General features: G+C 40.2%; 1 protein-coding gene across 9 annotated transcripts; it reads right to left on the bottom strand.

Moving 5' to 3' along the window:
- Positions 1-4,207: 4,207 nt before the first annotated feature.
- TGFBR2 (transforming growth factor beta receptor 2) lies at positions 4,208-90,930 on the bottom strand. 9 transcript variants are annotated; one of them, XM_069475462.1, is made up of 10 exons: positions 90,311-90,834; positions 75,722-75,796; positions 54,336-54,504; positions 49,435-49,629; positions 40,526-40,534; positions 37,482-37,576; positions 26,566-27,365; positions 24,763-24,904; positions 9,778-9,905; positions 4,271-6,912 (listed from the first exon to the last, which is right to left on the bottom strand). In XM_069475462.1, the coding sequence occupies exons 1-10, from the start codon at positions 90,402-90,404 to the stop codon at positions 6,733-6,735; spliced, it is 1,887 nt and encodes a 628-aa protein (XP_069331563.1). In that variant the 5' UTR covers positions 90,405-90,834; the 3' UTR covers positions 4,271-6,732. The 9 variants fall into 9 exon arrangements, with proteins under 9 accessions (XP_069331564.1, XP_069331568.1, XP_069331567.1 ...); XM_069475464.1 differs by lacking the exon at positions 75,722-75,796 and having other exon boundaries at positions 90,311-90,833; XM_069475463.1 differs by lacking the exons at positions 37,482-37,576; positions 40,526-40,534 and having other exon boundaries at positions 4,208-6,912; positions 49,439-49,629; positions 90,311-90,833.
- Positions 90,931-121,896: the final 30,966 nt, after the last annotated feature.

The raw sequence follows: 121,896 nt of genomic DNA, 5'->3' as shown, positions 1-121,896 counted from the left end.
TAAACCACTAAGTTTTACAGTAGTAATAATTGGAATATCCAAGGTCATAGAGCTAGCAGACTTAGTAAGAGGACTTGGGCTAGAACCCAACTTCCCCTTCTCAGCCAAGTTATTCCTGTGGCCCAAAGTAATCAGATGGGACATTGAAATAAGACACATATATATGGTTACATAGTCATAGTTTATTTCTAACTTTGGCACTGTTGTTAAATTCCATAATATTGTTTGGGTACCATGCATTGCTCCCTGTACTATATCAGGGGCTGTAAAACAGGGGGTGGCATCAAGAGAGGATACAAAGGGTGAAGAAAAAATTGCCAACTTCACCTCATTCCATATTCCATAATCATAACTACTGGAAAAATGATAGAGGTGCAAAAATTATGTGAAATCATTGAAAGAAAGAGTATGATATTTATATGATATTTTAATTATTATACAGCAATGGTGGCCACAGCACTGTGGCCACACGGGCAGATGTGGGACAGCAGCCAGGCTCACACTTGGAGTTTCTCCACAAAAGCTGGGCATTTTTAGCTGTAGGTTATTTTACTCCAAGAGACATTAGTGATTAGGACATCCTGATCACATGCTATTTGTTTGTGTGGGTCTGTCTCCTTAGCTGGATCATGGACTTCTAAAGGCTGAGAGCCTTCAATTCTTTCTTCAGTGAAAATTTGTTGAAAGACTGTTGTATGTTCCATTCTGTGCTAGATGCTGGGATAAGATGCAGGGGAACCCATTCAAGATGCCAGCAGACCTCGGGTGGTACACCACTTTGCATTCAACTAATGTTGGATGGAGGAAATAAATATGGCTAAAACAATTTTAAGTAGTGGACAGTTTTGTATTGACAGAGACATGGGTTCAAGGTGTATAAACTTGGATAAGATAATTTCCTTAACTATCAAATGGAGAAAATAGTATCTACTTTATAGGGCTGTTAGGATGATTAGCATATGTATAAATATATGTCACACATAAAATATATTTAATATATTTCAAGATGCCTGTAACGTTCCTAATGAATAAGAGTATAATGTTCTAGCAAAGTCTATAGCTTGCATTAATGATATTTTAGTACTTTTTCTATGTGTTTTAACTTAATATCTCATTTGATTTTTTTCCCCCAGCTTTCTAATCTAGGCAGGGCAGGGATGAGTCTCAGATGGGGCAGAAGTGCAAGAGACCAAATTCATAGAAGTGGAAGGTGGTGGTAGAGCTAGACAAAAACCTGAGACTTCCTGTCTCACGGGGCCCTGTATTTCCCACCACAGCCAGGCCCTTCACTTGGATGAGACAGCCCCTCAAGGAAAAGGGGTGGTCTGCTCAGTTATAGCATAAACACAACTCATCTTCCTCAAGAATCAATTTTACCCAAAGATTTTTGGGAGCAATGTATTTTTAAAATATTATAACAACAGCTTCATTTCAGAGAGTGCAAAAACTTAGCAATAATAACAACTAATGCTTACGTGCACTAGTCTCTGTTCTAAACACTTTTAAAAATAGTATCTCATTTAATTCTTATAATTTTCCCAAATAGGTCTTATCATTGTCCCCATTCTACATGTTAAGGAACCAAGAAATAAAAGCAGTTAAACAGGTTCCAATGTGTAGGTGAGCTAGATGAATATTTAGACAATTCATGAAGCATATTTTGATGACCCTAGGGCACCAGGGCTACAGTTATTTTATTCTGTTGTCTATCGTTGTGGACGACTTTGAGGAGAATTTCAGTAGCACTGTGCTACACGGGCTGTATACAGAAATGATATTTAGGGATCGTGTGTGTGTGTGTGTGTGTGTGTGTGTGTGTGTGTAGAAAGAGAGCGAGCAAGAGAGAGAAAGAGAGCAAGCATTTCACAGTGTGTGCAATTTTAGCTTAATTAGAATAGGAAGACTATTAACAAGTTATTTTTAAATGTGCTGAAGATCAGGAGGTATATTAGAATTAAATTACAGTGTGTGAGGCTGATTGGCATGCCATGGAATGTGGACAAGTTCACAATCTTGTTTTTATCAGCACAGTTTGCAAAGTAGGCCTGAAATGCATGGCCCCAAACCCATAGAGTATGGAGCTATAATTATTCAAGTAAAAAAAAAGAAACTAATTGGGAATGTGATAAGCAATGATTAGGCAGCCTATTTCAGGAGGAAAATGAACAAAATGAGCAGATGCCAACTGTGGTGGCTTTAGTATAAAAGGACAGACACACTTGTTTAAATGAAAAGTTCCCTGTCTGTCACCTAAAGAAGGAATTTCCCTCAGGACTGGACTATTAGCATGTCATTTGCATAGAGAGCTTGAAACAAAAACAGACACCACAAAACAGAAACTCTTGGGCACAAAGAAAACCTGCATTCAAAGGATGGTGACTGGTGCAAGGGACTGAGTGCCTGCTGAGGGCACTTGGGGACTAATTGCCAACTGGGAATGTTCCTGACCTTGCAGTAGCAAGAACTGAAATAACCCCAGCAAAACAGCCTGGCTGGAGGAGGGGGGTTAGAAGACCTTGGCTCCTGTTTTGGCTGAAGCTCTTGGGCTGGAGCCCAGAGCCCATGTGCAGGGAGCCCAGAGGAATGACTTTCCTTTCCTGGGCTCCCTCATGGCAGACCACCTCCCCCTTCAGTGCTGAGTCTACGTCCTCCATATTTGGACTAGTAAATCTGACCCTGGAACCCCCGACAGGCTCCATGTCATTGCTGCCTGACTCCAGCTTCATCTCGTGTTCAAGGCGGGAGTCTGAACTCTGGAGTCCAGCTGCTTCAGTCCAAATCCTGCTAACAATTGCTAACTGTGGGTCCCTTAGCAAGACCTCACTCTGCCTCAGTTTGCTCATCTATAATATGGAGGTAAGATTGTTGTGAGGATTAAAGCAGATAAAGAAGGTAAAACACAGAGAATTGTGCTTGGTGTTTACTGAGTGCTCTCAATAAATGTTCATTAAATGTTAGCAATTAATATGAATTTGCCTTTTTGGGTGGAGCTCCCTAACTTCATTCATTTTCAGATCTCTTGTAGTTGTCATAAATAAATACCATTGTATATTAATGTATTTTAAAAATCAATTAAATTTTTTAAAAAATCAACCATATTTCAAGCAATATTTGTGAAAGCCCAGGCTTACTGTGTTAGAACATGTATTGAAGGCTTTCCAAGTTCAAGACACAACTGCAAAAGCCTTGTGTGTAATCTTTATCACAATGGTATCTTGTACATGATGAGGTTCATAACATACCACTTTACACATGTCACAGTTGAGGCATGGAAAGGTTAATTTGCCCAGATAACACAGCTGGCAAACGGAGGACCAGGTAACTACTAAAATTAGTAACTACTAACATTGTACTAGTTATGATAGGACTATAACTAATGCTCACAGTAAGACCACATCAGCTAGTTCAGTGACTCTCAGCTGGGAGGGATTTTCTTCCAGGGCACATTTGGCAAAGTCGGGAGAAATTTTTGGTTGTCACAGCTGTGGGGTGGGTGCTACTGGCATCTAGTGGGTAGAAGCAGGGGTGCTGCTAAACATCCTACAATGCACAGGACAGCCCCCCTCCTCCCACCAAAGAATTATTCAACACAATATGTCAGCAGAGCCAAGGTTGAGAAACCCTAACGTAAGCACTACTACTGAAGTCACAGAATCTCTAACATTCCAGAAAATCTCATACACTGTCACAAGAAACCCTTTTAAACAATGACCTGGAGCCAAATTGCAGGCACATTCATCTTGCCATCAGATAAGTCAATGAAAAGCACTAAATGGGATGTGGTGGCTGGGTAGAAAGGAATAGGGAAGCATGGAACACGACAAGAGTCAAAAAGATAGCCAACAGCCTGCTGCTATGAGGAATGGAGACAAAAGGAGAAGCAAGAATAAGCTCTTAGCAGAAGCCCTGGCTGTGAAAACCCCTGGAACAAACAGCCACGTGCACAGAGACAGCTCCTGGGATCATGGGGAGAAGGCACGTGGGCACACAGAGGGGCACGTGCCAGGACATCAGGATAAGGGGCAGGCCACCAACAGCTCCTGGTTCACCCCACATGATTGAGCTGTGATTGCTTTTTTTTTTTTTTTTTTTTTTTAAAGGGCCTGAGACTGTCAGTCGAAGAAGACAATAAATATGAAAAAGTTGGAGATCTGTCTGGTGACATTTTCTGTATAAACTGCAGAAGAACCAAGTGAGTCAAGTGGGCTTAACTACTTGAATAGGAAAAGGAGGCAGGAAGCTCACCTGAGTATTTTTGCTTTATTGAATCTAATAAACATTTTATTTATATAAAAGACAAACAATGCATAGAATGAAAATAAGTGCTTGAGACTTTTGATATAAAAAGAGTATATAGCATTCACATTCCTGTTTTAATAAATGAGTACGGCTGAAGTGTTCCATAAAAGAATAAAACTTTCCCTTTATGTATAGTAGTGAAAAAAAGTCAGTATGTTTAGGAACTACAGAATGTTATTCCTTGGTCTTTTTCTTGAATAAGGAAAAAAGAAACATAAAACAAGCCACAGTATCATCTGACACTACATTCCAGTTTACGCTGATGATAACCCACAAGTGACAATACTTTTTTTGAATCTTGGAAGATCCCACGAATGAACCAGTATTCTAGAAATTCACCACTAGAGGTCAATGAGCAACAGCTATTGGGATGGCAGAAGCAAGCCCAAAGGTGCAAGTGGAATTTCTAGGCGCTCCCATGGTGTTGCAGCCAAACTGTCCTTAACTCTCAGCCCACCACACTGAGCAGGGTGCCTAAAGGTTCCACCTAACTCCAAACTTCTCCATGTAGCCTAAAACCTCGATGACACGAGATCTTCCAAAATCCAAACAAAGCTGATTTGCTCACTGCCAGTCCCTCTCTAATATTCCTATTTGATGAAAATAAGTAGCTTCAAAAACATTTTTTAAAAAGAGATTACTTGCAGCATTAACACTTGTTTGTGGATTAACAAGTTTCCTATGGAGTATTAAAGCTCATTCTTTGTTCTTGTCCATGTGGACACAGATTTCTTAACTTCAGTTGGGACTCTGGTGTCCCACATTCAAGTCCTCGCTCCCAATTTCTGCAAAGGTTGGGAAGGCTGGTGTGATGGAGACACTGGTCATCATGAGAAAAGCTTCTTGGAGTAAAGAGCTTCCCTCTCTAATGCAGAGGGAAAAACCATTAACATATAAGCAAAAGAGACTCCGGTTAACTGGAACCACTTAAAGGAGGTCCCCTTTAGTCCAATAAAAAGTCAACTTCAAATCTTAACATCAGATAAGTAGTCAAAAATCATACTATGTAGCCAGAGAATGACTGCTTGAATGCACATTTCTTTCAAGGACCCTCGTCAGGGGCAGGTTTAATTCCTGGACTGGGGTGGGGGTGGGCAGTGGAAAGGGCATGTGTTTACAGTGAGAAGTGAAACAGCTTTATAAGCATGCCGACACCTTCATTTTGTGAATAGGGACTGGAGATAACTGGAAACCGTCTGCTATTCTTACTTGGGGATCCAGATTTTTCGGCAAAATCTCCAAGTATTTAAAAAGTGGCATAATTTTTTTTCAACACTGTGCTGGCCAAGCAAAACACATGTCCACAGTGCCCAAGGAGAGTGGCAGTATTGTGCCATTAGTTCAAATCCTTTCCAGTAGGCCAAACTGTGTTTGAGCATTTAGGAGCCCAAAAAAGATGGACCCACTGGTGTTTGCACAAAAAGCTAGAGACTCACACCAAGTGTGATAAAAAATTAAACACAATGAAGCCCAGAGCAGGGATCTGTTCCCTTTTAGGGAAGGATGAAGGCTGCAAGTGGAGAACAGTATTATAGATATAGGGGTAAGATAAAAAAAAAAGTGAAACAATCTCTCATTAGTGAATGTATGGCAATTTCATGGGTGGGCAAATTTGACCTTCTGATTTTTCTGCAGCCTGTGAAGGTAAAAAATGGGGCTCAAAATGTTCGTGCTATTAGAGATGGGGCAGTGCTTCTGAACTAGGATGACAAAGGTTGATCACAAATTAGATGTGGAGCTTGGAGCTCAAGTGAAAAGTCCAGGAAAAACAATGGCACACAGGAACCTCAGGAACACTGGTCCCCAAACAGTGCCACTGCATTTAGCTCCATGGCCAGAGAAGAACCCCCATGCAGGGAATGATTGTTTTGCAAAAGCAAGTGCAATGTGGCCATGGCAGGCCCTGAGACATGGGGCCTCTCTCCTATTCAAAGTCCCCCGTCATATAGTCAGAGAACCACCGCATGTGTGATTGTCAAGTGCTAATGCTGTCATGGGTCCCTTCCTCGTCTGCTCGGTTCTGGAGCTCTCCAATAAAACCAACTTCCTGGGAATATTTGATCTTTTTCCTCGTCTCTTTTCAGAGTATGGCTATAGATATAGACATATATAGTTATATATAAAACATAGCTATTCCATATTTATATACAGGCATTAATAAAGTGCAAATGTTATTGGCTATTGTAAAAATCAATCTCATTTCCTGAGGAAGTGCTAACACAGCTTATCCTATGACAACGTCAAAGGCATAGAATGCTTTATGTCACCCACTCCTTGCTGCTGTGGTTTCTGCGCATCCCCGCAGCTGACAGGGAGGGGAGTGACCCCCTTGGTTTTCCAGGAAGCATCAGTTCAGGGGCAGCTTCCTGCTGCCTCTGTTCTTTGGTGAGCGGGATGGCCTCTTTGGACTTGACCCAGCCTGCTCTGGAAGAGCTATTTGGTAGTGTTCAGGGAGCCGTCCTCGGGAATCTTCTCCTCAGAGCAGCTCCTCCCCGAGAGTCTGTCCAGGTGCTCCAGCTCGCTGAAGCGTTCTGCCACACACTGGGCTGTGAGACGGGCCTCCGGGTCATGGTCCCAGCACTCGGTCAGCGTTTCGCACACCATCTGGATGCCCTACAGTGGGAGAGAGGTCAATAGGGCACCATGAATTGGGGGGCTCTGCAGAGGGCAAGGTGGCCTGCTGACCTTGTTTGTGTAGGGCAGGCTAGGTCCAAAAGAGCCTGTGCATTTCACAGGTGCTGGCTGAGTGCCTACTGTGTGAGGCCAGCCGGTTCCATGTGAAATGAGGGGCCTGCAGGTGGCAGCTGCCCTCGACACCTGCCATAGCTGTTCGCTCTGGTCCTACCCAATCACAATAGGTCCAGACAGCACAATGACCCTCTGCTGGACTTCTGGGATACAGTAATATCCCCAACACCTAAAAATTCCCCATGAAGAGGCCCCTAATACCATTTTTATACCTTTCTAGTTTATTTAGAGCAGTTTAGGTACATGGCAAAATTGAGTAGAAAGTAGAGAGTTTCCATATACCCGCTCCTGGAACATGCACAGCCTCCCCCACCTTGACATCTTGCTTCTATAGGATACATTAGTTACAATCAATGAATTAACATTGACGCATTGTTATCAACCAAAGGTCATAGTTTACATTAGGGTTTCCTCTTAGTGTTGTACATTCTATGGGTTTTGACAAATGTATGATGACATGTACCTGCCGTTATTGTATCATACAGAGTAGTTTCTCTGCCCTAAAAATCCCTTGTGCTCCACCTATTCAACCCTTCCTTCCCCCACCCCCAAACTCCTGGCAACCACTGATCTTTTACTGTCTCTGTAGTTTTGTCTTTTCCAAAGCGTCACACAGCTGGATCACATACACCGTTTCATTTTAAAATGGCTGAATATCCCTGGTTTCATTTTGTAAAGTCCACATGTTCCCTGGAGTGATTCAGTAGCAGCTTCTAAGAGCTGCCAAGGATGCCCTCTGTGATGCCCCATTCCTCTCCATCAGCATTAGGTTGAACCCTGTAAACAGCTGTCTTTGTAGGTCAGATGTGCTTGACTCTAGGCCATTTCATAGGGTTCATGCTCACCCTAAAAAAGCCCCATCCAATGAACCCACCCAGAAAATCCTGCCCAGGAAAGTGGCAAGCTCTCTTACTGGCTAAATTTTTATTTTGGATTGCAAATATTTTTGTTACCATTTCAAGTCCTTTTTGGGAATAAAGCAGGCAGGAATTAAACAGATAGTCTGATAGGTAGAAATACAGTGTGCTCCTCCCAATTAGAGGATCAATACTACCAATGTGATCCCTTACATAGGTGGCTGGGGTGGGACAGATAAATCCCAACACTGCCTGGGAGAACCGGCACTTTCCCTGCATGACTTCTAACACCAACAACTTTCCAACACACCTAGGAGCCTCCCTCTCCCTCCCCACCTTGTGAGTTCATGATGTTGAATTAATTGCATAATTCACCTAAATGATGGTATTGATTGATGGCCCTGTTAAGAGTAGAGTGTTATTGTTGGTACACAAGTAACATTTATTTTATTCTGGCACTGTAATTATAGGCAGTAAATTAAATTAAATATTAACCATTAACTTGCAATCAATAGGGTAACAAATCTCATTATGGGAAAAATGTATTATGCAAATTCTTTCCAGAATTTTATCATTATGAATAATGGCTTCATTACAAGAACTGTACAGCAGAGGAGGCAACAGAGTTTGAAAGAAACATAACACTCTAGCACCGTCTGATTTCAGAGTTTATGCAAAACAGTCTTGCATTTTTAGAGTCAAAGAGGATTTGCCCCAAACCTCGGAGAAGCCCTTGACCCAGCACGGCCTGGTTCACTGCCGCCATCTCCCCACCCTGACTTTATTAAGGTCTGTGCACTGCAGTGGCTCCGGGCCAGGACTGGCACAGACCAGGCTTCCTGCTGCATTTGTCTTCCCGATTGCGCCTGACTTGTTTCTGTTTCTTATCTGAACTTGCCTTGCCCTTAGGAAAACCTACAACTTAGCCTCAGCTTTCATGGATGAGGGAATTCATCCGAAAGAGGCAATAAAACGTTTTAGTCAGTAGAAAGAACACTTTTGTCAGCGAGATAGGAGTACACTGTTCTCTCTCATTCTTTACGAAGGGCTCTTTCCTGGGTGTGCCAGACCTAGAGACAGTTCTTTCTCACTCACAACATATCATTTTTTTTTTCTTTTTCTCTGACCATTGCCATCATCGAAGTGCCCCCAAAGCAAGAATTTGGATAGGCCTCCCTGTAAGCTAAAACCACTGCCCTGCTCTGCAGCCTTAGCTACCTTTTCTTGAAAAGAAAAAATAAGAAGCCATTAGGATGTTCCCAACAGACATGTTTCCTGTTTCTTCACTGGCATTCTCCTCTTCCTTGCTTTCCTTCATTCCCGGGTGAGGAGCCGGCCTCCTCTTTCCCATGCGTGCTCACGCAGGTCTCTCCCAAGTCTGTGTGCACAGCCTGCAAACACCTGTGCGTGGCCCTCTGCACGCCCCAGTCCCTTCTCAGTCCAGCTGCCCGACAAACCCTGCTTGTTTCACATCTGCTAAGTATTTCCTTCCGGAGCTGAAGATTCCCAGCAGAAAACATTTGGAACCCAGAGGGAATGAAACGTAAACTCCCCATGTAAAAGCATGGGAGTGAGTAGCAGAGGCTGCAAAGAAAATATTTTGACTCAGAACTAAGGGGGCTTGGAAAATAGGACAAATGCCCTTCAAATGGTTATCCATGAGTTCTCTTTGAATGTTGTACATACCTGCTGGTTGAACTTATAATTAACAGCACCATCCACTGTACTGACATTTTCTTTATAAACAAAACCTAACAGGGTCATAGATCACAAAGGGACCTGCCCTCAGATTTAAGCCCAATATCCCAGAATTCCTTCCTTCCTAAGAGGCTACGCTGGATGAATCTTACTCTTCTAAATAGTCACTCCTTACCTGGTGGTTGAGCCAGAAGCTGGGAATTTCCGGTCGTCCTCGATCTCTCAACACGTTGTCCTTCATGCTTTCGACACAGGGGTGCTCCCTCACCTTGGAACCGAATGGAGGCTCATAATCTTTTACTTCTGAGAAGAAAGCAGGAAAACACAGGTCATTGAGAATGGTGTGTGCAGCTGAGGGAAATGAGTGTGGTGAGATGCTTGGCTCAGCAGCATGAGGCACTGAGTGTCAAAATATATCTGTGATTGGGCAATTTTTAATAACAGTGGCTTCAAAGAAGAAGGAATAAGTGGTTAAGGAAAGAGCCTGAGAAGTATGCAACAAATGGTTGTTGAATGCTTACTATGTGCTAGGAATTGTGCCACTAGCTGGGGACAGAATGGACAACAAGACAGACAGGATCACGGAGCTGACATTTTAATGCAGGCATTCTTTACAGGGCAATATTGCCCCAAAGGGGTGAAACTGGTTCTTGGAAAGTTGGAAAATTTTACACGTTACAATGGTTTGTGGCCCTCCAAAGTCCCATAGGACACAAACCAGATTTAATATGTTATATTAAATTTCATGAGCATATTCAGCCATAAAAAGGAATGAAATTCTGGCACATGCTACAACATGGCTGAACCTTGAAGACATTATGCTAAGTGAAATAAGCCAGACAAAAGAACAAATATTGTATGATCTCACTCATAACCGAGGTTCTTTGAACATGTAAATTCATAGTGACAGGTGGTTGCCTGGGGGCTGGAAAAAGGGGGGCGAGGAGTTATCCTTCAACGGGTAAACAGTCTGGGGAAATGAAAGTTATGAAAAAATGGGAAACAGTGGTGGTTATACAACATTGTGAATGTACTTAATGCCAGTAAAATCAACACCTAAAATGGTTACAATGGTTAATTTTATAATATGTATATTTTACTATAGGGAAAAAAATCACAGGCAGTGGTGATTAGGAAAAAATTCTCTACACAGGCTTCTTACAATAGCAGTGATGAAAAAAAGGTTGAGAAATGCTGTTTTAGTGAGATGAAGGAGGGGATGGATTAACAATAATATCAACAAGCAAAATTTTAAAATGATAATTTTTCTTTAATGATACCTGCTGTAAAGAAAATAACACAGGATGATGTAACCCTTCACCCAGGGCCTGGGGTTTCAACTAAGGTCAATTTCTTTACAGAAACTTCCTTGAATATCCCTCAAATCATTCTCGGTTAGAGTTCCAGGGCAGAGCTTTATTTTAGCATGTGTCATATTTTAATAGGTTCACCTGCCTATTTGTCTCACTCAACTGAACGGTGAGCACCTGGGGGCAGGTGAAGTGTCCCTTTCTCATCCTTGTATTCCCAGAGCCAAGGACAAGGGCCCTCCCACACAGCAGACTCTCGTAAATGCTCTGCGAGTGAGTGAATGAATGTATGAATGAGTCTTAGATCTTGCCCAAAGTAGCAGTGCGTAAACATTGGAGGAATATTAAAACAACACAGGACTTTAAATGAGCAGACTAATATACATGTCAATGGAGCGTAAGGCAATTTAAAAGATAGAAAACATCCTGATTCTATAATAAAACGTGACTGGGCTGGGCTGGAAGGAGAAAATGGGCTGGATTTAACATTTTTCTCCAAAGTAAGTAGGATCTTTGGCCTTTGGTTTCAAAATGATCTTGTTTCATGAGTAAAACTTTCAATAATTTGCACTTCCAGGCTAAGAGTCGAAGAAGCTTTCATGGCAAAAGGACATGTTGAAATGAGATGGCTTGTTTTTGTTCTTTGTTTGTTTTCTCTTTTCCCCTTTCCCAGAACCCTAATTGCATATTTATCTTCTTCAGCCTCACCCAAATAGAAGGATATTTTCCTTCTGCCAGGATATTTTCTTTTTTTACAGTTTTAACTACAGGGAAATTGTGCTGAAGGCTTTCCATCACATTGAGACAAGCACAAGCCTCTGTGTGTCTGCTTTTGCCTTCACGGGCCCACGCACTTAACACACTGTTCTTGGGCTGAGATCTGAATTTCGATTTGCCAAACATTTATGCGTCTTATTTCTTTTTCCATTCCCTATCTTCCACCAAACTGTAATTTTCTAAGGCCTGAGGCAGAGGCTGAGTTTTGTCTTTCAAGTCCCTGCTCAGTGCCTAAACTGTGCCTTACACATAGTAGGCATTCAATAAATATCAGTTGGGTTAAATTCAAGCAAAAGCAGAAAACTGGGAATCCAAGCTGATTCCCAGTAAGGATTTATGCTGACCTACTTCCTCTTTTCTATAAAATGAATAAACTGAACTGAACAACCTCCATGTTCCTCCCCAGATTTACTTTGTAATCCAATATAATAAAATAATATGATGTTCTTTAGTATGCGTAGTATAATATAATATTATGGGATAGGATAGGATTTGTATATGATACATATTGCTCCTTGGATAATGTACAATTCACAGACTCGAGATTTCCAGCTGTTTTGGCTGCTGTGGAAGTTGTCACTGGTGCCTGCACAGGTTCCCTTTACCAAGCCAAGCCCAGCAGACCCCAGCTGCCACAGATGTTGGGTCTTAAGAACTCACACCTTCACTATTCTCTGAGGAATTGCCCATGGTTGATGGGAGATGCCGCCTGGAGGTTTCCGGACATGACAGCCTTGCTTCCAGGGGCAGCCTGTAGCCGATAACAAACTGACAGCAACCCTCTGGGCTCCTGGTGAGATAACTCTGCAGTACAATTCAAACTCTAGAGCTTCCTGTGAGATCAGGCTGAGGCTAGACCTCTCCCAAAACTACAGGTTTGCTTAAACTCCTTGCATGCTCCTTCCTGCTTCTCTTACTTCCTTCTCCTAAGACCTTATTCTTGTCATTGCACAAAAATCTTTGTGTTACACTCTACTTCCAGCAAAGCTGGCCAAGACAACTGCCAAGGAAGTGCTTTTTCCTTTCTGCCCAGGTCTCTGTGTCTGCTAAACTGCACCGTCTGATTATGGCTACAAAGCCACCCCGAGGAAGTCTTGATGTAGTCCCTTCCTCTAAAGCTGAAAGTACTAACCCAGGAAGAGCATTCAGAATTGCACACTGTATTACTGTTACTCTGGTGAAACTTTTTTGCCTTTTTAGGAAGCGTTCGTGCTTTCTCTTTTCCACCAAGCCTTTCAGAGAGCTCTTTCTCCCCTGACCATCAACAATTCCCATAGCCACACCCAGCAGTGAAGAGGAGGGCAGGACCAACATCAGGGGAGGAAAACGCTGGGGTCAGGACCAATCCCAGCTGTCAATCTCACAGCGGATAGCCTTTGAGAACAAAGGAAAAGTTTCCATAGTTAACATTATAATCCAAAGCCAATTTATTCCAAGTCCTAATCTTCAAAGTCACATAGGCCACAGCAATTTATTTTAATTTTGTGAATTCTGTGTGGACCAAAGCAGGTTTCCGAGGAGAATGGGAGAAGATGGCACTGGGCATATTTCTACTTAAAGGAAAAGTAATAAGTGCTCCTGTGGGGGACAAAAAAAAAAAAGACATTAATCCTTTCCCAGAGCAAAGAGATTTGTAAATAGGTTACTTCCTACTTTTCCTAAACCGTTGGAAAGTTGTGAGATTCCCTAGTATGCCCAGGGGATACAAGGCCTGCTTCCCATCTTTGATTTGTGGGGATTTCATAAGAGGAGGGAGTCAAGGCTAGCTGCAAGGCACTGGCAAAGGGACTGACTCCTTGACCGGGAGAATCTACGACTCCTCTGGCTCCTTCTAGGTTTAAAATAGACAAATGTGGGAAATCATCATTTGACCCAAACTAGCATACTCCAATCCCTTAATATCAAAGTGGTTTTTCAGATTAGGAGTGGGGATGGAGATTTGAAGGCTGTGTGTGTTTCAAGCTGACCTTTCTTTAACTCCTGGGAAATGTCGTATTTATATAATATATATACTCCAAAATAGCCACATACATGTTTGCTTTTTTTCCTATTATGGATTCTTATGATTCTTCTTTCTTTGCCCTGCTCCCACATTTCGGACATCCTAACCTCAGTGCTATTTTTCTCATGCCCCTCGATGTGTAGGAAGGCGACTGACTTAAGGCTTGGCAGCGTGTACACATTTGCCTCTCAGTCAACAGCTTTGATGTTTGATTGGAGCAATCAAGCCGTTTTGCTTGCTTTTTCTTTTGTGGCAATTAAGGCAACATCATTCTTGGGGCCTCCATCAGGACTTGAAGGATGACCATTTACAGACATTATGCTGAAGGCCATTCTCTCCTGGAGGGCATTTCCTAGCTGTTCCTCAATTACACTAAGTATCACTTAGAATGTTACAGATATTTGCTTTGACTCAGCAGAAGAAGGTGTCCACAGACCCCTAGGTGGGAGCCTGAGCCCTGGTAGAGGAGATTAGAGGGCAGGAAGCCCTCTGCCTGTTGGGCAGGTACCGATGGTCCTTCCCAGGAAGAGACCTCGCATACCCAGACAGTCCTAGAGAACAGGGTAGAGTCGGTGACCAGCAACAAGTTGGTGGCCTGGCCCTTTGCATCTCCAACTTTCTCCTCACAGTTTCAGACAGCTAGAAGCTGAGATGCTTAATCCACTTTGGCAAAAATCATTGGGCCAAAACGGCATATCTTTTATCACTACCTATCTACATTTCATGATGGTGCTTAAAATATTTTGATTTTAGAAAATGCATATGATTAAAACAATGAAATTACTAAATAAATGTGTATAGAGAAAAGTAAATCTCTCTGGCACTCCTAACTCCTAGTTTCTTCCACAAAAGTGGCTTGAGTTGAATTGTGGGATTGAAAGTGATTTAAATTTTTCCCTTATTATTTATAAATGAGCACTTATCAATCTATTTTTTATAAAAGACCAAGTGTTTTGCCCTAAATTCATAGAAGATAAAGGCTTTGGTAAAACACAGTAGAAATGAATTACAAGAAAAATGAATTCCACTTGGGTGTCGTGGCAACATCAAGTTGCTATTAAAGTTACTCAACACCTACTCTCAGTTTCTGTCCTTATCATATTGAAAATCTGAAACAAATAGTTTGAGAACCAGCATCTTTCACAGACCATACTTGGAGCAGCATTGTTCTGAATGTTTCACAAGAAATGTGAGTTGTATCTTGCCAGAGAAATAAGAATACAAGTTATTAAATATATTTTAAGGGTTTCAAATGAGTCAGACAGAGAATGTTGAAGAATAATCTTTAGAGATGTGATCAACACCCTCAATTTACAGTTTAGAAAACCGAGGGCCAAAGAATACCCAGGATTCTGGAAAGAATACTTAAAATTACACACTGTATTACTGTTACTATGACGAAATCACCTTCCATTTTTAGGATGCTTTCATGCTTTTTCATCTCTGCCAAGCATTTTAGTGAGTTCTTTCCCCCTACCAGAGCAAGGACAGCTGAGGCAGCCCCCAGTGTGAACATGCCTGTCACAAATTTGACAGGTGTGTCCCTCTCCACCTTGGTGAGGCCCTCCCCACCACATAATCTTGAGAAGGGGAAAGTTATGAGATTTGTTAGATGGCTATCGTTTGTAATTTCTGAACAAGCTATGCAAAAAACTTATAACAGAGAGCAGCTCTCTCCTTAGCTTCTATTATTTACCCATATTAAACACAAACACTGTCCTCTCTGAGTTTAGGGTAGTAGGTGGGACTGGTAGTGGTGGATGATGGGAAAGAATGAGAATGTCTCACTAGACCAGGGCATGACTGGCAATAGAGTTACTGCAATATTTTCTAGAGTTCCTCTTTGCATATTTGTTCAAATGATGCCCAACGTCGGGCCTCCCTCCTGTGAAGAACTGCAGAGAAAGCAAGTTAAGGGGTGAGTGGGTTGAGTCCAAAGAGAGTGCTACACCTGGCTGGCCTATAATAAGAACCACCTTTTAAAATAATTTGGATTTGCCTCTAAGAAAATAGCAAAGACCTTAGAGAGTAAGACTAAGTTGAGTGCTTAGGAAGAAAATAGCACTAACAATATGCATTATTCAGTGTTTTTTGCCATGGCTCCTTCATAAACTAGATATGAGGACTTGGAAAAGAGATGCCAAGACCTTGGGCCTCAATTTACACATCCATAAAATGAGAATAGTTCCATGTGCTCTCTGCCGCTGTTCAGCATAATGCTACAGGGCCCTTTGCACAGCCTCTGCATTTGCTCCTCCTTTCATGCTGGCCCAGCTATAGGGGGGCAGGCATGGAATGCTGTAGAGCTTACCCTCCCACCACTGGCCCTCAGAAGCCCTCCACCAAAGACAGATGGGAGCTAGAAGATAAACACCCAGTTTCCTTTGAGCCAGGTGGTATGACACTGAGGCATGTGTTCTATGCTGCATGTACTGACACTCCAGGAGCCTGTGGTGGTAACCCACTTGATAAGATATCCTTAAAATACCTAGGAATATATTTAACCAAGGAGGTGAAAGATCTCTGCAAAGAGAACTACGAATCACTGAGGAAGGAAACTGCAGATGATGTAAACAAATGGAAAAACACATCATGCTCATGGATTGGCAGAATCAGCATTGTTAAAATGTCCATAATATCCAAAGCAATTTACAGATTCAATGTAATCCCCCATCAAAATACCCATGTTATTTTTTGCAGATCCAGAAAAAAATAATTCTACACTTTGTTTGGAAGCAGAAAAGAGCCAGAATAGCCAAAGCCATCTTAAGCAAAAGGAACAAATATGGAGGCACCACCTTACCAGACTTCACTCTATACTAGAAGGTTATAGTAATCAAAACAGCATGATACTGGCACAAAAATAGAGACATAGACCAATGGAACAGAACAGAGAACCCACATATAAAACCACCCACATATTACCATCTGATCTCTGACAAAGTAGACAGCAATATACATTGGGGAAAAGAATCCCCATTCAATAAGTGGTGGTGGGGAAACTGGATAGCCACATGTAGAAGACTGAAACAGAATCCCTATCTCTCACCACTCACAAAAATTAATTCAAGATGGATAACAGATTTAAATGCAAAGCATGAAACCATAAGAATTCTAGAAGAAACTGTTGGAAAAAATTCTTTTAGATATTGGCCTAGGCAAAGAATTTATGAAGAAGACCCCAAGGTCTTCTTCATAACAACAAAATGAAATAAATGGGACCTGATTAAATTCAAAAGCTTCTGCACAGCCAAGGAAACAATCAATAGAGCAAACAGACAACCTACAGAATAGGAGAAAATATTTGCATGGTATACATCCGATAAAGGGCTGATAACCAGAATCTACAAGGAACTCAAGCAAATCAGCAAGGAAAAAATCAAACAACCCCATTAAAAAATGGGCAAAAGACATGAACAGAAGATTTTCAAAGGAAGATAGACTAATGGCCAACAAACATATGAAAAAATGCTCAATGTCACTAATCATCAGAGAAATGCAAATCAAAACTACAATGAGATATCAACTAACCCCAGTGAGAATGGCTTTTATCAAAAAGTCCCAAAACAATAGATGCTGGTGGGGATGTGGAGAGAAAAGGTCACTTACACATTGTTGATGGGACTACAAACTAATGCAACCTCTATGGAAAACAGTATGGAGATTCCTCAAAGAACTAAAAGTAGACCTACCACATTTGATCCAGCAATCCCACTATTGAGTATTTACCCAAAAGAAAAAAAAGTCATTTCATCAAAAAGACACTTGTACTAGAATGTTTATTGCAGCACAATTCACAATTACAAAGATGTGGAATCAACCAAGTGCCCATCAATTCATGAGTGGATTAATAAAATGTGGTGTATGTGCATCATGGAGTACTACTCAGCCACAAAAATGAATTAATACCTTTTGCAACAATCTGGAAGGAACAAGAGACCATCCTCCTAAGTGAAGCATCGCAAGAATGGAAAATCAAATACCACATGTACTCACTATTAAATTGGAACTAACCAGTCAGCACTCATGTGCACAGACAGACACAAAACTCAATGGAAATCTGGCAGGTGGGAGGGGGGAGGAGGGGATGGGTGAAATCATACCTAATGGGTAAAATGTACACTATCTGGGTGATGGGCACACTTATAACTTCGACTCAAGTGGTACAAAAGCAATCCGTGTAACCAAAACATTTGTATCCCCCTAATATTCTGGAAAAAAAAAAAAGATATCCTTTACTGGCTTCCTTCCCTTTCCTGACTCATTTCCCCATTCCATTGCTGTCATTTCCTGTGATCTCTTCCCAAATAAACTACTTGCACTCAAATTCTCAGTGCAGGATCTGGGGCACCCAGCCCAAGGCAGATGTCTACACAGCAGACTCATTTAATCAAAGCAAGTTCCTGTCTCACTCTCAGACCACTTCCCAAGCCAGGCGTACCGAGGCGGAGCACCTCAGTCTTCCCCGGAGTGCCCCAAACAACATCTTTTCTAAGAAACCTCCTTCTTTCATTGCTTGAGAACGACTTTCTCTTCCTTTTTTTCCCCTTCTCCTCCTGCCTCTCGCTGCAGTCTTTTCTCTGATGGAAGCCACCCACAACTGCCGGCTGGGCCTCGCAGCCTCTTTGAATTTCTCTCAGGAGGCTCTTAAGAGAAACTATGCCTGCCTCTCTCTCCCCAGTTCTGCGACACTCCCAAGGCAGGTCTCCGAGACAGCAATGGTATTCCTCTGAAAGTCAGCATCTGGTGCACAGCTGTTGTTTTGATTGCAGCTCCAACTTAACAGGGAGGCAAAACTGTCCACAGTTTCCCCCAAAGCAGTACCCCTGAGTTTTCATATCTGCTTTCTAAACTGTGCTCCCCTGAAATCCAGGAAGATGAAAGGCTGCAATCCCAGTCTCCCTCTCCTCAGCCTTCTCTCCAACCCCTCCCCTTTTCCCCCTTTCTTCCCGCCATCCCCTTTCCTTTCTTTTTGGGTAATTTGCACTTTTTGTCCACCTCACAGACTGCAGCAACCTGACAATACACTAAGGAACCATTCTTGGGGTTGTGTTACTCGTTCAACACTTGCTCAGCTGGCTGCCGTGGGTCAGCTTCTATTCAAAGGCCTCACTTGGCCAGGGATTTGGAAGTCGGTTTGCTGTGGGCAGCGCTGGCTGGGATGACGTGAGTATCGCGCCTGCTGTGTTCAGCAAAGAGGACCTGAATAGGACCCCGCCTTCGCCTCCCACACACCACACAGACACTTGCATGAGCACCAAACAAACCAAAAGCCTGGGACAGAGATTTCTTTGTAAAAGAGAATCAGTCTCCAGGTCTGCCCTTGCCTTGCTGAATGGTGACTTCATGACTTTGCTCCTTCTTCATAAAACAGTAACACGCCATTTCTGTCCTGTTCTTTCTTCAAACAACTCTGAAAGACTTGTGTTCTTGGTTTGCTTTTTGTATTCTTTCAGAGGACTGAAGTGTCTGAAATAACACCCTCTGCCATTATCTATCCCCTACAGCTACTTTATTTTTCTTTCTAAAATCATCACACCCACCTTCCGTTCCACCTCCACATTATATTATAAATCTATTTGTTTGTTACCCCTCTTTCTAGATTATTAGCTCTTCACTAGATTCCCTGTCCCTTGGGGAAAGAGACTTCTCTTAAAACTGCTGTATCCCTGGCATTTTGAATAATGCCTGCCAAACAAAAGGTATCCAATAAGTACTTTTTTGAGTGAATGAATGATGGATACATCTCCTGAGAAGAATAAGGAAGTTATCTCAGATTTTAAAGCACTAATACCGTGACATGCTACAGAAATGAACAGCCTTGGGATTCTGTTAACAGGGATTCACCCAGAGAAGTGAGGCCATCACTGGATGTTCCTCCAGTGTGTGACAGCCTCACCACGTCTGCTAGACAGGCTTCACACCAACTTCCAGGATGCACAGAGTAGCTCTAACTATCCCACTCATAATAATAATGGAAATCACAGCTACTATTTTTTAAACATGTTCTCCATTGGTCAGGCCAGCACTATACCAGGAAGGTTAAGGCTCATGGGCTATAAAGTCAGACAGTAGGGCTTCGATTCCTCGCTGAACAACTTTCCCACATCCCAAAGCCTCAATTTTCTCATCTGTAAAATGGGGTTAATAACAGTACAGACTTCAAAGAGTTCTTGACACATTAAATGAATTGATCTATAGAGTAAGTGCTCAAGCAATGGTAGTTATTATTCCTTTGTGGCTTTCTTTATTGAGACCAAACCTACTTCCGATAGGAAGCCTTTTTCTTTTGATTACTGTCTTCACTTATTACAACCCATCTCTTGAGCTCTCCAGTGGAATTTAATGCTAAATGAAGCCGTACCACCTGGCTTCAGAAGGGCGTTATTATTATCTGTTTACATTTTCTCACCCAAGCCTTCTCCAGTATAGTGCTGTATCTTTCTCTGTTTCCCTGTGCTGCTTTGCACAGAGGAGAGGCCAGCAGATAAAGAAGTAACTCAAAAGGACACCCCTGAGTCTTACTCTTCTTTTAAGAGACGACTTAACCCTCCTTCCCTGACCCTAGCGCAGCACTCCCTTTAGGGCAGGGGTCCCCAACCCATAGTGAGTTGTATAATTATTTCGTTATACATTACAATGTAATAATAGAAATAAAGTACACAATAAATGTAATGTGCTTGAATCATCCTGAAACCATCCCACCCTCAATCTCCGTGGAATAACTGTCTTCCATGAAAACGGTCCCTGGTGCCAAAAAGGTTGGGGACTGCTGCTCTAGAGGACCTAGGCATTCAGTCCCCTGTGCCCACTGCCTTCCCTTGCTGCAGCATTTATCACAAGTGCATTTCAAATGCCTGTTTAAAAAGTCTATTTCAGTGTTCCAGTGCCAGTAAATAGCATGAGACAAAGTGCAGAGGTGAACCTAAAAGACATTCATAATGATGAATGCAAAGTAAGAATACGGTATGGAGATGAGCCTAGAGTTGGGCCTTAACATCCAGGTAAAGAGTTCTGGCTCAATCATATGAACAGAATGGAGTCACTTAAAGGCAGGAGAGGTGGGATTTCACATTCTTCTGTGAAGTCTTCTGTGCCCTAATGCTCAGTATCCTATTTCATTCAGGTAGATGATCTGCTACTTAGAACATGTTTTTCGAGTAGTGAGTAGTGTAATGTTAACATCCAAGAAAGTAAAAGAACTAGTCACCTCTGCAGCAGCTTATTAACAGCTGGTAACAGACAGAGGTCAATGTTCCAGAGCTTAAAAAAAGTATCGTTAAAATTGTGGCCCCTGAACTATAGGATGGGGTGCTGTATCCATATTACCAATGATGGTCACCCTAAGAAATGCAAGCAGCCACAGCCACCGTCCTTTAGGGGGCAGATCCACTGTAGTTGTCACGTAGATCAGCTACATTGTCACTGGAGACTCAGATCCAACCGTCTTCCTGCACGTGGTACAGGTGCACTGTACCTCCTGAGGAGGCTTCTCTACAGGTGCTTGGTAGGTGGCTCGATGGGCCAGATAATAGGCCCCCCAGGTCACAGGAGTGTCCCGGAACCATGACCCCATAACCATACACACAGCCAGGACCTACAGAGATGACCCCCGAGATCTAGCTCCCTTCACTGTCCGCATAGTTGTGAAATAATTTTGACCTACATAATTCATGACACTAAGGTAAGCATATTCCATGTTTCCTTTTTTGAAATGAGACCGCCAGTAAAAAACAATAAGGACAATAAAAATTGTGTGTATTTCAAGCCACAGAAAAGAAGTTTAAACTTAAGGAAAAAACTTTAACATCCCTTCCTCCTCCTTATACTTTATAAATGAAAGTCTAACATCAACTGAGGGATTTATCTCTTTTATTTGTAAGGTAAGAAACATATCTGCATGTATAATTTTTTAAAAAACAAAGGAGAAAAAAAAATAAATGACTACAGGCTTCTTGAGGTCAAGGCCTGTCCTTGCATCTGTGTTTCTACCCAGCGGTGGACACAAAGGCACACACGGGGAGGAAATGCGCCTGCCTTTAGGCTTCGTGTGCTTTCCAAAGGACTTTTTGAATGTAAAAGAAAAGTCTCTGAAACTAAGACTAGGCTAAAAATCTGTCTTAAAGGTTTTAAGACATACCAAAAAGAAAGAAAAAACAAAAACAAGGATGCTTTTAAAAGCAGCAGCCACGGTAAGAGAAGGAGCTTTGGAGGTGAGGTCGCAGGCTTAATCAAGGGAAGGGCTTTGTGTAGAGGGAAGATGGAGAGATAACGGTGGTGTCTGCAGCCTGAGGGGGGATGGGAGAAACAGCACCGTGGGCTTACAATCAAACAAAATGAGAACCAGGATGGCCTCTTTCCCGTTTCCCCAGAGCCATCTGTTCTTATCCTAAAGGTTATGAAAGATTTTTTTGAGACTAGCTGAACAAACCAGAGCCTGTTCCTTCCTTGGGAAAACTTGTTTGTACTGTATCCGTTTTTAGACCTCGTAAAAGTTGGTGAACTTGGTTCTTCCCTATTAGCCTAAATTCTTCTGTACTCAGCAAATATCAACAGGAAAGGGCTTTAGTCAGAGATAACGGGGAAAACAGGGAGCTCACCTAGGGCCTTAATAAGCTGGCTGCACTGACAGGGGGAAAGATAGAGACACGATCTCCAGCTCATGTTTATAGAATAACAAGTTTGAAAGGACAGGAGAAGATACTGAAATCTAGGTAAATTTATTCTGACAGTGACAACAGCATTGTCTCTGACACAACTCATACCCGTCTAAAGATTCATTTTGGAACTGTCAAAGCTTTCAAGCAGAAAATTATTTGCAATGGCTGAAACTTGCTTAAACAAATTTCACTGTGCAAGGAAAAACAAAGTTACTTTTGGAATTGTTACGGGGGAAGAAATCTCAGGCAGGAAACCAGGAAATAACAGCGTCAGCCAGATAGGAAGTGCCATCCACGTAAAGGGGCCAGGAAAATAGGTGATGGTTCAGCAAGATGCAGGGTCGGGGGAGTGACCCGGACCCACCGTGGCGAGTTGGCTAAACGTGTTCTGAACCAGATGAAGAATCAGAGTCAGCAATGCTGCCAACTCAATCTTCCCTGGGCAAAACACTGAGGAGCTCGGCCCAGTGACTACAACCGTGGCAATTTAAGGAACAACATAAACAGTGACAACATTGGATACCCTTAGAATACAATAAATTTTCAAAATTCCATACCGACATAAATACATAAATAAATAACAAGCGTTAGTAGGCGAAGGTACAGATCTTCCTTACAGTTAAATGCTTATTAAATGTAGAAGGAATAAGAAAAATAGAAAATCTTCATTAAGCAAACATTACATTAATAACTGTTATAAGCAAAGAATTATTGATGGATCCTTAAATTCGTGGATAAAGTTATGAAAAGTTTCTAGTATCTTTACCAAAGCGGTGTTTAGTATTTTTAGAAACATGTCCAAGTATCTTCCCAAAAGGCATGTGTTAATTACAAATGGACAGACAGTATCTTTACAGGGAATAAATCTGGCTGATCCCACTGTAACCGAGTGATCAAATTTAACATCAATAATCAGACACAGGGGCATCTTGTATCCCCCTGATACCATGCACTGGGAAGGGCCCACCATCATTTCTGTGCTATTCTTGCTCAATAATCTCATCTAATCATGAGAAACCCAAAGTGAGAGACAGTCTATAAAATAACTGGTCTAAACTTTCACAAGAGTCAAGGTCAAAAAAGACAAAAACAGACTGAGGAACTGTCACGAGGTGAAGGAGACTAAGGAGGCATGCACGTTACGTCAATTTGGGATCCTGGACTGGATCTTGTTCCAGAAAAGGACATTACTTGGGACTTGGAAGTGCAAATAAGGTCTATAAATTAATTAGAGTGTGTACCAATGTTAATTTGATAGCTGCACTATGGTTTAGGTTGGATGGTAACACCAGGGGAAGCTGGGTTAAGAGTATATGGGAACTCTCTGTACTATTTTTGCAACTCTTCCACAAATTTAAAATTATTACAAAACAAAACGATAAAAATAGAATTGGGGTTAGCGTGGCTTTATTTGACAGACAACCAGGACTAAGGTGGGATGCATACATTTCTCAGGTGAGACCTAAGACTCTGATGGAAACTACTGACAGGAGCATCAGAAAGGATACAGTAATGTAGATCTCAGCCATTCTCAACCTCCTGGACAGCCGGCGGACAATCCTCTCTAGAATAAGGGCCTTGCTCTTGCACCCCAGGTGTTGCCAATCCTTATCTACACTCTCACAGTCAGCAGTAGGAAGAGCCTCTAACAGTGAAAAGGACTCAGCCTGCAACTTGCAGAGAAGCTGGAGCAGAGGGAATCTGGAAAGCCCTAGCAGTGTTGTCGGGGAGAAATGACTCTAGAAGAGAAAAAGAAAGTAAGTGGCTGAACTTGGGGAAAAAAGAGCGAGCCAGATGGACCACCTTGGGTTTGCAGAGGAAAAGCAGGAAAAAAGTAAGTCTCCCAATCAGTTGTGGAGGCTTAACTAGAGAGACAATGGCCTTCCTCAATAACCTCTTTACTAGATAGTTCAAAACCTAAACAAAGACATCAAACCATTCTGCTTGTTTTGCCCAACAAAAGAAACTCATGTCCATAAAAGTAAATTCTGAGTCAAATCCTTTTCCCAGACCTTATAGTTTGGAAAAACCTTAAAATACAAAAAGAAACAACAGTCAGATGCTTATCTGAATACTATTGTCCAGTTGATAGAGATGATTCTTATAAATATTATTAGTGCTCATCTCTTGCCAGATATCTAAATATCTGTGGAGAGATGTGTCAAGAGAAGAGTAATTATACAAAACTTTATGAAAGGATATATAGAACTTTATGCTCCAAACATGGCTTTCAGCTTAGAAACCTAGGCTCTTTAGCATAATCTCAAATAACTCCAGAATGGTTGTATAACAGCAGATCTCAACAAGCTCTTATTATGGAGTTAACTGCTTTGTAACCCCTGGGAGAAAATAACATGATATTATTTTGAAGACAAGTCCACCACTACACCAAGATAGTGGTCAGTACATACCTCCCACTGCGTTACAGCGAGATGTCATTTCCCAGAGCACCAGAGCCATGGAGTAGACATCGGTCTGCTTGAAGGACTCAACATTCTCCAAATTCATTCTGGATTCTAGGACTTCTGGAGCCATGTATCTTGCAGTTCCCACCTGTAGCAAAAACAAACAGTGAGGCCCATCATTTAATTCCAGCTGCATTTTTGCTTGCACAATATAGCTGATGCGTTCCTCACAGGTGCAGATGATGGCCTAAAAAAATCACAGTGCTGTTTTAAATAAAGGGAACTGCACAGAAAGGTACAGCATAAATGGTTATTTTAAAAAATACGTGTTCTCTGCCTGAAAACCCTCTAAAGACTATAATTAAAGCATGCCCAAAATAAGGAAGTGCCAAGTCCCAGGGCTGCCTTATCTAGCCCCAAGATACATGTTATCACATTTTTCAATAACATCCTTAGAGATAACCTGGGAGATAATATTTGTGATATTTTAGATGTTTGTTTTTGCTTTTGAAAATTAAATATTTTTTCACTCCTAATACTCCAAGAGTTATGCTAAAAATAATAATTGCAATCAGTTTTGATCAGTTAAGGACTGAGTCTTAATCTTTGTTGACCCCATGGCATACTCCCGTGATTTAAGGATATAGTATAATTTCATAAAATCTCTATGAAATTAAATTGCATAGAAGTATTTTCACAGTAAAAGATCGAATCTGGATCACTTTGTAACTATGATGGGTGTGCCATGTAGTTTTATTTTGACGTTTAGGCCTGTACTAATCTCTGTGACTGGTAATATGAAAACATGAGATCCATAGGGAGAAGGAAAAAAAAATATTTCTAGGGAACGGATCACTTAAATATTTGATATTGTAGTATGTATAGATCAACTAAATAACAATAAAGTCCTACCTTCCCGTCTAAGGAAGGCCAAGCGAGTTGATTTATCATTCCAAGGAATGTTTCTTACTGGCATGTATTAGAAGAAATTTTTCTTTTTAACGGCTCATTGCATGACTCACTACTCTGGCACATTAGTCTCCCTGTGTTTCAGTGTTTACCCCAACACTGCATGCGCTGCCATGGACACAGAGGCCTACTGGGTGGTGGCTGAACGTTTCAGAAGCATGCCCTGCCACCTGGCCACAAACAACAACAGTGCTCTGGATGGATGGCACTGTGTGAAAACGCGAGGTACGTCATTTGTAAAAGATGTCATGGTAATTTCCAATCACTTTCCAATAGGTCCTTAGCCAAAAAGGCTTCCATTTTTATCCGTGAGAATGTTTCAGAATGCAATTGCTCACTCGCGCTATGAATACCTATTGGTCACTTTCACTGTTCAAGGTATTGCGCTATATATCTTGGGTGACCACATGGACGTAGATTTGGACTTCAAGGAGATCGCCCTCTAGAATGGTTATATTAGTTTCTTTGTACCATAGTATAGAGTAGAAAAAAACTGAGTACAACCACAAGAGAGTGAAAAAATAAAGTACTAACAGTGTTTGAAGCAAAGAAAAAACATTTGCAAATGGAAAACAAATGAGGACTGACTCAGGGAGAAATATGTCTCTCCTGAGTTGGGAAGGATCTGAAGACAGGAGGAGAAATGCTATTCATTAGCAAAGGTATATAGGCAGGAGAGAGAGAGGGGTTTGCCCAAGGTAGACTCCGTACTTTGGCCAGATTCCCGAGACAAGTGTCCGGGGGCAGGGCTGTTTGAGACAAGAGGCAGTAGATATGGATCAAGAGGCGAAGTAAGGCCAGGCTCAATAAAAATAGGATTTAGCACCAGCTCTAACTTACCTGCCCACTGTTAGCCAGGTCATCCACAGACAGAGTAGGGTCCAGACGCAGGGAAAGCCCAAAGTCACAGAGACAGCAGGTCAGGTCATTTTTCACGAGGATGTTGGAGCTCTTGAGGTCCCTGTGCACGATGGGCATCTTGGGCCTCCCGCACGGGGTGTGGTCACTGTGGAGGTGAGCAATGCCCCGGGCCAGGGAGCTGCCCAGCTTGCGCAGGTCCTCCCAGCTGATGACATGCCTCGTGAGGTACTCCTGTAGGTTGCCCTTGGCGTGGAAAGCGGTGATCAGCCAATACTGTTTCCCTAACTCTGTCTTCCGTTCCTCAGCTGTCAGGAACTGGAGTATGTTCTCATGCTTCAAGTTAATGTCCGAGAAGATGTCCTTCTCTGTCTTCCAAGAGGCATATTCCTCATAAGGGAAGATCTTGACTGCCACTGTCTCGAACTGCTCTGAAGTGTTCTGCTTCAGCTTGGCCTTATAGACCTCGGCGAAGCGACCTTTCCCCACCAGGGTGTCCAGCTCAATGGGCAGCAGCTCTGTGTTGTGGTTGATGTTGTTGGCGCACGTGGAGCTGATGTCGGAACGGTCGTCTTCCAGAATGATGGCACAGTGCTCGCTGAACTCCATGAGCTTCCGCGGCTTGCCGGTTTCCCAGGACGGGCTCAGCTTCTGCTGCCGGTTAACACGGTAGCAGTAGAAGGTGATGATGACAGCTATGGCGATTCCCAGCGGTGGCAGGAGGCTGACGCCCGTCACTTGGAATATGACTACCCACAAGTCAGGATTGCTGCTGTTATAGTCTGATATGGAAACGAAACAAGGAGAGGAGGAGTTGGGTTCAGTAGGTAAACACTATCAGAAAATGGGTCCACGCCTCAAGCCTCTATCCAGCCTTCCCTGCCTCCGGCCATCCATTCAACATTTCCTGCTCTCCCCCTGACTTTCAGCTTAAATGTCACTCCCTGAGGGAAGCCTAGAAAAACTTGGAAAATGTCTTGTTTTATACATTCTCATAACACCACATACTTTTCCTATGTAACAATGCAGCACAATTTAAACTAAATAAGTATAACTCTACTTACTGGTTTTGTATCTCTTTCCTTACTCTCCCCAGCCCCTGCAGACTGGAAACTCCACACTGGCAGGGAACATGTCTTTCTTTTTCACTACCGTAAACCATCCTTAGCACACAGCTAAGCTAATCCTCAATATTGTTGAATAAAGACACAAAGCATCTGCTGAGTGTTAACTAAGCTCAAGGCATTGCAGGAGGCATTGGGTATATAGAAGAGATGACACAGCACCTGCCTTTAAAAAGCTGGCATATATGGTATCTGGTAAAAATAAAGCGACTGCCACAGTTCTGCCCTAGTCTTTGTTTTTTCCAAGCTCCAACTTGTTCTGCTCTGATCAGCATCCAGGCTACCTTGGGACATCAACTCTGGGCCTACGGGTGGTGGGGAGAGGAGTCTGTGGAAAGGGTCTCTTTGGAAAGTTGTCTTATATCCACTCAATATTCCTCCTTGCAGTGTGCACGCAATCTGTAGTTTCATGGAACTGAAATATCTAATAGCAATAATGGGAACATTGCTGCAGAGGTCAGAGCAGTTAAAGATGGCAATGCAGCCAGTATTATGACTTGGAACACTGAAGCAGGCCCCTGTGGGTTGATGGAAATGAATCCTTAGCACCAGCTTCTAAGTACAACGTCTTGTACATCAAACTTTGGTTCACGTGCTAGCCTCATTGGTTCTGGTTAAACAGCTTTCCTCTAGGGAAGAAGGACATGAATAGAAACATACAGTAGGCAGGAGATAGCAAAAGACAGTAAGAGTTTAATGAAAGCTTGTGCTGGGCTGCTTCCACTGGGCAAGAATGCCAGAATTTTATTACTTCGTGTGTCATCCATTTTCCCTCAAAGGCACCCACTGACAAGCAGGCCTCACATTCAGATGCTAGATTTATTCACTAAATACATCACGACTGAGTGTCTATGACGGGCATGGCACTGCCCTCAAAGAGTACCCAGTAGAGGAGTTAGGGCACATATACAAATGCCTAGGAATATCTGGTATCTGGGGTGGGGGCTAAATGTGTGGCACAACCTAGGTGTTGGTGGAGTGTGGAAAAGCTTAGAGAAACAGGGAAGCTGCATGACAAGTACTGCCTTTGAATTGTCTCTAAAGAAAGGGCAAAGTCAGTGATGGGTGGAAAGAGTGTTCCGTTAAGGAGAAAGAACGTTTCTCCCAAGCTGGGGGAATAGAAAAGAAAAGGTTGGGTAGGTGATATGGAGCCACACTTCATTTCAGAGAAGAGTTTTGTGGTTACTCAATTGTCGGTTTTCACCTACTGTAGGTGTTTGACCAAAAAAAAAAAAAAAAAAAAAAAAAGTGATGAAGTTGATGAGGTGAGGAGAGTACATTCCAGGTGGAATGAGGATAACCATGATCTCTTGCAGGAAACCCGTTACCTACGGGTTTTTGATACCATCACTTAACAAAACAATGAGAAATGAAGCTCGTACATGCCGATCTGGAATGTTTAGGTTTAATATAATTCACTACTTGTTCTTAAGGTAAGTCTAAGTGGAAATGGCAACGTGCACTGACTCTATATTCTAGGTGAAACTCTTAGGTCTTAAGTCGACTTGATGACACTAAAACTGGAGAAGAAATCCCAAAATATCAGAATTTCAGTAATCAAGAGAAAAAAATACAATTTTTTTGAAAGACATATTAAAATATTTAAAAAAATAAAGGGCAAGAGGTAAAAGTTGGATTGGGACACAGAAGAGGCAGGACTAGGGGTAGGAGTGGCAGTGGGACAAAGATAGAATGCTCCTGTGGAGATGTACCCACTGTCCCCGCTGTCCAGCAAAGTGTGACCGTGGAGAGCAAAATCAAGGGGACAGAAGAAACCACGTTCAAGTGCAACAGCAGATCACAGTGTTCCTCCCTCAAATCCCACCTCTGTTATCTGAAGTATCCAGTCAATGTGTTTGCTTGAAGAACACACTTGTTTCAATTCCCCATGTCTGTAACTACGTGAAATGTCTTACAATCAATCATAAATTGGTTTGATGGTGACCTATTGCTTCTCTCATGACAAAGTCAAGTCATGCCCAGGTCTATTTTGATCACCATGATATACCCAGCACCTGGCACAGAATGGGGCAATTTATGGGTCTCAACAAATGTTTGTTGTAGAAGCTGAATGTATGATTATCTATGTAGAATAATATTCCTCACATTTTTTTATGTTCTATAGCAGGGACTGGTAAACTATGGCTCAAAGGCTGATGGCCTGTTTTTGTATAGCCTTGTTGACCTAAGAATTGTTTGTTTTTTTTTCATTTTTAAACGGTTGTTTAAAAAAAAAAACAACTAAGAAGTTCATGCAGTAGAGATGTAGAGATCATATCTGGCTTAGAAAGCCTAAAATATCTACTACCTGGCCCTTCATAGAAAAAGTTTTCTGACCATTGTCCTCCAGGTGTTGTTTTAATAACCTGTAATACATTGGTACGATTTGGAGAGAATGCACTGGTCAAATGTGAATATTTGGCCAAATGTGAATATGCTTTTTCACATATGAGGAAAGCAGTTAGAAAATTTTAAATATTAACTGCATAATTACTTAGTTGTATCTCCAATTCATTAAAACATACAAATGACTTGTTCATTTATCACAATAATTTTGTAATTCCTAGCCATATTGAAAAGGGTCTTCCTTGCTAGTTTATATTCCTTTTCAGGCTAAGGGAAACACAAAAACAAAAATCCCCTGAAGTTTATGTGTGGCATAGACTGAATTAGATTTTAGAAATCCCCAGTTCAATGTCAGGAACCAAAGACTCACTTTCCCCTCAAATTTCCTGTGATTTCTTTTTGAAAACCTACATGTAAAAACTTTCAGGGGTGGGCAGGAATTATTGAATAACATCTGTCAATCATGAAACTTCAAAGAGGTAGTGAAAAACCCTAACAATAACAAGCCAGGCTGGAAGGAAGCTTTGGGATATGGCTTTATCTAAACAAGAGCCACCCACACCCTGTGGCAGTATTAACCCTTGGGCTGCTGCTAGAATAACCAACTGCTGTAGGTGCAGGTACAAGCTGGCATCTCCTTTACTCAGAGACCAACAGGAAGTATGTCTTCTTACCAACCCCCAAATACAGAGAAACTTATAAACTGAACTTTTAGCATATACTTGGTTGTATACTAAGGATTTTACATGATATGTAAATTTAATTGACAGAAAAACCCTATGATGTTGAAACTGCTATTATTATAAACCCCATCTTACAGATAAGGAAGCTAAAGATCAAAGAATTTAAGTAATTTCCCAAGATCATAAATTTAGGCAACAGCAAAGCTGACATTTGAAATTGGTTCTACCTGACTGGAAAGACCCCTGATCTTAATCCCACGCCTGATCTCTAAACTTCACATTGTCAAATGTTGACAGCCAATTAAGAATGACTTCATGTAAGTTCTCAATTTGATAAAGTGGTTTTCTTTATCGGGAGGGGGCTGGACTAAGCGATTTTATAGCCATCCAATGAGTGATATTGGCAATTCTTGGAAAATGTGTCTATAGTGGTATATTCTGTGTGTGGAGACTATTTCTGTTGGTTCATAACTAAGAATGACAGGTTAGTACTGTCCTTGCAAATGTGCATCTTTTCCCGACCTGGGAAGAAAAAGTTTTACATGAAGGAGAACCTGAAAATCTTTCTCGTTCTTCGTCAGGGCCTATCTCAGGCCTAGAACATAGGGGGACTCAACACATAATTGTGGAACTACTGGAACTACTGGAACTACTTCTATAATAGTGACAACATCAAACTAGATACTAATACTCTGAAGAGTATCATCAAATAAAGGTTGAATTTCTCCAAGGTTCATAAAAAATAAGGCTTTGCACCATAATAGTAAACGTTAGCCTGGGCTCCGTAAATAAAGTTTAGTGGGTCCGTGAATTTAAATGGGCAAAATTGCATCTTTTTATTTTCTCTAACCTTTAATTAAAAATTGACATTTCCAATTATTATCTGGGCCTATGGCTTTGTCACCAACAGAAACCACAGAATTTCCATACTGTATTATATCTGTTGTAGATGTCTCAGCATACTTACACTCACCACTTAGACATTTCAATTTTTTTATATCTGCTACTGTATCTTGTTATTGAAAGCATTATTATAGATACGCGCATTACTGTATCACGAATTCATTTTAAAAATATTAGATCACTATATTTCAATGTCATTGGTTTTCTTTGAAATACTGTATGTTATACTTTAAACGTTTAGAAACATCGCTCTGAGAAGCGGGTTCCACAGGCTTCACCACTTCAAGAAGTCCATGGCACACACTCAACAAAAAGCAAAGTGCCCTTGCCAGAGTGAAGGCATTTGAGCTCTGGTCTCTTTGCCAGGATTTCCTAGAAGAGATTTTGAGATTCGTTCCTTTCTTTGGGAAGTTGGTAACTTGTGCCGGTGGGAGATCCGTCTGTCTTAACGTGTTGTGCTCCACAGGGACAATAGTGATTCTCAGAGCTTCTGCCCAGTGTGAAGGGAGCTCTGCAGTGGAGAATGATGGGAAGCCCTCCTTTGAAATCTCTTAACAGTGAAAAAGATAACCAACATCAAATGTCTTTACTGGGTTGCACACTGAGCGATTCATCTTATAAACATCATCTTACTTTATTTCTCCAAAACCCCTGAGAGTTAGATTCTGTTATTACCCCTATTTTACAGAGGAGGATATTGAGCCTTGCTTACTTCTACTACATTCTTGTTTACTTAGTAAATAAGTATTCTTACTAAATAAAAGCTGTCCCCAGTAGGTGTTCAATAAATGAATGCTGTCCTTTTAATGGTGTAATTAACATAATGACTTGAGACAGGAAGTTCTTCCTTTCCCTCAGCATGTCTCTCTTTAGCAGGATTTCCTTCTTTGGATCTCAGCCAGTTGCATACATATTCTGTTGCTTTAGGTGAACACACTGGTGTGTGAACACCTTGTGGTTAGAGCTTTACTGTCAACTTCACAAGAGTCTCTTGGTATGTGACGTTCCTTAGTATACCAATGCACCAAAGTGCGTGGAAAACTATCATCTGTGTCCCCTTCTGTTGCTCAGATAAATTAATATCTTAGTAAATTTTTGCCCTAAGCTCCTTTATTGAATGGAGGAGTTGCCAAACTAATTCAAATATTAAAGTAGGGGTCCATCTCTCAAATTCAGCTGTGTTGATTTGTTTTTTTATCAAGATGCATTAACTGACCCACTTTGGCTTTTTACCATGTTGGCCTTAATTTAGTGTCTTTTTTATTATACCAAGTGATTTTTATTTAAAATCATGAATTAGAGAGGTTCAATTTTAAAACCCTTTTAGAAATAGTGTTGGCATAACAAAAGATTTGAAAGAGGCTGGGAGCAACCTGCTTTCATTGGCCCCTAGTGTGTTTGTGTGTGTGTGGGGGGGGGTGGGCATATGAGCAGGCACGCACACACCCATGCTCAAGTTATAAGGCAACTTGTTTACTTTTCAATCACTCTAAAGCAAAGTATACCATGGGATTTCCCCTTGAGGTTTTCTGCCAGTTTTTTGTTTTTGTTTTTTTTTTTTAATGGCATACTAACATTTATCTTTGGGAAACCAAGAAAAAAAAAGAAAGAAAAGAAAGAATGAAAAAAGAATTTGACATTTGTCTTTAAAAAAATATTTATTTATTAAGACTCTGACATTTGCAAATGTCTCCTTATTTTGCAACTAAGTCTGGCCTCTCTGTGTGAGACATGTGGTTGGAAATTTTCAACATTATTAAACAGAACTGTGGATTCACTGTTAGGCAGGCAGCCTGGTGGTATGGAAAGAACAAAGGCTTTGGAGCCATTCAGACCTGGGGGAAAGAGGGCTCCACTTGCCAGCTGGGGGCCCCTGAGAGAATCACTGTAACCCCTAATTACTTACCCCTAAAATGGGACTGATATTTGGAAGGGGGATCCTGAGAATGAAATGAGATTACATATGTGAAGTTCCTGGAACATAGTAGGTGCTCAAAAAATAAAAAAGTTAGTTCTCTCTTCCTCTTTCCTTTCTCCCAGGAGGATCTGAAATCATATACTTAGCCCAGGAGCAAGGCATGGCCTTCATAAATTATTATTCTGATTTCTCTCTTGTAAAAAACCAAATTCATTCCAAAATAAAACACAGATACAGAAAAGCACATACAACAAACGTCTGGCTTAATGAATTATTATAAGACGGACGCTCTTGTAACTACTGTTCAGGTCAAAAAATATAACTTTGCTAGCCACCCTAGAAGTCCCTTCAATTTCCCCAGCTCAATCACAACCCCTCCCTCCCTCCAGAAAGTAACCACTATTCCTGACTTTTATGGTTATCACTTTCTTGAGTTTTTTTTTTTTAATGGTTTATCATCTAAGTGTATATCTGTAGTTTTCTTGGTACAAATAATATGACTGAATACACATGGCAGAATTTGTTTTTTGCAGAGTTATTGTAAAAAAAAATCTTCCTACAATAAAAACACCAGTAGAATCCTATAAAAATATTTAATCAGAAACTAATCAAGTAGGAAACATCAGATAAATACATGAAGTCCTTCTATGATATAAATGAGATGGCCTGGTCTGTTCAAAGTCAATGTTATGAAAAACAAAAAACATACTAAAGAGGCAAAACAATCAAATTAAATTTGTGGTCCTTGACTGGATTCTGAATTTAAACAACAGACTCATAACTTTGGGGAAATTTGAATGTGGACTGTAATGTGTGTGTGTGTGTGTGTGTGTGTGTGTGTATATATATTTATGTGTATATATATATGTGTGTATTTGTGTCTGGGTGTTTGTGTACATACATATACACACATACACATATAGAGAGAGAGAGAATGTGAGAGCCAGTGAAAGAGAAATCCAAGCCATGACACTATATATATGCTCTGCAACTGTAGAGTTCAAAGATCTCACCACTGTTTTCTGCATCTTTAAAAAGTTTTGTTGGCATGTCACAGGAAGAAGAATATCTTGTCACCCTGTTATTCAAAGTGTGGTCTCCAGACCAGCAGCTCAGCCGCACCTGGGAACTTAGTAGAAACGCAGATTCTCAACCCTGTCCTAAACTAGCTGAATCTGCATTTAAAAGTTTTTTAGGTGATTCATTTACACATTAAAGTTTCAGAGGTACTGCTTTAGCAAAAATAGAAGGTTGTTTTGTGAGAGGTGAAAGCTGTGGGTCCTGTTTCAGTCTTTTACGAGTGGCTAACCAATTCTCCCAGCACCATTTGTTGAATAGGGATTCTTGTCCCCAGATCACGGTGGATAACAGACTTAAACCTTAGGCGTGATACAATCAGAATTCTAGAAGAAAATGTAGGAAAGACTCTTACAGACATTGGCCTAGGCAAAGAATTTATGAAGAAGACCCCCAAGGCAATCACAGCAGCAACAAAAATAAATGAATGGGACATGATTAAACTAAAAAGCTTCTGCACAGCCAAAGAAACAGTCCAGAGAATAAACAGATCACCTACAGAATGGGAAAAAATTTTTGCATACTACACATCAGATAAAGGACTGATAACAAGAATCTATTTAGAACTCAGGAAAATCAGCAAGAAAAAATCAAGCAACCCTATCAAAAAGTGGGCAAAGGACATGAATAGAAATTTTTCAAAAGAAGATACAAAAATGGCTAACAAACATATGAAAAAGTGTTCAACATCTCTAATCATCAGGGAAATGCAAATCAAAACCACAATGAGATATCACTTAACCCCAGTGAGAATGGCCTTTATCAAAAAAACCCAAAACAACACATGTTGGCGTGGGTGTGGAGAGACAGGAACACTAATACACTGCTGGTGGGACTGCAAACTAGTGCAACCCCTGTGGAAAGCATTATGGAGGTATCTTAAACAGATTCAAGTAGATCTGCCATTTGACCCAGCAATCCCATTACTGGGCATATACCCAAAGGAAAAAAGGTCATTCTGTAACAAAGGCACGTGTACCCAAATATTTATAGCAGCACAATTCACAATAGCAAAGATGTGGAAACAACCCAAATGCCCATCAATACATGATTGGATTAGTAAACTGTGGTATATGTATACCATGGAATATTACTCAGCTATAAGGAATGATGAAGATACGACATCTCTATGGTTCTCCTGGAGAGAGTTGGAACCCATTATATTAAGTGAAGTATCCCAAGAATGGAAAAACAAGCATCACATGTACTCACCAGAAAATTGGTTTCCCTGATCATCACCTAAACACAAATCTGGGAATGACATCAATTGGACATCAGACTGAGGTGGGGGGTGGGGAAGGGGATGGGGGTATGCCTACACAATGAGTGCATTGCACACCGTTTGGGGAGTGGTAACACTTGAAGGTGCTGACTCGGGAAAGGGGGGGTGGGGAAAAAAATATGAAACTATTGTTTTTAACTTGCACTGTTCACTTAATAATTTATCATGAATATTTCCCATATTATTTCATATCATTGTACAAGAAATAATGTATACATTATGAGGACATACTGTATCTAACAAGATATACTGTTAGACTCTTTGATTCTGTAAAATTAAATTGAAAAAAAAAAAAATAAATAAATAAAAAAAAAAAAAAAAAAAAGAAAATAGAAGGTTGTTCTTTGGTACTCTGCCACAGAGAAGCTTCTCTCTTAAAAATAAATTTCTTAGTGGCATTGTTTGCAAAGCTCTGGTACAACTGTATTCACTACTAGCCAGAGAGAAAATGATCCCTGAGAATGTTCTAGTCAATTAACTGGTGGAGGAGTGCAGAATGAGATATGATTCCCCATCCGTCATCCCAACAGAAAGCAAACAAACTCAGGCAAACAATAAAAAATCATTTAAATTAAACAACACAAGGGCAGTGAGTTCACGGGGTATACAGGATTTAATTTAACTTTCAGCACATTGACGGTGCTGTTTGACATTCTAGACAGATTTTGAAAATATTTTTTCCCCAAATGATGGAAGAATTCTTCTCTCCAATTGTGTGATTGTTTTATTCCAATTGCACATATTTCACAACTAAGCTATTCATCCCCACTCCCAATCCTTTCCACGGTCTCCTTTGTATTATTTCCTTCTTACCTCTCTCCCCAACAGAAGAGTTTTACATGTAGTCTCTAATCCAGCATGACAACCTCTTTTGGAATTTTCCTGAGAGGTAGGGGTAAAATCTCTGACTGAAAATGTTACAATAGAGGGACACCACTCTCCTGTTATCAAATGATAATCAAATTTCAATACAGCTAACTGCAAATCTATTTGGATAAAGTCTAAACTTTGGGATATTTAAAAAATCATTCCTTATATTAACTCAAATGTAGCTTCACTGTACCTCTACTTATTGCTCCTCATGCTGCTCTCTAAAGCAAAAGACAACAAAATTATTTCTTCTTCTATGGGATGAGAGCTCTTAAACTCCTGTTGCACATTTAACCCATATCCCTAAATCATTTCTTTTTCAAGTGGAATATCAATGTTTCCTTTAATTACTTTTCAAAAGATATATTTATCAGACTCTAAAGTCTGATGTATTTATCAGACCCTAAAGTTAGCCTGCCAAGCATACAGCACCCAAACAATGCCAGGACCTTTTTTCTAAGTATACAGTGATCTATTCTCTGAAACTATTTTTGCTATTTAAGATTCTCCATGATGTGTTTTGCCAGACCCAGTTACAACAGTTAGAATGTAATCTGTGCAGCAAAGATTACAATGGGACTCACACCTTCTCTTCTAAAAAGTGCAGTTTAAGAACACTGACAGTTTGTTTTTTTGTTGTTTTGTTTTGATTCTTTCAACCAGATCATCCTGATTTCAGAATGACCTGAACTCACCTCTAAACCCCCGAGTCTTTATCACATGAACAGATGCCAAGCCAGCTTTTTGATAAGTGCTCCTTTGCAATTGATTGTTTGAACCAAATATCTGACTTTATATCTACCTGTTAAGTTTCAGAAAACTGGTCATTTCAGGCAATTAAAACCCTGATTTTGTCTTTGCTGGGTTAGGCATCCCTTCCACTGTGCTTTTCATCCTTCCTGTTCTTCCCTAGGATAAAGATTTCTGCTACTTCTGTTGCCCTGCCCTGAAGGAGGGCCACCAGCGTTAACAGGGTGCCTACCAGATGCCAGGCTCTGTCCAGGAAATGGTGGCACATCTGTCCCTCCACAGAGCCTCAGGCCTGATATATGGTCTCTGGAGCACGATTTTTTCATTTTCTTCTCTGTGTTACAGTCTCCTGACTACTAAGCTTGAATTTTCTTAGGATCCCCCACTGACCCTGATGCTTTGATTCTTTTTCTGGCTGCCTCTCTGGATTATATCTTGTCTGTCTAGAGACCCTCATATTCTCAGGAAACTTGAAAGCAGAGATGCATTTCTCATTTCCGCACCTTCTCCAACAGGGAGACTAGATACTTGGGAAAAGCACATTTATTATTCACACTATCAATACCTGCTGGGCCACCAAAATACATACTCTCTTTTCTTCTGGCTTTCGATGGGAACCATAGGTTTCTGCGGTGCCTTCCCCGCCTGCGTATCTTCACCTCCTAAAACCATGCACGCTGCCTCCCTGGTCCCTGCCTTGTCTTTGACAACAGAGTGGCCCCCAAACCTTGTCATCTAACCTTTGGACACACTGAGGTTTAAAATGTGCTTTCCCTTAAGGTAGAATGAAATCGTTTTTAAAACCTGAGATGCCTATTCCCAATGAGGCCCTTGACCCCGTTCTGAAGTAATTGCTTGTAAATTGTAGAAAACACAATAATATCCTGTAGTAAAGAATCCTGTTATTCCTCAGGGATGGGGTAATATCGGTGTGTGTTTGGTTTTCTCCTCTTCTAACCTTAGAAGGCTGAATTTCAGCCACTTCCTGTGTTGGTTGCCATTCTCTAATTGTTACCGTCCCTTTCCAGGTTATATGGGGAACACGGTGAAAAATATAAAAAGAGTTGGCAGAATAAACTGTCTTGAGTCCAGTGGTTTCCACTGTTGGCTGCATATTGGAATATCTTGGGGAATTAAAAAAAAAAATTCCTGATACCAGGCCCCAGACCAATTAAGTCAGAAACTGTAAGACCCAGTTAATGAGTAGTTTTTAAAGCTCCTCAGGTGTTTCCAATGTGCAGCCAAGGCTGAGAATGACTACATTAGCCTGGCGGGAGAAACAGGTATTTTGAATAGGATGGGGCCCAGAAAATGGAAGGAATTTTAATGATTGAATTTTGGATCAGTTGTTTTTATGAAACCAACTATATCCTCTCATGAGGCAACAAAAGATACATATATTTTTTTAAAGTAGAGAAGCAAACATAAATTATTTCTCTGAAGTTAACTTTTTAAAAATAAGCACAGTAATTGATGGTAAAATTGATAATTTACATAGCAGGCAACATACAAGAGTGAGTTAAGGTCACAAAAGATTTTCTAAAGGCAAGTCAGCCAGATGTCCAAATGGTGGTGAATACAGCCACGGGAGTTTTTAAGGGTGTAAACGAAAGCCAACGTCACAGTGGCCAGCTTGCTCCCTGAGGTTTTTCCTTCTGGTGGGACACTGGAACTCTCACAAAGTAGCAAAAAGTCTCGGTAGGCCCTTTGTGCCGTTGCCCACGGGTGTGCGGTTTATGGAACACATGGGAACCGCAGTGGCAGAGACATGAGACTGCAGAGGAACCCCCAGAACCTCGCCGCAATGCCAGCAGTAGGGATCCAATTGCCTTACTGGCCACTCATAGACAGTGGATGGAATTCAAGACAATCTGTGTCCACACTGGATTTCCCTCTACCATGATTCATATCAGAATGAGATTCCAGAGGATAAACATTCACAACCAGAAATCACATCTGGCCTCAGGACATCTTTGTTTACTTTGCTGTTTAAGGGGGAAAAAAATCTAAAAAAGTGAGTTGCTTTGCCTTAAGTCACTTCAAATACAGTCTAAGTTTCGCTTGACTGAGTCACAATGCCGTCAAGCACGCACAGGGTTTATTATTACCTTGGCCAGACACGGGCCATATTGATGGAGTCAAAACTTGCTTTCTAACTAAAGTTTGTTCACAATCAAAGGCTCCTTGAGCTCTGAGTCATCACCTCAAATAACTGATTCCTCTTCCCAGGAATGAGACTACTGACTTTAATCCACCATTTTCTTCCTCTTTTAACAACTTTTCTCAACCATATTTCCACACTTATTTTTTTCTTCTGCATTTAGACCGGAAAGTAAATCTGGTTTGTTTCTTTTGAAACAAAAATGCACAGCTGGCAAGCCAGCTATTTTGAGGCATGAGTGCACAGTTCAAAGGCAGCACACCCAGAATCCTCCAGAGCTGCCAAAGCACCATTTATTCTATTCATTTCTTATACACAAGAACCAAGCGTTTCCCCAAGAAGCCAGCTCCCTGATGCTGGAGCTGAATACGCACAAAATGAGATCTGGGAGAAAGAGAGCATTTCTAAGTCTTCCCTTATGCAGAAAGCAACGCAAGTCAACAAAATGTGCAAGGCATGTGATCGATACACAGAATGGATCTGCCGCATGGTGTGCGGCAAGGACATGAAGGTCACATGGGCCCGGAGGGAACCAGCTAGCTGAGATGTTCTGCTAGCAAGTTAAACATAGACAGGAAACCGCGTGTCTGATACTGTAAAAAAATCATTTGTCTTCCTGCCAGAGTTAGGCTTGCAAACCGAAGAGGCTGCTTTCATTTAAAAGAAATTCTACAACAATGAGAGAGGGAGGAATGAAACTTTGTGGCTACGAGAAGTCCTCTTCTCCTCCCTTCTCTCAGCTTCACAGATTAGAGAGCGTGCGTCACCATGTCGACTGCCAACACCTGCACACAGCTTCCAGGCCAGCAATGCACACCACTGGGTGACAGCGCACATCTGAGGGTCTGCTTCCCTACTTAACCACATAGTAACATTTGAGGCAGAAGTGGTTTCTACAGTCCAGGTTTCTCAGGTAGCTAGTTATAATTGATGTATTTGCTTATAGTCCTATCCTGTTACAGAAAAGAGAAAAAAAGACATTAAAAAGATCTCATGCAACCTACAAATAGACACAGTGAAAGAAGATACAGGAAAAGTCAAAATGGGAGCTGGAATTGTAACAAATGGGATATAAATGTCAGAAAACAGGGTAAACACAGATAACCAAGCAAGGGTGATACCAGTATACAAACTGCGTGCATACATACTTGCTAGAAGCATGACTCGGGTTTGACTCTTAAGTTTTTCTGATAGCTAGAGTTTAAGAGGGAAATACAAAAAACAAAATTACCTCTATCAGGGATTGGCCCGAGACCTGTTTTTGGAAATGCAGTTGTACCGGAACACAGTCACGTCCAGTCGCTTACATACTGTCTGTGGCTGCTTCCACAGCAGAGGTGATCAGCTGCAGCAGGAGACTCTACCCCCTGCAAAGCTGAAAATATTTGTTCTCTGGCCCTTTATGAAAGAATTTTGCCAACCCCTGCTTGCTATGCTTCAAAGAGTCCTTGAGATCAGAAGCAAACAGGTCCTCATGAGGAGAACATCTTTCTAAGACAGAGAGTTAAAAGAAACTTCTCCTGGCTTCCTCATGAAGACGACAGTACAATGCAGTGAACAGCATCCTCAACGTTCTTTACAGTCAACATGTCACTCTGATTCACAGGACTGCTTATGACGGATCGCACCTCAACACCATTCACGTGGAGGAATTTTCGGGAAGGAGGAGAGTACGTGATGTTGGTGCAAAACTCCTCACTCATCTAGCTGAAGCCAAAGATAAGACATTTCAATCTAATGGAATAATGGTAACTATTTACTGCCAAAATTTGTTGAATACTTGCTCTGTGCCAGGTACTGTGATAAGTTCTCCACACAAATAAATTCATTCATCCTCAAAATAATCCCATTTAAGGTACTCATTATTTCTAACCCCATTTTTCAGAAGGGAAAACTGAGGCAAAGTAGTTCACCCAAGGACAAAGAGTTTATGAATGGCTGAGTTGGGATTTGAACCCAGATAATCTTACCAGGGAAACCATGTCTTTAACCCCTAGCCTATGTTGTCTTCTCAAAAGATGAGTGTCCTGCTGGCCAGCATGTATGCCATCATTCCTCACAGACACGGGAACAGCGTTGCTGTTCAGCACACAGAACAGGGAGCCTCTATGTAAGGAGTGCAGCCTCCTGTGGCTGTAATACTGATAAAAAAGCACACATGCCCCGGCCGAGGAACGTGGAAGGGTCTGGGTATTCCTTGAAGAAGAGGTAAGATTCTCTGATTCTTCCATGGTTCTTCTACGGACAAAAGGTGGGCAATTCAAGCTATTCTCTGGAGACCCACTTCTTTGTCATTAAAATGAAGAGCTTGGATAAGCCAATTTCATCAGTTTCATTTCAGCATAAAAATGTAGTAACTCCATGAAACAAGACAACACACCTGAAAGTGGTTGCCACAGGTGAGCACATCCAGAGTAGGCTCCAATCCAGGGCCCTGACTGTCACAAATGTAGTTCTGTGAGTACCCACGGCCTGGGCCACAGGCATGGTGCCACCTTGCCTGAACTTCAGTTAAGGAAGGGGTGGGCTCCTGGCCTTGCTACACAACTGCTGGAAGTCCAGGACTCAAGTCCAGTGCTAATTCCCTTTCCTACATGGCCATAGAGCCTCTTGTTTTCTAGAATAAGCAGCTTAGCTCTAGGTTAGAGGAAAGGTAGGATGGCCAGGATCCAGTCATTGGGGAGCTGGAAGCAGTCCAAAAGCACTCCTCCCTGAATCCTCCACGGGTCACCATCCTGTTTTCCATGTCCCCAACTCCAGCAGACGATTGTAACAAACAGTTGAGGAACAAACTGACTCAGGGCAACTCTTAAATGCCACACTGTTACTCCTCCGGGGCTTCCGGGGGCCATCAAACATCTTCATAGATCCAATTCATAACAGTATCTTGTAAAATGCATCTTGAAAACATTTTTAAGTGTCTTCTTGCTTTGGGAAATATTAAGGGACAGTCCCCCAGTAAAACTAATACAAATACAATAAACTGATATGAACACGATCATGGAAACAAAAGAAATGTTTACTGAAAAGGTATCTTACTTTCCCTACATCCAGATTCACACCAGAACAAGATCTGTGGAATATATTTAAAAAATGAGCTTTACTATCACTGCTTAATAAGACTCACCTATCACTGGAGGGTTCTGTAACATGAGCAGACTGAGTACAGTATATTTACATCATTTCCAAATGACCAGATTTAAGACCAGATTTATTCCTCACGAGCCTATTAGCTCAGCAAGTTACTGGCATAAAGTTACAAGACCCCAATCTCTGGTTCCACCCCTACCTTGGTGAGTTCACACCAGTGCTTCTCACACTTCGGTGTGCAAACCAATCACTGAGGACCTTGCTACAAGCAGTTGCAGATGCCATAGGACCAGGAGGACCTGAGGTTGTGCAGTTCTAACAAGCTGCCTGGTAACACCACTGCTGCTGGTCTGTAGACACTTTGAGTAGCAAGGGTTTCCACCATTCAGAAGAGGGGTGTTCCTGGACATAGAGAGTTCTCCCTAACCAGGGGAAGAAAGAGCAAGCAGAGAGGCAGCCTGCTGTGCACCAGCCACTGTGCTGGGCGCTCCCAGTCTCCTTGATCCTGCAACAACCTGCAGGTACCATGATCAGCACTAGTTGGCCCACAGTGGCACAACTATTCAAAGAGAAGGCCTCGTGGCCCAAAGCAAGTTTTCCATGGAAAAAAAGAAGAAAGAATGAATCCCTTTGGCAAGTACAGAACTGCGATTACCCTAATCACTGATCTGAAAGGCACTTGTGAGTCGTTGCAGTTTTATTTAGCTGCTTCCTGCTGTGATTCTGAGTCAAAACAGGAACAACGTGCCTAATTTGTAATATTATCCAACAATGTCAGGGATGTGGTTAGCTTTGATTAGAAATTCTAGACCCAGCATGCTCCCCTTGCCTCTGTGAAGGCATGTGGAGAGAAAGAGAAACTGGATGGGGCAGGGATTAACACATTGACTGCCATACTAGAAAAAAATTTTTTTTTCTTTGGGGCCACAGTGTTTTATTCTGAAAATAGAATAAAAACTTTAAAATCAAAATAATCCTTTCTAATTTAATGAAAAATTTATTTTTTTTATTGTTTTCCATACATGAGTTTTGTTTATTGTTTATTGTTTTCCATACATGAGCAATTAAATTGTCAGTATTAATTGTAACAATAAGAACATCAACAAGTAAGATTTTCATGAACCAACTGCAGGCCCCCCAGGGGGCCACCCATCATGTAACATATATGCTACAGCATGGCAGTGTGAGTTGACTACACACCATGTGGCTGCCAAGGTAAGGAGATATGTGAGTTACATATGCTTCATGAGGTCCTGGGTTCAAAACTAGTGTGAGTTAAATACAACTCATATGGCAATTAATGTGTTAAAGCAAAGCAAGCCCCTCCAAAACACTGCGGTGTGATACCTAGGTATCTGAACATTCTGCTCGTTTGCCATGGTGGAAACTCAACTACAAACCCTCAATGTTGGCACAAACCTAAGGCTAAACAGGTCTGGCTTCCTGCAATTGGACAAGCACAAGTCCCCAACCCTATTAAAAGCCCAAATACTACTAACAGCTAGCAGACAGTGACCACCTATGATGTGTCAGGCACTGCTGCAAGCACTTTACATGTATTGATCTACTCAATCCTCACAACACCTCCTACTCCCTCTGTAGTTCCATTTCACAGACCAGAGGACTGAAGCACAGAGATGTCAGGTCAGGTCACTGGCCTAAGGTAGCAGAGCTAAGTAAACAGTGGAATAGGCCTTAAATCCAGGAGACCACCTCTGGCTCTCATTCTTGAGCATTATACTAGACTGTTTCTCTCTTACCTAAAACAGCAGAAATCATCTCCTTGCTCAGTGCTCCACAAATTAAATGTCTTTACTGCACTTGGAAACCATTTATGAAATGAACACAACTGAGTGGCTGTGTTTGACTCTTAAAGGTTCAGCGAGAGATCAATAACCACATCATGTCTTTGCAAAGCAGGAATTTGCAAGCAAACGGCAGCTGTTTGCTCAGGGTCCTTTCCTCTCCCACGTCCTGTGCTGGCTTCAGGCCTGGTGTCTCTCAGGACTTGTCTGACTGACAGCTGTCACCACGCCATCAATCACAACTGATCCAAACACCCTCTCTTCTAAGTGGAATTTTATGTGTTGGTGAGTACAGGGGTAGATTCTGACTTCCTCAGCATTCTACACAAAATCTTTTGGCAAGAGGAACTCTTCAGAGACAGGAAGGGAGACGTGACTGTCAGAGAGCAGCTGTGAAGGCAGAACTTGTTTGATTCTAGTTATTCCCCTACTCTGCCTGCCCTTGGCCACTGTGGGGAGGCAGGGGACCAGCACAAGGGGGAATTCAAGGGCAAGGGCAGGTACCTGGTTCAAAGAGAAAAACAGCAAGGTTTATTTTAACTCTTTCATTCCAAAACAATGGTTTTCAAACTCAAGAAATCTAGCAACACCTTTCTGGAATCCCTATGTTCTACTGCAGCTCAGTACACAGGGCAGGCAGAGGAGGGCTGCCCCATCCCCTCACCCACAGTTCCGCAGAGCAGCCCCTAAGGCCCCTTAGAAGGCAGCTTTCAAACCTCCTACTAGGGGAACAAGCCAGCATCGAGTCTGGAGACGGTGAGCTGTATCCCCAGCTCGCCACTAACTAGCTGAGTAATGGCAGGCAAGTCACTTAACTTCCGTGTTCCGGTTCTCCTCCATCATCAACTCCAGGTAATCCTCTAAATCACCTTTTTGGGAATTAAAAAGATCATCTCAATGCATTTTCTATACATGTCTCATGTATAGAAAATAAAAGTGCCTCAACAAAATGAACAAGACCATAGGCAGATAAGCCACTACTGCAAGCTGACCTCCAGGATCCTGAAATGAGTGGAGATGGGAAGGCCTAGAGCCTAAATGCAGGCCCATCCTCCCCCAAACCACCTGCCAGGCCTCACCATCACTCACTGCGTGGTATACAGACAAGCTACCTGGAGTGGCCGAGAAAATTTATGGTAAATGGTGCAGAGATTTAACATTTGTTTCTCTTTTTTTGATATCAGACTAGGCTTGGGTGTCTGGAGAGGCAGGGGAACACAGTAACATCTTGGCATCAGAGGCGGGGTGCATTCTTCAGAGATACCCATTCGTCAGAGGATTGAGGTCATGTCCTTCCTTAGCTAAGTATTTTAATTGGAAATCACAAAATATAGGAAGAAAACAAACACATTTTTAAAATAACACTAAAAATCCCAGTGGCAACCACAAAAGGGCATGAGGAAACTTACTGTGAGTCACAGAAACACTCTCTATCGACTGTGGTGGCAGTTGTATACAGTTGTTGCAATTCGGCAAACCGCACTTCTTAAAGGGGTAAATTTTATTTTATGTATATTACACGTCAATAAACCTGACTTTTAAGAAACCTCAATGATGTGCTTTATCAAATTCAGGATGTAGCCACAATTCCATGCAGAAAAATCCCTCTGGAAGAATGGATGATCAACTGTTAACAACGGCCCTAGGGGACAGGGAGATTAGGAAGAACTGGAAGAAAGGTTTTCTTTTCCTTGTGCCTTATTTTGTGGCATTTGAATATTTTTTCATGTGCATACATTATCTGTTTAGAAAGACAGAAAAAGCAACAGAGGAAGAGAAAGAAGGAAATAAAAAGAGAGAAAGAGAAAGAAAAAAAGGAAAGAAGGGAGAAGGGGGGTTGGGGGAAAAAGAAGGAAAGAAAGGAGAAAGGAAAACCTTTTCAGGTTTTAGTGCCATACATAGCCCATTATAAATCCTAGCTCTCACACTCTCTAGCTGTTTGATATTGGACAAAGTTAAATTTCTCTAAGTTTGGTTTTCTCGTGCATAAATGGGGATACTAACAGTGCTTACCCTCATGGGAGGGCTATGAGATGAAATGAGGTCATGGCCTGGGAAGGACTGAGCACCCTACACAGCAACAGTAGTTTTCTCTGAATCCTGGCTATCATTAATGCTGGCACCAGAAATAAAGATCTATACTTCAATCTTGTGGCTCAACTTTTTTTTTCTTACATATTTAAGAAAAATGGAAAATGTATATAATTATCATTCATGTGTGGCTGCAGATCAGAAATCTGGCCATGAAAACAGTACTAATAATAACAAATAATAATGACTACTAATAATAAAACAGTGCCACACACTCTACAGCCTTTGTGTTTGCCGTCTTGTTTGACTTGTAGTGGAGAAATAAAAATCATTTCAAGAGTTTTCATTCCTTAAAGAAGAGATGGTGGCAATAAGAGGAGAAATGGAACACAAAAGGTTGCTCCTAATATCTACTTTTTTAGGTGAGGGAAATATCCTACAGCAGAGAAGAGAAATGCTCAAAAAGTGAACACCACCCACCCTGCCACCCACCCCAGCAGCATTTTAGAAGACTCTGAAATCACCCAGACATTTGAGTCATCAGCTGTGTGGGGGTTCCTGAGTTGTACGATGGGAAACTGTCTTCATGCTGATTATCTCACTTCATAAGGAAAGAAACATTAGTCTGAGAATAAATAAGAGGGGAAATATGATGGATGCCCATGATTATCACGTGAGTTGAAATACTCTGAAAACTGAAGCCATTAATAATTTGAAGGGCTAAGTAAAATATATATATCTAACTTGCAGGCCATTTATCAACTTTTATCCTTTTGGGTGAAATAAACTCTTCCATTATAGACAGGCTAGGATACAAAATGAGAAAAAAGTTTCATAGATGGTAGTTAACATGCCTGAGTATTCTACTATTAGAAAGTAATTCCTTTGGCTTAGCACGGGCCTTCTTTTAAAAGGTGAACTATTTGAGGAAAGTTGACATGTTGAGCCAGGTATCAGGTGTTACCATGCTTGATGTGATTTAATCTATTTACAGCTTCCCTCCTAACTCAAATCACATAAGGAAAATGAGAGAAATGGACAATTTATAGTATGAGAAAATAGGAAGGAGGAGAGATTTAGGAAAGTATCATCCTGACTAGAGGTGCATACCTGCCTTTAGTTCACTGAGAAGTTAGCACAGGTAGGGACTGCACAGGAAGAGACAGAGAATGGCAGTAGGTGAAGGACACAGAGAGACAAAGAGTTGGATCTGCAGGGCTGCTGAGCACCAAACACAAAACATGAGAACTTACCATTTCCCATAGTTGGGACACACACAGTAGCGGGCATAGTGTGGGGACCCAGCACTTGTGTTCCAAAAGGCTTTTTTATTAAAGCAGATCTATTTTTGACTAAACTAACCTTTCCCCACTCTGCATTTACATTTCTAGGTCCCAGAGAATATGATTTACACTATCAGACTGGCAAAATTAAAAGTTATATTCATCTCCAGTGTAGGAGAAGGTAAATGGAAATATACATCCTCATATATCTTGTTTGGGGGAGACTAATTTAGTAGTGGTTATTCAAATTTAAAATATGTATAACTTCTCATTCAGAAATTTCACTTCTAGCAACCTATCTTGCAGAAATATTAACACAAATATGTATAAGATATTTTTACAAAAGTATTCAATGCAGCATGAAGTGGAAAACTGGAGATATCTAAGTAAGCCACCAACAGGGGAACAGTGATCAATTATGGAAGATGATATATATTACGGAATTCCAGACTACAATTAAAAGATGTGCAGTGTATCTATATATACTATCTTGTTAGGAAGGAAGTGTAAAACTGGTTGGGTGAAAAAAGTGTTGCAAAATAGCATTTACAGTATGATCAAATATTTGCACTGAAAGATGAATGAGTGAATGGAATGGATGGAGGGATGGACCCATGGATGAAAGGAAGGAAGGAGGATGGAAGCAAGGGAGGAACTGGGGAGGAAGAGGAAGAAAGGAGAGAGAACAGGAATGAATAAAAAAGACGTGTGTACATCCAACAAACTGTCAATATAGATTATCTCTTGGTTTGGGAATGAGGGGATGAGAGAAATGTACTTTCATTTTTGACTTTTACTCCCTATTGGATTGTTTGAATTTTTTATAGGGAACATATACTACTTTTGTAATTAAAAACCACTGAATAGTTTTCTAAATTGAAGGAACAGTGTGTGCCTTCCTTTCAAGCTGAATGAAAGCTGAACTTCAAGGATGGAGGTTAACATCTACTCTAGTCTTCCCCTGGCTCCAGGGGTAAATTCCGGCTATTTTCCCTCTGCATCTCAGTTATTTTCTCACATGGGACCAATGATAAGTACACTAAAGAAAAATACTAGAAATATATATGCAAAACTACTTCAGTTATAAAGAAAGTCCCCCTCCTGGATCAAACAGCCCCCACCAAATCTCTGGACCAGTGGTTCTCAAATTTTAGCTGCATCAGAATCACCTGGAGGCCTTGTTAAAACACAGTGTTTCTCATGTAGTTTGAGTGCAGGGCCCGGCAATCTGCATTTCTAACAAGTTCCTAGGTGATACTGATGCTAGCTACTCCAGGGACTATACATTGAGAACCACTGCTCCAGGTGAAAGAAATAATGTGTTAAAGACAAGTAATAATGTGAGCCCAGTAGCCAGACCAGAATCAACCTTGCTACTTCTTAAGCATCAATTTCCCCCAGGCAAATGGGTTCTTAATCCAGTCTCCAGCATCAACCACAGGGTGATGTGCCCTATGAGACTGCAGACCAGGGATGCAAAACATCTGCACAGAAAATGTCCAGCCCCAGTCCCTTAAGAGAAGAAAACTCACCTTCTGAGAAGATGATGTTGTCATTGCACTCATCAGCACTACAGGAACACATAAAGAAGGTCTCGCCAAACTTTTTTTTTTCCTTCATAATGCACTTTTTAGAAGCAGCATCTTCCAGAATGAAATCATGGTAGGGGAGCTTGGGGTCGTGGCAAACCGTCTCTAGCGTTATGTTCTCATCATTCTTTCTCCTAGAGTGCAGAAGTTCATTTGGTGGGACGTGGGTGGGGGAGGAGAGAAAGAGAAAGAGAGAATGAATGACATGGTCTCTGGACAGGAAAGCAATCTGGACTATTTTCCCTTCATGAAGCTGTTCCTAACAATGGCAGCTGGTTCCTGTTCTCCAGCATTAGCAGGTTGTCCTACAGTCTCCTGTGCATTTTCTGCTCATTTATGTTTTTCCTTTGCTTATTCTCAGAACCCACTCTGATTATAAATACGATGGCTTTCCTTGGGGGCAGTCTTGCTGGAGAATTTTGCACATTAAATCTTAATTAAATCATTAAAGGGGAGGGCAAGGGAAAAAAGAACATTCGTAGGTACTCAGGATGATTTTAAACCTTCCATCCTAAATGTACTGCAAGCAAGGCTCTCATCACATCCCTAGTTCATTTGGCAGAATCTGTCCTGTCTAACTAAACTGTTCTCAAAGAGCATGGCTGAGGAAGTAGTCACAGTTCCTCTTTTTTTGTTTGCTGGGCCCCAGCAACAAAAAAGGGGCATATTCCATGTCAGCAGCTGGTTCTGCCAAGAAAAACGGGAAGAAACATCCCAGATAAAGAAGTGCAGTTTCCTCAATTATAGAAAGGACCAATAGAGAAAAAAAAAAAAAATTAAAACACATGGGAAAGAATCTCAGGGTTTCTTCATTTACAGTTCAATGAAATATTTTACACTGTCATAAATTGATTACTTTTACATTTTGTATCCCTTTGCATCACATATTTGGAGACTAATTCAGCTAAGGGCTCAGAGAATCTCTCACAAAGTATTTTCCTTGGGCCCTAGTAAAAAGCTCAGTTGGCTCTAAATATACATCACATTTTTAAATGACATGATTTATGTGCACTACAAGTGCAAAAGCCAAAATAAAAGTCTGACATCCTCGGAAAAGGGCATCACCTCTCTACCCACGTCCCTCTGCTCCCTCATGAACACACAATCCTGGATGACTCTGTCCAACGCCAAGGTCAGTCTGAACATTCTCCTTCTCATCTCTGCCCTTTACAGATGCAAAAACCTGTTGTCTAGAATCACATTCTCCATATCTAGAGGGAGAGCTGAGGGAAGGGCTAATTAGGTCCAGTTTTGCTAGTGTCATCTTCCACGAAAAGGATTCTGAGCCCAAGCATCTGAGGGCACACATGGGCCAACACATGCATGTGCTCACTCACCACCTCCGCCCCCCAACACACAAGCTCACTGTTCACAGCAAGGAAAGTGGAAGGCAGACTGGAAGCAAGAGGCAGCTAAGACACAGCTTTCACCTGGAAAAGTGGGCCATCTGTATGAGAGAAAGAGTAACTCTGACTAGTACCACCTTGGTAGGGCTTAATTCAAGGACACTAAACGACAATAGGACAACAAGGAGATAATAAGAGCAAGAGTGTGGGTGAGGACAGCCCAACCAGGAATGGAGCCAGTGTTTATGGTATCCATGTGGCTCAGAGTTGACTCTAGCAAAGGCACATAAGCCCATTTGTGAAAGAGCTCAAGGACTCTTGAACTAGAACTCCAGAAGGCACAAAAAGAGTAAGCCCTCGCTAAGTAGGTCCCTGCTGTCACAGGAAGAACGACAGTCACAATGCTTACCCTCGGCTGGCTATCAGGGCACCAAATGAAACTAAATGAAAGTTCACGTGATCATACAACAAATGATGTATATTTTAAAATCTACCAATTCTTAACCCCAAAGCTACTGGGCAGTCTTTGCAAAAGTTGTGGCTATGGAACAAAAGCACCTCTCTCCCTGCCCCCAACAGGTGTGTGTGTGTGTGTGTGTGTGTGTGTGTATGTAGGTTGCTTTTTGTTTTTGTTAATAAAATGAAGGCATGATGAGTCTTCTACGCTCCCAGGGAAAAGCATCGTCCCTTTTCCTTGTGAAGATTCTAGAGGCCAAAAACAGGAACTATGAGCCATGAAGTATAGCTGCTCTGTAATTACTGGGCAGTTCTTTCAGAGCCTCTTGTTTTCCACCTCCTAGCCGCTCAGAGAACTAAAATTGCAGAGAGAAAACAACTATAATCCCCGGGCCTGGGTAAAGTCTGTAACTGCTTTGTCCACTCACTCCTGTAAGAGTGCTTCCTGCCAGGCAGAGCTAACTGTTCAAAGCATCTTTGGATACAGCTGAGCATAGAAAGGATAAATACAATGAAGTAAATACAGACTTATTTTTTGTCCTGCAATGTTTGCTCTGAGCCATTGAACAGGTTGTCAGTATCTATGAAAAGAAGAACCACCATAATAAAATTAATTTTGGTTTTAAACTATTTCTATCCTTGGAAGAGCTTAAGCATTTTACACGGAATGGGCGCACAGTTGACATTAGATAAATGAATGAAGCAGTCAATGAATCAATTAAAAGAACACTAAAACCGATAAAAACATTGGATTCCACAACCAGAGTAGAGCCTTTTGATTTCCACCTTTGCCTATTTTTATAATAGCTGCTTGTCTTATTGGGTTTCCCAGAAACAGACTGAGGCTGTGAGAGTTCTATGCAGGAGGTTTCCAGAGACGCACCCATGAGGGATTGGGGGAAGCAGTACTGCACAGAGAGGGAAGCTGAGCTGCAATGCAGGTTGTACCAGGGGCCTCAGCTGACCCCCAGGAAGCTCTGAAACTGACATGGTTCTTCAGAGTTGTCCCAAATTGAAGCCAAGTGGCCATAAGATGCTGGCTGCCCATGAAGAGGGTCCAAGGTGAATGGAGCAGCGCCCATCAGTGGAGGGGAAGTCCCTGCTGAGACTTAGGGGTGATCCCTCAGCAGCCAGCGTTCCCATGGAGTGACTGCCTCAGTCCTAAAGAGGAATCAAGGAGGCGCAGCACAGCACGCACGGCACTTCCCTTCTCGTTAGCAACACCCTTGCTCCGCAGCAGAATTTGCCTTTGTCTAGGCAGGTCAGAAGAATGTTCACCGTATTTACTCTTTATGGGTGGGACACAGGGGAGACAGGGAAGCTTCCTTTCTCCCACATGTTCACACGTTTTGAGACTAGCAAAGCCTCTATTCCAGAGAGACTTTATCCACATTCAATCATTTGGGCTGGTATTACTGGTTAGGAAAAAAAATATCTTAATTAAAAGAGCCTGTTTTTGGTAGCAGAAGTAAGTTCTCACATCACAGTGGGCATTTAAGTAACCATAGAGGGAAGCGTCGAGGCCACCCAGTCTGGTGTCTCAGTCTTTCCTGCACTGTATTTGGACGCGGTGGTTCAGCCTCTCCTGAACTTCACTTGACACGCTTCCACAGAAGGAAGCCTGTTGTCTTCTTGGGAAACCATGATTGTGAAAACGTTTAAATTTATGCTGAGCACATGTCTGTCCTCTTGTAAATGTTATGGATCCTCCCTCATCCCTTCAGAGTTATGCAGAACATGCTTATTATATTTTCTACCTGAGAGCCTTTCAATTTCTCTCAACAGAACCCATGTCCTTTCTTCACTGCACTAACCGTGTCTAATTGCCTAAGCCGTTCCTCAGATGGCATGCTTTCTGAACCTCTAACCACACTGGTCCCTCTCCTCTGAATATATTCTTTGTCAAAATCTCTTCTTCAAAGATACTGCCTAGAACTGGACATGCATCAAGTAGGCAGGTACAGCAAGCTGTCATGACAAGTCTTTGCTGTTAACATTCCTTTAGTTCTTAAGAAATTAGTTCATCCCCTTGTATGTAAGGAAACTTGCAACGTTATTAGATCTATCAACAAGGCTAACCCTATGTGGTCTGAATAAAGTCTCAAAAGACTCATTCTCAAAAAACAGGAAGAGATATTTGGATTTATATTCTTGTTTGCCAACTGGCCAAGAGACACATAAGCTAATTTAAAAAAAAAAAAGGCAATAAATTAAAGACATCGGAATAAGTCTGCAAAATATCATACCTCATTAATGAGTTTATACATTTTTATAAAATTGGGACTCCTTTAATGATCAAGGTTATCTCTTGCTCATGCTCCCAATCCATAACTGTGAATTAATCAAATGATTCATGAGCACCCACTGTGCACGTATAAAGAATTATTTGAGATGTTGTGTATGTGTATGGGTTGTGTTGGAGGGAATAGGGGGTGGAGAGATTGAGACAGAGAGATACAGAAAGAGAGTGGAGAATCTGACCAAGAGAAATATGTAATTCTGACCAAGAGAAAAATGTCATATGTAGCTCAATGGTTATATGAGTGACTAAGGAATGGACTGCTTTTCTGGTTCTCCTAGCAGCTTCTCCATTTGGGGGAGGTGATTTTCTTTTCCAACAACCAATCTTTCATTCCCTCTCCTTCTACAACACAGACCTGAGATTGCCTCAGAAGAACAAAGCTCCTGGTGTCACTGTGGGGTACTGAGAAGATGTCAGTTAAATGAGCAGTAAGTGGCAGATCCCTCTTCTTGATACAAGAAAGGGATAGAGATTTATTATAAATACTAAAGAGCATCTTATATACTGTCACATACACATACACACATGCGTGTGTGAGTTTGAGAAGGTATAGAACATCCCTGGAAACTACATTTAATAACTGAAAGAAAAACTGTCCAAAGGAAAGAGAAATGGGATAGGTGTCTACTACATTTAGAGGATGGAGATACACCAACTCTACATACCACGAGCATGCATTACTTATTAATATAAAAGGAGGAAAAGAAAGAACGATTTCTTAAAAAGGCTCCCTTACCATACTGCCACACAGACTTCTTGTGGCTTCTCACAGATGGACGTGATGCTGCAGTTGCTCACACACGATTTCTGGTTGTCACAGGTGGAAAATCGCACATCGCAAAATTTACACAGTTGTGGAAGCTTGACGGCACCATTGTTGTCAGTGACCATCATGTCATTATTAACTAGGGGAAGAGAAAGATATATTAAATAATTATCCAACTGCTAGGCAGCCTGCCAATGAATTCTTGCAGATGCTATGCAATTTCAAATGAATTCGATATCATGAGAATAATATCGAGAAAGGCAAAATAATTCCTTCACATCAGATTAGAATTCCCTCATGTGTGAAATTTGTAAAAAAAGCCAAGGTATGGTGGTGGGGGGTGGAAAGGGGCTGGCCGTGGTTGAGAAGCCTTTTGATTTTGTCAATGGGTAACATGAGTCCTGCTTTCTATAACCTTATCACTCAATAAAGAAACATAGATTGGCCCACTGCATAGTACTGGGTGCTGGGTGCATAAAGAAAAGTACCCTTAAGGAAATTATAGTTTAGCTGGGGAAATAGACAAGGAAACAGACCAGGTCAGAGTAACCCAAAATAGAAGGAAACACAAAGGATGTGGGAGCCAGATAAGTGTCACCGCCCAGATGGGCAGAAAGAGGTCACAACCAAGCGGAGTCGTGAAGTACAAAAGGTAGTGGGCAACTCAAAGGCGAGACTGTCGGAGGCACAAGACTCTGCCATCATTGCCCTGACCTACTCCTCAAAGAGCTATGAGGGCCTCTATGCAAGGGATTGGTGCTACTGACTTCTCTCTGTTGCTCTGAGGAAAATTGGCTCATTCACCAGCACTTTTTGAGAGCCTCCCAGACACAATCCCAAGCAACGGTGAGGCACTGCAGTCTTGAAAGCAAGTAAAGGCTGATTCCACCTCAAGGATGTACCTACTGTTACCTCTACGACCTCATCCTTTATCACCACCACCACTGCCACCACTGAGGTCACATGGGTCTTTCCGGGAACCAGCCAAGTTCATTCCCTCCTCAGGCCTTTCACTTGCTATTACCTTAGTCTGGCTTCTTGTCACCTTTCTGGTCTCTGATTACATGTCACCTCTTCACCCTAAAGCAACCTGTAAATAACTATCACAAGGACTCTGTTCTATCATCTGCACACACTATCTGGATCATGTACTTGTTTATAACCTATTTATCAAAATGTAAGCTCCATGGCCGGGCGCAGGGGCTCACCCCTGTAATCCTAGCACTCTGGGAGGCCGAGGCAGGAGGATCACTAGAGGTCAGGAGTTCGAGACCAGCCTGAGCAAGAGCGAGACTCCATCTCTACTAAAAATAGAAAGAAATGATCTAGACAGCTAAAATTACATATATAGAAAAAAATTAGCCAGGCATGGTAGCACATGCCTGTAGTCCCAGCTACTCGGGAGGCTGAGGCAGGAGGACTGTGTTTAAGCCCAGGAGTTTGAGGTTGCTGTGAGCTAGGCTGACGCCATGGCACTCTAGCCCAGGCAACAGAGCGAGACTCTGTCTCAAAAAAAAAAAAAAAAAAAAAATGTAAGCTCCATGAGACTTTATCTACTTTGTTTATATATTACATCGCCAGTGCCAAAAATAGAGCTTGTAATATAGAAGATACCCCAAAATATTTATTGAATAAAGGAGTGAACAGTGAATACACATGGGTGTGAACAGAAAGAGTTCACATTTGGCCCTTTATACCACGTGGCACAGGATACAGAACTTCATCACTCCGATTAGAGAGGAGTGTGCTTATAACTGTGATCATCATTCACATTCATTCAATAAAATATCGAAGACAGGCTTCTTTACAACACACATGTTGTGTGCTGAGAGCAATAAAAAAGATATAACACCCATTCCCCATTTCTTCTTCAGTGAGATCCATTTCCACTGGCGATGGCGGTAATTAAAGAAATAAGTTTGGAGACTCATATGAAGTAAGACAAGGCCAGTAGGCACTCAACCAACAAACACAAATGCTTACATTATATGCCAGACTAAGAAAGATTAAGCATTTAGACTGCACAGACACTGGACCAGTCACTGGCCCTTGGCAAGTTGGGAGATACTCTCCCAAGGCATCACCCTTGGGGAGGCCTGAGCAAAACCTCCTCACTTTCTCCCTGTGTTATGTGTGCTCCTGCCTAGAGAGGACCAGCTTCAACCACCCTTCCATGGGCACTCTCTGCCCTATGAATTTTAGGTTTCTGTCATTGATACTTTGCCCTTCAACTTTCTTTGTAGCTTAGGCACGGCACCTGTTTCCTGGGTCTCTAAAAATATAAACATACATAAATTTAAGATTTGCCTTCTTGTGGTAACAGTAAATATAGAAGAAAAAAATAAACCCATTCATCCCTCTCAGGCCTCAAGTTCACTTCAGGAAGTGTATTTTTAGGTAGCAAACTATTTTGAAATTCTCAGTGTCTCCCAGACCAAGAGCTCTATGCTTAGCTAAAAATACAGGCAGAAATGCTCTCCGAATCTTGTGTTAAATTTGGGACTAACACAACAATGAATATTTTTTTTTCTACAATAGTTATATTTGGATCCATTTGTCAACTAATTTAATCCTTTTGATTTCCCTATAAGATACTGCCAAAAAAAAAAGTGACGCCATATTTTGTTTATTTGATATGTATATATACATACCCAGAGTTTGTTTTGGACAAACATTTATTTGCTGATTAGACAGCTTTGTTGTTTTTAAATATGAAATCAGACCTCTATGACTTGTAACTCAGCCTTCCAGCATCTTAGAATTTTAGCCTAGATGAGCAGTTATCAACTTTGAGGGCATGTTGGAGTCAATCATCTGAGGAGCTTTAAAAAATAATGAAGCCTGGGTTCCCCTCCCAGATATTCTGATTTAATTATTCCAGGGGGTGGCCTGGGCATCAGAATTTTTAGAAGCAGCTCCTTAATAAAGCTAGACATTCCCTTGTGAGACACACGCGCACGTGATTAGCTCTTTTACACCTGAGATAGACAGCAATATTTTTCCGGGCTGGCCAATCCGTTTCCTGCAAAACCTCAGAAGTGTGAGAAACGTGACAGGAGTCAGCAGTGATAAGATAGAAATGAAAACAGAGGAGACCGGGGAGCACCACAGGTACGTTGACAAGTGTGAGTGGTTTAGGTTCCATGCCTGCAAAACACAATCAACAGGGAAGAGACAAAAAGGACTGTTGAACGAGAAGGAAGGAAAGACAGAGAGAGAGGAAAAGTAGGGGCCACCAACGTGCACATCCCGGGTGCGCCACGACAATGGGCCCTGAGATGTGCAGGTGTGCAATGCACGGTGCCTTGTGGGGAGGCCCGACAACAGAAAGTCTCTCTACTGAATTTTGAAAAAAAAAAAAAAAAAAAAGCCAAATAGCCAACTGCACTCCATCCTTGCAGGCATAGGCATACTAGGGGGAAGGGGCAGTGTACAACAGTAATTTACAAGTATTGAGCACCTGCTGTGTACTAGGAAAAGTGCTTACATTATAGCATATCACTTCACAATATCCAGCCAGGGACGCCTCATTTTCTCCTTGTTACAGCAAAAGCCACCACTACTAAGGCTTGATCAGCATTTGTTTCTTTTGAAAGCCTTTACGCAGGGCATGTTCACCACTGGCTGGTGATTCCCTATTGGTTGACCTCAGGAATCTCCCCACTTTAACAACTCTGGCCAGGCCCTGAAGTCTCATAAATTTCCAATCTTTGCTTTAAGTCAGTGTTCTCTTTCCTCTATATGATGTAGGCCCTCAGGTCCTTTGTGCTTTGTGTACTGTAGGACACGTAGTTAGGTTCAAAGAGCAAAGCCACTCTGACCTTCGCTGGGGTCACCTAAGTTTGATAAAAACCTTACAAACTCATTCTGGGGTGAGGGGAGAGAAACAAATACAAACTTTTGCTCATCATTTCAGATGGTTCACAGATTCCCCCAGGCTTAAAAGCTCCAGCTGAAGAATCCCAGGCCAAACCCAGAGCCCTGAAGAGTCACCAACAACCTGCTAAGCAGTTTGCTGCTAATCAGAGTAGGATGGGGGCTTTGGGGTGGGAGGGTGGTAGTCTCTTGCTGGGCATTCAACATTGTATCTGTGCACCCCAATCCACAGGAAAAGAGGGTGCCAGTCATGACCTCACATGACAAGCAACATCTCCTTATGTTTAGGACACAATGCTTGAGAAGCCAAAGGAATGGAGAGTAAACATATACATGTGAATAGCTAGGAACAAAGGTATTACTCTAAATAACAATACAAAACCCACCTAATTAACAAATCCTAATCCACCTTCAAAATTACTTCCAATCTGGATTGTTAAATTACTCTAAGTGTCTTTAGCTAAAATGTCCTCATATTAAGGCAGTACACAGTCTGCCCTCTGTATCTGTGGGTTCCATATCCGTTGGTTCAGTCAACCATGGATTGAAATTAAAACAAAAAATGGCTGTGGCTGCACTGAACATATACAGACTTTTTTCCTTGTCATTATTCCCTAAACAATACAGTATAACAACTATTTATGTAGCATTTACGTTGTATTGGGTATTATAAGTGTTCTAAAAATGATTTAAAGTATACGGGAGGATGTGCACTGACTATATGCAACTACTATGCTATTTTATTTGTTTATTCATTTATTTTTTAATTGCCCTGGGCAAGTGGATACTATGCCATTTTATATAAGGGACATAAGCATCTGTGGATTTTGGTATTCTTGGGGGTCTGGAACCAATCCCCCATGAATGCAGAGGGAGCTGTATTTAATTCCTATAGACCCTCTATGAGCAGCAGACCATCCTTAGGGAATTTTCTACCTGTAACAGGAAAATTAGTTATTCATAAGTTCTCCAGAAATAGGTTCCAATAAGAATGCCTCTCACCTAGAAAGTATTTATTAAAGGAAGTGAACACAGGCAGTCTCTCTCAGCATATGATAATGTCACATGGCCCATTATATTTCACTTCTCTTCAAACAAGCCCATGAGTAATAGCAAGACCTTCACTCTAGGTCATACTGCCTTCCTCATTTTATCTCACATTTTCCCCAAACTCACTGCCTACAGACAGAGGTTCCAGGTCTCGAGAATATGAATTAAGTGCTTAGCTGTGTCTATTTCTGGAACAGTACTATTGTCTTTGAGGGTCAGATGAGCAACCTAATAAGGTTTAGACTTATTCCAGATAAAAATTAGGAATTTTGAATATGACTTCTTAGTCCAAATCTTTACATTGTTGTCTACTATTAGCTGAACCTTTAGGTAAAATCTCAAGATTTCACAAATAATCCTAAACACTTTGTCAGGAATGCATTCACGTATCTTTGAATTCATGCATCTATCTATTGTTGTTTTCTGCCAAGTTTTGGAAGGACTTCAGAATGTATTTATTCCACAAACAGCTGTGGATGTCTTGTTTTGTGCTATATATTTCATAGCAGGCCCACTGAAATTGACACAATTAAATGTAGCATCTCAAAGAGTAATCCAGGTCCAGCGCACAGAACTCAATGTACCTTAATGCAGTGCTTCTCAAATGTTAACATGCACACAGATCCCTTGGGAATATTTTTAACCTGCAGGTGTGGGGTAGCATATTGGCCTCAAGCAATCGTAGGGGCTGGCAATTCTGAAATTTATAGGGCAGACTGGCAGGCTGGAAATTCAGACAGAAATCCATGCTGCAGTTTTAAAGGCAGAATTTCTTCTCTGGGAAACCTCAGCTTTTGCTCTTCAAGCTTTCCAACTGATTGGATGAGGCCCACTCACATTATTGGGGATAACCTCTTTTACTTAAATTCAACTGATCACAGCTGTTAATTACATCTACAACATACCTTCAGAGCAACCTCTAGGTTAGTAGGTGCCAGAGCCGAGCCAAGTACGCATAAAACTGACCATCACAGCCAGGAAGTGAGATGCTGCTCCCAGGTGACACGGAGGCCACCAGTCCACCACGCGTTGAGTAGGAAGGCTGTGGAAAACCCAGTTTTGACCGGCAGTTGTTTCCCTTTCTCCACTGATTTTAGTTTTAACAAAATTAAATACCTACTTCTCACCTTTTTACAGGCAATTCTCATCTTACAGTTCTTTCCATCTGCTTTTCTCTTGAGCCTGACCTCTTAAATGATCACAGGCCCAGAGGCCCTGATCACCATATGGGCCCAGAATTGAAAGACTTGTTCTCTAAAAGAAGGTTTTTAATTGCAGTTGGCATTTCAGAGTCAGACACCGAGGCAACCATCTGGCATACAGCTGCCATGGCCTGTGATGCTGGCAAAAAACACCCACAGCCCTGGAGACCAGGGGCACGAATCCATTGGCCGGTCACACGCTTTCTCCCAGGCAGAACAAAGCAGCAAGTTAAGCAATCTAGGAGGATTCCCTGTATAATTCTTCATGAAAGAAAGGCATTCCCAGTCCCATCAAATGCTTTGGCCAATTACTATAACCAACCGACCAAAAAAAAAAAAAAAAAAAAACCTCATGATTAAATCAAAGATAGGAACATTTTAGGTATATTTCCCTTCTCTGAACATCTGCACATAGTAATTGGAACTTCTAATACAATACAATACCTTCTTTTTAGTTTTAAAAATGTGTCCAAACCCTAACTTCCTATGTAATTGTAAGCATCTCAGAAGAGGAGAGGTGGGGCTTTCCTTCAAGTGACAGTTCCAAACAGCCTCTGGGACACCAGAATCAGTAGTGGGGAAACCATCTCTCAGCTAACAGGGAAAGAAACTCTTGGTGTGTGCAGGAAAGAAACTCAGACAAGTGGCCTGAAAATACCAATTCTCCTTCTCATGCAAGTGTTTTTTGTAGTAATAATACTTTTTTAAAACCTTCCAAGGATGACATAATTAATACTCTAAAATCTCTATGAAATGGTAATGTCTTACAGTCTTGCTTTGAAATGGTAAGTACTAAATAAATGCCAGAAAAATTAAAGCCATTTTAAATCATTATCAATGTTCATTGGTAACAAATGATATACCCCACAAGTTCTCTACACTGTGGTTGTAAAAAAATAAAAATGCTGCTTTAAATACCAGTTCCTGACCATGTCACCAGAGAATAAGCTTTAAAATCAAAGCACGCCAACCCCATTGCTAACAAGAGAAATGCAGATTAAAAATACATACCACCTAACTCATATTGAAAAAGATCCACCAATCAGATAACACCGTGAGCTGGGCAAGGTGTGGGGAAACAGGCAGTTTCATAATGCTGGTGTGTAAACCAGTATAACTCCTCAGGAGTATTCATCAATGACATCTATCAAAACTACAAATGCAAATAGCCTTTCACCTAGCACTTTCGCTTCTAAGAATATATGATATGCATTGATAAATTCATTGCAGTATTGTTTATGCAGGCAAACAATTTGCAAACAACCTAACAGTTTATCAATAGAGGACTGGTAAAATAAATTAGGCCCATCCAAACAAGGTATAACATGCAGTGGTTAAAAAGCAGGAGGCAGCTCCCTGTGTCTATCTTTATAAGTGTTGATGCCCAGGCTATAGCATTCAAGAAAAAAAGCAAGGTGCAGACCAAGGTGTAGAGTGACCTGGGCTGGATGTCTTCTACTACCCCTAGGGATCTACTCTCCACCCTTGGTCACCTGACTCTGCCCCAGGAGGCTGATCTTTATGGACAACATCAACCAGCTCTCTGGCCCTCCATTTCCATTAAGTTTGGCCAGCGGGGAAGCTCAGCAGCACAGAAGAGGAGCAAAGAGAGTGCATTTAAGGTATCTGTGCCCCGGCTCCCTCCCTGTGGAACTTTCTCCAGCTGGCTGAGTCCTCCACCTGAAGATCACAGGTTCTCTTGAGGCAGTCGTTTCCAAGACTTACTTCTTCCCTCTCCTTGCCCCTTTGGGCCTCAAGACAGCAATCACCAGTCCCTGGTTTCTGCATTATGCTTTCTCCACTACTGTGGTGGTTTCCTTTGATCCTGTCCACACTTTTGTAAATAATCCCTTTACCAAACTCATCCCAAATCTTCCTAATTCAAGGGTTCCCTGTTTGCAGCTGGAACCCTGACACACCACACCAAACTGACACTGTTTGTGCTTGTTTTTTAAAGAAGAGAATACACACACACACACAACACATACACACATAGACATATCTATTTACACTTACATACATAGACCATCTCTGGGAGTAGATCCAAGAATGAGGGAATCAAACGTTGTTTGGCTCCATAAAAGGAATTGAATGGCCAGAAAACTGAGGTGGAGAAGAAAATTTTTATTTTATGCCCTTTTATCATTTTTGGATTTCCTATCATTTTTATGTACTTAAGCATTGTTTGAATTTAAAATAAATGAAGGGAAGATTCTGCCATGGCAGATGTGTGTGGCTTTCATCCAACTGACAGTCCCACACGGTCTCTGGGGCACCGGGATCAGTAGTGGAGAAACCATCCCTTATCTGACAGGGTGACCACGGTGTAGGTGGGAAATAGATAAGTGGCCCAAAAGCATCGATTTTCCTTTTCATGCAAGTGTTTTTGTAACACTAATACTGTTTTTAAAACCTTTCCAGAATGACATAATAAATACTCTAAAATCTCTTTGAAAAGGCAGGGAAATCAACTGATCAAAAACCTAGTAAGAAAAGATACATATTTTTTTCCACACTGAAATTGCCTGTCACCTGGTCAACAATTAAGAATATCAAATATATGTGCTATTCCTCACTCAACAAAAGATATAAAACAAACACCAGGCTGGTCTATTCCCTCCTGCAGCTTATAGTCTAGTCTGAGAGGCAAAATTAACAAATGCAACCTAATGTGAACCACTTTCTTGCCTTGAAATGGAAACATGAGGTCAGAAATGGAGAGAGAGTCGAACAGGAAAATGTCCAGTTTCCTTGAAGGATGGGTGGTTCTGAGAGGCTGGGGAAGAAAGAAAAGTTTCTCCACGTTGAAAACAGAGCTCACACCAGCAGGGATTGGGCAGAATGGGGGAGCACAGTGATCTAAAGGTCAGACTCTGAAGACAGAGAAGCAGTCAACCCACATGCATCCCCCCCATTTTACAGACGGGAAGGCTGAGGCACAAGAATGTTTTGGGGGTGTACACAGTTAATAAAATTGGCTTGTCCAAAACTAGGCTTACAAAAGGCAAGATGAGTAGGCAAAGAAAAAGTCCCAGAATAGAATACCCAGCCTTTGTCCATCTACACACATAATACAAGTCTTCTGCTCTCCAAGTGATCTATCTGAGTAAAACTGATGCTTAGTTTAAAAACTTAACAGTCGAGCACTGGCAAATAAACCACAGACTCTGGGCAGCTGTAGACCATCTTAATATAATCCCAGCCTAAATTCACTATTATGGAGGCAATTACAAATGAACTGGAGAGAGGGGTGTGTGTGTATGTTTATGTATGAGATTTTTCCCATTTGGACTTGTTCATCTGAGGAAGTTTAGCTTTGAGGGTTTGGGTTTCAGTAGCCTTTTGGCTCATGTCTTTAATTATTCACTGTGATTGCTTTAAGAAAACTGCATAAACAGAAGTTTGTATTCACCAAGCAATTAAAGTAAGGGATTAAGGAATAATTCCCCATGTTTCAAAGAAATTAATCCAATGGGGTACTTTAAATTGAAAACTTGACTGTCCCTTTAAAGTAGGATTTTTAAAAATGTAAATTACAAGAACTTTTTAAAAGTCATCTATAGAAGAAAACAAGCTATAGCTGAATGGAAAAGTAATTGGCTTTCTCTATTGACAAACATAAAATAACTGATCTCTAATTTCAATTGTATCCTTTCCTATTTGACCCTCTTCAGCCTCAGTAACTCCAAATAACTCCTAAAAATGCATACTCTGTTTTTTTGCTCATCCCTGAATTTCTTCACTGAGGAATGAAGTACAGCTTGAGTTTCCCCAACACTTGCTGAATTCTCCTCTCTTTTTTTTGCGGGAGGAAGGCAATACATGTCCCAGAATCAGATATCGATCAGGTCAGATAATAGGAAACAAAACCTAAACATTTAAAATGACTCTTACAGGTAGCAATTATATCGTTGCCAAAGGCAATATTTCAGAATACTAGCATTCATTCCATATTCAAAAAGCTGGAACATTTTTAGCACTCTCAATCACATTCCTTCATCTTTAATAGGGATCGTGTGGGTAAAATACACTTCTGAAAGCTAGGGAGACTTGAGAAATTTGGAGTAAATACAGTCCTCAATACATGTTTTAGTTTTTTGTTGATAAAGCTGATTTTAACAGTGCATTTATCTGGCAAAGCCTGACTGTAGGACTGTGAGATGAGGCAAAAATCAGAATATAGGGGCTGGGGCTAGAAAAGAAAAAAGGAAGCCAGTTGAAAATGAATTAAGCCACATCAATGCAAATGGATATCGTATGTCAAGTGAGGGAGCAGAATGGGGCACCGTTTCATGAACTGTCAAAATAATAACTTTATGCTGCGTTAAGAAGTGCTTTAAAGTTGGTACTTTCTATAAAGTGATAGCAACTGGGAAAACAATTCTCCCTCAGTTGAGAGGACTTGGATGGTGTGTGTAGCAACAAGGAAAATAACCCAGAGATTACTGAAAATGAAAGATGATTAAATAACTTTCTTGGTGACAGTCAAAACAACTTTGGTAAATGGCACAGTCTGACGGAGACAAGCTAATGAGCACGTAATTTACAGAGTTTTATAACATTCCAATTCAACTAAATAATCTGTTACCAGAAAAGTCAGTCAACATAAACAAACATGCACTATTTGCTCTGTGACAGCCCTCGTATGAAACGCCTTAGAAAGGGTGGACAGTGTAAGACATGGTCCTTCCTCAAGATGCTTATGCTCTTGGAGGGAATTTTTAAAATGCACAAAAATGATTTTTATTAAAAGAACTTTGGAAATGGAAAAGGTCTGTATGAAGATGTGCTTTTTAATTAAGTTATTCATTTAGGATTGAAACAGTACTTTATCTCTAAGTGCTGAGGCAGCTTAATGGAAAATGCAAAAACTAATACAAAATCTGGTAAGAACAGATTTTTTAAAAGGTAATGACTATTAGAGAAGCAGAAAAACAAGCCCCTGAGATGAGCCATTTGCTTCAACTAAGCATGGACTTTGGTCCGAATATCAATTTCTTGTGAGGTTAGAATTTTCTCTGATAAATTTCTCGATGGAAGCTTTTTTCCCCTCTTTTTCAAAATGTGCTGCAGGATTCTGGTGTATGCCCAGGGCCTAAAAAGGTTTTTCAATTAGTTTTATTAAACAAGTGAAAATATTGGTCAAAACAGATGATTTTCCTTTGGAAAAGGGCCCAAAGTACTGCCTTATTTGGGAAAGGAATCCCTTTAAAGGGTGATGTAACCAGGTCCAAGATGCTTGGTTTCCGACAACCAAGTAACCTGGGAGTAGACAGGGCTGGGAGAAGCTAAAGCAGAGACTGCTACGACAGGTGCCTGAGCTGGAGACAGTCCACAGGTTGTTCTGTTTGGCCTAAACTCTTCTCTTTTTAACATGTGAACCAAGTTTTAAAGTTAGAAGATTGCACAGAAAAGGTTTTCCAACTCTACTTAAGAAAATAAAACTATTTGGCACCAGTGGGCCGACATCATCCCATGACAACAGGTGGTGAGGTGCGATGTTCCCCTGGAGACGGTGCTTGCATCCTTCCTGCCCCGCCCCTGTAGCCACCTGAGTTTTTACAATGAATAATTGTTTAACCTGCCCATTCAATTCTCTCTTCTAATACTAGGGTTTTAACCGGAATGTAAAAAGACATGATTTAACTCTCTAATATTGGTATTTGAAAATATGCATTCAATTCCCTAATGTGGATAATCACACTTCAGTTCAAGAAAAGGCGCCATCTACCTTAGAAATCAGATCTGTGGTGGAAATAATAATAATGATTACTATTATCACCATTTATTGAATGCAGACCAAATGCTTAGTACAGTACTAATCGTTGTCATGATTATTTCATGTACTCATCACAACGGCCATGTAATTTTGTCATCACATTTTATAGATGAGGAAATTAAGGGTCAAAGAGATGAAATAACTTGTCCAAGGTCAATGAGAGACAGCTAATGGAGACAAAGCCAATGATGACACATAAGCCCTCATCCTTCCCGACACTCTACAGGAAAATAGATATTCTCATTATAAAATTCAACAGCCGAGCTTTACACTCATTCCACTAGAAAGCAAAGACACTGGCTATGGCTCATAGGAGTTAAAGGGAGTAAGTAGAGGACTGGGAAGCAGTAAGTTTCTTATAAAAGAACTTAGATTTTTTTGTAATTACTTCACTTATTTTAAGAGACACATAAGGACAGCTTGGTGAAGCCCAAGAGCTCTAGGTCAAAAATTCGAGTGTGGGTTCAGGCTCTGACAGGTACTAGCAGTGGGACTACAGACAAGCTACTTAACTTCTAGGAACCTCCATTTCCTGATCTATGAAACAGTACCTTCTAGAGTCAAGGTGAAGATCAAACATGCTTGAAGTACATGTGAAAATCCTCCAGACAGTAAAAAGTGCCACACAAGCACTCTCTCCTTAGAAAATTAACATTCTAGGCAATGCTCTCTCACACCCAAGAAAATTACAGGAAAGGAATGACAAGATAATTAAGAGTTTGGTGAATCTATTCCTACTCATCAATAGAATGCAGCAGTTTGATGACTGCTAAAAAATCTTTCAGGAAATTTGAGTGAATAGACAAATTGAAATATAATATTTTTTTGTTACCTCTGTGCTCCAAGGCTTTCAAAGACATAATGGAATCAATCATTGTTACAATGAAGTTCCCAAGAGTGCTTAGGATCTCTAAACAACCCTTCTAGAACCAAATAATCTGGTTTTAAAATATTGTTCATAACCAGTGTTAAGTCTGGCAACTAGGCAGTAACTTGAGAACCAGGTTCAATTTTCAAATCCTCTGCTGACTCTTGCACATTTATCAGGCGAGAGCTGATCTGCTTTGGCTTTGAGACACTTAATATGTTATTTGGCAACACGCTAATAAAATTAGTACATTTGACATGCAGAGATGGGGAGGCAATGAGGCGCCTTAAGATTGTGGAATTCTAAAATACTGAAATAAAACTGTGTTTGGCTTTCTTTCTCAGGGAAATAAAACTGGCATACTTTGATTCACAGCTGATGAAAGAATTAGAGAAGAAAATGAGCAACAACTTTATTAGGTTTTTAAGTATCTAGTTAAGATGTGTTCTATGCCATCCAGATATATGGAAAGCAATATGCCTTAATCTCCTCTCCTTGAGGTCATTTCCTCATGTAAAAATTAATTATGTAACATTGCTATGTGATTTCTCCTGCAGGAGAATTCACCATACTGGGTGTGGAAGCAGGTTGCAGTAGAGCATGCTCTGAAGTGATCAAGAGCTGGCCTTGTGTTCACGGGCAGTTACTCAACCACTCTCCGTGCCTGCTCTCTGACCAACTAGGTGGGCTAGACAGGATGATCTGTAAGGTCCCTTTCATTTTGAAAAATAGCACAAAAAGGACACAAAAGCATGTTCAGATTCACTTTGGCTTCTAAGATAACACCAAACACTTTGAAACCTCCGCCTTCATGTTTTTTAAGCAGAGGAAGTAAAATAAAAAAGAAACAAGTTTCAAGCATTGTGAAGGCTTCTAGAAAGGACAACAAAGGGCAGGAAATTTGAAACGGAATCTGAGAATCTGCCCTTAACCTGGGCAATTTTGCTTGCTTTCTCAGAGTGCAGTTAGATTAAAAAGCATAAGGGGTTTGGGAGCAAGACTCCAGATGGAAAGTGAGGCAACGTGGTCAGCATGGGAACTCAGTGGTAACACTGGAGTGCAATGTAGATCAGAAATAAGAGCCAGAGTGCAAGTTCAAGAAGGATTATTATCTTATTCAACACATTATTGAGCCATGTGGGTCCTTAACTTCCTTTATGGACGTGACAGGCCACAGGGCCCAGGTTAAATCTGAGGCAGGGCCAGCTATATAATTTGTGGGGTTAGTGCAAAATGAAATTGCAGGGTCCTTGGTCTAAAGCTAGAAAAAAAGTGCTATTAAAGGTTCTAAAATGTTAAAAAAAAAAAAAAAAGGGGAAGGTTATTCTTTGCCTTTCCTGGGCATCATTCACTACTGTCATGACTTTAATGTTATTTGCAGTTAACAGCATAAAGATCTCTCACATGGTAAGTAGCTGCAACTTGTATGATGCTACCCTCTAAGCAGTGAAAAATCTACTCCCCTTCAAGTCCTTGCAATTCCATTAAAATTGGTGTTTTAGTCCGTTTGTGCTGCCAAAACAAAATACCTGAGAATGGGCAATTTATAAAGAAGAGAAATTTATTTCTCACAGTTCTGGAGGCTGGAAAGTCCAGGATCAAGGCTCTGGCAGGTTTGGTGTCTGGTGAGGGCCCCAGTCCCTGCTTCCAAGATGGCACCTTATTGCTGCATCCTCCACAGGGGATGAGCGCCATGTCCTCAATGGTGGAAGGCAGAGGGCAAAAGGGCCTAACCTAGTTACCACCTATAACCTAGTTATATGGGGCTAATCCACTCATGACTTAATCACTTCCCCAAAGTCTCCACCTCATAATGCCACCACAATGGGAATTAAGTTTCAACATGAAGTTTAGAGGGGACACATCAAACTACAGAAGTTGGTGAGAAGAAAGAACAACATCTACATGATGATGTTGTGTGATTGTCAGTGGGCTGTGGAAGAGTCCGGATAGATTCCAGCAGCAATTTTAATATGGAAAATGAGAACCACACACGAAGTTTGAGGTGCATTCTTCTAACATAGTACTGGACACAGTTGGTTCCTTCCATCTATGGAGAATGGCCACATTTGGGAAATGAAATAACACTTGGTACTAGAGATAAGAGTGGAATAAGTGACCTAAACTTTGAAATGTTTTGAATTACCTTTGGCTAGGAAGTCAAATTACAATGCTTTCTACTTCTTAAGAAAACTTTTTATGCAAGCTTTGGTATGAACCTAATTTTGGCAACTTCAATTTGCTCCCCCCCCCCCACTCAAATAATCTTATTTAGTAAACATACCTCATGCTGGAGTGAGAGCCTAGATGTCTAAAATGCTGCATGGCCAGAGGTGACTGAGAAGTATATTTTGGCTAGATTTCATAGTCTCTTATTTGTCATAGCCTATTCTTTTTATCAATGTAGTTGCAGACTGGCTCCATTTCTTGGGGAGTCCAGTGTAAAAATGTGTGTCTATAAATGTAACTCTTTTAAAGAGAAGCAAATGAGAAACTGTGGAGGAGTTGGGAAGGGGGAGGAGATGACACACACGCTCTGGTTTTAGGGCATTGTCCTTGCTATTCCCTCCAACTAGATTGCTCTTATCCCAGAGATCTGCCCTCTTCATCCCCTGACTTCACTCCAATCTCTGCTCCAATAACACCTTATCAAAGATGCCATTCTTGAAAACCCTTCCTAAAATCACAAACACCTATCATTACTCTGCCCTGACCCTGTACTTAACCCCGGACCTCTTAGTAGAATTCTGTTTGTTAACTTGTGTACAAGGACTTTGTCTAATTCACTGCTGTACTTTCCAAATCTCAAACATTGGCAGGCACATGGTAGCTGGTACTCAATCAACACTTACTAATAGTTTTCAATTTCCCTAAGTCCTCCAGAGCCAAGTTTCATATCCCATCTTTAAGTTCCAAGACAAACCTTCTACCCTTCTGATCAATTCCTCTTATATGTAAAAAAATACTGCACATTTGCAGTTGCTGAATATGGAATAAGGATATGCTCACAGAGAAAACAGGACAACAGAAAAAAAAAAAAAAAAAAAGACATGTTAAACCCAGGCATGGAGGGTGCAAACAGTGAAGAGCTTCAAAAAGTTAAAAAGCTCAATGTTTCATCAGTCAAAATTAGCAGTAAAAGGAAATCAGTTTAGAAGTCAGAGAGGTTTCTTTCCTGGGAGGAGCTGGTTCATGATGAAGTTGGTTCATGAAGCCAGTTCATGAAGGTGGAGCCAAGGGAAAGGGCCTCTCCCAAGACATACTGTTCTGAAGTCAAGGCACAATCTGGAGCTACACAATAGCAACCAGCACACGTGACTTTTTAAATTTAAATTAACTAAAGTTAAATAAAATCACATATTCAGTTCTAAGTCACACGAGCCATTTTCAAATGCTTAATAGCCACATATGGCCAGGAAAAGAGACAGAACGCTTTCATCATCATAGAAAGTTCTACAGGACAATACTGATCGAAAGAAATCCAAAAGGACCTGGGTTACTCAGCTTCCAGGGAGATTTGAAAAGGAAGACCCCGAGGGACCTGGAAGGAGAAGCAGGACAGAGCTAGAAAAGTAATCCCACTGGGAAGGGACCTGCCCACTGGCTTGGCTGCCCTGTGTGATTAAAGTTCCATCCCAACTTCTCAGGAATGTGTCTTGTGTTAATATTAAATGATTGGCTGTCTGTAGTATCACTGCTGAGGTAGGGACAGATGACAATTAGGGACAAGAGCTGGCATTCCATGGTAAACCCATAAGCCATGAGTGGCAGCAGCACAAGGTCCTAGAAGTGAGAGAAATGGACCGAACTGGGTTTGCAACAAGCTGAAACCTGTAAGGGTTCCAGTCAGCTGGCACAACCTCTCAAAACGCAAATTCCTGAGCCTGAGATAAAAGTAAGGCTCCTCTGACTCCTAAGGTATCAAGTAATTCTTATTAAGCCCCATTTCAATGACTGAAACATAATGCAGGGCCCAGGCACACAGATTAAGTTTCGAGTCAAAGCCGACAGGAGCCTAAAGCAAGGAAATTAACATTTTAGGAAAAAAACTGGCTCTTTTTTTTTTTTTTTTTTTCCGGGGGTTAAGTCAAAGCATGCCAAATAAGGGTGAGTTTCTAGAAGAACATAGCACAAAGGTGATCAACTGTGGGGAGAATTTATCAACAGGGGAAAATCCCAATGCCCTCGGGGAAACCACTTCTGCAGGACTCCACATGAAAACTAAACCCAAATAAAAGTATCCCTTCAGGGCAAGCTTTCTCTTTGAACACGTCTACCTGCTCCTTCCACTCTCCTCTGCCCAGGATTTCCAGGAGTCTGAAGGGTTTACAAGCCCTACCACTCCACACCCACAGACTTTCGGCATATTTGTCTCCCACAATACAATACCATTTTTACAGTCCTTTAAAGATTAAAACGAAAAACACAGATGATAAAGGAGGCCTGGCTGGATCCTCCTACAATAAAATATTACAATTATAGAGCATTAAAAACAGACTTTAATTCCAAAACACAGGAAGGGAGAGGCATAAATAATTTAATCTGTCCCGCCATAATTATAGGTGCTAAGAAATGACCAGAATGTGGCTCTTTGGGGCTTGAGAGAAGGGGAACTTTGAGAATACCCTTTAACTGTCCTGTCCATTATGGTCGCCAATAGCCACATATGGTTATTGAAATTCAAGTTATTTGAAATAAAAAAAAATTTTAAATTCAGTTCCTTAGTTGCACCTGCATATTTCAAGCCACACGTGACTAACGGTTACCACAATGGATAGCACAGATATAAGATATTTGCATCATTGCAGAAAGTGCTATTGAACATTTCTCTAAGATGGCTACATCATTTGTTCCAATTTCTTAATGGAGATTATGAAGCAACAGCTCCTTAAATACAGAGTTTCTGGGCTACTGGCAACCTTCTCCACACCGGTGAACTCCCTGAGGTCATTCATATATGTTGTTCAATCACCCCCCCCTCCCCAGTCCCAGACCCATTAAAATGGCATTAAACGTAATAAAATGTACCCCACTGAGGCTCAGCCCAGTTGAAACCTGAGTTTCTCCAGAATTCCAAAGAATGATGCATATTGTTGTGACATCTGAAGTGGGGACATGTCAGGAAAACATCTCTAAGTGACACTCTGTATTAATCCAGAGGTGTCCTCAGGCTACTTTGTGTGGAGTGAGGTTTGGACAGAACCTAAAGACAGGTCGGGAAATACTCAAAGTCCTGGGACTCTAAAGAGCTACCCCATACATGAAGCAACTATTGTTTTAAAAAAAATCATAAAGTGCTGATGATAGAAGCCGAGGCCCAAGTGCTGGCTTGATGCATGGGGAGGTTGTGGTGGGCTCCCCTCCCTTCCGCCAACTACAGAGGCACTGTGGAAAAAGAAAAAAGGGATTCCCTTTCTTCCCACCAAAAACTCCTGGCCTTGCAGTAGTTTTATGATGTCATTCCCCCATTTAACAATTGGCCAGCGACTCACAGAATTAAACCTAAACTACATAACCTGGCATTTAAGGACCCACAATCTGATTACCTTTCTGCTGAGCAACTTCTTTTATCAGAAACTCTTTGACCTATTAACTCCGTCTGCCTCCCCATGGCCAGAATTTCCACCTCCCCACCAGAGCTACAGTAAGGCCACGGAGATCATCACCAAGGTGGCCTGCAGAGCCCCTGGAAGGAGTTCAGTGCCTTCTCTGTGGGCTGTGAGGTTTCTGAGACCAAGGAAGGAGACTACAGGAATGGCATCTACAAGGATGCCTCATGTCCAGTACTGCCCCCAAGGAGTGGTCCAACGTGGTGCACATGCTCATTGCCCACTTTGGCCGTGGCTGATAGAGCTGGAGAGCTGCCTCTGTGTGAGCTGTGGACACACATTCCGGGCAGGCACTGGCCAGCTTCCCTCTGCTTCCTTGAAGCAAGTAGAGAAGTATGGCCTGGGTGCTAACAAGTGGACAAAGCTGTCCCCTTTGAAATGTACCCAGCCTTGCAGACCGAGGTCAAGTGCTTTCTCTTTCGGAAAGTCATCCTTACTACCCCTTCCAACATACAGTGCTCTGTCTCCTTTGGTCTTGGTTTTTGACCATCTTTATTATGAGGTAGCCTTTTAGATGGGCCTGCGTTTGCCCCATTCTGCAGGTGAGTTTCCAAAATCTTTTAAAATCTTCCTCATATTTGTTATACTAGATTTAAACTCAACATATGGGAAGTTTTAAACCCAGTAAATGGTACTTTTTTTGCTGTGGGGCATCAAGTAGGTATTCTGACCTCTGCAGTCCAATTCTTCATTTGTAACCTAAGTGGGTTAGTCTAGATCAGTGTTTCTAAAGCTGAGTTCCACAACAGAATCATCTGGAGATCTTTTAAAATGATAGTAATACGAGGGACCTACCCCAGAACAATGAATCAGGACTTCTAGATGTTTGGCTTGGGCATTGGGATTGTTCTAAAAGCTCTGTGATGATCCTAATGTGCAGCCAGGGTGAAAAATAAATAAATAGAGTCTAGGAAAGGACGTATTCTATAGGGAGTGGAGAACTAATAGGAAAAAACTTAGCAGTGAGAGATCGGGGCATGGCAGTACGGGACAGAGGTGGTCAGGCTTACAAGCGATGCCTCTCATCTTTGCCTTGAGCTGGCTGCTAGGAAAGTTACAAACTGCATTATAGCAGAATCTTATTATAAATGTATACAGGTACAATCAAGCCCAACTCAAATAATTTGCTTATATAATTCACACTGAATAAAATTTTGTGATGAGGCAGGGATCCTAAACATAACTGGCTCCAGGGCAGTGGTTGCCATTGTGTAAATTCTTCCTGAAAGATCATTTTTAGATTAATTTTACAAGTTCCTATCTTTTTAAAGGGTGGAAATCCTTTGCCAATCACCAAGGGGACAATAAGCTTTAAAGGAAGATCTGTTTGAAAGATCTTAGGAACAGGTTTCCTGAGAAAGCTGAATTTCTAAAGTGCTTTGACCCTACAAGCCAACATGAATAGTGAGTTCAAGGAGACCAACATGAGAAAGCATATCTCCCTTTAGATAATCTAGCAAAGAAGTTAAGAAGGCAAATAGTTCCTTAGATAAGAATTAACAGTTGTGGATAAGCTCTTCCTTCAGACTATTGCAAGGTTAAATAGACGTAAGACAAACAACATCAATTTTAAGATATCCCTGCAATTTAATTACTCTTCCTGGGCTTTGCAATATTTTCCTTTTTTAATCCATTAAACAAATAAATGTTGAGCACCATTTATATATCAGATATGAAGAAGGATTATTTCTGAAATGTTCAAAATTTGAGTATTTTCTTGGTCCAATAACATCTGCTTCAATGGGAATCAGTATGTAAAAATTACCATTTTTTAAAGGATTATATAAAAGGTATTATTCTAGAAGATTGACTATGGAATCCCTCTTAGAAAGGAAGTACATACAAACGTAACACTGAAATCCATTACAGTTTGAAGAAAAATCTCTCCAATTTTAATAAGGGCATGAACCTAGTTACTGTTTAATGAAGCTCATCTTTGCTGGAAAATCTCCACTAAGGAGGAAGGAACACAATGACCCTCAGTCCCAACTAAGCCCCTTGGAAAAATCCTCCTAATGAATACTTGTGGAAAAGTAGAGAAAGAAGTTCAAATCATAGTGTGGGAGCTAATTTATTGCACTCAGAGTTAAATAAAATGACATCGTGACTCCACTTCTCTTTTTATGTTGTGGGGAAAACAACATTTCTATAGTGCAAGTAGCAGGAAAGGAGTTTAAATTAGCTTTGCATGATGGCAAACAATGAATTTGCTGCTAATCAAAGTGATTCTTTACCACATTCTTTGAAAATGTCATAGTACTACAGGTAGGCTTTGATACTCCTCAGTGTATACCTTCTTTTATATAAAAGCAATTTGACTAAATATTAGATGTCTGCTCCTCATGTTCTTCCAGTCAAATCTGTTTTGTTCTACCCTATATCTTTATTCAGACATCCATGTTTACGAAATTCTGGGAAAGGAAGCCAAAAATAATACCTAACCTCTATGGTCTATATGGTGAGGAAGGGCCCTCCCTGTGTAAAGATGCCCATATGCCTGATTATGCTAAGCACCCTGCAGCTCCGGTAAAGAGCAGAACCACAGGACTGTAGCAACTGGTACAGCCGTGTACAAATGGCAACATTTGTCTACTGGCAATGGTGACATAACCGTCAAGAAGGCAGACCACACGGTGTATAAAAGAGAAGCTGTCCCCACAAGAAAAGGGGAAAAGAAAAATGACTCATTCCATAGTTTGAACTCTAGTAAGACTGGTGGACAAAACCCTCAAAGATGTGTATCTTGAAAGAGGAAATTCTCTAGTCCTAAATGTGGTTTTTAATGGTTCAGGCAAGAACACGGCTCCTGATGTCCACCCTTCCATCCCCTCTTCTGCAATTCATCCATGAAAATATGAAAATATGATGGACCGTCGAATTTTATCTTCGATTTACGTACAAATGAAGTAGTGAGGAAGCACAATGACTAAAAATGGTAAAATGGATGAAAAGATTAATTCATAATACTTTACCATGTCTCAGTGGATGAACAGTCCTATTACAGCTTGGGCAGATGATTTCATCTTTCTGAGTCTCCATTTCCACATCTGTAAAATCGGATAAGTATGCCCATCTCAGAGAGTTTTTTCCAAGATTAAATATGACAAGCAAGTGAAACTGTTCTGCAAATAATGAAGCACTCTATTAATGGATGGGATTATTTTATAAGATTACTATAAACAGGCATGGTCAATATGTTTTCTTCAAAGTCTTCAGACCAGACTTTTTTCCACTGGTGCTCTTTTGCCTGCATGTCTCAATGATAGTAAAATTATTGAGGTTACTTCTCTTTTCTGTTTTCCTGGCATTAGTTTTTTATCTGACTGGACATGTAGGCAAATGACTATTTTCAGACCTTGTTTTTTTTGCTCTTAATATTCATTTAATAGCTATTCTAACAATGAACAATATTTTATATGTTCCCAAGAGGTATGCACCAAAAAGAGCTGTGGGCAGAAATGTTCACTAAAATCAGGACCTTCCACTGCATATTGGTCACCACCAATAAAGTGCATACAAGCCCACAGTGAATCACCACAATGATCAACTACCCAGTCGTTTTCTTGTAACTTCAAGACACTTCAATTTAGAGAGCACAAGAGCCAAGTTGGCCTCCATGGTCATCTTACGCAACATGGGAAGATGATTTGAGAGAAGTGACACAAGATCAATCAAACGTTCCCAAGCTTTTCAGGAGCTCACTCCAAAGACTTTCTTGAAGATAAATTTCATTAAAGTACTGATCATAATCAAAACAGTACATTGTATCAGAGGTCAAGTATTGTTTTTGACTTCCTTTCCCAGAACCTCCTAAAGATGAATGTTTGAAGACAGATATAGAGAAGAACAAAATTGTTTTGACTGGCAGAAAATGACTTACATAGACATCTAATATTTAGTAAAGTTGTTTTTAATAAAAGAAGTTACACCATGGGAGTAGCAAAGCAAATAGACTAGGCTCATAGGGGGTTAACTGTAGCTGCAACAGTTATTCAAGAAGTTAATACTGAATTGTTAAGAAATTGCATCTCTTCCTTTGCCCTGAAGATAACAGGCATCTCATTAGCAAACTGATAACAGGCAACACTACGAGTTTGTGAAAATGCTTTGTCAAGTGCTGAATAAATGTAAGTGATTATATAATTGCTACAAACATCCTCACCAATGTTATCCTTAAAATCTTGAAAGATAAATGTTTTCAGCAGTTTTGAAAGCTAACCAATGGCATGCCAAATTAAAACCATTCTATTTCAGCCATTTCCAATAAGTGCTACAGAATATTAAGATGTAAGAGTATGAAAATTTTTATTTCATCTCCTTTTCCCCCATTATATAGAGCAGGTAGGGCATTGCTAGTTCTAATCTATGGAATGTGCTGAAGTCAGTGTTCACTCCAGAATTCCCATAGAGGAGGGGCTTTACGGCGATGATCCGGCTGGAAGGGAAGGGAGGTGAGGAACATATCTGGAAACTGTGCTTGCACTGAAAGCCCAGTATACCTGGTACGAAGGCTGCATGTTTATTCTGGATGGCTTTGTAGGGAACTATAGCTGTAGACTATGGTGGAGGAGAAGGCAAAAGCCTTCAAAACTTCCTTGGGGAAACCCAACCCACTCCTATCAAGTGCCCACATGAGGAAGGGTTCATATTTAAGTCTCCTTAGCGTGTGTCGTTTTGGTCTCCTTTATAATACGAGGTACTTGCCCTCAGGCAGGCAGAAGGGCTCAGGCCTTCTCCATTGCACCAAGATCCCTTCAGCCACCCCTTCTTCAGCAATCTTAATGACTGGAGATAACCTATGATTCATAAGAAGGAAAGGCGAGAGTGGCGAAAAATTGCCCTGCATCAGATGGTAGGATTTACTTTATGACTTTGTCTGGCCTCTAGAGTCATAATGTGCTGGGCCTTCTATAAAAAATCCAAACACAAGAGAAGAAACGAATCAAAGGCAGTAGACTGTGCTGGATGGAAAAACAACAGCTCTTAACACCCACAGACTGCAGCTTCCTGAAATTCACAGAAACTAAAGGCTGCAGACAGGGCAAACCTCCACTGTAAAGAGCAACTCCCACAAAGCAGATCACTCAAGATTTCCCGCAAGCCTACGGCCATGTCAAACAATACTACAGGTGGCTTGAAGCCATTGACATTCACACTCAGCAGCGAGAAGGGAAGCAAGCTAAGAGGAAAAAAAAAATGCAGTTTCCCTTGCTTTTAAAAGCAATGAATTTTAAACAGTAACAGACACAACATATAAACAAACGCATTTAGTGAGTATGTATGCCAAGAGCTAGGTCAGAATCAGACAGAAGATTCTCTCTCTGATAGTTTTCATTCTAGTAAGGGAGTTAAAACACAGATGTGTAACCACAGGTAGTTTGGCGAACTAGGCCAACGTGAGTGAGGAAGCAGGGCCTGTTAGAAAAGCTGTGAACGGGACAAAGAATCACACTGAGATGGTAAGGGAAAACTCGACAGAAGGGACCTTCAGGCCCAGTGTTATTTCAAAGGCTGGAGCTGTTGTAGGGCACGGGTAGAGAATAGGAAAATTTCAACAGTGCATAAACCAGGAAATTTGTAAGCAAAAAGGATGTGGGAGGCAGCCTGGTTCAAGTGGAACCAGAGCATGAGACATGCAAAGGGTGGAATGGAAGACGAACAAGAGGCTTGGCCTCCTTCGTGCATGTAGTCAGCAAACTGGAACTGCACCCCATCTGTGTGCAAGGCACTGTCTTAAAAGCCAAGGGACATTGAGGTAGCCCCTGACCTCAAAGAGGAAGGGAAGACTGTGTGATCACCTAGGATTCATAGAAAGGATTCATGGAAGGCTTTCTAGCAGGGGTCACCTATTCAAAATGATGTCTGGGGAGAGATTTAACCAATGGCAACATATGTGTACTGACAAGAGAAGGGACAAAGAGTGATCATGGGCAAAAGCCAATTAGATTCTTAAAGGTGACAGAAAATAACAGTTTAGGTTTGTGTCATGCTAGCATAATTCAAGAGCAAAAATGAAACCAAATGGTTATGCATTTCATATAACTATTCAGATGAATAAATTGAGATTTGATGCAACAGGAAGCAACATGAGATATGGGTTACAATGGAAAGTTTTTGTTCTTCTTTTTTTTTTTTTGCCAAGTATAGTCAGATGTCAGAAGCAAAAAAAAGTCAGAAAATAAAATTATTTGGAAAAATCAGAAACTGGTTGTGAGAACTGGTTATTGTAGCCACTTTGTTACTTAAGAGCATTAGTAACTGACAGGGACTCATAATTCTAGAAGACAAAAGTAACTGAGGCACAAAAAGCTACCTTATGGTGTGTAAAATACAGAAGCCAATCAAAGAAAAAGCCTAAAGCGGCAATGTCAAAAAAGTCTAAAATAAATGTTGAGCGATTTAAGAAAAATTTAGTGGGTCCTCACTGAGCATCAGCGAAATAAGTTTCTCAAGACAAAAGAGGAAGATTAAAAAAATGTCGAAGAGTACAACCACTTCCTGAAAACCTGTCATTAACTCATTAATTTATTGGGTACATAACTCTGTTTAGAGCAGAGTGCTACATATTTTAAGAAACCCCAAGGTATAATAACTCCAGAATGAATTAAAGGCTACATATGTCAAGGCAAACTGTGATTAAATGCCTAATGAGGTAAACATGATTAATGTCGTGAGTTCAGCAGAGAAACGGATCCTTGGCTTCTATAGTTCATGGTCAAGGGATAAACATCAGTGGATGAAAAACCTATGAAGAATGCTTTGGAGAAACAGACTGGTTGAAAACTGACTCATTTAGTTGACTTGCCACCAGTCTGCTCTCTCTTTTACCAGTTTTAGTGTATTAGTTACACACAGTTAAAACAGGCTATGTAGTTGAGAAGGTGTCGAAAGACTCAAATAACTAAGCACAACTCCTCCTTGAATCCTCCTCTTCCTCACTGACGGAAACAAGCCTGATGTGATCCACTAAAATCATTACAGATCATTTGACTCTTCCTTGGAAAATGCTCAATGCCATTAGAGCAGTGCTTCCCAAACTACAATGTGTACATGAGCCACCAGGGGATCTCGTTAAAATGCACATTTTAATGCAGTGGATCTGGGGAGGGTCCCACGATTCTGCCCTTCCAGTAAATTCTCAGTGATGCTGATGCTGCTGGTTCCTGGACTAGCCTATGAACAGCAAGGTATTAGTACATCTTTAGTTGCTGTTATCACAAGATGATAGAAAAACCATCGTTCTGGGGGTCAGAATGCTTGAGCTCAAGATTTGGGCCTTGATGCATATTATAACTCATGAAATGTCAACGTTCAGGGAGGAGTGAGGATCCAGGGGTGACAACGTAGAGTAAGAAAAGGCTGCAGCAGGAGGTGATGGAAAACAGAATAGAATAGCAAAGGAGAAGACTGGCCCTTTGCTCCTTAGAAGAAATAAATAGGTGATAAGAAAGGGGATAAAAATTATGAGAATAGAAATTTATTCTAATGATAGAAATCATAAAAAATAAACGTTAGAGTGCCCACGGGAGGTGGAGATTATTAGAAATTATTTTATAACAATGTAACTTAAATGATTCCAGATAAATGAACATAAAATATGTTACTATTGTTTTTCCCACTAATTATATCATTTGTCTTTTTTTGCCCAATACTATGAGCTTTAGAGTATACAGCATAAATGTGATATGTAGTAACAAGATAGTCACTCAAAGCAATAGCTAAACTACTCCTACTCTATGCTAACAAGTGTCTGCAAACTACAGAAATGCAATTATGGGACTCAGCAGATACTCTCCTGCCTAAAACAGCAGTCTGAAAACTGCCAATCTGTAGCAGATTCTGTCTTTTCTGAGAATAGTTTAAGAAAAGTGGTGGAGAAATCTTTGAGAGGCAACAGAACACTAATTATGTCCAGACAAGTTTCCTTTCTGTTCCCCCAAAATATGGAAGCTCCTTTAGGCTTCACGTCTTCTCCTGGGCATGGCAAAGCATTTCATAATTTCCTATTTTAGGAAAAACCTTCACAGACACTTTTACCCATTCAGAGGAAGGGGAGAATGAAAACACCGTAATTAACCAAAGAGAAATGATCCTACCACAAAAACCAAGTAAGACTTTTCTTTAGCAAGAAGCAGTGAGTTCTAGCAGAAGTGAATATGCTATTTAGTCAGGATGTATGCTCAGACACCTGTAGTAGGAAATTTTCAAAATAGCTATGGTTTCTTTCTCTTTTCTTTCTTTTTATTTTTTTATAGTAGTAATCTCCAACAAACTCTAAATGGATGCTTATGGTATTTGTTAGTTCTGACCTATTATGATTTCTGATGGTTTTCTATTTTGATTAAAGATTATGTAAAGATTTTCTAAGTCAGCTTCAATAATTTCCTCTACTAACATGAAGAATGAAATGTTTCAGAAGAGAAACACTGAAAATCTTACCTAGTCCAATTCCTGTTACTGTATAGAAGGAAAGTGAGACCCAGTGGGACCAAAGGACTTAACCTGGTCACGTAGACACCCTGATTCCCGGCACAAGGTGCTCTAGTCTTGCCTAGCTCTCTCCTAGGCAGCGTCTTTCTAATCTCAAACGAAGGGTCAGATCTGGGTTATCTTTCATTCAAGATCAAGGTTTGTGATAATTACATATTTGCAACTTCTTTTCTACTTGGCATGGCCTTCTTTTCTACTCTACATGCCACTAAAGTAGAAAATGATGAAGGGTTTAGCTAAACCTAGAGGGGAAAAAAAGTTTTGGTTTAGTGAAATAACAATGCAGACTTCAGTCTCTGTTTGCCATGGGTGGGGGAGAAGGAAGAGGCATCTTTAAAATTTATTTTCTAAGCCAACAAGCAAATTCTACCATTAAGCATAGACTTGGGTCTTCTGTAATCTAAAGCTTGTAAATTTCAGGGACACTCTTTAAGAAAAAGAATAGAAAATTCAGACTAGAAATTTAGGTATGAAAGTGAGTATTTATATAAAATTAAAATGTATCATATAAAATTTTTTAAAAAATATTTTTATTAATTAATGAATTGCCATACCTCTGAAATATTTTTCCTACACTTTTTGGTTGCATACTCTTTGATCACCTCTTCCAATAATATTTTGCAATATTCTCTATTGAGAGAATAGAGAAATAATTCAGTCTTTCCTTTAGAACCATTGATCAGAATTTATAATTTATTCTTGAAAAATCTGGAAAAGTTTCTTTCAGCTTCATAACTCATTACAGGAAATGTCACATAAATTTTTCGGATTGTCTCAAAATTTAGGAAACCCTCTATCAAGTTTCTTTTATATATGAGCTGTAAGATTCAGGGCATTGCAAGAGTTCTTAAATATCGTTTGACTTGATGACAATTGTTAACCACATTGCTAGGGCCTCTCCCAGGGTTAGGAGGTAGGCCTGTACCAGGGAGGAGCTTTGAAGGTTAAGTTCCTAGCACTTCATGTTAAATTCACCTGGGCCTACCATATATGTCCCCAACATACCTGATGCATCTTTGAACTCTCCTAGCCCTTCCAAATAAAGTGCTCATTTTGCTCAGAATACTAAATTTTCTGATGGCATAACTGTTCCATGATTCAGCCAAAACAATATCACTTCATGTATATACTTCATTTTCCTTTTGTGGTCACAAGACAGACATGTTTGACTACCTGGTGTATGAACCAAACATTATTTCACTAAGGAAATTAAATGGGATAATGTACGAAGAATGCTAAAGCACTAGAAAAAAATGTTCAATATTATCATTATTTCTCTTAACCCCTAGTCTTCCAACACTCATGCTATACTGGACAAGTGGTTTTTGTCAACTGAGGCAGCCTAGTCTCAGCATAGCATAACAATTAGGGGTCTAGATCCCCAAACCAGACCATCTTGGTTCTAATCCCAGGATAATCATTTGCTAACTTGGAGGTCTTAGATAAATATCTTAATCTCTGGAGGATTTATAATGAGCATAACAAAAACCTATCTCATAGAGTTGTTTAGAGGGTTAAATAAGATACATGAAGTGCTCAGCAAAATTTCAGTTAAGTGGGAGCTATTACCAATATTGGGAAACTTGTCCATGAAGTTTCTTGAGTAAAACTACAGGGAGCATAAAGCCAATTCCATTTCCCTATGTAGAATAGTTTTGTAGTTTTAGTATGACAGATAATCATCCACAAAGCAGCAATGAGTTACTGCCCATAGCCAAGGAATCCTTTGTAATGATACACAACTTCAACAGATAAAGAGCCGCTGTAGCATATGATGAAAATATGCACCCAACCCATATTTTTTTACAAAGGCATTCATGTTTGTTTGGCCAAACCCCATTTTGCTTTTCTAAAATGCACAGTTTTGACAATTCTATGCCTTCTATAGCATTGGGAGGGCTTTTTACTCTCTAAACTCTCTAAACGGACTGGGAGGCCCAAAACCCTCTCCTCTTTAAAGAGGCTTGAGAAGGCCATGGATTGTGCAAATAAAATATTTACAATAGGAGAAAAAAATTCAGATAAGCTTCACCTTGCCCTAAGTGGTCTCAATACACAGGAAAAAAATGCAACTAGGGTACTGGAAGATCTAAAAAAAAAATGTGTAAGTGAAACAGCAGATAGAACAAGTCAAATGGACACAGTTAAAGTTTTCTTCAAGACAACACGAGCTACAAAAAACCAAATTTCCCAGAGGAAATACAACACTATGGTTACAAATAAACTCTTAGCTTTTTCATTAATGTGCAATGATCTTGACTTGAGGGAAAATATGATACAATTAACAAAAACTAATTTCTACCCAGCACCTCGGCAAAGGAACGTTGCTGAGGCCAGATCCACCTCTAACGGGGGAGGGCCCAGGACAAGGGTACAAGTAGGGGCCCACACACCAGAGGTCAAAATCTTGCAAGTTACAAATCAACTTAACAAACTGCTCAATGAAATAGGTTTTATCCTTCTACCTTGACTGAAAAATATATCTTCCCAGCCTCTTGAATGACCAGGTACAACTTGAGAACTGTCACACACACAGAGCTGTTCCTTGATCACCCCTCAGGCTGAGGGTACACAAGCAGAGGCAATGAAGGCTGCAGGAGATGGACCCAGGGATCCCTGGAAACTGCAGACACTAGTTCAGGGCCATCTGGGCAGGGAAGCTGAGGTTTCCATGCACACCAAACATGGTGTAAAAAAGGAGAGAGTATAGATTAGGAGGCCCAAAAGTCTCCACACCCCATGGGCATGGCCCTGACCAGAGAAGAATCTCTGCAGTGGTCCCCAACCTTTTTGGCACCAGGGACCTGTTTCATGGAAGACAATTTTTCCATGGGGTGGGGTGGGGCTGGAGGGGGCAAGCTCAGGCATGATGCGAGCATGGGGAGTGGCTGTAAACACAGATGAGGCTCTCCACCCCCCGCCTTCCTAAGTTTCACGGAAGACAATTTTTCCACAGACACGGGGTGGGGGTTTGGGGACTGCAGCTCTAAAGCTCAGGACAGAGGCCCCTTTTGGCCATATACTAGGCCTATATTTTAGTCATAGAGCTAAGAAATCTGGAGGAAAATATTCCATCAGAAAAGAGAAAAAAAGAAAAGAGCTGCATGTCTTGACCTTTCCCAGATAGAATCTCATCAGCGACAGGCACTGGCCCTGCAGCTAAATCCCTTCTAATACTGTAGCTTCAACCCTAGAAACAAAACACTGATGCTAGGGAACCCTTAAGAGCCCAAGCTGGAGGCCATAATTTGACTAAGTTGACTACACCCAAGGGGATAGTTGCTCCAAGTTTGGTGCCAAGACCTAAAAAGGAAGAGAATCTTAACCATCTGCAAGTTTTCAAATTAATTGGACCTCAAAAGTCAAACTGTCCCCTTTTTCTTTGTTATGTTGGATAAATTCTGCTCTTCTTGCCTTCACCAGAAGTTGTTTGAGGCTTGTACCCAAATGGTGGTCCTGCATGCTCAGAATTTGGGGTTTACAATACACATCTCTGAAAACGGTGCATGTCCCACTGCTATAAATTGTCAACCCATATGTCACCCGCAGTGGGAGCCACCACCAAGGCACCATTATCAGACTGTAGAGTTCCCTTGCGTAAAAAAACTCTATCTCGTTTTTTCTGTGGTACAAAGATAGAAAGGAGGCAGATCACGCAAGCAAAGCAAATCAATTAAATCAGGAAAACTGAACTGATGATATTAGATGGTAGGTTTCCTCTCTCTCAGATATGACATCCCCTTCCCCTCCCCAGCTGCCCTCCCACACGGACACACGGACACATGGACACACACATAGACCATGAAAAAGAGCCTATAAGAATGCAAGCAGGACGAGCTTACAACACACACACACACACACACACACACACACACAGAGGCAGTATGAGACCTTGAGCAGACTTCATCTTTCCATTTATAAAATAAAGATAATAAAACTTATCTTGCAAGTTTCTTAAGATCAAATTAGATAAGTAATGTTAAGTGGCTGGCTCAGGGGAGGCTCTCATATGTCAGTCTCCCTCTCTCCTTTCTCTCTCACTTCTCCCTGAGATGAGCCAATTTGCCTGTGTAGCATTCCAAACCCTTCTGACATGCCAGGTAAATAAATATAATAATCAGTATCTTATCTCAGTCAGAAGCAATAAGTACCTGTGGAGCAAAATATTGCCAGGAAAAGAGAGGGCACAAAATAAGCAGTGAGCATTCTTGCTGTTAGTGCACATTTGCTAAGACATTTCTACTGACAATCCTAAATTAAATCTGCTGAAGCTGTGCATAAGGACTTGGAGGGTAGGAGCTAACAAGGTGAGAGAATTATGCTTTTACGTGGAACTTAGCTAAATAATGCCATGTTGTAGCCAGGAAGTACGTTTCCCTCGCGCCCTATTTTAAACCATTTCGGTGGTTTGCACCAGACCTAAATAATATCCACACCGCTTCACAGCAGACAGTGGTGGCCATAGGCCCGCACTTCCCTTATACCAACTCTGCTTCACCACCTATAAACCAAAACATAAAACACTGATGAAAAAAGAAACTTAAAAACTAAATTTAGATTTCATCACTTCATCTTTAATAAAAGTCTCCTTCCGACAACCTTCTAGAAAAGAAAAAGGGGAATCAGTACTTACTGAATAATTTCTTTGGTGAAACTTTTTAAAAGTCTGCAATGGCTTTCAATGCCCTATGCTAGTTCAAACTTTATTTAACTAAAGGGATTGGGTGAAAACTTCTAGCGGCTTTCCATCATGTTTGTCAGAAGTTGAGATCTTTTTCCATATTTCATCAGAATACAAGAACCAACTACATAGTATAAAAACAGTCAAATTGTTTATTCTGTTCAGAGCTAAAACTATTGTAACTGAAAGTAAAGATTTTACTATTCAGACTAAACACCCAATAAACAGCGACTGGTTGTTAAAGGCTCCACTTCAGTTGCACTGTATCAAGTAGGATGAATCGGAGACTTGGTTTAGCATTTCCCAGGTGCTAAATGATGTTCCAGGCACTTCCAGAGACCTTGGGGATAGAGAACTGAATAAGACATGCCCCTTGCCTTTGAGAGGCTTAAAGGTCTAATGGGCAAGGGAGTCACATAAACATATAATTTCAGCTTGCTATTGTTACCAGCTAAGAGAGAGGTCTGTACCCAGGAGACATTTAGCTCAGCCCAGGGAATTCAAAGCAGGTTTCCTAAAGAAGGTGACACTTGAGTTGTCTTAAAAGATGAGTGAAAATTAGCTAGGTAGCAGGAGTTTCAGATAGAAGTTACAGATTGAAGAAAGGCACAGCTGTCCACTGCTCACAGCATGTGTATGCATGGTGATACTGGGAGTGACTGGTGAGTGGACTGGGAAAGTATAGGCCTTGGTGGGATGTGAAGCTGCCGAGTCAAGAGGGAACCAGGTCGCTGAGACCCTTCTTAGGCCTGATTAAGGAGTTACTAACAATAATAATATTAATACAAGCTGGCTGGGCACAGTGGCTCATGCCTGTAATATTAGCACTTTGTGGAGGCCAAGGCAGGAGGATTGCTTCAGCCCAGGAGTTTGAGGTTGCAGTGAGCTATGATGACGCCACTGCACTCCAGATTGGGCAACAGAGCGAGACCTTGTATCAAGAAAAAAATAATAATAACAACAACAGAACCTGATATTTATTGAGAACTTACTATGTTGCAGGCACTATGTTAAACACTTTAAAGTCTTATTTCATTTAATCCTCATCCCAAATTCCATAATCCTTATTTTACAAATGAGAGCACTGAGGGCTAGAAAGTAACTGTAGCAGATTACACAGCCAGTAAGTGAGAAGTGGGTCTGGAACCCAGGACAGCCTGATTCCAAAGCTTATATATACCCTACACTCTTCTACCTCCAGCCTCTCCTCAAAGAAAAGACTGGATAAACACATTTGGTCCATTATGCTGGCTACAAAATGGTGAATGGAATTAAATATGGCCCAATTGGGGGTCTGTTACAAGGCAGGGATAGAAAAGTGAGAATAAATCAATATAAAAATTCATTCAGAGGGGCTGAGAAGGAAACATTCAATATGTACACCCTCCTAGAACATTCAACAAAATAAATGGGCTTTTGAAAGTTGAGTCTAGAAAACAAAACACCAGTATTCAGTAATGCTTCCAAGTACAAAAGGTTAAAATATATATCCTCCTCTTTGCTTGTAACACCCTCCCAGATGTCAAACTCTATGAGGGCAAAGACCAGGTGTCTCTCACACATCCGGGATGGTGCCTTCAGGTCTGAATACTGTTGAGAAAGAAAATAAGTAATGGCCACTTTTTACAATGACATCAATGAGGTACCATTCTTGATTGGAAAAACAGAGTTAAAAACTAAACTTACAGAAAAAATTAAAAAGTCATGTTGATGACTGAGGCACTATAAACTGAAATAGAAAACATGTAGCAGTTAAGCTGACTGCGCGGGTAATAAGGAGTCATCACCACGGGATGCTACATTGAAAAGAACGCACTTAATTCAAAATGTGGTTAGTACTATGTATAAACCATAACTTATTAAAAATAAGGTGTTGTTAAAGGAAGTGGCCTAGAAGTGACATGTGCTGTATGGGGGGTGGTGGGGAAGCAAGCAGACCAAAGATTAGATTCTGAGCCTGATGATTTCTAATTTCTGACCCTAACAATATAAGCATGTCATTTAAGTGACTTTGAGAACCCGTATCCCCTATGACACTATTTCCAATGTTTAGTCCTTAGCAAGAATCTCTTTTTAAGCATCTGAAAAGCAAAAATCATATTTTTCAGATCTGAAGAGTTTTCAGACATTTAAAAGTTTTCCCAAAAAAGTAATTTCTTAATTTTGAGCATTTAGGAAGAGTGGATCTACTAAGTCTAAAACAAAGAAAGTTTTAATACATTTCTTAGTGAAATTTGTTCTTATACTGAAATCCTTTGCCCACTTGTCAAGCTACTACTAAACAGAAGACGGGTTTTTTTTTGGTTCGTTTTTAAATGACCTAATAGGAGGTTGTAAACAATCTCATTCCCTCATATCCTATCTTATGTTAAGATATTCTGAAAAATATTTTCATTTTACCAATTACATTTTAAAAATCCTGAAACTATTTACTTACATGGAAAATTAAAATGTAAGTGGAATTAGGTTTCTCGTCTTCACTACAGTTATCTTCAACATTCAACCATCTTTGAAAATTTAATATGAATCAAATGAATACAAATTCAAAATGAATCCTTAGTTCAACCATTTTAAAACTTTAATTCCATCAAAATATGAAATCTGTGAACTTTGTAAAACTGTTTAAAAATCCAAATAAAAAACCACTAGGCTTTCAAGCTAATAGTTTAAAAGTGTGTATATAGATGAAATGAAACTGACTCATGAACTATTGAGTCTGGAATTTGCAAATATAAATCTTATCCTTGTAAACAGAACTCAACTAACAAAATCAGGGCCTGGTAATTTCCTTCTTTCATACTCTGAAACAAAAGTTGTAATGATTTTTAATGTACACAGAAAATTAAAGGTGCCATTTTTAATATTCACTTGCAAAATATAACTCAGGTTTTAAATCTCAAGTAAAATCAGAGACAGTTGAACATTCTGGTACTGCAACATAGGAAAACAGCCAAGAATGAAACACTAAGATTTCATTAAAACCATAGGATTCAAATTTGTATTAAGACTTTTCTTGCTTGCAAGAGTGCTTCTTCCTAATTCTATTAAAAACTTCCATCTCCATGCCACTTTCAATATAAATTATACTTTTTCAAAGTTCCCAATCCACTTCAAATACTCTGAAATCTACAGCTTAGACTATCATGCATATTTTTTCTAGACAAACATAAAAGTAAGTCTGCCTATGCCCCTTGGTAAATAAAATGTGTGCCTCAGGGTGATGTGGACTGTGAAATCCTCTACATTTCATCCAAAATCTACACAGGGCATCTCCAAGTAACTAAAAGCAGTCTGGAGGGCGGTGGAGGGTGGAATGTGGGATGGGACACAGGAGATGTTAAAGATGAATCAGGTGATGCGAATTATCGAAATTCAACCTTGTCATTTTACAGATGAGGAAACTAAGGCCCAGAAAAGATAAATGACTTGCCCAAATACTCAGTTATCCAGACCACAGCTGCAGATACTCAGTTATGTGGATTATATAAATGCTACAATTCTAACTTTTGAAGTCTCAGGGGTTTTGCACTTCCGTAACAAATAGTTAAGAACCCAATTCTGCACATTTTTTCCCCCTAAAAACATCTTGAGACAGTGATCAGGTGGGCAGCCTATTTATGATTTTAACCCTTCCGTTTCCACTAAAGGATAATTTCAGAGAACCCTCAACACCCTAAAGGCAGGGCTATCTTGCTCCAGGCAAAATCTCCAGCACCTAGCACCTAGGAGGCACTCAGTAAATACTCCTTCCGCCTTTCACCTATCTCCACTATCTACCCATCCAGGACAAGCTGTCAGTAGAGCCAGATGATTTTCCTTTGGAAATCGCTTCATTTCTTGAGAATTGTGTCCAACACCTCCGGGCCAAGAAGCCGGCCTGAGGGAATGTGTGGCCATTTACAGGAGCTAAGGGCTGAATAGCTGGCTTTTTGAGGGGTTGGCTCGGAAAGAACCGGGTGGGCACGCAGCATCGCCACGGACCGCAGTGGCCCAGGTGTGCCAGCGACTTGGGCGGCTCTGCGGCTGCCGCCCCGGCCGCTGCTCCCCGGCCGCCTTCAGATAACCAACTTCTCAAACTTCCCTTTCCGGGGGTGGGGGTTCGTCTCGCTCGCTCGTCTCGGACGCGGCCAACACAACGCCTTTCCTGCTCGCACAAAGGGGACCAAACGTGCCCCGAGCCCCCTGCAACTAAACTTTCCTTCTCTTTTTCAAGAAAAACTCACACATCCCTGCGGCCACGGGAGTCGGGCTGCGTGGGTGCCGCCAGGGGAAACTTTCCCCGTTTCCGCCCAAGCGCCGAGTTCTCGGGCCGACTGTCAAGCGCAGCGAAGGGGCGGGGAGCCCGGGAGACCCCCGGCGCCCCGCAGAGCCCGGGCTGGGGGCCACTCACCCGACTTCTGAACGTGTGGTGGGATCGTGCTGGCGATGCGCGTCCACAGGACGATGTGCAGCGGCCACAGGCCCCTGAGCAGCCCCCGACCCATGGCAGACCCCGCTGCTCTTCATAGACCGAGCCCCGAGCGCAGCGGCCGGCTCCTTCTTGGACCCCCGGCTGCGCCTCCGCGCCGCGCCCTCTCCGGACCCCGCGCCCGGCCGGCGGGGCAGATGTGCGGGCCAGATGTGGCGCCCGCTCACCAGCTAGGAGGGGTCCTGGAGGCCGGCGAGGCACGGGGAGGCCCCCGGCGGCCGAGGGGAGCTGCGCAGGAGGCCGGCTCCTGCCCCGAGCGAGTGCGCGCGCGGGGGTGTTGTGGGTCCGTGCACAAGAGTGACTCACTCAACTTCAACCGGGCGCTGCGGGGGGAAACAGGAAACTCCTCGCCAACAGCTGGGCAGGACCTCTCTCCGCCCGAGAGCCTTCTCCCTCTCCTCGGCTTCCAGCCCTAGCTCTCTTGGAGCTGCCAATCACGTCCCCTAGACCAGCCCCTCCGAGCGCTTTGGCAAACTTTCAGCTGCCCCTCACCGCCCTCCCACACCACTCTGGAGTTCCTCGCTCCAAGTATTTACTCAGGAGTGACTAAGTGCGCGCTTTTCACTAAGTAACTGAACACAGAAAGGCTCTCCACTCCCCATAGCATACCACTAACATCGTCCCCTCCCCATAACCTCCTTTGGATTGTTCCTAGGTGCTTTAGAGTTGCTGTTTCCAAACTACAAGTTGAGACCCAAGAGTGAATACTGAAATCTGGTTAGTGAGTCCTGAAAACATTTTTTCCCAAATAAAATAGTAACGGTGAGTATTGCTTCATTAAACTTTTGCTTCAGTTATGTCTATATATTAATACATGTATGTATGTGCATACACTGTTAAATTGTAAAATGTTTTTCTTCTTACTATAGGTCGAAACCCAGAAGTTTTTCCTCAAACTTTAATGTGCATACCGATCCCCTGGGAATCCTGTTAAAATGCAGCTTCTGGTTCAGTAGGTCTAGGAGGCAGCCTGAGATGCTGCATTTCTTATGAGCTCCTAGATAGTACATCCCATTTTAAACTGCCTCTTCCTGGGGGTGACTCCGTGGGTAATTGTAAATAAGTAGCTATCATGGAGCTATAATGGTGGGAAATGTTATTTGCAGAACGTACGGAGTCTAGCAGAAAACGTAAAAATAAAAGTGGCTTGGGATTCAGCTAAATGCCTGCGTGTGCATTCCAATAAATGCAGGTGAAGATGTGCAAAAGAGCTAACAGTGGGAACCGAACAGTATAAACGTTCAAATTTCCCTTCTTGGTAGGGTAAACAGACTTGCTCAAGACAATCTTGGTTTATATCTGTTTTGCAGTTTAAATATTAATAGAACCCCTCCCCCCGTCTTTTTCAGATGTGTCCTGATAGAATAATAAATTATCTGATCACCCTACTTCTGGCTCTCAAAGATCTATATCTATATCTATGTCATCCATATTCTGTTTAGCCCTCTGGTAAGATCTTCCAGCAATTCATACAATGAATTCTTTTACCTGAGAAAAAGATTGTTTGCAGAGGCAGGTGCCAAGTTCACAGGGAATAAAAGCAAATAGCCCTCCCCCCAAACCAACCCCTGAAATCTTCTGTCAGTCTAAGAGTTCATTTACTTGATCCTAAAATTTTAACTCTTTTTCCACCTAGCACCAAAACTGCTTCTGGATGTGTCTTTTAGGAAAATGTCATTTCCCAGCTCTTATGTTTAAGCTGAAGGAAGTGCAGTGAAATCAGTTAGCACTGGGCATAGACTTGCCCACCAACAGCCTTGCCAAAGCTGGAGCCACTTTAGCAATGGAGGAAGATTCAGTTCAAAATCTGCTTCTCCCCATTTCCTCCTTGACCACGCCACCCATTCCACTTCCATCCCTTGAGCAGGAGTCTCAACCACTCACTCTCTGTTAGGGTCATTCCAGGCCCTTTCACTCAGTTTCTCAAACTGGAGCTGAAGTCAGTTTTCCAAAATGCAAACCTAGTTATAGTAACCCTCTGATTAAAATCATTTATTGGCTTCCCACTGCTCTCGAAATAAATAGAAGATAGAAACCAGATCCTTGAACGTGGCTTCAAGCCCCCAACTCTCCTGTAACCTTTCATTTGGCTTCTCCTCCTTGACTACTAAGAGCCTTCTCTAAATTCCTTGAACATGCCTTGGTATTCCTCCTGCACATAGCCTTTTCTAGTGTGGAATTCCTTTTCTCTGCCCTGCCCTTCCTCTCCACTGGGCCAAATCCTCCTCTTCCTTGATCTAATCACAGCTTTCTTGATGGGCAAGCTTTCCCCGACCTCTGTGAATAGATCTTTTATGATAGGTTCTCTTAGTCCCATAAGCCTTTTTTTTTTTAGCACTTACTACAATTGTAATTTTATACTTTTTATGTCATTCTTTAATTTCTATTCGTATCCCCCACTGAACTCCAAATTTCTTGAGCGTAGGCATTATCTGTCTCTGTCACTTAATAGTGTATCCCCAATACCTAACACGTAATAGGTGTTTAATAAATATTTGTTGGATGGATGAATGAATGAATGAGGTAATGAAGATTTGGAAGAAATTGTACTTAATTGTTCAAGTTACTTCATAACTCTAGAGAAGACATTCTGTCACCTAATAATTTGAGCTATAAACAGATTAGATTTTAGCTGAGAGTGATGTCACCATTACTTCCTTTTCTTAAGAATGGAGAAGTATGTGCGTTTCTTTTTTTCCCCCTTTATATTGCCTAAGTTCCTCTGAACAGCATACATGTAGTTTCTTACTCCCCAAAACGCACTGAAGGAAATAAATGCCCATTCGACTTAAAAGGCTCTTTTCTTCCCATAATTTTCACAAAGGCAGATGTTTTACAATGTTAGAGGGTAGGTTTGAGGTACTTGATTCCATTATGAAATGTTTAACTGGTGGTCCTTGTCATCGTACATCACAAATGTTGATTGTAATTTGGTTTGCCCTTAACATTTCTGATTTAATCCTCAATCTCTTGTGAAATCAAGGAGAATCTGAATTAGCATTGCCAAGTGCAAACTAGTCTTTCAAAAATCATGATAATAAAATCATAGAGATGTAAAGTCAATGCATATTACAGTTTGATAATCTTAAAATTTGTCCAATGGTTGCAGTGGCTCCTGCCTGTAATCACAGCACTTTGGGAGTCCGAGGCAGGAGGAATGCTTGTAATCAGGAGTTTGAGACTCAGCTAAAGAACATAGTGAGACCCCCATCTTTACAAAAATTAAAAAAAATTAGCTGGGCACTGTGGTGCACGCCTGTAGTCCTAGCTACTCGGGAAGCTGAGGAAGAAAGATCCCTTGAGCCTAGGAGTTTGAGGTTGCAATGAGCTATGATGATGCCACTGCACTCCAACCTGGGTGACAAAACGGGACTCTGTCTCAAAAAAAAAATTGTCAATATGCCTTTCCTTTTGGGATTCTCATTGAAAGGGAACTCTGATGTCCCCCATCAAGACACTGTTTTCACACATAGTTGTGTATTTGGCTTACTATAATGTTCTATGTATTCACATTGGCAGTTGATCTACATGTGCAAAAATTAGGCCATTTCTAAATGGAAACAAAAACTAAAAGCCTGACTCAGGATTTAAAAAACAAGGAAGATAATTTTTAAACCCTTACCAACTTGAAAAAAATAAAAATCAAGCTGGACTAAAGTTAAATAACTTTATTTTTCCAGTTTTACAAATTCTGCACACATACACAAACAAAAAAAAGTGTGGTTGATTTAAACCCTGCATTTCTCACTGGTGATGAAGGAAGAACTTCCTACTCCCCTGAACTTTTCGACATGCAGCTGTTGAGGTTACTGGCAGCTAAAGCAGTTGACAGGGAATTCCTCTTCTTGTAAATCAATCATTCTGCATTCTGAACTCTTATCGCTTAACCAATTTTCCTTCTATTGTGCATCAAACCAATAAGTACTGAGACAATAGTTAATTTGTGAGGGTCACCTACCCTTTAGGAGCCATCTGTGATGCTAGCTCCTTCAGGAAACATTTTATGATGTTTCACGTAATATGATCACTCTTCTCTCAGGGATAACCCAGCGAGCATTTAGTTTATGTAACCTAGTTTTTAAATGTTTGTCCTATTCTGAGATGGAATGCATAATTGTTATTCATTTATTTTTTATAATTCTACCACACCAAATGTAAAGTCCTTGAAAACACAAAATATTCCTTTTTCAACTTAGAACCTCACTATGTGCCCCACAGATAATAAGTACTCAATGTGTGTTTCTTGTCTTCAGTAGAGGGAAAAATGAGAATATCACTTTTCCTAATTCATTTTTTTGTTTGCAGTTCTTCACAGATAGTAATAGAACCTGCAATTATGCCACACGTTTACAGAAAGCATTAATAGTGTCTTTTTGGAAAAAACATAATTTTTTTAAATTACAAAAGTGATATATGTTAATTATATAATGGGTAGAAAAAAATATGAAATACAGAAAAGCCAAAGGCAGAAATTAAAGCATATCCTTAATTCTATTATCCAAAGATAATCCTTGTTGAATTTTGGAGCATGCCCTTGCAGTACTATTCTAATCTTCGTTTTACAGATGAAGAATTTGAGGATTAGAGAGATTAAGTATTTGGCAAAGGTCACATAGTCAGTAAGAGACAGAGCCAGGTTTGGATTCAGTCCTGTCTAGGTCCAGAGTCTACACTTTAGAATAAGTTGATCAGCTGGTAGATCTTAACCACCTGACTAGTGAAGGAGTTCAGGAAATGCCACCCCAAAATATGCTGCTTTGGTTTACTGATCACTTAAAGGCACTTGGAGAGCAGCAAATGCAGGGAGGAGGTTGACAGACATGTGACACAGATGTGGACCCAACCTGCTGCTTGAATCCAAGCCTAACCTCTATCAACCAATCTCAAGCCTACTGCCAGCCAACCCACAGATGTGCAAGTAAGAATAGATGAATTCTGTTTAAATCATGGAATTCTGGGGTGTTTTGTCATCAGAATTTTTGAGGCATAACTAAGAGATATAAGAGATGTGAAAGATGAAGAATCATGGAAAAATGAGGCTAAATGAATATTCAGGTGGTTAAGACCATGAAATTCTTATAGGTAAAAACTATCATGGGGTTTGTTATGGGGGCTGGAGATGATCAAGGCAGTAGGCCTCTAATTTAGACTCTTTGGTTTATGTACAAATTCACTTATATATACAGTTAAAGAATGTGGCCAATATCATTTCTTGCTTACCTAAAATCCATTCTCTCCCACCTTGTCGTTAGGAATCTAATTTTGCTTAGGACTTGGCATGGCTCCATCTTAAGGAAAAGACCTATCCTTGTCCAAGGGCGGATATGTGATCCAGTTCTGGTTAAAGAGTTGCAAGAAGAAATCCTGTGGAGGCTGTGGGCAAAGTTTTTTTCCCTTATTTGGTAAGAAAGAAGTGCCCAAGGAGAATTACTCTGTCACTCACCTCTGCCTGTTTCCTACCTTTGAATGTGATCGGAGGATAAAACAGTTTGAGATGCTCCAGTCACCTTTCAACAATGACAGGAAAGGTGTAAGTATCACAGAGTAGAACCACTGAGTCAAGACCAGCAACTACCTCAACATAGGCATTATTTGAGTATGGTAGTGCGGTCTTTAAAGATGGCTTTTACGTCTTTTTTTCCATTGTATTCACATGTTGGTCCTCACATTGAGAGGTGTGATAGAGTCTATTTTCTCTGTTTCATTTCCTTGAATCTAGGCTAGCTTTGTAACTTGCTTTCACCAACAGAATATAGCAGAAGTGACATAGTGCCAATTCTGGGCATGGCCTCAGAAATAGACTTCCTTTCTCAGAAACCAGTTACACCAGGCGTGCTGGCATGTGCCTATAGTCCTAGCTACTCAGGAGGCTAAGGCGGGAAGATCGCTTGAGCACAGGAGTTACAGTCCAGCCTAGGCAATATGGCGAGACTCCATAAAAAAAAAATAAAAGTAAAAATAAACCGATTACCAGGTAAGAAGTTCAAATACACAGAGACCATGATGCTGTACAGAAGCCGAAGCTAGCCAAGTGAGAGGACACATGGAAAGAAAAATGATGCCCAGCCAGCTATCAGCTATTCCAGCCCCCTATATAAGGCACCAGACATGTGATTAAAGAAGCTATCTTGGAATTTCCAGCCCTAGCAAATGCCAGGGGGAGAAGAACCAGCAAGGCCAGCAAAAGGATGCCAGTCCAGATTGTAGAATTATGAGAAATAATTAATTGATATTGTATAAATTGTTAGTTCTAGCCAAATTCATTTCTAACTAATACAGAGAAATCCACTGATAAAATTGAAAGAGAAAGATGTTCCAGTCACCATATGGCTGCCAACCTGTGTACCAAATACACAGCCACATTAAATATGAATTGAGAATTGTATGATTTCTCCAATTATCTTGTGAATCACTTAAGTACATATATTTTTATATTTATGTTTAAAGTGATTATATGTTACAAGCATGTGAATGTACAAAGTTTTGTGATTTTACTTTACTATGTACTCATTTTTATACACTATTGAGGAATCTCAACACTCAAGAGTGGCCCAGAATAACTTAGGCTCTGAGAGGCCCTGTTTTTCATTTCAGAATGTAGACAATAAAAAGGTATGAAAGGAGATTTCGACCACGAGAGGGAGAGGATCAGAGGTAATCAGATAAGATTTTCAAGTCCGTGATAAGAGAGTCTGGTAGATGCATTCAAGGGCCTAAGACCGTGTCATAAAAACAAGTGTGAAACAACCAAAGTCTGGACCAGAGTCATAATCGTGGGACTAGACAGAAGTCAATAGATAAGAAAGATAATAAGGAGCTCAGTTTGGCTGGAATTGATGTTTGAGTTGACTGGGGGAACACAGAGGGATACTCTTGCAGAAGATAGTTCTCAAAGCAACCTACACTTAATATGATAATTATATTCAACACATCCAGCACATTTATTAGCATGTGCCACACACTGTTCTGTATTTTATATGAATAAATCCCTTTGGTCCTCACAACAATCCTATGAGGTATGTAGTATCATCATTCCCATTTTATAGGTGGGGAAACTGAATCACAGAGAGGTTAAGTGATGGCAGAGCCAGAATTCTCTAAGGCAGGTTCTAAGCCACTCTGTCATCTGCTGCCATGCCGCTGGCCACCTCTCAGTCTCCCCAAACAGGCTACCATCTCTTGAGGCAGGGACTGTGTCTTTCACATCTTTAGCTCCTTGTGCCTGATCCATATTTATTGATCAATAAATACCAATGGATAAGAGGATGATTCAGTGAATATACTCTATAATCTGTAATATTCAAGAACTGGGACTTTGAAGGTTGTGAATTTGGTAAATAAAATCTTCATTGTCCTCAATGTCTGACTACAAAATGAGGCTGGTAATGCTTATCATAGAATTCAAGCACCAGCACAAACTTCCTCTGAAAATGCTGAAAAATGCTTCCTAAAGGTAAAAATGATACAAACAAATAAGGATAAATTTCGCTTCCAAAGAGAGAATTTATATCTTTGACAGTTACATTAATCAATTTCACTGTGGTAAAACATTCACTGTGGTAAAACATTCACTGTGGTAAAACTAATTCTTAATTTTTTAAAAAAGGAAAATTACAACAAAAGAATTTAAAATTTTTTTTTCTAACTCAGTATTTTCTTCCTTAGAAATGTGAAATTGTTACAGAAAAATGTCACAGAAAAATGATGACAGCAACCATTTTAAAAGCTACATTTAATATATATGTACTTCAAATCCATGGTATTACACATCTTAGAGCACATAAAATATATGTGTGCTAGTTAGATTCAATGAATACTTGAGATTTGCTGGTAAAAATTTTGTACCCTAATCAAGATAAATATTTCAAGGATGTGGTAATTTTTGGAAAGTTCTTATCAAAAGGTTGCAACCCTTGGCAGCTTCTGCCATTGTTTCTGTCATCTTTATCTTCTATCAACTCTAGAAGGCTTATTAACTGGCATACTGGAGGTCAGAAATAAATTTTCATTGGTGAAATGATTGGTGCTCAAAATATGTAGATTGACCCAAAGGATTGTATAGGCTCAAGATATGTAAATTGGCTTAAAGGATTGTACAGGCTCAAGTTATGTAGATTGGCTTAAAGGATGGTACAGGCACTCCTATTGTGGAGTGAGCAGGGCGTAAGATCTTCTGTACTTTCAAGTGGACTTACATACCCAGTCCTATTGTTAGGGTGGACCATAGGGGCCACCAAATGTTAGGGTTGGAAAAGCCTAGTAGGTGCTCATGGCATGGGTGGAGAAAGATTTCTCATGCAGAGAAGATATAAAGTAAAAGTATCTTATATCTTTTATATCTTATATCTTGTATCTTTTATATCTCATACAAGATATAAAAGTAAAAAGTTTATTTTACCCTTTAGAAGACAAAGAGAATGAGAGAGAGAGAGAGAGAGAGAGAGAGAGAGGGGAAGGAGGAAGGGAGGGAAGGGAGCAGGAAGATGGCAGCGTGGCATCCCAAACAAAGAGAAGGGAGATGCCAGCAGCAAGGCCAAGTGGTTTGCTGCTTTTATGGGGACAAAGAGAAAAATAGTAATTGTGGAGTAATTAGCAGGCAACTGTGAGACATCAATTCAGGTTGTCTGGTCTTTCTTGTTTCTTCTGTCCCTGGAGACTTGGTTATCTCTGAGAGGTAGTCAGGCTTATTGCAGGCGATATGATTTTGCCCCTGAGACATGGCTTTGGGCAGGAGTTTGCCCCTCTGCTGTCTGTTGGGGAGTTTCTCAGGAACTCCTTTAGGCTACAGAAACAGATTCTAAAAGCTGTGAGCTGGTTAATGTAAAGAGAGAGATTTACATTTCCTTTGGCTCTTTTCAGATGTTTGGGAAAACTGAGTCCCTGCAGGGAACCTGCTAGCTTGGGAGAGAAACAGCAGAGAAAGCTCATAGGATTGATCTTTAGCTGTTATTAGAAAATTGTGAGAGTAGATATTTTCTTGTTAGTTTAGTAAGTCTGTCCTTACACCTACGTTCAGCCATTTTTGTAAAATTACGACACCTGATTTCACTTTGACTGTATCCTGCTGCTAGAAAATTTTCACATTTTCCTGGAATGATGATTTCCTACAAAACACTGTCAGAGCATGTGAAAGGACCAAGAGCAAAGTCTTCACTTGGTTTACACATGAGGTCAATGCTGGTTAGCTAATAAACATTTGTACATGTGGCAGAATTCAATCTGAGGTGTACTTTCATGGTTAAACGTTACCTGGTAGCAAGGATGTGGGGAGACCTTGAATTCTAGCCCATTTCTAACTTCTCCTGTCTACTCAATTTAATCAAATATTTGTCAATGACAAGTGGACTTGGTCATTTCACAGCAGCTCTCTAAATGTAGAAACTTTAGATTAACTGCTAAGAAAGATTGCAAAGAATATTAAGTAACAAAACACTTATGGTTTAGTGTATCAGGGGTGAAGCATGCACAGTGTGATGTGTGCTCTTGCATAATCATTTGCGCAAGTCTCAAGAGGTTCTTAATGATTAACTCACGGAATCATTAGAAAAGCTTGTGCCACTGGGCCTTCAGGCATTTCAAAGGGTTGCCTCCTTCCTGGAGTTGACAATAGACTCATTGGTTATTGTTTAGAATTGCCATGGTACATATTTATCTCCAAGTCATAATAAAATTAAACCATCTGCTCCTCACTTAGTCATTCCTCACCTAAAGGCTATCAGAATGCTGTCAGTTCTTTAGGCTCCAGAGGAAGTAACTCAGAGAAGCTGCTTTTGAAATTTATCATTATCATTTTCTCTCCACACACAAAGCAAACTCCTGAAAGAAAGTTAAAACATTGAACTATATTTACAACACAATGTTTTAGTTGACTGATTTTATAGACACCTCTTATTATAATCTACATTTTTCCATCTCAGCCATCTGTTCCAATGAAACATATTTGCTTTTTTTTAATGGGGAATACCCATGTTCCCTAGGACATTTTTTCTCTAAGTAGAGAAAACTAGATCACGGTTATACCACAGAATTTTTATAGGCATTCATATCAAGTTCTTTACATAAATTTCTTATAAGAAGTAATTCTATACATAAAATCCTACTCTAACTGTATAATCTCTAGCTAGACCTAAAAAATAATATTGGTATAGTGTTTTCCAATTCACAAAGAGTCTCCACGTATATAATCTCATTCACTACACGCAAAAAACCACATGATGTAAGAAATTATTATAAAGATTATTATCATTGTTATTATTTTACAGATGAAGAAATTGATAATTCTAAGATATTAGTGACTTTTCCAGGACTACACAGCTAGTAAAAGTCAAAATACCAATTGGTTACCTATTTTTTCATCTATCCCTCATTGCCTTCTTAAACTGTCTTTTCTGTTGGCTTACATTTCTCTAACTGTAAGTTAGGCTTTCAACTCTGTTCCCAGCTTAGATATGCTTAAGTCCATTCCCAAAGTACAAGCAATGTTGTTTGCTTCCTATCCAGAAGAGGCCCAGAAGTGCTCTGGAGCCAAAGTGCTCTGAGGGCACTGCTACAACACGTCCAGCATGGTGAGCAGCAATCAGCATGTGGTATCTATACACATAGAGTAGCCCAGTAGAGCTGCCTGCCCAGGACAGTCATCCCTGGGGGCAGCATTGGTAGGGGTGTGGGAGGACAGGGGAATCCTGGGGGTGAGTCTTCTGTTGGCACTCTCTTTGATGCCACCATGGTTGTCCTTTCCTCATACATGATCTCAGAGCTTCTTGATCCTGAGATCCACTCTTGAACCAGCAAATGCCTTTCAGAATGTGATTCTCTGCTGTATCCTCATAAATGTGGCTTTTCTCCTTCCTACATACAGGCCTACAGCATGCTTTTTTCTAAAACAGGAGATCCTAATCTAGAATTCATGGGATTAATCCAAATAATGTGCAAAATTTTGTATGTATTTACATAAATATATTTTTCAAAAGAGAGGATCCTAGCTTATATCAGATTCTCAAAGGGGTCTGTGGTCAAAACAAAGAAGTTTATTAATAATATTTATAGTGAGTGATAGATCTGGGGAAAAAAATTCCAGCTGTCTCACATTAGAGTATTTATTCTTAACCCATTTGCTTATTTTCCACCTTCTAACTGAGTGACCTTAAGCAATTTATTCAACATTTCTGAGTCCAATTTATTTTTGATGATCATGCCAGACTTCTGTTTTCAGGAAGATGGCATAGACACACTTTTCCCTATTCCTCCTGTTAATACAGCTAACACCCACAGACATTACGCTTAAGACAAACATAAGAAGATGTTAAAAGGTGGAGAGATAATGGCAGACCAGCTTGGGACCACTGGACCTAAAGAAATCACATGGCAGTGATTTCCCTGGGCTTTCTTTTTGCTTCATAGAGCCCAGACATAAAGCTGAAGAAGCCAGCAACCTATAAACACCAATTGGTAAGATGAAATAAAATAAAATAAAAAGCCCAATGGAAGCCTCTTTTCTCTAGCCAAAAGATTAGGAAAAAGGCAATGTACCAAGGCAGGAAAATTTTAGACAAAAACCTCTTCAACAAAATACCACATAAATACTGTAGTGCCACTCCTATCCATGCCAGCAAAGGATGAATGGGAGCCTAGATTACTACCTCATAAAGTTGTAATGAGGAACCCTGACACCTCCACTAGGGTAGTGTCAGAGAAGGCCAAGTAAAGAGTCAGGATTTTCATCTTTTTTGGCCAGTAATGATGTCCCCACCCTGTTCCCCCTGCCTCCATGGTGTCAATGAAGACCACACAGACAACTTGGACTTCAGTCCCCATCCAGCAGTAACAATGTGTCCCTATCCCTCCTCACTGTGGTGGTATCAAAGGAGACCTAGTGAAAATTCAAGACTTTCACTGTTGGCCAGAAATAATGAGGCCATCTCTACCACCGTATCAGTGGTTACCACATAGGGAGCTGGGACTCCAACCTTCATCCAGGAATAATGAGGAGTTTCTCCCCATTCCCACCACTCCAGTGTCATTGGAGCTTAACCTGGGCTTCTACCTCCACATGGCAGTAACAAGGTGGTGCCTCCCACCTCACTGGAGCAGTGTCAAAAAAATTAAAACAAGTTTTTCATAAGATCTTGAATGTTATAATACAAAAATGTCTAATCCTCAATAAAATATGACTCATCATTACCATAACCAGGAATATTTCAAACTGAATGAAAATGACAATAAATGCCAACACCAAGATAACATAAATGTTAGTGTTATCTGCCAAATATTTTAAAGCAGTCATGATAAAAATGCTTCAACAAGCAATTAGGAACATGCCAGAAACAAAAAATAAATAGCCTCAGCAAAGAAATGGAAACTATAAAAAAGAAACAAAGAGATTTAAAACTAAAAAAATATAATAACTGAAATAAAAACTTCAATGGATGAAATCAACAGCAGATTGGAGAAGACAGGAAAGAATTGATGAAGACAGAACAATAGAAAGAAATAGGCAGGAAAAAAAAGCCCAGAGACTTTAGGTACCTGTGAGGCTATAAAAATATATCTAGCATTCATGTCATCAGAATCCTGGGAGAAGAGAAAGAGTGCAGAAGTGAAAAAATTCTAGAGGAAGTAATGGCTGAAAGCTCCCCAAATTTGGCAAAAGACATAAACCTATAGATTCAAGAAGCTGAATAAAGCCTGAAGAGAATAAAGGCAAAGAAGACAATGCCAAGACACATCATAGTTAAAATTTTGAAAACTAAAGACAAAGAAAAAATGTTGAAGCAGCCAGAGAAAAACAACATTTTACCTATAGAAGGAAAAACTTAGAATGACAGTAGATTTCTCTTACAAAACTATGGCAGTCAGAAGGAAGTGGCACCATATTTCAGGCACTGAAAGAAAAACTGTAAATCCATAATCCATTTTTTCAATGAAAATATCCTTTCAGGAAAAAAAAAAAAGAGGAAATCAAGACATTCTTATATAAAAGACAATTAAGAGAATATATTACCTGCAGACTTACCCTAGGAGATGTTCTTTAAACAAAAAAGGAATCATTTTGATAGAATAACTAGACAAAACCAAATACACTTTCCGTATTCTTTTTAGTTTTCTAAATCATGTTTTATTGTATAACACTGTCTGATGTGGCTATAATGCATGTAGAGGAAATATTTAACATATTATAAATGCGGGAAGGTAAAAGGTGAAAAGACAGGTGATATTTCTGTATGTAATTCAAACTGATAAAGTAGTGACACCAGTAGACTATAAGTTATGTATAATATATGGCATGAAGAATCACTAATAAAGCTATACAAAGAATTGCACTTAAAACACTATGGACCAGTCAAAATAGAATTTTAAAAAATTTGTGTGAAAGGAAGGAAAATGTAAACAGAGAAATGAAAAAATAGAAAAAATAAGTAGGAAAACCAAAGTAGACATAAGCACTAACATACCAATAAATACACTGAATATAAATGGTCTAAATACACCAATTAGAAGACAGACTGGAAGAGTGTGTTAAAAAACATGACCAAACTATAACTGTGTACAAAAATTTTACTTCAAATATAATGATATAGGCAGATGGAAATTAAAATGCCAGAAAAATATATATTATGCAAATATTAATCTAAGAAAAGCAGGGGTGGCTGTATTAAAATCTGATAAATACACTTCAGAACAAAGAAAATTACTAGAAGAAAGGAACATCATTATATAATGATATAATGGCAATACACCAAAAAGACATAGCAATTCTAAATATATATACACCAAATAACAAATCTGCGAAATACGTGAAGCAAAATGGACACGACTGAAAGGAGAAATAGACAAATCAGCAATTATAGTTGGAGATTTTAACATACTTCTCTCACTAGTTGATAGAACAACTAGATAAGAGTCAGCAAGGATAGAAAAGAATGCCATTACCCAACAGAATCTAATAATTTATATAACACTCCACCCAACCACAGAAAAATATAGATTCTTTTGAAGTTCTCACAGAACATATTTCAAGATAGACTATATCATGAGCCATGAAACAAACCTCAAGAAATTTAAAATATTTAAAATCATACAGAATATGTTTTGATACTATAATAGAATCAAACTGGAAATCAATAACAGAAAGATAACAGAAAAATCTCCAAGCACTTAGAAACTAAATGACATACTTCTAAATTATTTTGAATAAAAAAGAAGTCTCCTGGGAAATCAAGCAATACATTGAACTGAATAAAAATGAAAATACAACATGTTAAAATTATGAGATATAGTTACACCATGCTGTGAGGAAAATTTATGGTATTAAATACATACATTTGGAAAAAGAAAACGCCTCCAATAAATAATCTAAGCTCCTACCTCAAGAACCTTGAAAAAGAGAAACAAAATAAACCCAGAGCAAGCAGAATAAATCAAGCAATAAAGATAAGGGCAGAAATCAATGAAATTGAAAACAGAAAGTCATAAAGATCGATGAAACAAAGAGCAGTTTCTTTGAAAAGACTGATAAAATTGACCCAACTCTGGCAAGACTGACAAAGAAAAAAAGGAGTGAAGACACAAATTATCAATACTGGGAATGAAATCGGGGTGCCTCCACAGATGTTGCAGACGTCAAAATATATTGGAATATTATGGACAACTCTATATACATAATTTGACAACTTAGATGAACAGGGCCAATTCCTTGAAAAACATAAACTACCATAACTCATTAAATATAAAATAGATAATGTGAATAGATCTGTGACTATCAAGCAAATTGAATTTATGATTTTAAATCTCTAAAAAATAAATATCCAGACCCAGATGATTTTACTGAAGAATTCTACCAACCATATAAAGAATTAACATGAATTCTATGCACTCTCTTCCAGAAAATAGAAGAAGAGGGAGTAGTTTCCAATTCATTTACTGAAGCTGCATTGTCCTGATACCAAAACCAGACAGACAATACAAAAACAAACAAAAAAAAACCCTGAAGGTTAATGTCATCATGAATATAAATGCAAAAATCCTTAATAAAATATTAGCAAATAGAATTCGGCAACATAGAAAATGAATTATATACCATGATCAAGTATGTTATTTTACAAGGTGGTTCGATATCAAAAATCAATGAATGCAATCCATTTTAACCAGCTATACGAAAAATCACATAATTACATCAATTCACATAGAACAAGCATTTGATAAAAGTCAACATTCACTCATGATTTTAAAGAATACTATATTAAAAATACTATATTAAGATTATATATATTAAATATATTAAGAATACTATATTAAAAATACCAATAGAACTTATTAAACTTGATAAAGATCACCTACAAAAAACTTGCAGCTAAACTTATACTTAGTGGTCACAGCCGAAATGATTTTCTCCTAAGGCAGAGAACAAAGCAAGGTTTCTATTCTCTGCTGTTGTTATTCAACATATTGCTGGATTTCAAACCAGTGCAAAAAGGCAAAAAAAGGCATACAGATCAGAAAGGAAAAGGGAAAACTGTCCCTGTTTGTGGATGACGATCTAAAAAGAAAATCTCCTAGATACAGTAGGTGAGTTCAGCAAGGTCACAGGCTACAAGATAATTAATATCAGCATATTTCTACACTAACAATAATGATATGGAATCTAAAATTAAAAACATACTACCATTTACATAGCTGAAAAAATGAAATACTTAGGTGTAAATTTAACAAAACATTCATAGAACTTGTGTGCTAAAAATAAAACAACATTGAGAAAGAAATTAGGGAAAGTCTTAAATAGAGAGACACACCATGTCCACAGATGGTAATACTCAAAATAATAAAGATGGCAATTCTCCCCTAAGTTGATACACAAGTTTAATGCAATTGCTATGACAATGCCAGCAATATTTTTGTAGATATAAAAATATTTTAATATAAAAATTTATTCTAAAATTTATTAGGAATGTCCAAGGAACTTAAATAGCTAAAAATAATTTTGAAAGAGAACCGCAAAGATGAAGAAATCAGTCTACCTGCTTTTAAGCTACCGTAATCAGGACTGCGGTATTGGAAGAGGGATAGACACATAAACCAATGGAACAGAATAGAAATCCAAGAAATAGCTCCACATAAATTTGCCCAAATGATTTTTTACAAATGTACAAAGCTATTCAATGAACGAAAGATAGACTTGACAATAAATTGTGCTGGACCATATAGCTTTTGGATTTCCACATACAAGCCCCCGCTCCACACACGATAAAAAAAACCCACTCAATCTACTTCTCATAGATGTGCACAAAAATTAACTTAAAATTTATCAGAGTCTTCAACGAATGTAAAAAGTACAACTAAAAGAGTTTTAGAAAAATAAACATATGAGACATCTTTGGGATCTAGTTGTGAGTTTATAGTCTTGAGAACAAAAGCATATTCATAAAAGAAAAAAATCAATAAATTGGATTTCATAATTTTAAAGTCTACTCTGTGGAAGGCCCCATTAAGAAGATGAAAAGCCAAGCTACAAAATAAGAGAAAATATTTGCAAGCTAAAAATCTGATAAAGAACTATTACGTAGAATATACAAAGAACTCTCAAAACTCATCTATTCAATTAGAACACGGGCAAACAATATGAGAGGACATTTCACCAACAAAGACAGACATATGGATGGCAAATAAGCACCTAAAAAGTTGTTCAACATCATTAGCTATTGGGGAATTTCACGTTAAAACCACAATGAAATATAACTAGATACTTATAAGTATGGCTAAAATAAAAAGTAATGACCTTGTCTTTCTGTGCCTAGGTTTTTTCATGTAGCATAATGTACTCTAGGTTTATCCATGTTGTTAAAAATAATAGGATTTCCTTCTTTTTTAAGGCTGAATAATATTCATTGCATACTCACACACATACACACACACACACATATACACACACACACCACATTTCTTTATCCATTCTTCTGTCAATGGACACTTAGGTTAATTCCATATTTTACCTATTTGTGAATAATGCTTCAATGAACATGGCAGTGAAGATATCTCTTTGAGATACTTACTTCATTTTTTTTTTTTTTTTAGATATATACCCAAAAGCGGGACTGCTGGAGCTTATGGTAAATCTCACTTATATGTGGAATCTAAAAGTTGAACTCATAGAAGCATAGAGTAGACTAGGGGATTTCCAGGAGCTGGGAGGTGGGAGAAATGTTGATCAAAGAGTACAAAGTTTCAGTCATGCAGAATGAATCAGTTCTGAAGATCTAATGTGCAGCATGGTGTCTATAATAAATAATACCATATTGTATACTTCAAATTTACTAAGACAGTAGATCTTAAATGTTCTCACTACACACATCAAAAAGGTAACTGAGATAATGAATGTGTTTCTTAGCTTGGTACTGGTAATCATCTCACAATGCATACATATATCAAAATATCACATTAAACATCTTAAATATACACAATTTTTATTTGTCAATTATACCTCAATAAACACGAGGGGAAAAAAGTAATGACAACACCAAATGCTGGTGAGGATATAGAGAAACTGTATCACTCAGACATTACTGGTGGGAATGTATAATAAAATGTTACAGCCACTCTGGAAAACGGTTCAGGAGTTTCTTAAATAACTAAATAAGCAACTACCATATAACCTAACAATTTCACTCACAGGTATTTATTCCAGAAAAAAGAAGATATATGTTCCCACCAGAAAATGGACAAGAATGTTTAATAGCAGATTTATCTACAATAGTCCCAAACTGGAAATGACACAGATGCCCTTCAGCTAGTGAGTGGTTAAGCAGACTGTGATACATCTGTGGGAATAATAATCAGCAGTAAAAAGAAATGAGCTATTGATACATGCAACAACCTGGGTAAATAGCCAGAGAAATATGCCGAGTGAATAAAGCTGACTGAAAAAGTTACGTGCCATGTGCTTCTACTTATACATAAATCTTGAAATGACAGAAATATAAAAATGGAGAACAGACTAGTGGCTGTCAGGGGTTAAGGAGGCAGTAAGGCAGTAGGGAGTGGGTGTGACTATCACGAGGAAGCTTGTGGTGAGAGAAATGTTCTGTAACTTGACTGTGTCAATATCAATATCTTGGTTGTGATACGGCACTATGTTTTTGCAATGCTCCTTTGGAGGGAAAACTGGGTTTGGTGTACATGGAATCTCTCTGCATCATTTCTTACAACTGCATGTGAATCGACAATTATCTCAAAATAACAGTTTAATTAAAAAAATCATGTTTAATCATTCATGTTTCCTTGAGAATAAGAAGTGATAATGTCTACAAAAGCTCTCTATAACTTGTAAGGTACTGATAAATGTTCATTTATATATTATATGTAATTTACCAATAAATTTTAATTTATATGTATATATGATTAATTATTAACATTAAGCTCTTCTTTACAGATATTTGAATCTGGTATTTCATCAGTCTATTGCACTCAATGCATTTTCAAGCATTTGATTGTCAGGTTCTCGAGTGTACATGGAATGAGAAATAATTAATGAGTGTGCAGACCTGATTCTAATTACAATGAGAGATAGATAAAAACACTCCTGAGTTAACAGACACAATGTGGCTTTTGTGTTTGAGGATATTGCTGCCAACAATATAATTAACTATCAATGATGCACTCATGAATGGATTCCAAAATTGGCCTCAAAAGTAATGGCTGGAGACCACTGGGCAACTTTCTCAAAGCAGAGGTGGGAGGATTACATAAGAGAATGTTTGTGAATAATTAAACTTAGTCCCAAGCCCACAGTAAGTGTAAAATAAGTGTTGGCTGAATGAATGGCATACTATTAAATAAATGGTAGCAGTTTGTACTACCATTAAATTTGCATTACAATGTTCTGCAGACACCTCAAACTCCTCATATCCATTCCTGAACTGGGACTTCTAGCTCTGCAATCAAACCAGAAACTTCTCCTGCATTCCTGTCTTAACAGATGACACCAACATGCACCAATATTAGTCATGTCATGCCAGAAAGCTTCCTAGACTCCTGTTCCATACCCGACGTCAAACTGGAAAGCAAGTACATAGCATCTCCTTAGTTGTCTAACCTCTCCACCCTCACAATCTCTGGCTTCCTTCCTTCCTTTTCATTTATCATCTGGGAAATTTCACATTATCTCTCTCTTCAATGTTCAGAGTGATTCATCTTGTGGGAAGCTTCCCTGATCACACCAAGAGGTTTTAGATACCATTAGTAACCATTTAGTGAGCTCTTGCATATACCATGCACTGTGCTAAGCTCCTTTCACACATTAACTGTGAAGGTGGCGTAGTAGGTATTTTGGTTGCCTTCCCAAATTGATTTGACCCATGCCCAACCACACCCTCAACCCCACACAACTTGTCCTTCCTGGATTTCCTTCCAGATTTTGTTCAAGTGCTTTTTCTCTGTGTATCCAGATGTTCTGGAAAAAAGCTTCTTCCCTGTGTATTTCAAGAGGATGAATATTGATTAGTCCAGGCCAATCATGCTGTTTTACTAGCTTTACCAGCTAAAGGTTAGGACATGGGCATATGATGCAATTCTGGGCAACTAAAAGGAAGTTTTGCTGGTAGTGGGTAGACAGGAGAAGAGCGGCCTCTGACAAGGAGTTTTGTTGCTCTTAAAACTTGTTGCATAACTTCCCTTTTGGGGCCTATTGCCATGGCTATATGGAGAGTCCCCTGTAACCATCTAGCAAATATGAAGGGGTCACACTGAGGGCAAACACTAACATAACTCGAGGAAGCTCCGTCCTTAATGATGTCATCAAGGTGCTGAATTAATCAATTCCGGCCTTCTTTAATGCGAGGTAACTGATGTTTTTATTGTTATAATAATTTCAGTTTGGTTTTGTAGCACTTGTAGCTGAACCTATCATGAAAGATAAAGTGCTTTACCGTTGAGAAATGTGTCTAAAGCCTCGCAACTGTTGTGTAGCAGAGCTTGAAGCTCAGCCCCATATAATTCCAAGACTATGTTTCTATCATTCACAGTACTTATCACACAATGTTGCACTTATTGACCACTAAACTCTCCCGTCTCCTGTAATTTCCTTATGGGTAAATTTTTTGCAATCTAATCTGAGTTCTTCCAGTCCAGGAAGCATATATTTTCATGGCTTTAGGACTGGATATGACATTAGGGCAAGTCAATAGTACACTTTAGAAATATTGCTTTATCTGCTTTAGCAGTTGCTTCTTAAGGATTTGTTTCACTTTTTCCCCCTGAATAGCAGACATAAAGTTTATATGAGATTGACCACAGCCCCAGCTCTACTGGTCACAAATGGCCCAAATAAATCAAGATAATCACATCCTTTTTCTGACATTTATGGTTTGGAGATGATAATATGATAAAGCATGATACGATCAATGTGAAGCTTTGGATTTAACTGATTGTTGGGGTAACAGTAATCTCCCCAATCTGGAAGTGAAGAAACAGCTCTGGATCCCAGGAAATCACTGGCAGCCATCTTCCTACCTCCCCTACATGAAGGAAGCCAGCAAAGGATGAAGAAAAAACACAGAGGAAGAAAAGGAAAGAATTTCAGGAAAATGAGACCTGATGACATTGGGTACACCTTTGGATCAAACCTAAAGCCTGCCCTAACTCTGAATTTTCCAACCTCATGAGTCAATATATTCCCTTATTATATTCATCAGTCTGAGTTGAGCTTTCTATTGCATGCATATAAAGAGTCCTCACTGATACAATCTTAATTATATTTTAAATTAAAATCTGTTTCAGATAAAAGATTATACTGCAAATAATGCAAATATAGACTCCAGTCTACATTATCTACACTATAATAATAGCATTTATTACTTATGCTCCTTTTTAGTTACATCCTTGAGGCACTGGAATGTTATATCTGATATTGCATTGCTTAGTATAAGCCATTTAAGAATTTTAGGAAGTGATCAGATGTGAATATTAACTTTAAAAAAAAGAAAAAAGGAAATTTTGCCTGTGTATAATTAATTCCCTTTTGGATATTAATCAAATCAGGATTTGGGCATGAATATTTTAAAAAAGAAATTGATGCAGGAGGTGCCCCAATGAAGGGAGGAAAGCCCCCTGAACTTGCCAAGTGGGTTCTTGGCTTCATGCAGGAATGAATTCAAGAGTGAGCCAACTAGCTACAGGAAGGTTTTATTGAGACAGAGACAGACAACAGGTCCCACTCCACAGACAGAATAGGGGTCCTTTCTCGAGCAGGAGGGGGACCCCTTATGGGGCACCGGTAAAGTTTTTAGGTGTTCAAAAACCGCATTTGTGACCAGCATTGTCTTGAGGGCAGGCCACAAAGGTTAATCATAAACTGCTATCACAGAAAGATAAGCACAAATAGTTTGTAAGGCATCCGGCTTAGTAATCCATCTATCCTCGGGTGGTCCTGGACAGCAACTTGCTGGTAACTTCCTTGTTCAGGGTGATTAGCATCTGGTATCTGTCAAAATAGCTGCGCTTGAGCTCTCGCAACCTTCCTTTTCTTTCTTATCCCTACATCAAAATGAGATTAGTGTTTTATTGCAGCTAAGTCTGGGATTCTGAAATCATGCCCCCCTATCCATTGTGGAAACTTAAATAATATAACCCTTAGAGCTCAGTTTTCTTAAATGAAGTATTGTGTGAAATGATTTCTGTGTGTACATATATATATATATAATTGTGAGGTTTATATTCTCTTTATGAAGGCAGAAGTTTAAATTTTTAAGATCTTGATAATGTATCTTTTGAATAAATAAATGAATGTGGCAAAGATTTTTGGTAAGATTTTTTTGGGGGGGAATAGGGCACAGAGTCTCACCTGGGCTAGAATGCAGTGGCACATGGCATCATCATAGCTCACTACAACCTCAGACTCCTGGGTTCAAGGGATCCTCCTGCCTCAGTCTCCAGGGTAGCTGGAACTACAGGTGCACACCACTGCACCCACCCAGCTAATTTTTCTATTTTTAGTAGAGACCACCTTGCTCTGTTGGTCTCAAACTCCTGAGCTCAAGTAATCCTTCTGCCTTGGCCTCCCAGAGTCCTAGGATTACAGGTGTGAGCCACCGCACCTGGCCAGATTTTTGGTAAGATTTTATAAAGAGTTCAGGAAGGCCTTAAATTCGGTCTATTTGGGGAATCTGTTTTTGGAAAATTGTTGGAGGCGAAGAAGTGGAGAAGGAACTTAAGCATTCTGGTTCAAAAACTGAAATCTATATGCCATATATGAAGTTCACAGGCAATGACTAGAGAGATAAAAGTGAAAAAATTCATTCTTTGACTGTTATGTTGAAAGTGAGTTCAATAGCCATGAGACTGCTATTGAAGTTACAGACACAATGCTGTAAAACAAATGGGCTCTTTTATTTGTCTTTATGAAAACTTGGTTGTACCCTTAGGAGGGTTTTACAATCCTTCACAATAAAAGTTTAACCATCAGGCAATAATATGACTACCTGGTCTTGCTTATAATCTGCAGCTTAATGACTTTAATGCTACTTATCTACTTTTACCTGCTTTTATGTCTCTGATTCTTCCACTTGACTTTGCTCTTTTGATAAAGAATTAATGTTTAATCAATTCTTCAAAAGGAATGGAGCAAAAAAATGAAGGGGGAGTGGTAGGAAATGAGAATACAAAGCCAATCATGAAGGAGTTTTATCAAGAAAGCTCTAGGGAGCCCCTGAAGGAACCTAAACAAAGGAAAACCCCTTGGCAGTCAGGTTTGATTATTCCTTTAGTGGAGGCTGGTGCAGTTTTAAAAGAGATTTCTCCTCCTCCCTAAACTCGTCCTTATTCCCATGTGGCCGGGTTTACTTTCCCTGTGCCTTGTTCATTTCTCTACTCACTTCCATAGGCCAGGGATCTCCAAGGGTTTTTGGTTGCACACCTTTATTAGATTTTAAAAAAGTGAAAATATTTCTTTATTAGATTTTAGAAAAGTGAAAATATTTCTCATATATAAAATAAACCTGGGAATGGAACCTCCAGGGTCAGTGGGGGCTCCATGTTGTAGTAAGCTCCTTCTATCTTTCTGCATCCATATCCTATGCATGGCTTTTGTCTTCAGAGAGACAAGATGGCAAGAGGAGCTCTGACCATCATACTTGGGCCCAAGAAAGAAAAGAAGGAAGTGTTACTGAAAACTCGGCACTTGCCCATGAGGTCGAATCAGAAGAACCAGGACAAGTGTTTTGGGGAGAAGGAAAAACATTTTACTTTGCTAGCAAAGGAGGAAAAATGGCAGACCTTCTCTTCTCAAAATCCAAATTTCCTGAACATAATCAGAAATACAGAATTTTTAAAGGGAGGGCCCCTCAATTCTAGGCTGTTGTGGTTAATTATTCTAATTATCCCATCTCTGCCAAGGACAAAGCCTGTGAACTCTGCCAGCTACCCACCTAGGGGGCTCACACAACCTGGGATAAGAACAAAAGGCCTTCTACCTGCTCCTCCCTATCGCTGGCCTGAGGCATAGATGCAGGTTTCAGTCCTCAAATAGAGTGAGAGAAGTTTCAAAGAAACAGAAAATATTTTTGCCATTTTTTTCAGGCCATTCCTTCTGTTTCAGAAGGACATGGCCAAAGAGGCTGAACCCTATCTCTCTCGTCTCCCTTTAAAGGAGACTTCCCAGGGCTTCCACCCCAATAACTTTACCTAATTGTTCAGAATCTAACCACTTCACCATAACATAGTTGTAAAGGAGGCTGGGGATATAGTCTTTTAGCTAGGCACAATGCCTCTCCCAGCAAATATTACAGAAGGAGAGAATGCCATTCCTGACACTTGGCTTCAGAATACTCATTTTTTTTTCCTAGTCTTAGCTGCCATAGTTCTTTTATAAAATATTCTTATGAATATATCTTTTCTTGTATGTACATCTTTCCTTGAATAATTTTCCAAAATGTATTTGTTCAAGTATCACAAAGGAATTTAGGAAATAACGTAACCTGAGACAAGTTAACACTTCTATATTTTTATTCAGCTGTAAAGCACCTTTCCACATTGTGTGATTGGTTTCTAATATTTGTCTCTTTTCTATGTCCAGAAATGACTTCCATGTGTTTTTCAGTTAATTCACTGGCAAATGCCTTTTAGTTTGTTGCCACATTGTCCCTTGATGTTATTTCAGCCATTTTTACTATGGCAAAAGGAAATAACCATTTATAATTGTTGAGTGGCATTTTGTAAAACACTGGATTGAGCACATTATAACCTAAACTTCACCGGATAGCCTGGATATTTGGTATTTGGTTTTCATGTTAAACACTGTAACCGGGCTCCATGAACAAATTTTAATGACCCCTATATGTTTTTCATAATCCTATCCCCTAACTAGCTACTTGACCTTTTGAGTTGTTTCCCAGAAATAAAGGATTTTCTGTAAGACATAGGAATTGAGATTCTGAAGACCCCAGAGCAGACTCCCTGATGCCAGGACTCGTCATCCCCCTCCACCTGCCCCATGGCATGTGGCCCCTCATTAAAAAGCCCATGATCTCCATTAGTTGGAGAGACAGATTTGAGGCAGTAGCTTCTCCTGTTCTTCTGACAAGAAGTCTGTTGTATTAAAATTCCTTTCTTCCTTGGCAAACCTTGTTGTCTCAATAATTGGATCTTTGTGTGATAAGCAACTGGACTTAGACTGAATCTCCCTTGTGGTTTCAACAACATCATGATGTCTTCATACTAATATTAGCTACAAATTCAAGTTGCCTCTCTTTAGAAATTTTTAGTATTAATATATTGCTCCAGGACTGGGCTCTATGTTACTAACATCATGAAACCCTATACCTTAAATTGCTCAGATCAGTGTTGTTTAATAGACTTTTAATGTAAGCCACATTTGTAATTTTAAAATTTCTAGTAGCCACATTAAAAAATGTGAAAAGAAACAGGTAAGATTAATTTTAGTAATGCGTATTATTTAACCTAATATATCCAAAATATGATTTCAAGACATAATCCATATAAAAATATTAGAGATACGTTTTTTGTACTAAGTCTTAGATTTTCATTATATATTTTACATTTACAGTACATCTTAATTCAGAGTAGCCACATTTTGAGGGCTCACTAGCCACCTGTGACGAATGGGCACTGTATTGGTCAACATAGGCCCAGATCTTACCACCTCTCTCCACATGCTGGAGATGGGGACATGGGTCTTGTGACTTCCTAAACTCAAAGTCAATTCCCGGTATTCCTTATTCCAGTTAATTCCTTCAAGGATTAAGTTGTTTCTTGATCGTAATGTAAGGCAGTGGCAATGATATCTGGTCATTTGACACAATTCCTCACACCCTCCCCATTTCTCTCAATGATCTTAAAGTTTCATTAGTGGATATGAATCCCTCTGACTTGGTTTAACTCCCTAGAATTCCTGAGGTGTATATGCAAATAAGACCTTATAGAAATATATATTTAACATACTCTTAATAATACTGCTTTCATAAATACCCTTTGTCGTTCACTGAGTGCAAGATCCCTTTGCTCTGTCTTTTACTAGCAATCAAAGCCTGTCCTTTATACTTAGGTCAGGTTATGTACCTTCTCTGACCCGGATTTCCCAATCAAAGCCCATTAGCCTCTACATCATTTCTTAGGAAGCTTCAAGCTACATGCACCCGAAAAACCTTACGTGTACTGTCTTCAAACATAAGAAACTGTACTGGTGCACATGACTAGAAGAACAGAGACAAGGCAGGTGTCAGGTACGGTTTAAGCATGCTTTCAAGCACTGTCTTATGCTGTGTTCCCAAGAAGGAAAACCTGAGATAGGAATTTGGGCCTGTGTGATTTATGGAGGAAGAACCCTCAGGAGAAGGGAAGTGAGAGACACAGGATGGGGCAATGGGAGGAGCTAAGCAGAAAGGTGGTATCAGCTGGTGTTGGCTTCTGCCCAATCCCATGGGGAGGGGGAGCTCTGGAACATGAATTGTACCACAAAGCTAGTCCCACCTTGAGGAGAGACGATGGTCTTTTGGACCTCCATGGCAGTCTGTCATGTGCTGCAGGTTACTCCAGGAATGGAGGAGGTGTGAAACTTTTGGTGGGGGTTGGGGGGGTCAGGCGTCTTATCCAAAGGGAGCAATTCTTTGGAGGAAAGGACAGCCATTAGCTGTTTGCAGCCAGTGTTCCTAGCAGTGGTATGCGTTAGTGTGGTAAAGAGGGGCAGGGCAGGGCACCCACAGCATCCACTGCAGCTGCATGTTTCTGCCGTTCTCTTAGGTGTGTCTTTCTCTGTATATGGATTTTATTTTCAGCATTTCTTCTCTCAAGGTTGTTGTGATGACTGCCAGCAACCACTTGGAAAACCTGTTTAATTATGCAGATCCCTGAGGAATCAGAGTGTTAGAATTCCTATGAGTCTTTCAAAAGAGTTAGGAACATCTTCCCAGAAGCCCCCAACAAATTTCTCCTTGTTGCTTATTGGCCAAAATGCGGTCTCATGATCATTACTGAAGCTTTCTTTAGCAAGGAGGATGGAATTAAATTTATAGCAATCCATTGATCTGAGGTCAGTTCCCGCTGAGGGAGAAGTGGAATAGACCATAGAGTGTCAGCCTCAATGTACACAACTCTCCTTAAGAGAGAGCCTGAGAAACTAATTTGTGTCAAGATATAAATAACTGTAATAGTTTCTAGGAAGGCTGTCTGTCAGGGACTTTTTCTCTCTTGTAATGCAAAAAGGGGAGGACTTTGCCAAAGAATATTTTTATGCAACATATTGTCACATAGTACAAATGTAAGCTGTTGCAACTTTATTTTTCTAACAAGTTAGTAAAAAGAAACATAAATAAAAAGGAGAACTTACATTTTATATATGTGTGTATGCACACACCCCCCATGACCTCCATTAGTTGGAGAGACAGATTTGAGGGGCAAGCTTTACAATTAATGAGCTGAAATAGTCAGTGGTTACCAGATCTCCCTAATATAAGAAACTGTATATACCTGTACTTATGTATCTGAATGCACTTTTTTCCCCATTCACTCTACAAAGTGGATCAGATTGCATCATGAATTAGAAATCCTGGGGTTTACTCATAGCTGCACCATTTACTAGCTCTGTGATTCCAGGAAACTGATTTAATCTCTCTGAATTTCACTTTTTTTGTTTCAAAAATAAGGAAAAAGATCTCTCCTGTTTAGAGAGGGGCGTTGTGACATAATGAGTTAAAGGATATAAAAGTGCCTTATGAAAGATATGTTTACATATTTTACTACTTACTATAGTATTATTACAAAAAGAATTGATTTGGGACATTCTCATCTATAACATTTCTGGAGCTCCAATAATATTCTAGGTATTGGGCCTGATGCTTTTAAATACAGCATCTATATTCCCTCCTCCTAAATCTAAGAGGGCTGGAACATGCACAGTGCTTGCAGAGCGTGGTGAAAATGATGCTTTGTGACTTTCAAGACTAGGTTATAAAAGGCCATTCAGCTTCCACCTTGCTTGCTGGAACACTTGCTGTTAAAATTCTGAGCTGTGTATAAAAAGTCTGACCACCCTGAGGGAGCCATGATGGAGAGACCTGGAGGCGAAATCACATGGAGAGGCCCTGGTGCTACATTGAAAGATGCCCAGGAGCCTTAGTCATGTGAGTCTTCCTGGTCCAGGTGCCAGACATGAAAGTGAAGAAGTATCCAGATAATTCCAGCCTCCGGCCATTCAAATTAACCCTAGCCATTTGAGTCTTCCCAGCTGGCGTTCCAGACACAGTGGAGCGTAGTCAAGCCACATTGTTATACCAAGCTCTGGAGTGGTTTGTTAGATGGTAATAAATAATTGGAACAGTTTATCAATTTCCATAAAACCCTGCATTATCTCAATTTTTATAGATGGAAATGGAGAGAGAACTTAAGTAACTTTTAGTCCTACTGTTCGTAATAGTAGATTCAGGATTTGAACTCAGGTCTGCCTTAGGGCACAATCAGTGTTCTTCCAACCACAGTCAGGCTGACCTCTGAGGGATGTGCACGGTCAGCCTGCTGAGGCCACGGGATGAAGAGGCAGAAAGAGTAACACATATCCTTGCTTTGATGTCTGTTTGTCTCCGGGACGTCTGCCGAATGATTATCCAAGGAGCTCCTTGCATTTGTTATTATCTGCCTCAGACATCTTAATTAAATGCTTTAGAGTCCTCTACTGCACAATCAAAACTCTAAGCACTTTTCTCTCTTTGGAAAAAAAATGTAAACTAAAATTCCTGTCTACTATTTGGATTCCAGCTATTGATTTCTGCTCTTGCTTTTAACCTACTTTCTCTCTGAGAGTGCAAGTCCCCCAACAAGAGAAAAATGCATAAAGGGAAGTCAGTGCCACCTGGGCGAATGGGGAAGGGGAAATTAAAACTCCCTGGTAAGGGTCTGGGTTGAAGGTTCCATAGAGGGGGTTGTGAGACCTTAAGTCAAACTTGTTTGAACTTGAAAAACCCTTTCTTGAAACTCCAGTAGAAGGTCCTTTCATTTTCACAGTGAACTTTGCTCCACATATGCTCTCACAATAAGAATAAGAAAAGGAAAAGTTAAGAGAGAGAAAACAAGAAAGCAGAACGGTGTATTAAGCAGTGAAATGGTGTTTCTGAGGTAGCAGATAAGTAATGAGGCAGGGCCTGAAGCAGCCTGGATTCTGTCTCTTGCTACCATACTATGTTGTACATTTTAATTTTTATTGCATGAAATTGCTGTGACCAATGTTTGTTTTGCATAAAATTGGGCCACTTTGTTTCTGTGCAGCTATATTTGTTAATAGAATAGGAGTGGCTAACAGATTATTAGAGTGAGAAGTAGAGAAAGAGGGGATACACTTTGTCTGAAAGGTAGAACATGACTATCATTTTAACAGCTCTAATTTATTGAGCACCAAAATAATCTGCACAGGGCTCCTGTTAGGTAATTATTTACATATGTTATTAATATCTCATTTAATCTGCACAACATTACCTGAAATCTTTGTATCGCTATATCTGTATGAAGCATTGACTTTTAACGAGGTTAACTTACGTTGGAAGTGGCAAGTCTATGTTTGTTCCCCTGAGCCAGTGTTTCCTATGGTTCGTACAAGGTGATTTTAAGTAGTACTAGGATGGACATGATATGTTTCAAATATTTATGTATTATTTTAGTGTGAATTAGAAATAATGTGACAGGCATACAAAATCTAAATATTCATAGATATTATTTCTTACAAGAATGAGGTATATATTTAAGTTTTTAAAAAGTGATAGAGTTAGATCAAAAATATCTACTAAATAATCACATGTATAAATAAATTGAAGTGGTATGCAAGGATTGAAATTTGGGAAACTGTAGTATACTGGGATCTCCTCATATCATTGATTCATTATTTGAGCATCTCAAAAGAATTTTTTCAGACTTACTGACATTTAACACAAATGAGATCTGATTTCAAAGTGTATCAATAGTTTTGGGTTACAGTGTACTCTTAAAGAAAAAGTGTCATTCCTTTCAAATGTGTCTAATTTGGTAGGAATGTTAGTCTCATGTATTCATCAAGTATTCTTCACAGATGAGAACACCATCCTTTTATCCATTCATTCATTCATCTAGGCAATGAAATTTATTGAGTGCCTGAAACGTCAGAAATTGATTAATTAATGCACATTCCCTATTTTGTAGGAGATCATGTTTACTGGAGGTCACAGTCTCTAAGCATTTATTCATGACATATTTATTTGTGGACAAAATTCTATGTTATCAACCAAGGAGGTAATCGCTCTCTAACTCTCCAGGAGTGGGGCCACTGGGAAAACCTCACAGCACAGAGAATTCTATAGATAATAAGCTGGCACTAAACTCAGTGCAGATAACGGCAGTGCAAAACCTGCTACCTGAATCTGATAAATGATGAGAATCTAGTTTGGGGTTAAAGTAGTACTCTACAATATGAAAGATCTCGCATAATTGATACCCGGAGCTGATCTTATCTTACTTAACATTACCCTTCTTTATTTTCAGTAGTAACCTTGAAGTAAATTGATTGATATTATAATAAAAATGGCCAAAAAAGAAATACAACATAATGGATTAATACTTTTTTTTTTGAGACAGAGTCCTATAATCCTGGCACTCTGGGAGGCCGAGGTAGGTGGATTAATGCTTTTTAATTACATTAATATATTTCTTGAACACAGGGTAATATGTATGCCATCATATTGATCACTCATAATAATGAATAATAACATTTGTTTTTGAGGCTTAATTTCTGTCAATTTGTCAACAACTTCATCAAAATTAATTTTCTTCACATTTATGAATAAATGTATAGCTAGATTTTTCAATCTGTTTTACTGACATTTGATTAAGGAACATACTTTATTAATTTTAATTTCAAAAAGTTTCTATCATATGAAGCCACATACATAGAAGTAGTTATGAAAAATCTTAAACATAAGGATAAATTTGGCAAAGATTATAAAAATTCCATTTTGTAACAAATCTCAGAAAATGCAACTACCCGTGTCTTTGTTTCTTCAAGACAGTATGATTGATTTTAGAGGCTTTAAATGCCTCTGCAGTTGAAGAACTGGAAACAGAAATTAAAGCGCCATAGAATGACAGAATTAAAGTCGTTCAAGTTCTGTTCCTTGTCTTTGCAATCACTGTGCTATCACTGTTTGTGTTGAAGCTACTGCTTAAACACAGGGGCATGTAGTCAGCAGGAGTTAGAAACAAGGCTGTAGCCTGAAGCAAGCTCAGAGGATTTTGAACTGTTGCAGACTTCCTCTCAAAGTCAATGAGTCCAGTTGTTCTAGGTCAGGCTGTCTAACTGGGGATTCTCTCAGTTAATTTTCACGTAGAATACAAAACTGAAGTAGAAATAATAAAATATGCTAATTTGCTAATTGCATTGTGATGGTTTGAATGTGCCCCCCAAAAAGTACGTATTGGAAACTTAATCCCAAACGCAACAGTGTTGGGAGGTGAGGCCTAATGAGAGGTGATGAGGCCACGAAGGCGGGTGAGTGGATTAATGTCCTTATTATGGGAGTGGGTATCTTTTCTTGGGAGTGTGTTCATTATGAAAAGGGAAATTTGTCTTCCTTTTACGCTCTCTCTCTCTCCCTCCTTTTGCCCTTCTGCCATGAGATGACATAGAAAAAAGGCTATTGCAAGATACTGGCCCCTTGGTCTTGGACTTCCCAGCCTTTAGAGATGTGAGCCGATAGATTTCTGTTCATTCTAAATTATCCAGTCTGTGGTCTTCTGTTACAGTGGCACAAAAAGAACTAAGACATTAATATTAAAATTCAACTATAACCACAGCAATTGTTTAGAGCTTGAACCAACAATACATATCAATTTTTATTGAGAAATATCTCTATATCACTGAAATTACTCAGATTTACTAGTGCATGTTATTAATAAAAGTAGACTGACTTGTAGTCAGTTTTACTATTGTTTTATTAGTAACATTTTCTTTATGTACTACATCTGGCTGCACCTGCGGCCGACCATTCTCAGGG

This window comes from Eulemur rufifrons, chromosome 7 (genome assembly GCF_041146395.1).
Source record: "Eulemur rufifrons isolate Redbay chromosome 7, OSU_ERuf_1, whole genome shotgun sequence".
Taxonomy (NCBI): Eukaryota; Metazoa; Chordata; class Mammalia; order Primates; family Lemuridae; genus Eulemur; species Eulemur rufifrons.
Note: the sequence above shows the minus strand (reverse complement) of the source record. Positions and strands in the feature narration are given on the sequence as shown.

Bases quoted from the DNA above. Each gene is read 5' to 3' on its own strand.
- TGFBR2 (XM_069475462.1), bottom strand. From the start codon at position 90,404: ATGGGTCGGGGGCTGCTCAGGGGCCTGTGGCCGCTGCACATCGTCCTG. The intron at 54,505-75,721 runs GTAAAGTATTAT...CTCTTCCCCTAG, and splicing joins TGTTCATCCACTGAGACATG to TTAATAATGACATGATGGTC. The intron at 6,913-9,777 runs GTAAGGAGTGAC...CTCCCACTGTAG, and splicing joins GCTTCTGGCTCAACCACCAG to GGCATCCAGATGGTGTGCGA.